Here is a 117,782-nt window from a genome sequence, read left to right on the forward strand (position 1 = left end):
GACCTCTGAATATTCTCCTCACATCCACCTTGCCTCCTGGTCCTCCCAGCCAGCGTTTGGGGACTGAGATTCAAATGCTGCTTCCCGCCTTAGGGCTTTTGGCGGGGGCAGGGCTGCTATTCAGTGTGAGAATTAAGTTCAGATGGTCAGGTCGGGGCAGGGCCGCCTCTCAGGCACAGTTCCCTCAGGGGGTTTATGCACAGACCTTCCACAATGGATCCAGGCTCCTGCCCGCTTGGGGAGCCCCTGTCTGCAGCTGCCTCTCAGCTTCTATCTCCCGGGGGGGCCCGAGCCATGGGGGCACCCCACTCCCCTCTCGACCCGCCAAAGAGACTCTCTCACCGACCCTCGTCACCTGTGGGTGGGGAGGCTTGTGCCGCTGCTGGAGGTCCCTTCCCTGAAGCCTGCTCGGATCTGTACCTGTTGGAGCCGCGGCAGCAGCAGGTCTGGGCTGGGCTCCGCATCTGCAGCGCAACGGACCTTTTGCGAGAGGTTTGCAGGTCTCTCCGGAACAGAAATCTCCCTTGCTCCAATATTCCATGGCCTCTGGGTGCAGAATTCACAGTGAGCTGGTCCCCTCTAGCCGTTCTGTGGGTTGTGGGTTCGGAGCTATATGTATGTGCGTCTTTCTACTCCGCCATCTTGGCTCCGCCCCTCCAAATAGTTTTCTGAAATCCATGTTCCTCAGGCTGATATTCCATGATCAGATCCCACCTTCTAGCCTATGTTAATTTCTACTACTTTCCATTATGAAGCTAACACTCCGGCAAGATTAAAGTGTTCCCTCTCCTCTGAATATCCCACACTTATTTTTCTTTCCTGCCTTTACTTAAGTAATTCCCCCTCCTGGGGTGCCCTCTTTCCTCCTTTCACTCATCCAATTACTCATCCTTTAACTAGGTCAAGGCCCATCTATTCTATGATACCATCCCCAACAACTTTAACCCACATTGGTCTCGTTTTTCTTTGAATTTCTGTTGAATCTATTGTGTGTGCACTAATTTTGGTTTTTAGTTTCTTACCATCTGGTACTGTTAGTTAATTGTCACATTACACACTCTTAGAAAATTGTCACAGTCTAAGCCATTTCTCTTAGACTGGCTTAGAAACTTCAAGTAGAGAGACCAATTTTTATACTTTCCTTTTATCTATTGAAGAGTACCACACAGGGTTAGGCACACAACAGTAACTCAAGCACTTGTTAAATGTAACAGAACTAACCTGAATTTAATTGAATTGGAAAAACCTAAAATGCATGCAGATAAAGCAGCTTTGTAATAGATGCAAAAGTGTGACAATAATCTCAAACTACAGGTAAAATCCATTCTAATCCTTGGCTGTAATGCTCTAATTTTATACACAGTGCACCTCCATCCAGATTGAAAAAGTGATGAATGATGTAAAGCATGAATGTGTTCCTGTCTTGTTCTCTCTATGAATTAGTTTAGTGTGGGAGGATGACAGTTATTCTCTTTACCTCTTAAACACTTGGATGGATCACTGCTCTCATGGGAGCAGATCACACTTCCTCTAACATTGTGCATCCCAAGGGAGGCCACACAGCAGACCACAATCCCTCCATGGGTTCCAGTTCCAGTTCCAGTTCCAAATCACAGAGTATGCACTAGGGTAAACCACAATCCTTTCACTGGTGAAGTTCACAACCCTCTATACTTTCTAATCTTATACAGTTCTTCTCCAGACACTGTAGAATTTCTTTTGATTATTAAAATTCTATTTATACCTATCATGCCCTTTGAATCATCTGCAGTTTTTATTCTTCTGAAATCATGATGTTCCTTGATACATAGCCATTTATTATCATTAGAGTAATATGTGAAGAATCTATTAATTCTTCAACATGGGGAAGTCCATGGATGGGAACTCCTTTCACCAATACAGATCAACCATTCATCATCAATCACAGGAGAACATTAGTATTAAAAATAACTAGTTTTGTGTCTCTAAGGATCATTGAAAGTACATATTTAATTTCCCCAAAATGAGCTCATCTAATCTGCTCTTACTCAATTCTAGACTTAGTTCTTTGCCATTTGTAGAGCCGGAACTGAATATGGATGTATATACTAATGGCATGACTATCTAACTTTACACGCACACATATTCATACACACGTGTGAGTATATATATATATATATATATATGTGTGTGTGTGTGTGTGTGTGTGCATATATAAACATATAAGCCTGTTGTGTATTTACACACACATATAAGTACTCTCTCAGTGTTTTTACTTCCCTCAGTTTATCAGCTACAAAGCCAGAAGTAACTACTTCAGGCAGAGACATAAATACATCATAACATGCATGTGTACATAATACATCAAAATCCATTTCTAGGTTACATATCTAAAGCTTCCTCAGATGGGCACTTTTTTGATTCCCCGTCCCTTGGAATGTGGTGTAATCAAAAAGCATACACAAAGTTCTGCAGGGGGGAAGTACTCAATTTGGAGTCATGGGGCCTACAGTCAAATACTGACTATATCACTTAATAATCTGTGTGAGTTTGTGCAATTCCTCTTGGAACCTTAGTTTACTGATTATTGTAATACGAAGAGATTGAACTAGATGACTTCTAAGATTTCCAACCAGGGATGTGCTGGTAAATACTTAATAACCAGCTCTCTGAAAAGGCATGACATACTTTGTGTGATCTGCATTATTAATATTTTCTTCTTCATTTTATTAAATCTAGACAATCAAGGAAACAATAACTCAAACTCTGATTTATAGCATTCATTAATTTCTGAGGTGTAAATGCTCATACTGAAAATTTAACATTCACCTCTTGGCAACCAGTATAGGCTGGCTCCAGCACAAATCTATAATTATATGTTTGACCTCTGACTTCTGTTGATGGCTTACATTCCATTTAATTTTTAATAGCCATTCCCTATACCTGAAATGAATTCCCTCCTGACTCTTGCCTCATGGAGTCCCTCTCTTTCTTTAAGACATAGTACGATCACCACTTTCTACAAGAAACCTTTCCTAATCTCCCAGCTGCTAATGTCCTCACTCCCTTACTACCTTACACTTATTCTCTTTACATATATAAATATGTATATGTAAATATGCATACATATTTATATATGTATATAATATAATATGTATATTATATACATATTTATATATGTATATAATATACATATAATATATACTGCATATACAATTTGTGTGTGTATATATGTGTGTATATATAAACATATACATGTATGTATTATGCGTGTGTGTATGTGCATACTTGTTGACTGCCCTTTTAGAATGTAAATGCCTTGGCTGCTTCATTTTTTTATTTGTATCTGCAGTGCCAAACAGCACTTCCTGGCATATAGTAATTACTTAATAAATGCTTATTGATTGATAGTAAAATTAACTCAATTCCATAATCATTTATTAATCGCCTCCTACATGTAAGGTCCTATATTCTTCACTGGATATACAAAGACAAAACTGAAATTGTTCTTACTTTCAAGAAGCTTAAACTGTACTGTGGGAATTCAACTTATACACAGATAAAGGAGGGAGAGAACGCTAACACTAGGGAGGATCAGAGAAGGCTATAATTATATTGACCTAAAGGAAGACTTGAGTTGAGTTGAGTTGGGAGTTGAGAAGGGAGCATATTACAGTTGGGGTGGTGTGTGCAAATGTATGGAGGTAGGAAATAGAATTTGGAAAATAGTAGTCCAATATGCCTAGACTATATTGTGACTATAATATGAAGAGAGAGTAGAAAGGTAGGTTAAGTGGTGTTCTGGTAAATGTTTAACAACCAGCTGGGGGGATATACACAGATACACTTTTAAGTTTAATCTGCATTATTAACATTTTCTCTACCACTTTCTTAAATCTAGACAATTAACAAAACAATAAATCAGGTCCTGATTTACAGCATTTGCCAATTTCTGTGGTATAAAATACTCACATTAGAAATTTAACAATCAGCTCACTAGTTGGTATAAACCAGCTCCAACACACACTGGGTAGGATGGATTTAGATTCATTAAAGATGAGTATTTTATAGTTAGCATTGTGGGATGGAGGAAAGAAGGGGGGGATTCAACTTGGGGAAAACATTATCAACCACCTTGTCTTCAAATATAATGACTATTATATATTAGTGAGGCAATAATTTTGTTCTCTGATTAAAACTTAGTAAAAAAAAAAAAAACAACTAAACCATAACCAGAAAAACACTCATATTTTTTGTTTAAAGAATGAACAGATAATTTTTCCACGATCATGAAAACAACTTAATCTTTCAATGTTGGAATAAAGCCTCCACTTACATGTCATAAACTGAATGCCACAGGACCTATCTACAAATTTAAAAATCAAATTAAGCAAATACTTATATAAAATTGTAATGTAAAAAAATTACAATGTAATTGTAAGTAAGCAAATACTTATGTAAAAAAATCATGATCAGGGATTACCTAATTTGTTGGACTGGAGCACCACCTATGGAGTTGGAGAGGAGCTGTATCTCCTTGCTGAGAGACATGCCACAAGCAACTTCTGATTGGTTACCTTCGTAACCTTTGCATTGGCTGTCCAATATACCTGTAATTTACCTCTTAGGATGCTTAATTTCCTTCAAGGATTGGCTCTCATTCTACCTCCTACATGAAACCTTTCCTGATGCCCAAGCTGCTAATACATTCCAACCCTCTACTGAATTACCTCATAAATATTTTGTATCTGCTTTGTGTAAACATATGTGTATGTATACACATATACCTATACCTATATATTTACATACTTAAACATATGTATAGTATACAAATATATAAAACCTTATGTGCACATAAATATATAAAACATATATAAACGTAGTATATATGTATACTATATGAACATACAAACTCAGAAGTCACACTCCTCAGCACTCTTCAACCATCTACCTACTGAGTCTATTTCCTGCTGGGTGCAATAACTCCTATTTGGCAAATAGTTGTAACGCAAGATACTTTGGCTAATGATGGCTGGTGGAAGTGGGGTGTGGGGAATGAGGAATTCCTGTCCTCAGAAATAAACACTCAAGCACTTGAGGAAGAAAGACAGCACCGTGGATAAAGTACTGGACCAACAGTCAGAAAAACCTGAATTAAAATTTTCTCTCAGAAAAAAAAAATTTGCTCTCAGACACTTCCTAGTTGTATGACCCTGGGCAAGTCACTTAACTTCTCTCACCCTCAGTTTCCTTATTTATAAAATGAGGATAACAACAGCACCTACCTCCCAGGGTTTTGTTAGGATTGAGTGGGATAATATTTGTAAAATACTTTGCAAACCGTATAACACTATACCAGTACAAGCTATTATTTAAATGTCAGAACTAGAAGGAACTTTAGAAGTGATCTAATCCAGCACTTCTTAAACTGTGGGTCTTGACCCCATGTGGAGCAACAGTAAAAGGTTTCTAAATACACACAGACCAAAAATTAATGAAAAATCAAATGCATAATGAATCTGAGATGTTTCTGGCAGCACTTGCCCAAATTGTAACCAAACCTCACTGCAGCCTTGGTTCTGAACAGAAAACATGCACACTTTGCATTGCACATGCCCTCAGGCCTTGACAACTTTGTCAAAATGTGAGAAGGGGTCTCCAGTAGAAGAAGTTTAAGAAGTCCTGATTCTAATTCAATCCTCTCATTTTAACAAATGAGGAAATTGATGCCCAAAGACATGAAATGATTGCCTTACCCACAGAACAAACTACTAGGAGAAAGGGAGAACCAGCAATAATACTAACCCTTTTGAGTGACCCTAAATATTTGATTAAGCTTTGGAATAGGATTGATTGGCCCAGAAATGGCATGTGTACCTACAAGTTGTCCACTTGTGGGTGGAGAGATAAATACCATTTTTACTAAAAAAAGAAAAAAGAAAAAAAGCCTTTTATTCACTGGGAATCAACTTCTGACTGATATACAAGTTGTCTTGGTATCCTACATGAGATAATTGTTTTCTAATTTTTTTTGTTACAAACTTAAACATAGACAAACACAAACATTTCAACAAACAGAGAGTAGAAAAGAGGATTGTATATTAAACTTTGAACCTGCTACATAGCTTAAGTGTGCATTAAATTTAACGCAGTAGTAACAAAGCTACCCTAATTGTGCGCCCTTTTGAACTGCCTTTCACTCTTTCTTCTATGTATTTTTAATGTCTCATGGATGCCTTATTCTTTCTTTTAGGTGAGGAACATAATTAACAGCTACCCATTAAATTCTCCCTGCCACCAGATGAGTCCCTCCCTTTTAACAAATTAGTATAGTCAAGCCAAAAAATAGACAAATTGACCGTGTTTGAAAATGTATGTATGTCTCATTCTACGCCTCTAGTCTATCACTTCTTTGCCAAGACATGGGAAATATGCTTTATCCTTAGTTTTCTGAACTATGATTTTTGTAGCATCGATAAGTGTTCTATCCTGCCATAGTCCCTCTAACAATTGCCATTTTCCTGTTTTTGTCATCTTTGACAATCCTGAGCCCAAAGTCACCTCCCTACCAAAGGGAGTCATTTTGACAGGATAAGAGGAGACTAGCCAGATGTAACAGATATAAAAAACAAACAATAGAAAACAACAACAAAGATTGCAAGTAAAAATTGCCTGAGAAGTTTGTAAACTCTACTAGTAGAGGGAGTCTTGCATCAGTGAGATCATGGAATCCAGAAGAATATCATCCACAGTGTGACTGCAGGGGTTCTAAATTGTTCTGACCTTCTCCTAGACTCTCTTACTAATTCTTCATCATCATTATCATCTTAAGAAAACATTTATAAGACATTCAATTATACATTGATACTGTGCTGGAGAGACACATTGTTTGTATTGAATGGATACATTGTCTGTCTTACTATAGATAAAGGTTGGCAACTCTTGCTTTCCTGCCAACTGGCATGAAGGCAGACGTATTTTGGCAAGTGAACTAGATACTATTGCTAGGGCCCATTGCATAGATCCCTCTGCCAGTCTGAGCTATTATCTAACAGGAGAGTTAGGGTTAGTGACCTGACATTGGATTTAATTGATGCATGGAGCTCCCAGATAAGGAAACTGCCTTTATGAGTACAAGTTGGTATCTCCTCTGCAAACTGTAGAATTGTCTAAAGGACTAAGAAGTTAGGGGACATGCCCAGAGTCATACAACCAGTGTACATCAGAGGCACGGAACCCAGGTCTTTCTGGCTCTGAGGCTACTATTCAGTATGCTATGCTGTCTATTACCATATGAGTTAGCAGTTTAACACTCCCCTCTCCACTTATAAGCCAGCAATTCAATAAATCCTGTGGAGTTCAACCTCTTTGACCTCAAAAGTCTGTGATTTAAAATTGATATCCTCTGCCCAGGAAAGAACTCAGCATTTTGACTTATCCCTTTCCAAAAGGTTGTTAAGTGAATATATAAGAAGAATAATAAATTAATCATACCTTTCAACACGGCAATTCCATTGCTAGGATTTTATCCCACCAAATCATAAAATGCTAAAAATGTAGAAACCACCAATACTTATAGCAATTGGAAAATGCTGAATGAATTCGAGTCCTTTTTTTGGCTCTTGCATTTAATGTAAATCTAATACATTAAAAATCATAAATATGAACCATGCAAATGTCACCCCTGTTTCAAATATATCTTCTACAGAGCGCTATTTATACTTAAACTAGCAAATATGGAAAGACCTAGAAGAAGTGATAAAATTTACAGAACCAAAAATGTTTTAACTGTAACTAGAGGAGAGGATCATGACTTTGACTCAAGGTGGCAAAATTTTGAGGGTTTGCCTAGTTTACAAGAATAACTAGTTTGAAGGGGAAGTAACTAGATGGTCCATATCCTCTCCCTGGCAGTGTAATGTTCCCCTTTGGAAGTTCCCTTCCCTCTCCCTGTCATAATACCACCACCCCACCTCCAGCAATGGCCCAAGTTCTCTGTTATCACCACCCACAAGTAAATTGTTTCATGCTGCTTTTCTCAAGGACAGAAATGGCTAGTTTACCTCTGATATAAGGAAGGAAGGAAGGAAGGAAGGAAGGAAGGAAGGAAGGAAGGAAGGAAGGAAGGAAGGAAGGAAGGAAGGAAGGAAGGAAGGAAGGAAGGAAAACAAGTAGAGAAGGAAGACCAAAGGTTAATTTGGTTCTACCTTGTCAAATTTTAGAAATTTCATGCAAGAATTTACTTGTTTTGAATGTTTGTTGGTTATTATTAAGTGTATAAGAGAAAGCATTTTTTAAGGTTTGTAACAGAGGATTGCTTCTCTAGAAGCTTACTCCCCCTTTGGGGGAGTCACACTTCTGTTGTAAAATGCATAAATGGGATTTAAATGGATCTTTCTTCATTCTTTTTCCTTTTCATCTATTTTCTTTTGAGTGCCTCTGAATTTATATCTATTGACTTTGGATACATATAGCTCTATATATTTGTTGAAAATATGAAAGTGGTAATCCACCTTCTTCTCTATTTGTATTATACTGCAATCAACTTGTTACAGTTAGGGCCAATTATGTTTTCTCTTACCATCTGCACACTGAGCCATAACATTGCACATTTTCTTAGCAAGAACTCTATTACCAAAAATGAACCAAACACTAAGGCCCATCTCCTTGTCTGTTCTTCACAGTGTGTAACACATTATTGCTGCTCAACAAATGTTAAGTGGTAATGATAGCAAGGGCATAGACTAAGAGGGATTTCCTTTTCATATCTTTCCGACTGCAAATGTATTGCAGTGCATCACAAAATAATAATGTGAAAATCATACCTTGTACTTGTAATGTTCCTTTTCTTTGACAAATGCAAAGAAACTCTTGCCTTATGGGAGACTAGACCAAGTTATATTTTTTTTATCTTACCAGATAGGCCTAGAAAAGTTAAATGAATTAAATGCTCAGCAAGACAGGGAGATAGCTTGGAAAAAATCGGTGTTTTATTTCGTAAGACCCCTCCACGCCCTTTCAAACCCTCCTAGACTCACCTAATTCAAAGATACTGCTCAATGGAAGATCATGGCAAGATACTGCCTTGGAAAGAGGTATATGACCTTGCCTGCTTAGTAATACAAACTCTCACCAGGCTCTATAAGTTGACTTTTTTTTATAAGAAGGCCATTTCAGAAACTATATAAGGATCTTTCTGGGAGTCTACTTAATTTCCACTTCATTATAAATGAGAGAAAGATAAAGTTAATCCTACTTGTGCTGTTTGCCCTTTAATACATAAATTGCCTAGCAGTAGGGTGGCTTCTAGGAAAAGGACAAAAAGAACACTCCTGGGAAATCCAAGGGTGACTTGCCTATTGTTCCAACCCACATATTTATCGACCCATGCATTCTTCTTAACACTACAACAACTAAGCCTTTTCATGTTACTGAAGTGAAGAATAACTAATGGAAAATTATGTTCTATCCATGGTTATATTAAGTGGCCATTTCCATCACTTAAATGTAGCTTTTTGAGAAAGCTAACAATATAAAAACTGAGTAGGAAGGCTTTTGTAAGGATAAGATCAATTCTCCCCGAATTAGCATATTTTACATCGAGGTATTTGGGGAAAGATTGTGAGACTTAAAATTGACTTAATTAAAATAGTTAAATATTTTGACCCTGATGTTTATTTTGTATGTATCACTGATAATGACTTGGCAGGAAGCCTTTACAGTCACAGTTCAGTTAGCACCTATGGATCTTTGGATTCAGTGAACCACCCATATTTTGTATGCTCTGGCACTGTTCCTCTCACCCCTGTTAAACTTGCTTGGTTACTTGAACTAAATAGTTCACCAGGCTGAAAGAATTGTTGAAGGTCTATGTTGTTGTAGGAACAAGATTTCTCCCTAGTCTACTGATTAATGAAGATAAAGTATCTGGAAAGGGGAAAGGTGGCATGATACTACTGCTTTGTATGAAGCTCCTAAAACATCAATAGTTTAGAATCAAAGGATTAATTGAATAGGTATATAACAATCAGGAGTTTGAAGAGAAATGCTATGAGGTGCTATTCTTCATTCCTGACTAAATCAGAACAGTAACATTTATACCATAACTGTAGCTATTATCCCAAGCTGAATTTATAGCTGTAGCATAATAGGAACTAGAGCCACAACTAGGGTGGAGAAACTAGGGCTGTGACCCAGGATGCTGAATTTAGAGGGTACCAATAGCACTTGCCATCCTGTAATCCATGATGAAACAGCACAAGGGGGACAAAAGAGCTCAGTGCCTAGTTAGCAAAAATTAATTAGTTGAAATAAGAAGCTACTATTTGGCAGGCTGAATCGGGCTGCTCTGCTGCATCTTGTTCCCCAGTACCTGAGAGCTACCTCCCCTGCATCAGTCTTGAGATATTTTGTTCCACTGGTTCTAGGTATGGTTTGTGATGTTTGACATAAGCACAAAAATTACTAATTATAGTTCTGATAGGAACTATAAATCATCCTTACCACAGATCATCTGTAGGGGATGATTTGAGGGAAGCTACTGGACGTGATTCATGCCTCCAAATCTCCTTTCCACTGAGTTGCCAATGTATCTGAAATTCACTGATTTAGAGATTTATTGCATGAAAAGTACTGGTAATCAGAACTTTTTTTAAAATACAAGAAAAGTAATATGAATCCTCTAGAAATAGTTACAGAGCACATAAAAATAAGGCAAGGCAGAAGAAAGAAATAGACTTCCAGCCTGGGACCTGGCCAAACTCAAATTGGGTGTCCAAAAAGCATAATGTTTATATATGCTTGTCATGAGACTGAGAAAAAAAGTGTGTGTGTGTGGGAGGGGACAAAGATACTATCCTTTTATAGAAGATGGTGTATCTGAGTAACTAAGGAAATAAAATTGTATCCTTGACATATTACATTTAATGTACTTTTGCTTCATTCCTTTCCTGTCCCATATACACACTGACCCATCCTATCCCACTCTGGTTTTCTTCCCTCCTGAATCATCTTGTGTCTGGTTACCTGCCTCTTATTCTCTCCCTGAGCATAATGCTTTGATATTGATTATTTCATGAAGGAATATTTTCGAACTTGGATATCTGCCTCTTTCTTTTACCCATAAAACAAATGAACTCTGATTAGTGAGATCCTCTCTGTTTTGAACTCTGGGAACATGCTTCTCTCTGTTGATTCTTTTGTTAAGGTCTTCAGTTGCTGATTATCTTCATGTAACCTTTGTTTTATCCATGGAATCTATTGTGGTAGTGGTCCAGCTGAACCTCCTCTGTCGTCTTTACCCTCATTCTCATCACACCCCAGCTATCCAGGCCACAACAAGGAAGGAATTTGTACTTAGTCCCAAATGTTCAGGACATTAGGTACAAATACCAATGGGATATTGCAAATACCTATGTGAAGGTAAAAATAGTAGTCATTATAAGCTATTACCATCATAATTAGGATTAATCTGATTAATGTGCATGTTGCAAAGCACTCAAAGAATAAGACTGGGGAAGTTTTAATTGGGAAAACTGGAAAGACCAGAAGCTGGGCTATTGCAAAGAGAAACCTTAGGCATCTAAAGAGGACTGGATTTGGAGTAAAAAAAACCTAAACTTTCCTAGGGCAGTTGATTACCAACTATGTGATTTTGAAAAAGTCACTCCACATTTCTAGGCTTCAGTTTTGCTAAATGAGAATTTTGGATAGATGGTTCTGTCTATCCAACCAGAGGTTCCCAAACTTATTTGGTCCACCACCCTCTTTTAAAAAAAAATTACTCAGCATTTCCTGAAAATCTACTTTCCTTAACCCTTTAATGATTTTTTTTCTAAATTTGCATTTCAAAAATATGTAAAATATTTTACATGATGTATCATATTTAATAATTTATTGTAAATTTGTAAATTTTTTCTGCATTGAAATTTTGATGATACAATATTGCACAATGTAACTCTGTAGTATCATATTATAAACAAGTCATTACATGCACATGTTCCTGCCGATGCATGCTGGACTTCTTCCTGACAACAAACAACATGCTCCCCTGCCTACACTTGCTTCTTAAGACCTGTGGGCAGACTTGACTACTGATCAGTTATAACTTGCATTTTGTTTGTTTATTTGGAAAATAATGTTATCACTACAATTTTAACTCTGTTACACAACAGATGAAATATGTATGGTTTTTCAAAATTCTCTTCTTTCCCTATGCTTCTACTGCTCCCTTATTTTTATTCAATGCCCCTCAGTTGCACCCAAGACTACTACCACCCCCCTGGATCATTCTATTGGTATCGCCTACTTTGGAAACCTGTGTTAGACTGTGATACTCCTGTTTAACAGCTAGGTGGCACAGTGGATTGACTTCTGGGCCATCAGAAAGATTCATCTTCCTGAGTTCAAATCTGGCCTAGACGCTTCCTAGCTGCATGACCCTGGGCAAGTCACTTAACCCTGTTTGTTTCAGTTTCCTTATCTGCAAGAAATGAGCTGGAGAAGAAATTGACAAGTCATCCCAGTATCTTGCCAAGAAAACACCAAATGGAGTCACAAAGAATCAGACACCACTGAACAGACATAGTAATATTCAAATGGTCTGCAATCTCAAGAGTTCCCTCCAGTTATGCAGATTGTAGTCTAGCCTTGCTTGCCTGTTTGACCCTGGTCTATGTTCTCCCAAAAGTTTACCATAGGTAGTCTACCTAATATCCATACATGGAACCATCAGTTACAACAAATGAAGAAGTCTTAAATGATGTGGATAAGTTCACTTACCTTAGTAGTGTACTTTGCAGGGATATACACATTGACAATGAGGTTGATGCATGCATTGCCAGAGCTAGCTCAGTGTTTGGGAGGCTCTGAAGAAAAGTTTGGGAGAGAAGAGGTATTAAACTGACTACCAGACTGAAGGTCTACAGAACCATTGTGTTGACCTCATTGTTGTATGCCTATGAAACATGGACAATCTACCAGCGCCATGCCAGGAAACTGAATTGCTTCCCTTTGAACTGTCTTAGGAAGATTCTGAATATCACCTGGCAGGATAAGGTACCAGACATTGAGGTTCTTGCTCAAACTGAACTGCCAAGCAGTCAAACTATGCTTCAAAGAGTACAACTCTGATGGGCTGACCATGTTGTTCCAATGCAAAATGTACACTTGTCAAAAAGACTATTTTATGGAGAACTCACATGAGGCAGGCAATCACATGGTCATTAGAAGAAGTGATACATGGACACTCAAGATTTCGCTCAAGAACTTTGGATTTTATTGTGTGATATGGGAGACACTGGCACAGGACCACTCAGCATGGTGTGCCCACATCAGAAAAGGTGCTGTACTCTATGAGCAAAGCAGAATTGAAACAGCACAAAGGAAACAAGGATGTGCAAGTTTGGAGTAACCACCCAAAATGTTCACACGGACTATCTGTGCCCAACCTGCGGTAGAGCATTCTGAGCTCATGTTGTTCTGATCAGCCACAGTCGTACACACTGAAACTTCACTTTATCATGGTGATGTCATTTTTGTCCTCTTCAAGAATGAAGGACAACTACCATGTATTGCCTTTAACATTAATTTTTCCCCCTGAATCTTGCCAATCATGTTCCTCCCCTCACTTTTTTCCTTTGCCTTCTTTCTCCTCATTTCCCGTTTTTTTTTTTAATCTTATTCACGCACTAAAACTTTGTTATAATACCTTTAATATAAAGCATGATTTATTGTGAGGTAGATCCATCTTGGAATACATTTAAGGTTTAGTCATGGAAATACTGAATACTGAAAGGACCTTTGTTATAGGGAGAACCCAGGATATGGACCTCAGCATACATAGTGAAACTGCATCATGTGCTTTCCTCATCATTTCTTTTTGTAGTTCTCTCTCTCATTCTTCTTTCTATTACTCTTTTTTGCTCTTCTGACCACTTACTTTCCGTTTTTACTTACCCACTTTTTGCTTTTTATTGTTCTTTCCACACCAGTCCCATCTTACATGTGTGTTATCTGTATAACTCTGTGCATGTAAGATGGCAAAGAACATAAGATCATAGATTTAGAAACAGAAGAACTTTAAAAACCATTTATTTCAGTCTCCTCATTTTGTAGATGAGGAAACTGAGGTCCAGAGAAATTAAGTAACTTGTCAGGTAGGAAGTGATAAAGTAAAGGTTTGAATTCAGGTCCTCTGACTGAATATTGCACACTTTTAATAGCATCCAGGTAAGATGGGTTTAGCTCAGCTCTTTGGAATATGTTATGGGGTCTTCTTATCATTTCCTCTCATGATCAAAGTTCTTTATGAAAAGAGGGAAGATATTTAAAGCTTAGTTGCAGATTACACACTACAGTCTGCTTGTGCCTTTCTAGTTCTCTTAAGTATTGTAAACTAAGAGAAAATACCTGAAGTCAGAGTGAAAGAAAAAGAAAAGAAAATCTTGATGAAATTTTCTGCTAGGATGGAGAAGGAATTGTTTCTGTCTTTTGAGACAAGGATCCCTTGGATTTGGCACTTGTTACCAGGTATTTAGGAGGTTGTATGACAAAGTTCTTCGGAGTTTTCACAAAGAGTTTCTGCATATGAAGAGCAAAGAACAAGGACAGGAACATCAGAGAACACTGCACTTTGCAGTTTATTCAACTGCTTCATTGATTTCAGAGTCAAAGAAATGTTTGCTCAGTGATTTTTAACTGGCCAACATGAATCCTCTGAGCCATAGGTGGAACTAGAGAAATGTAGTATGGATAGTGGTCATGCTAATGAGAATAGTCACTCATCTCTAAGTAGGTACTATCCTTTCTTAATTACCTCCCTCTTTTACAGGCATCTATCTTTCTAAACAAAAAAATAATAATAGGATCCCTTGTTGTCTTTTTTTTGGAAAAGACAACTCTAAAGTAATGAAATTTTTAAAATTTGATTCTTCCTTTTTATAAAACTCTGCTACAGATCATGAGTAAAAATACACTTCATTTATTGAAGACCATAAAAACAATTATTCAGCAGCAGCAATGATTTTTTAAAAATCAGACAATAAAAAATTAATTGCCTTCTCCCTGGGAAAGCAGAAAAGACTATTTTTAAAAGTTCAGTCTTGCACTTAGTCTTTATGAATCTATTATCATTATCTTGCTTTTTGGAGTTATTTCTACTTTGGAGCACAAAATCCTAGAATTCATAATAATAGCTAGCATTTATATAGTGCTTAAAAGTTTGCAAAGTATTTTACAAATATTACTACATTTTCTATTTTCATAACAGCCATGGGAGGTAGGTACTATGATTACCCCCATGTTTACAGGTCAGGAAACTAGGTGGACATCTGTTAAGTGACTTGCCCATGATCACATGGCTGGTAAGGATCTGAGATAGGATTTGAGTTCAAGTGTTCCTCACTACAGCTCCTGTGTTCTATTCACTGTGCCACCAAACTGTTTCGAAATTATGTACCTTAAATCTCTTCCTTTTTATTTTTTAGCAAAGAAACTTACTTATCCAAGTCTATAGTAAAACAGGAATTAGAGAAAGTGGACATAGTAGAATATATACTAGAGTAAAGGAGTTTTCCCATTGGGAATGAGATAACTCAGTTCAATCAAGAGACAGAGTTCTAAATCTCACCTGGGGGAAGTTTCTAAAGTCTCTAGTATGGCAAGTTAGTTTTCTTATGTTGGCTTCTTCCCAGAATATTTTTTCCTTCAGAAAACTGAAGTGGCATTGGCATCTTCTATCTTCTCTCTCAAAGCTGGAAGGCAGAAATACCCAAAGTGACTACAGAACCTAAAGAGATTCAAAGAGACTTGAAAAGATTCCAAGATGGTCTGAAGAGAGCAGAGCAGAGCTCTTCTCTCTCACTCCACCTGTCACTCCCTCTCAGATAAATCAGCTACAGCAAGTCCAAACTATTACACTGTATAAACTTAAGCATCAGCAGTTCAAAATAACAGGGGTGGTTTTCCTAGCATCCTAGATAACCAATCTTCAGTACCACTGAAACTAAAATAAAACTATGCCCATTAACAGCACATGCAATAGACATAGCACTATACTAAGTACCACCTGGAAGGATACTACAGAGGAAATATGGCTAACTACACAGAGGACATTTCACAAGTATGTGCATATCCATAGCATGAAACAAACAATCAATCAAGAGCCATAAACATGGCTAACAAAGCAAAGTTATTGAACTACAATAACAATTCTATCAATAGACTTACATTAAAAGTACAACTTATTCATTGACATTAGCATAATGCAAAACAATTAACAGATAGACATTCCTGTAGGATGAATATAACACAAAACATAGTCAAATTAACATAACAACAAAATAATACTCAAAGATGCAGTAATTCATATGTACCACAGTAAACACATGCAAGGCACTTTTCACGTTGGCAATCTCAAGCATCATTGTCTAGATAAATGTGTATCTATACCTTCATGTTTTCCTGGAACATCCTACCTTAACCAGTTATCTTCAATCTCTTCAAGATAATGGATCAATTAACAAGCATTTATTATATACTTTGTCTACTATTCTATGCTAGCTACTGAGACAGAAAACAAAGCAGTCCCTGCCCTCAAGAACTTTACTTTCTATGGGAGAAATGAGTACAAGTATAAGTACAAAATTTATACACACTAAATACAAGGTCATTTTGGTGTGTGGGCTAGGCACTTATATCTAGGGCAGGGGAGGATGGTCAGGAAGTCCTGACTTCAATTCTGGCCCCAAATGATTATTTAGCTATGTGACCCTGGACAAGTCACTTAACCTCTGTTTGCCTTGGTTTCTTTAACTGTAAAATGAGGGATAATTAGCTCTTACTTCTCAGGATTTTTATGAAGATCAAATAAGATAATATTTGTAAAAGTTCTTAGCCCAGTGCCTGCCATATAGGTGCCATATAAACATTTATTCCCTTCTCTGAAAGGAAAGACAAGATTAAGTCATATTAAACAGCAATTTATAATACTCTACAACAGATAAATTGTGTCATGTAGAGAATAAATGCTGTGGATTTTACAAAAGTCTAGACTAGGCCAGAAAGTCTTCCTAGATATGAATACTGAGCTGGACCTTGAAGGAGTAATAGAATGTGGATAGGCAGAGAAGAAAGGGTTCTGGAAAGGAAGGGGCCAAGAGCAGCAGCGATAATTTTTTTTCTATGCTTATTGACATTTCTTCTTCCTCTGGAATGCACTTCCTTCTCTGATAAAGGCAAGGCTAAGGGTTATGGTATCAAGAGCAAAAGGTACTTCCCTCTAGAAGTTTAAACCAGAGCAAACAATATTTTTCATCCCAACAAGATTTAACTTGTCCTTTGCCTTTTTTAGATTTAAAGGTCAAGATAAGCAAATGCTGATGTCAAGGAAAGCATTGCCTTACTTCTGACTACTTAACAAATAAAATTCCAGTTACTTTATTCAATAATTTGATGTAGCCTAAGACTGCCACATTGATAAGAAGAAAGGTAATAAAGCACTCAGAAACAAAAGATGTACACAAATAATAACAACAGTTTGCATTGGAGGGCTTATAAAGTTCTTTCCTCACGGTTCCCCTATGAGGATGACACCACATTAGTTTTTCCATTTGACATAAGAAAACAAGCTCAGAGAGGTTAAGGAACTTGTCCAAGGTCACACAGACTTTTGATTTTGCAAGTGATATTCCTTCCATTATACTAAATATGATATAAAAGGTACATCTAATTCAATCTAGGAAGTAGACACAGTTCCTATTATGTAATTTTATAATTAAAAATAAGTCAAAACACATAAAGACTGTATTTTTAAAAGTGTATTACTATATATAAGCTACAGTGTCATATGGTATTTCACACATTTCATCTACTCAGTACTACATAACTAAAAGAGATCTTATCTTTAGCAAGTAAAACAGTGTACTACACTGCCATAGTAAGACTTTGCAAATTAAAGGGGTGTTCCTCTGTCTAAATTCACTGAGAGGGTACTTTTAATGGGGTGTTAATTACCAAATGATAATACAGGGTGCAAATAATGAAAGGGTATATATGCAAACTCACTGGTAAAAAGGACAGGCTATTTTCCAGTAATAAAGAGGAACTCTTTTTCTTTGCTTAATAGGGATTGTTAAAGATCTAGTTCCCTGTTTATACTGGGGAAGACAGTGGAGACTAAGAAAGCAGAAAAAGTTCTAGATTGGGAAACAAGAGTGTCTGACTTCAAGCCGAGCTTCTGAGTCACCTTTATCTGATGAGTAATCTTGAGCATGTGACCTTACTTTGCCGCTCTGAGCTGGTCTCTATCTCCATAAGAGGAGTTGAATTAATTGGACTTTGAGTTCTTTTCCCATCCAAACTTGTGGTGCTATTATCTATATAACCCTCTATTCATCTCTTTCTAGTCTGGTATTAACCAGGGCCACAGGGCAGCTAGGTGGTGCAGTGGATAGAACACCAGACCTAGAGTCAGGAAGACTCATCTTCATGAGTTTGAATCTGCCTTCAGACACTTCCTAGCTGTATAACCCTGGGCAAGTCACTTTAACCCTGTTTGCTTCAGTTTTCTCATCTGTTAAAAAATCAGCTAGAGAAGAAAATGGCAAACCACTCCAGTATCTTTGACAAGAAAACCCCAAATGGGGTCATGCAATGTTGGACATGACTGAATGCCTCAGCAACATGAGCTACCTGTATCACTCATGCATCATCATTTAAGCCATTTCCTTTTACGCTCAGAGAGGCCACCAATTTCTATAAAAATAATCCTTGTAAATTATCATTGTCATCCTTTCACCATCTCTTTTTCAGGTCTGAACAACAACTACAACACCAAAGTAACATTAGAAGGGATTATCCAGTTCCTCCTAAATCATCCTGAATATATTCATGTCTATACTGGGTCGGGAATTGTGGCAGTTAAATCAATCAGTCAACAATTATTTTCTGACCATTTAAAGAAGGAATGAAACCTGTACTAACTGATTTACAAATACCTCATTTTGATCTTCATAACAAGCCTAGAAGATGGTATCACCCCCATTTTACAGATGATGATACTGAGGTAGATGGAAGTTTTGGGTTTGAACTCAGGTCTTCCTGACTTCCTGACTGTAGGCCCAGTGTGCTCTCTAGGTGACATAGACCTGGAGTTAGGAATACCTGACCTGAGTTCAAATCTGCCCTCAGATACTTATTAGCTACATGACCTAGGGCAAGTCACTTAATTTTTGTTTGTTTCAGTTCCCTCATTCTTGAAATGGGAATAGTAATAGAACCTACCTCCTGGGGTTGTTGTGAAGATCAAATGAGATAAGAATTGTAAAGAACTCAGCACAGTACCTGGCACGCACTAAGCCCTATGTAAATGTTAGCTATTATTATCCACTATACCTCCTACCTGTCCCTTTAATATCATAGGATCTCTGATTTAGGGCTTAAAAGGAAACTTGAACCTCACTTCATCTGGGTCTAAGGAGAGAATAATACACACACACACACACACACACACACACACACACACACACACACACAGTTGGGAACAGGAAAATATTTCACTGAACAGGAAAACTGGAGAAAAAAGGGGGAAAGGAGAGAAAGGAATAACAGGGAGTGTAGATTAATAGAGGGATTTGTTGTAAGCAAAACAAACTAAGGATATACAAAAAAATATTTATAGCAGCTCTTTTGTAATGTCAAAGAATTGGAAACTGAGGAATTATCTAACCTTCAAATGTGAACTCGCTGAGCAAGTTACAATATATAAATGTGAATCTTATTGTGCTGTAAGATATTATCAATTTAGGGAATGGCTTTAGAGAAACTTGCAAAGACTTGTATGAACTGATGAAGATTTCATTTTTTTACCTAAATCTGGATTAGCAGGAATTAGAGGAATGCATGCTTTGGCTAGAGTGATAGATTCTAATTTATCAAGGAGAAATTATTGTGACATTCCAAAATTTAGGTGAAGAACCCATACAGTTTTGTAAAAATGATAGAGTAGTTCAAGTAATTATTGTTCCTTGTGAAACAAAACCCCTTATTGAAACTGACCTTCCTTCCAAAATAACTAGTGAGGAACTGAAGGATTGGGTTCTATTGATAAAATAAAATTGGGAGCTAAAGTATGAGTAAAATGGAAGTCAGATGATATTCCAAAGGCTGTGGAAATTATAGCACATGGGAAAGATAATATTGTAACTTTTGTTTATTCAGTAGAAGATGACTACCAAATTGTACCCTTAACTCATATACTCTACTGTGAATGAGGCTATGATAATGGGTTCATTGTCTCCAGAAGCATGGCTTGACACTATATCTACTTGTGGTTATTGTCTCCTTGTTTCTTTTTGACATTTTGTCTGTTAAACTTGTTTGCCAGGTTTGTTTTTTGCAACTTTAGTACCCTCTACCTGCATATGATTGATTGCTTAAGCCAGATGTCACCCTTGTCCATGACTGTGATGTGTCACCCCTGGACCTGGCATCAACCAAACTCCTAATGCCAGCTAAAGAATTGACCTCTTAAATGGGACCTCTTGTGGCAGGGCCAGTTCTACATCCAATCTCAGCAGGAAGTAGCTATGAAAGAAGAGATCTTCACCCCTCACCCCAAGATTTTGGGTCCCATTCATTTGAGGGGGGAATAATGGGGTGCTTGTGCTCAAGACCCACCCTAAAACGTTGTTTTATGAGCTTAATTTGTGTAATCCCTGTCATATTGTTGTAAAGTACTGTTGAAACCATTTGCCTAAGATATTATTTTATATGCTTATTTTCTGTTATCCCTGTTAAAGTTCTGTTCATACCAGTTGCCCCACTAACCTATGTAATGAATACAAGTTGGGATCGAATGTAATGGTAATTTAAATGGAAAAATCTTTCCCATTCATTAATAGGTCCATGTGACCTGCTTAAATCACATGGAAGCCTAAATCACATGTGATGGGAGGAGCTTGCTGAACAGGTAAAACAGTAAGGATGGAATAGATCTAGGAGGAAGTTGGTCAGGCTAGTCAGAGCTGGGAAGGACACAGGCAGGCAGGCACAGCTAGGTTCCTGAGTGTTTGTTTGTTTGTGGGAAGGCCCCAGTGGGGGCTGGGAGAGACGGCTTGGAAATGCCTTTGTCCCTGTAGTGCTAATGTGCATTGAATACTTGGTTACTATGACTGATTTGGCTTTCTGGTGTCTAAATAAATGTTTTTCTTCTGTCTTCTATATGGAGAGTCTGTTATACTTTGCAATTGAGAACTATGCCAGCATATTCATAGTCACCACTAGTGTTGTGAATATTGCCTTGGCGATATACAGCCCAGCCTGAAAAGGCTTCAGGTGCTAGATTACATATGTATAGTCTTAAGATTAGCCTAGATAAGTGTGGAGAAATTCATCACCAAAAGATTGGACAGGAGATGATTTTTTTCAGCTACAGTAAATCATGATTCACTTCTAAAGCATGGAGTGAGTGGACTTTATCAATGAAATTACCTATTCTTGAAATAATAAAGAAAAATTACAAAAAAACCCAATCAGTTCTATATGTTAGCATATATTAATCCCTACCACAAAACTCATGTGAAAATACTTAATGTATTTGACCTTTTTTCTAAAGAAATCTACTGTTTTCTCATAAAGCAAGGAATTTTGAAGCTAGAAGGAACTTTAGAAATCATCTAGTCTAAACTTTTTGTTGGAGAAAAAAATAAAGCTCAAAGGTTAATTAACTTTCATCACACAATCTATAGTGATATAGCTAGCACTAAAAATTTATTGCTTTTTCCCCAGCTCTACTTTCCTATAGGATGAAGTTTTACATTCCAAAGTGAGGTGAACTCAGAAGTGGAAAATTCAAATATGAAAATCTAGTAGCAACTCAGAAAAGCTTAATTTAGACACATTCAAACCCAAATGATGCTCTGCACTGACTTTTAAGCTCTACAGATGGGTCATAGAAATCTAAAGCTGGGGGTGGAGGGGTAAGAAGCTAATGACCACTCCTACTAGAAATTAGGATGTGTACATAAAACTTACTGAGGCAAACCCTGGGCCAATAAAATGCCTTCAAGTCATCCTTTTCCTTTCTAATTAACCTTTTGATTCAATTCTACTAACATTTATTACATACTTACTACATAGTGGACACTACATTAGGAAAAAGACCTTACCTCGGGCCTTTTACTGTCTTTTAAACATAGTGTTCACTATATTTCATGGGGTGTGGAGGAAAAGAGGCTGATTATGCCACCTGTTAGAAGCAATAGACATTTGAAGTTACTGATTTTTGCAATTAACAGAGAGGAAGATGAAGCATCAATGACTAGATCTCAGGACACTAAAAATTAACTCATATTACCATATTTGGCACTCTTGTCATAGGTTACAGACACCTGTCCTAGCCACAATTTGAAGAAATGGTAGAGTGACAAAAATACATAGGATGATTGAACAGCAAAAATGAAGACAATGAACTTGTCACAATTAAGTTGAGAAGCAACAGAAAATACATTCCACAGGCTGCTTTTACCTTTAGAAGATGCTAAAAAAATTCCAGTTTTATCATATATTAGATTATCTCTAAGAAGAAATTGATGAGATCCTAAACTTAATCTTGAAGTAAAGACTGAATTAAAATTTCTGACATAAAGGATTCATTAATGAATGGGTCTCTTAAGCCAAGTGAATATTATGTCTATGATTAGAATTTGGCACACAAGTTAATGACATCTACCTGAAACGTACATTAAATAAAATTTATAAACTATAGACAAATTGAAATACTGGGAGTATAAAAATATAGTCTGATCATTTCATCTATCAAAACCAAACTATTTGTATTCTCTAGGGGAGTAAATAGCATTACATTAAAATTGTAAGAAAAATATGAATAACTTTCTTTTGAAATCAGGAATATTAAAACTGGAATTGGTAACATCAGAAAACAATCTGTAAGTACTGAGGTCCCACAAACTTTTCTGAGGATTTCATTGAGGCTTTTTTTTTTTTACACTAAACAGGAAATAGTAAAGAAAATTAACAAACAATAATTAAAGAGTTATGTTTTAAAAATGAATTTGACATTCTATTGAAATAACAAGTGTGCATTCCTACCACAGTAGGTTTCTGGCTTCTAGACATATACTCCCAGTTCTGAAATAAATGATGTTTCAAGATGTATTGTAGCTGTCTGTTTTATTGAAAAATAAAATAAAAACCCTTCTTTCCAAGATGCATGCAAGTAAAAAAAAATTGTAACTCAAGCTGATATGCCATATTTTTTTCCTATTCACATGATGAATTTGTGGTTTCTTAGCTGTTACACATATAAAAGGCATTTGACCAAAAATGAGTCAATTTGTTAAACAGCTTATAAACTTGTTTTAAAAAAAGTAATTCTATTTTCTGAAATTTGGAAGATATGATGGGACTCTGGTAACTCTGGCAATTCAGCAGCACATAATTGTTCAGTGATTGATGACTTTCACATGATAATCACAAGATTAGGATATTGAGGGGAGGTGTTAGCCCCCAAATGCCACTTTACTACATTTCAAGTTTCAGTGGTATATGAGTTAAACAGCAAAATCTTTCTCATGAACTTTATTCCGGATTCCATGCTATTTCCACAATAAACACTTCAAGAAAATCTGGGTTTTAAATGTTTCAAGATTTTCTGCTTATAAGTACTCCAAAACTAAAAAAAGGAAACACTGTAAACAAAATACTGCATAAAATTTATGCATATAATGTTGATAATATTATTATACCTTCTCTTATTCCATCTATTTCTACTACTATATTAGGGTCCGTTAAGAGAGAAAAGACAATGTAGGGAAAGATTAATACCATAAATGAGAATGTCCTCCAACTTTCTTTTGAGTATACTCATCACAACTAGAATAAAAAAGGAAGCCCACATCATATAGTGAATTTTTTAGAAGGTGGGTTTTATACGCTGTGCCAAATGATTGTTACTTTCATAAGATATCCTCAGAAAATTGTCCTAAGAAAATATTTTCAGATTTGGACCTAGGGATGCAATTACAAGAGTTGTACCAGAGAAATGTTTTCAAACTTAACTATTTCCACTGGGGAACTGTATTTATATATAACACTAAGAAATATCATTCACAACTGAATAGACTTTTTCATATCCTTGTGATTTACTGCGAATTATTTTCAAGGATACTTAATTCAGAGCTTTCCTTTCATGGTGTCACCACTTTCCCTTTTGGATATGAGTTATATTAGACCGACCTCTATTATTTCTGGATTACATGTCAGCAAAGGAAAATAAATTGAGTGCTTTGAGGAGAAAAAAATCATTACTGGAATGATGAATGGACCAATTGTACTGGGGTTACTAGAAGTAGGGGCCCTAGAAAGATCCATTGGTTCAATTTTCCAGGAAGCATGTCTTCTTGGATACCCTTCAGAGTTGTGATGAATTCTTCTGCAGCAGGTGGGAGGTATGCAGATTGATACAACATTCTCGAAGGGCACTGTGCTTCTTAGGCTGATAAAATCCATGTTTGGCTTCAAAGAAAGGCTTCCTTTGTTATAGAGTGCCTGGATATAAATACTACATTAGACAGAATTCTCAAGTTCTAGACATTTTGAAAAGTGGCAAAAGTCAGTTCAAATTGTATGTTGACAATTTCTACCATTTAGGATGTTGAAAGGATCTGAATTTTCATTAATTTTTTCATTTATTTAAAGGTCCACACTCAACAGTCTCAGTATTCCCTCTCCCTCCCCTTATGTACCCTCCTGCTATCTGGTACCAGTTTTTCTCTGTAACCATTTTCAAAGGTTTGACCTTTCAAATAAATAATAAAGATATCCATGAAAGAGAAACGACTATGGGAACCCTCTCTGCTCCCTCTCTCAAATTTTGTAATCGTGGTTCCACAATTTTTCCATCAAACTTTCTTCTCTCTCTCTCTCTCTCTCTCTCTCTCTCTCTCTCTCTCTCTCTCTCTCTCTTCCCCCCTCCCCCCATCTCTCTTCCTTAATTTTCGTATGCTCCCCCAGACATATTGATTATAGAGCACTAATATATAACTAAGACTTTTTTTTCCCCTGTGGGTAGCTATATGACATAGTGGATAGAGTGCTGGGCCTAGAGTCTAGAAAACTCATCTATGTGTATTCAAATGTAGTCTCAGACACAGGGTTATGTGACCCTGGGCAAGCCACTTAACCTTGTTTACCTTGGTTTCCTCTTCTGTAAAATGAGCTTAAGAAGGAAATGGAAAACCATTTCAGTATCTTTGCCAAAAACAAACAAAAAACCAAAATGGTGTCATGAAGAGCTAGACATGACTAAAAAAATGAGTGAAATTAATATTTTTCTAGGCATTTAGTTTTATCTTGTTTATAATGAAATGAGTGCAACATGTTCTGGATTCACTATAACCAGGGCTGAATTTATGCATAGGTGGTATTATGATTTGAAAGTCATCCTATGAGGGAACTGAAATCTCCACATGAATTACTCCTTTGATTTAAGACAATAAAAGTATCAAGGAAGAGTTAGGCCTAGAAATGAGATGAAGGGGTAATAGACCTGTTCAATATCTTTCACTCAGCTCAGTCTTTGTAATTTGCGTAGAATTATGATAGGAAGTTATGAGCAATCCTCCTACAACTGCTTCACATAACTGTTTTGCAGTTTATGGAGTCCTGAGAAATAATTCGCCTTGACCAAGTGCATGATAAGAATTAAAAGAAACTTGCTCATCATTAACACAGATAGGATTAAACTGCTGAAGTGGGAGGAGGGAGCTGTGGAGAAAGTCCTTAAAAAAAAAAGATAGATTTGAGATACCTAAGGGCTTTCTCTAGCTAACTGGCTGGGTGTGGCTGGCTGGAATCTGAATAAGTAAAATATAGTCATAGAGTTTTCAGAGTTAAGACCCTAAGAACTGTAGTTGAGTCAAGATGTGTCTTAGCAAACACTAGCAGATGGTAGTGGTGTAGTAATCAGTCGGGGAGGATATCCTTAGGTATATGAGAATAACCCTTTTTTTGTTATTTATCTTGCTGTGATATTTAATTACATATATTTTGATTTAAACTAATATGTCTTCTGGTGAGCTGGTAGAGAAAACACAGAGGTAGAGACTAATGAACTTTTGTGTTTTGATATGACTTAACCAAGAAAACACAGAAAGGAATACACATTTAACTTGAATGGAATGTGTGGGGATTGTTTAATATGCTAAGTAAGGGTAAGTGATATTTTCACAGAACCCTAATATCTTTAAAGATAATAGAGAAAGGTAAATATGAAAGAAGGTCTGTGGGTAATTTTGTTTTTCTTGGGTGACAATAAAAAGAAAAGGAGGGACAGATAACTATATTAAGGAAGAAAGAAGGAGGAAGAGGACAAAAATTACCATATGCTAATAGAGATGCATAATATTTAAAGCATTTAATCATGAAAGAAGGGATAGAGGAATGGCATCTCAGGTACCTCACTTTCATCTGAAACAGATAAAGGGAAAATGAACACAAGTACACACAGCCACATACAAATATAAGACCTCTCTATGGAATTACATTAAACCCAAAAAGTAAATAGGAAGGGACAGTGACAAGGGAAGGTGAGAGAAGGTTTGAGAGGTATGGCAGGAGAGATAAGAGAATACTCATAAGCAATATAAACTTAAGTATCAGAATGAGGAATATAAAGGTGGGAGCAAAAGAAAAGGAAAAGAGAGTAAAAACCTGGAATCAGATGTGGGACAAGGGAAAGAGAAGACCTACAGCAAAGGGGAAATAGTTTATTTATAGAACGCAAGTATCAGGAAAACTCCCTCTTTTTATTACCTTCTTATCTGCAAAGAAGGAGTGAAAGCAAAAAGAGGAATAAGTAAAAGAGACAGAATAGAGGAAAACACACAATTAACAGCCATAATTGTAAATATGAATGGGAAGAATTCACTCATAAAACAGAAGATATAGAAAATTAGAAGATTGGATTAGAAAACAGAATATGACATTTAAAGAAAAGACACGAAGGACAGAAACTCACATAGAGTTAAAATGAGGGACTAGAGAAAAATCTATTATGCTGCAACACGACTGAAAAAGAAAAACTAGGGGAGGCAAGCATAATTTCAGATAAGGATACAATAAAAATCACTATCATAAAAAGGGATGAGGAAGGAAATTTCGTAATAAAAGTGTGTGTATATATATATATACATATATACACATACATGTATACATATGTGTATGCATATATGTTTGTATGAACAAATATGTGCACAAATGTATATACATTATATATAACTATTTAATGTATATCTGCTCAACAGCCTAGTACATAAATACTTAAAGGAAAGCTTAATAAATTAGAAGGAGAAGGAAATAGTTGACTATAATAGTGGGAAACTTCATTGCATTCTTTAAGACCTGGATAAATCTAACTAAAACATAAACAAGAAAGAAGGTAAATTTTTGAATGGAATTTTAGAAAAGTTATAGATTATATATCTCAGGTGATTACTGAATGGGAATAGAAAGAAATTTATATACTACTGAGATGTACAAAACACTTTTGCAAAAATTGTCCACATATTGAGATATAAAGGCCTCTTTAAAAAATATAGAAAAGTGGAAATACTAACCATATCATTTTCTGATCGTGATACAATAAAAACTATGTTCAGTAAGGGACCCTATAAGAAAGAATTGAAAGATAATTGACAACTAAATAATAAAAATCTGACATCCATTTTGATGTTAAAAACATAGGGGGAAAATGGCCATTTCTGTAATATAGTGTATATATAGAGAGAGTATGGAGTTGGAGTCAGGAAGACCTGAGTTCAAATACGATCTCAGATATTTACTATGTAATCCTGGGCAAGATATTTAATTTCTGTTTGTCTAGTTTCTATCTGTAAAATGAGAATAATAATAGTATCTACCTCCCGGGTTATTGTGAAGATCAAATGAGATAAAAATTTAAGGTCCTTAGCACTGTGCCCAGTACATCATAAGTGCTATGTAAATGTTAGCTATCATCCTCATCATCATTCATAAGACAAGAAAGAGAAATTGAAGGAATGAGCATAAGCAAAGAAAAAACAAAATTATCACTTTTGATAGATATAATGGTAAGTTCAAAAAACCCGAGCAAGTCAACCAAAGAATTAGTTGAAGCAATCAATAATTTCATCAAAGTTGCAAGATATAAAATAAATTCACACAAATAGTATTTCTTTGTGTTATCAACAAAACTGAACAGGAAAAGCTAAAAAGAGATATTCCATTCCAAATAACTATAGAAGTGACAGAATATTTGGGATTGTACCTACCAATACACATAGAGAAAATATATGAATCCAACAACAAAATAGACTTTATGAAAATAAAAATGCATACATGATTAGAGGAATATTAATTGCTCTTGGGTAGGTCAAATGGATATAATAAAAAGGCAATAACTTCCCAAATTAGCTTGCTATTCAGTTCTGTACCAACTAACTATCAAACCATTGTTTTTCAGAGATAGGAAAAATAACAGAATTCATATGGAGGAATAAAAGGTGAAGAATCTCAAGGGTGATAATGGGGAAAAAAAATATGGGAAGGAGGGAATCTGACAGTACCAGATCTCAAATCATACTACAAAGCAGTAATTATCAAAAAATGATTTGGTGCTAGCTAAAGAATACATTAAGTATGCAACATAGAAAAACAAAGACATAGCTATCTAGTGTTTGATAAATCCAAAGCTTTTGGGATAAGGATTCAATATTTGACAAAAACTGCTGGGAAAAGTGGAAAGCAGTTTGTCAGAAATTTGATGTATACCATCTTCTCACATCAAATACCAAGGTCTACTCCAAATGTAAACATGACTTAGGCATAAAGGGTGACATAATAAGCAAATTAGAAGAGCAAGAAAGTAATTACCTTTCATATTTATGGATAGAAGGGAAAGTTCATGACCAACCAAGTGATAGAGAAGATAACAGAAAATAAACTGGACTGTTTTGATTATATAAAATTAAGTCTTTGCACAAACAAATCTAAGGCAGTTGAAGTTAGAAGGTAAATCAGTAACTAGGAAAAAAAAGTCTTTGCATCGTTTCTCTGATAAAGATCTCATATCCAAGTTATAGAAGGAATTGATTCAAATCAAGACTAAGATACATGTAAATTCTATATCTGATTACTTCCCATCTCAGAGAGGGGTGAGGGGAGGTAGGGAGTGATAGAATTTGGAACTCAAAACTTTAAATAAAAAAAATTTTTTAAAAAGACCAAGTATCATTTCTTAATGAAGAAATGATATGAACAGGTAATTTGAAAGGAAGAAATTTATACTATGAATAACAATATGAAAAAATTCTCTAAGCCATTAATAATTACAGAAATGTTTATAACAACTGAGGTTCCACTTCATACATGTCTAATTGGCAAAGATAATAAAAGAGGAAAATGACAAATTTTGGAGGAGTGATGGGAAAAAGAGATACAGTAATACACTCCTGGTACAGGTATGGATTGGTTCAGTCATTTTAGAGAGCAATTTGGAACTATGCCAAAAAAGTTATTAAACTATACATATCCTTTGCCATACTTATACAACTACCAGGCCAATAACCCCTCCCCCCAAAAAAAAATTAAAGAAAGAAGAAAAGGATATATATGCATAAAAATATTTATGGCAAATCAATTCATAGCAGCCCCAAACTTGAAACTAAGGGGTGTCCTACCAGGGGGAATGACTAAACAAATTGTGTTATATTAATGCAATGGCACATTATTATGCCATAAGAAATGACAAAGTGGACAGTTTCAGAGGAAACTGGTAAAATGTCTATGATGTAATACAAACCGAAGTGACCAAAACTCAAAAATAGTTTACAATAACACTATACAGAAAAAAAACTTTAAAAAGACTTTAAAACTCTAATTAATGCAATTATAAACCAAAAGTTTAGAGTACTGAAAATTAATCATATCATCTACCTCCTACCAGAGATATAAACATATTGTGTGAATGTATATGTCTGTATGATTATGATTACCAATATCTAAGTATATGTAAGTATAAGTAAGGGTATGTATGTACAGGTATGTGTTTATGTGTATATCAGTGTGTATATGTCTCTCTATATACATATGTATATATGTGCACGTATATCTATGTACCATGTATACACACACATGTGTGTATCTGCATTAATTGTAGCCTTCTTGGATGGGGGAGAACAAAGTAAAAAGTGCACAGTGGAGAACAAAAGAAAACTTACAAGGAAGCAAAGAAAAGATGGACAGTTCTCAACACAATGTGTAGTATGTGTTACGTAGGCTTTCCTGAAAAAGAAACTTACTGCTGTGTATTCTGAATCCTCTCTCACGTCGTGCTGTGTGCATGGCAATGCTTTTTTTCTCTTCTTTTGTATTGTTTTAGTTATAGCATTTAAGTTTGTTTCTTCTTTCTTTTCTTATTTTGTATTTAAGTTTAAAAATTTTTTTAAATTATTTTTTAATGTTTAACAATCACTGCCATACAATTGAGATTTTATCCCCCCCACTACTCCCCTCCCTCCCCACGACTGCATACAGTTCTGTATAGGTTCTACATATACTTTCCTATTGAGTACATTTTCACTATAGTCATGCTATGTAGTCGGAATAAAATAAATGGAAGAAATCATATAACAAATCAAAACATGATACACAAAAACATACATATACACAAACATGATCTGCTACATTCTGCGAATGACTTCCATATTTCTTTCTCTGAGTGTGGAAGACATTTTGCCTTAGAGAACCACCATTGGGATTTTATTTTTTTTTTTAAGAAGTTCTTGCGTTATTACAAAATTCCAAGTCTACCAGAAAAAACTCTCACACACTGTGGTCGTTGCTGTGCATAAAGTTCTCCTGGTTCTGCTCCGTTCACTCAGCATCAGGTCATATAAGTCCTTCCAGGCCTCTCTGAAGTCTTCTTGTTCATCATTTCTTATGGCACAATAGTACTCCATTACATTCATATACCATAATTTATTCAGCCATTCCCCAATTGATGGACATCCCCTTGACTTCCAGTTTTTGGCAACTACAAAGAGTGCTGCTATAAATATTTTTGTACATGTGGGACCCTTTCCCATTTTTATGATCTCTTGGGGATACAGTCCTAGTAGCGATATTGCTGGGTCAAAGGGTATGCACATTTTTGTAGCCCTTTGGGCATAGTTCCAAATTGCTCTCCAGAATGGATGGATGCGTTCGCAGCTCCACCAACAATGAATTAGTGTTCCAACTCTCCCACATCCTCTCCAGCATTTATCATTTTCTTGTTCTGTCATGTTTGCCTAAGTTTAAAATTTTTTAAAAATTAAAAAATAAAAAGGAAAGGAAGACACAAAATACCCACAGAAACAAACAGAAAAAAAAACAAAACGATTCAAATTAAATGTCATATGGATGGAGGCACATTGGCTGCTACGTAAGAGAGTTCCAAAATTTCAAATGTTAAAAGTAACCAACCAATCTCCTGCACCAATTCTGGAAAGAATCAAAGTCTCCCTTGGAGAAGGGTAGACAGAGGAGACTGAAGATATCCAGTTATTCACACCTTCTTTTGAGTGACATCTACACAGATCCATGTGGATACACATAACCTATGGGATAGCACACACACACACACACACACACATCCCTATATTTGTAAAACTGTGTTAAAGGGTAATATTGTCCACATAATCCCTGATAAATGGACCCACCTCCCTCTTCTTGAAGGCTTCTTGTGACTTGGAACCTCCTGAGCCAGCCTATTTCACTTTTGTAGAGTTCTAATCCTTTTAAGAGTACTGTTGGGAGTGCTGACATTCAAAATGTCAGGAGGCAGTCACTGAATGCAAAAGACAAGAAAAAAGACTTCTTTAGGTACATTGGAGGAGAAGGGGTGATCAAAGAAACAAGGGTAATGAGGGTACTCAAAACCACACCACATGAGTCTAATTTGGAGGATTTGGAAATGTTTCCTGTAGTGAAGGGAAGATGAGAAGTTGGGGCAGAAGGAGGGATGGCAGGACAGTTTTCTCAAAGATTTGAAGAACAGTTATGCACAAGAGTGCTTGGCCTCTGCTTGGCCCAAGAAGCTAAAAACATGAAAACTGCAAAGAAAATTATTTAGGTTTTACAGAAGAAAGAACTTTCTAACAATTAGAGCTTTCCAAAAATAGGACAGACTATCTCAGGATATAGTGGTTTACCTTTCATTGCAGGTCTTTAGGAAAATGTTGAAGCATTACTTGTCAGGGCTAATGAAAGGAGATGCTTGCTTTGAGGTGTGATGAACTAGCTCAGGGGTGGATAACCTGCAGCCTTGAGGCCATATGTGTCTTCTTGGTCCTCAGGTACAGTCCAAGTTTTACAGAACAAATCCTTTATTAAGGGGATTTGTTCTGTGAAGTATTAACTCAGTCAAAGGGCTGCGCTTGAGGACCTAGAGGGCAATGTGACCTCGAGATTGCAGGTCACCCTCCCCTGAACTAGATGAACTGGGAGGTATCTTCCAACTCTGAGATTCAGTGTAATTGTTAGTGTTTTCCTTACCTGGAGCAGAAATGTTCCTCTCTCCAACTTCTATCTAATGCTCCTAACTTTTGAAGAGAAGAGTGGAAGAGGAGAGTGGTAAATATATCTAATCTAATTCCTCTTCCCCTTTTCCACATATCAGCCCATTACATACTTGAAGATACCTATCCTATCTCCTCCTCAGACTTCTCCCAGATAAAATCTCCATTTTCTTCCATCAATCAGAATGTTACAGTCCTCTTAACTATTTGTTATCAAGGCAGGGTAGGCAGCAACATAGATGAATCATACTGCTACCAAGCAACCGGCAAAATTAGCAAGGTTCAAAGAATGTAGGAGGCATGTGCAAATATAAAGCTGCCTAGTCCACAGCTGCCAGAAGTCAGTTAACCACACTTTTCTAATCCAAAACAATTAATGATGATATAAAAACCAAGCAAAGATTTTAGATTGTTGGTAATCTGTAGATTTTCCTGTGTAAGCTTCTTGGTTGTGATAGACATTTTAATTTTTCCAATGTGAGGGTGCATGAATTCTCCCTGACTTAGAACTGTCTCAGATCCCCATTCTGCTTTTTCCTTCTGTGTATGCCCCTGCACTCCCAGGGTACATTTTATTAATGTCCATGTGCAAGATAGGCAAACTGAGTCTAGTTGTACACATCCATGTAGTGTCAGGCATTCTATGGAAGACTATTTGTGTTCTTATTTGAAGAAATAGGAGGAAGTTAGTTTTGCTCAGGATGCAGTGGGAGAAACTGTGATAAGGACTGGTCATGCGAAGCAAAATACGCTTGATCTTGTTGTTCTGAGACTCCCCCTAGTGAATTTGTGGAGAATACAATCTGGAGCTGTAAAGAACCCCAGTTCAGTAATTCTTCTAGTCCTAGAGTCAGAAAATAGAATCATAGAATTTTAAAAGTTGGAAGGGACTTTAGAGGTCACTGGTCTAAGTTACTAAGCTCATAGACTTAGAGTTAGAAGGGACCTCAGAGTCATTTAGCCCAACAGTGTCAAATTCAAATACAAATTGGGACCACTAAACCGTACATAAGGATCTCTGCGGGCTGCACTGGTTTTAAAATGCAATATTTTATTATATATTTATTACAATATGTTTACTGTATTTTCATTTATTTTGCTAAATATTCCTTAACTACATTTAAATTAGAATACACTTGGGGGTTTTGTGGGTCCCCTGTTGGTAGGAGTTACATGTATGATACCTCAGATTTAGCCCAACTCCCTTATTTTATAGAGGTGGAAACTGAGAATCGTAGAAATGTGACTTCTCTGAGGTCACATAACTAGTGTGATTAGTAGAGTGGCACAATAAGTGTCAGAGGCAGTATTAGAACGTAGGTCTTTCTGATTCTAAGTCTAGCACTCTATCCACTATGGGACAGAGAGAATAGTGTTCTGTGCCATGAGACAGAAGGGGAGAATGTGATACAGAACAGAAAGGGAAGTACCACTGAACACTTCCAGCTAGATACACTAGAGATTGTACCATATGAGAAGAGAGGTGGACCCTGTGAGGAGGAAATGTGGAGATTCTCCAAGGAATGATAACATTGATTAGCAGGTATTGCTAGGCATACCTGAAGTAAAGGCACATGAAATAAAGATGAAAGGGGTAAAAAAAAGAGAGGAATAGTGGTGGATAGTGTCTCATGAGGGTACTGAGACATCTGTTTGTCAACCTACTAACACTAATAAAGAGTTCTGTTCTCCTCCTGGCCCATGTATCTAGGACATGACAGAGAACCTTCCAAGATTTGTCATACTATATCATTGATAGATACTTATGATGTTTCATATATGCACAACAAATCTAGAAAGCACTGCTAAAGATTAGTCTTGAGCAAAAAGCTGAAGACAATAGGAACACAGTGATACTCATGTCACATGCTGGCAATCAAGACAAGGGTTTTGGAGGAGAAAATAGTTTTGTGAAGTTACCAATTGTTATCTAAGAAGATTTGGACTACTGGAATATGTCTTAAAATAAAGGAATTATGGACTTTTGAGTAGACATGTTTATAGCTGACTCTGAAGCTATTATCCCAAATCCCCATTTGCCCTGGAAAGCTGAGTATCCGGAGGGCAACTTGCTACTTCTTGCCTCAGAGTTCTAGGGGTAACTCTGAGGAGTTGGGATGACTTTTTTTAATTAATTTTTTTTCAACTAACAAAACTTTATATTTAATATTATAATATATAATATAATATAAATTATATTATATATTATAATATTGAATATTATATTCAAACAATCAAGAAAAACCAACTTTGTAGCCAATATGTATATTCGAGGAAAAATTTGCCACACCCAGACTGTGTCCTTCTGTACTCTGACTCTGTCAGCTCTCTGTCAGATGGTTAGGCAGCATGCTTCATCATAAACCTTCTCGAATCATGGTTAATCATTACAAGCTTATCCCATAGTTTATTCAGTCACTCTTCACTTGATGAACACTGGGGGTAACTTTTTAAAAATAAATTTTATTGATAACTTGTTTTTACATTACCAATTTTTTTCCTGCTACCCTTCCTTCTCTCCTCTCCCAGAGAGCCATCCCAAACAATTTTTTTTTGAGAAAAAGAGAGAAAGAAATGAGTAAAACCATCAACAAATTTTGAAAACATGCAATGTTTTATACTCAGGGTGAATTTCTATACTATTGTTCATAACCCCCAGTGATGTTCTCCTCCAGTGACTATCAGTAGACATTCATTAGAAAGTCAGAATTAATTAGCTTTTATTTAGAGGTATTTGCTGGTCAGCTAGGTGTCAAAGTGGATAGAACGTCAGGCCTGGAGTCACGAAGACATCTTCCTGAGTTAAAATCTCTCCTCAGACACTTACAAGTTGTGTGAACCTGCACAAGTCATTTAACCCTCAGTTTCCTCATCTATGAAATGAACTGGAGAAGAAAATGGCAAACAACTCCAGTATCTCTGCAAAAAAACCCCAAATGGGGTCACAAAGAGTCAGAATGACTGAAAAATGACTGAAGGAGCATTTTCTAAAGCATTCTTGTAAAGAAGAATTGATCCAAAACATTGTCCCCAGAAATCTGGATTATTCTCTTACACAATTACTTCATGAAGCTGTGACTGATTCCCACCTCCTTCCACCAGCCAGAAATGACCTCTCCCTCCTTTTTACTTCTATCACACTGTATTTGTTGTGTGACAGCCTGCAGAAAATCAGATTATGAGTACCTGAACAGAACTAGGACATTAAAGAACTCATTGGTGCCAGAAGAGGGCAGTAGAAACTTGGCTCCAAGCAAGACAACTGAGCCTAGAATAGAGCCTGTGCTCAGAAGGGGAAGAAAGAGAACATGTAAGTATAAGGAAATAAAGACAGTGTGAAAGAAGCTGGAGATCCACCAAAGACAGTGGGAGAACCAAAAAGAGGAGTCTGGCACAAACCAGGTAAACCTGAAATTAAAGCACACAGATGGAGTATCAGTTCAATGTTGTTCATGTTTGTTCTCTGTTTTCAGAGGACCAATGACATCACAGGATAACGTCATGACTCGGTGGTGAATTGTATTTAAGTGACACAGAGTTGTTCAAAGTCCCCAGCTTCACTCTCTCTTACAGAATCACTGAAAGGGGCAGTTAGGAGGCACGTAGATAGAGCACCAGCCCTGGACTTAAGGAGAACCTGAGTTGAAATCCAGCCTTAGAAACTTACTAGCTATCTCACCCTGGGCAAGTAAGTCACTTAACCCTGATTGCCTCCAGAAAAAAAAAAAACCAATCAGAAGAAAAGAAAAGCCAAGCAAACAAAAACAGAGTCATTGAAATCTAATGGCAAAACAAAAGTTAAGATGATTGCCAATAATCTGGGATGCAGTGAATGACCTTGATGCCTGACCAAACTCTAAGTGCTCAACAGTACCTGCTTCGGTCAATTGGTGGTCATTGGAACAAATTGTTCTCATCTGCCCATTCCACTGGAGGAAGTTTTCACATGCTTGGGGTAAGCATCCTACTAAGTTGTCATCAGGTTTAAGACCTGTCTGTCAGTAATCCTCAACCTAGTTTAGCCCATCTACTGAGATAGTTTTACTGGGGTGTGGCCTCTGCACACACTACCAGTTCTTGGAGCCACAGGGAAGAGTTGAATGAAAGGTGCATGAGTAATCCTGATTTGGCAAGCCCTCATACCAGAGGTATGATCACCCCAAACACCCCATAAAGACTGAAGGAAGTAGGCAGAACAGGATTAAGGGGCAGGCCAATGGCAGAAGTGAAGGAAGAGCAGAGAGCAGGTAGCTGTGTGGCCTTGGGCAAGTCATTGGACCTACCTGGACCTCAGTTTTCTGATTTACAAAATGAGGAAGTTGGACTAGATGTCCTTTGAAGTGTCTTCTAGCTCTAAGTCTATACTCTTACAATCCCTCAAAGTACCTTGAAAAAAATAGGTTTTAAACAAATACTTGCTGAATGAATAAATGACACAAGAAAGGTAACATTTTAAACCATTAACACCTTACCTTGGAGTAGCCTATTAGATAAATTTTGCTGTTCAGTCATATCTGAATCCTCATGACATCATTTGGGGTTTTCTTGGCAAAGTTACTGGAGTGGTTTGCCTTTCCTTCTCCAGATCATTTTATAGTTGAGGAAACTGAGACAAACAAGGTTAAGTGACTTCCCCAGGGTCACACAGATAGTGTCTGAGGCCAGATTTGAACTCGGGTGTTCCTGACTCCAGCACTGTGCTACCTACCCGCCCTATTAGACAAACTAGTCATTCACAGATCATAGATTTAGACCTTGGAGGGACCTTAGAGCTCATCTATTTCAACCCCTTTATTTTACAGATAGCCATCTCATTTTAAAGACAAGGAAACTTAGACCCAGTGATTTGCCAAAAGTTGCACTGCTATCATGAAGTAGATCTGGTATTTGAACCTAGGACTTGTGACTCCAAGTCCAGAGTTCTTTCTATTGAACCACAATGCCTTCTGCAGAAATAGTTTATATGTCCTACCACCATAGTCAGTCATTCATGCCTGCGACTCGTTGCCAGGCAAAAGAATTCCCTTCATCCTCTTGCTCATTTCCCATGAAATACCTTTGGTAGAGGCACTTCTTTTTCTCTTTATGTTTATTTTCAGACACAGATTTCCAACTGTAACAAGAGACTGGTCAATAAGGGTTCAGCCTGGGAACATACACATGTGGTTAGCCTGCTTCTGGAATTTGGTGATGATGTAGAATGAAGGGAGAAGGAAGGGCTGGCTTTCTATTTTGGAGCATGCATAGCCATTCTCTATGTCCTCTGTGCTTACTGTATAGTAAAACAGGAAAAAAGTGTTTTGGTTGATTACTGAGCTGGAATTGAAAGTGCATTCAAAAACCCCCAATGTAGAAATGTGCTCTCTTTCTTGGTAGTGATGGAGGCTATAACTGCTGTAAGTGTCTCAGTGAGGAGAGCATCACCAATCTACTCTCCACCCCAAGGGCAGCCAGGAAAACATAAATCCACGGCATAGTTATTTTTCTGGCTTTGTTTTGTTTCATTCCTTCCTGTTCTTAGGTAAATGAGTGTTGGTGATGGGACAAAATAAGCTATCACCTTGTGAGCTTTGAAAAGTCAAAGAGTACCAGGTGTCCAGTGTTGGTAATCTATACCAGAGTTCCTCAGCAGCCAAACCTAATAAAGAGTACAGCCCCAAGGAGTGATCTGTGACTAGTCAAACAGTGGATATGAGATCTGTCCTACTAACAAGGGAACTATTCTGTTCATCTGGGTTGCCACATTGAGAAGCATCCTTGGTGAAAGGAAAGCTTTGTAACAACCACTTTAAGTCTGAGTTCACTGTCCTCAAAGACTGAGGGTTATAGGGGAAAGTATGCCCCAAGGTATTAGGGGAAATGCTTTGTAACTTCTGTTCTTGCTATATCTTCTCAGGAAATATCCCTTGGCAAACAGTAATTGATGTTAATTGGTTAAATGATAATGAGACACTAATCACTAGATTAGTCAATCAATGACACTTGAAGAAAAAACTAGCCATCGATATTGAGATGAATGTATCAGAATGGAGACTTGAACCAAGAACATTTGAAGGCACCCCGCAATGCTTGTGGGGTGCCACTATACAATCCAGAAATATAACTAGCCATACTCTGGGGATCCCAATTACCAGTGCAAGTGAGAATTAGGACAAGGACCCTCCCCCAGCAAAGTCTATATGTGGACTACGCAGCTATAAGAAAATGTTAAGTGTGCAGTGAGGGGGTGGGGCAGGCAAGAGTTATTGGTGCATGCATTGATTATACTGCTTCTCCTACCATATAAATCTTAAAAGAACTCTATTTTTAATGGAAATTATGTATGGAAAAAGTGCTTTGGAATATATAACTATAGAAACACAATGGATTACTACAAGGAGTTAGAGAAGTTCTGTGGTACAGTCACAAGAGAGCATAAGATCTGGGGTGCAGGAAACAAATTCAAGTCTAGTCTCAGATACTAACAATTATTTAACTTTGGACAAGTCAATGAACCTTTGTATGTCTCAGTTTCCTCGTCTGTAAAACGGGGATAATTATAGCCCCTTCCTCCCAGAATTGTCGTGAGGATCGAGTGACATAACATTTGTAAAGTGCTTTGCAAACCTTAAAGTATTAAACAATGCTACTTGTTATTAATGAGATGGAGGAAAAAATGAACATTTTCTATGAAACTTTAGGGCTTATAACCCACACTACATACTGTACAAGGTAACAAATGGATATGTGTTGTCTGCAGCTGTTTTTGCACAGTTAGATAAAACCTGGGGATATCATTATGAATTTGATATCCCAAATGATATAATTAACAGCATCCCAACTCTGACAAACCATTGGTTGCAGCTGGGTGAGAAATTATAATGCCACAACTTCAAGAAACAACTCAAAACACATCCCACACAGATGGTGAGCCAGTCAAGTCATCCTCATGGGTAAAGTGTAGCATAGAATTGATTGAAAAATATGAATGCTTGTTAAAATTAATAGGCCCTGTTGATTGACTGATCTTTGGGTCTGAGGTAACAGGTTCCCAATAATAAACTTATACTAGCTGATACAGAGAGAGAGAGAGAGAGAGAGAGAGAGAGAGAGAGAGAGAGAGAGAGAGAGAGAGAGAGAGAGAGAAACAGCCCTCTTTTTAATACTGACTGCCTCATCATTTGGTATTTTCACTCCTATATCCAAAGCAATACCCTTTCTAATTAACAGTCCATTGGCATGAATATTGCAATGTTGCCCAGTAATATCTCTGACTTGAAACTAATAAAGACAATTTTTATTTTAAAAAAATAAGTTACGAGAGGAACACAAAATGCAGACAAACCAAGTCATAAAAGTTATGGCAGAAAATAAACATTCACATGACTTCTTTACTTGACTTTCCCTACAAATGAAATGACAGCCAGCCACAGATTATGAGCAGGAAATAAATATTAAAGAGCAATAGGAAAAGCAGCTCCATAAAGTCCTCGGTCTAGGGGAAAGCACATTAAGAGAAGAGCATGCACGCCTCTGTCATCTCTAATGATACTTTTCCAAGCAAAGTGCAGCTCCTAAAGTTTTTTATGGGCTCTTCCTCTATAAAGCTTTAATGAGCCTGAGTATCCCTTGCTTTTGGAGTGGGCAGAGAGAAAGGAAGGATATCATAAAAGATACACAATGACACCAGAAAAGATACTCTCAGCCAATATATGTCACAAATGCAGAGACAGTGCCAACGCAGAGTCTCTTTGTCTTGTATGTAAGGTTGTCTCCATAGGATATGAGGGGGTTGAAGTAACTATTTCTTGATTTTAAATATCTGCCCCACAATCTTTCATGGTCTCTGGAATTCCTGCTGTTAAAATATTCTTTGGTAGTATGACCTTGGGCAATTCACTTAATCTGTCCTCATTTGCATTATCTATAAAATGGAGGTGATTATAGCCCCATCTTCCCATTGTGAGGGTACAATGAAATAATATTTTAAAGCATTTTGTAAGCCTTAAAATGTGATATATGATATAAATTCTAATTATTGAGAATTTGTCATCATCATCATAGATCCCAGGTACTTTAGTATCTAACACCTAGCACAGTGCCTAACCCACTATGTTTGTTGATTGATTGGTTGTATACTTCAAGAATATGAGATTTCATTGGTGTGATTACTTCCTCTACCTATGCAGATCCATAACCCTCTACCATATAGTAAAAAGTCTTTATAATGTCCTATAATCAAAAATTCACCACTCTATGGCAAATCTGGTAGTGGAAAACTCTCAGAACTTGACTAGGCTAGTCATCAGAGGCCAAGTATGCATTCTGAACTCTAAGCCTGTCCAAATATTAGTTAAGATCCCTGGTAAAATGGAAAAATTTTCTATGGTGGAACATGTATGTAATCCCTGCTAGGGTGAGGCCTGCATTGATGGATTGCTTGAGCTTGGGAGTTCTGAGCTACAAAAGGTTAAAGTCAATCAGGTATCTGCACTGTCCAGCACTGATATGGTTCTCAGGAGCATGGAGCCACTAGGGTGCTTAAGGAATGAAAAGGCTCAGGTTGGAAAATGGAGCTGGTTAAGACTTCCATGTCAATCAATGGTGGGATCAGGCCTGCAAGTGGCCACTGCACATCTACCCTACACAAAATAGGGATATCCAGGCTCAAAAATGAAAAATTATATGGGAAGAAGAACCTTGTATTTAGAGGTCTGGGCTGGTAATCTTGGGGATAGAAAGGATGGAATATAAAGTGCTGTCTCCACCCAAAGATACCTCTGGGAAGTATCAGAATACAGCTTTTATATAGCTCACATCTAGGTCTCCCCAGGTGTGGTTTTAAAAGGTCCCTAGCTCTTGAGCAAGTACTCAAGGTAGCAGAGCACATCACATGTAGTTTAGCCTTTATTTCACCTCTTTGAAAAGGCAGAAAGCTCTTAAAAGATGCATGGAAGCTCACAACTTTTCTCCCTCTCCAATGGGATCAACATTTCCTCTCAGGCTACTGCATTATTCTTCAGGTTCATAGCACCACTCTATGGTTTGGAATCCCTTTAGGATGGAAACTCTTTAGGTTTGCTGTAGAGACAAAAATTTGTCATATGGAGAATTCCTTTCTTTGCCCCAGGAAACCACAAAGACCTCTAAGACTTTAAGCTGATACCCTGAATTTGGACCCTCCTATGGACACAGAAGAAAAATGAACTTGGCTGTAATCCATATAAACTCAGGATCCTTATCTCAATTCCCACCTTGTACTAGCAAGTTGGATCCCCAGAAGGAGGCCACATCTCCCCTTTCAGAGTTCTAGGGGTTCCTCTGAAGTGTTGGGCTATCTTTCTAATGCTACAGGATTAAGCCCCCATGTTGGTATGTTCTCCCAGTATCAATACTCCACTATCAATGCCTCATTATCAATATAGCCAGGTAATATCAATTAACTTTTACAAAGGGTTATTTACTGAGAACATATAGAAAAGAGAAAACTCCAAAGACACCCCTATGAACTGGGGGCACCCTTTCTTATCTGCCACCTTGGGCCCTGGGGAAAGTGGGCTCAAACTTAGAAGTTTCCACACAATTTTAGCACTACTAAGTTGACTTCTAAACATGATATCACTGATGGATGAAGTCATTCTCTCACTTGTAGTACATAGCCTCTAAGCTGCTCCGTTGATTCAGTGTTAGGATGGATCCCACAGTTGCACATTAGAGTTTCACTGGTACTTATGGCTCAGGTGCAGTTCCTAATTCTACCTTGGTCTCCAGTCACTGGGCATCTTGTGGTCCCTCCTACCATCTCTAATACCCCTTCACCTAAGAGAAGAAAAGAATAGCTACAACAGGGACAGAGGTAACAGCTGACCCATACATTCTTGGGCCGCATGGAGCTTGTATGAGATCTCTTCTCCTGCTGTAAGAAGTTTACAATGTATCTTTCCTTGATTACAGTCAGGAAAGATAGAGCTCAATTTGGCCACATAGTCAAGAAGCATACTCTTTGTCAGGCACTGTGCTAAGCTTTAGGGATACAAAGAAAGGAGAAAAAGCCAACAAAAAACCAAGTCATCATTCTCAAGGAGCTCACATTCTAATGAGAGAGACAACATGTAAGCAACATATGCAAACAAGATACAAACAGAATGAACTGAAGTTAATCTCAGAGGGAAGGTTCTAAGGTAAAGGAGGACTGAAAAAGGCTTCTTGCAGAAGCTGAGACTTTAGCTGGAACTTAAGGGAAGCCAGGAGTCTCAGATAGGAGGAAGACAATTCCTCGCATGAAGTACAGCCAGTGAAAATGCCTGGAATGGGGAGATGGAGTATGTTTTTTTGAGGAATAGTAAAGAGACCAGTGTCCCTTAATCACATGGCATGTGGAAATGAGTAAGGTATGAAAAGAATGGAAAGGTAGAAGGGGTCAGGTTCTGAAGGAAGGACTTTAAAAGCCATACGGGTGTTTTACATTTGACACTTGGGCTGAAAGGGAACCACCATAGTTTATTGAATACTGGGGATGACATGATCAGACCTATGCTTGAAGAAGATCAATGACAGTTGAACAGAGGATGGGAATTGTAGTGGGAAGAGACTTGAAGCAGGGAAACCAAACAGAAGGGTATTGCAATAGTTCAGGCACAAAGTGAGAAAGGCCCGTAGCAAGGCGGTGGCGGTGTCAGAGGAGAGAATCAAGGGAAATATATACTAGAGATGTTTGGAATGTAGAATCAACAGGACTTGGCCACTGAATGGATATGGGGAAAGATGAGAAAGCGTGAAGAGTTTAGGATGATACTTGGTTTTTGAGCCAGAGTGATTGGGAGGGTGGTGGTACCCTCAACAGTAATTGTTAAGCTAAAGAAGGGAAAGGTTTGGGGGGAAAACTTTAATAAAGAATTCAGTTTTGAACCTATTGAGGTTAAGATGTTTATGGGATATTCAGTCTGAGATGTCCAGTAGGAGGTGAATGCTTTTTGGTACACATTCAGTTCAGATGTAACAGTTGATCCAAAAGCTTTTCCTCATTGTGTTCTAAGCCAACAAGAAACAGTCACAGAATCCTTGTGCATGTTCTGAAGAAACAGGTCAGGGTCCTCTGTTGTGATTTTCCAGTGTCTGGCTCCTCAAGCAATCTTATAGGTTGTCATTAGGCAGAGCAAATTGAGCCCCCTCTGAAGAGAGAGAATGGTCCCTTTCCCCCAATTCCATATCACCATACTCTTCCAGAAGCAGGTCACCAAACATCCCCAGGAGGTTCCAATGCTTGCTTCTAGGCTAAAACTGGGTGCTCTTTGACCTGTTTCCTCTCACATGGGCTCAATATAGAAGCAATACCTTCAAAAATGAACTACTGAAGCAATTCATAGCAATAGTCCAAGTGTTTGCTTTTCCGTGTTACTGCTTTTTCCTTTGATGTTCTAAAATACTTCATCTCCCACCTCCAGGCATTTCCTCTGGCTGTCTCCCATGCCTGAAATTCTCTCCCTCCTCATCTCCACCTCCTGGATTTCCTGGCTTCCTTGAAGTCCCAGCTAAAATTCTTCCTCCTACAGGAAGCCTTTCCTGATCCCTTTTAATCTGTGGCCTTCCTTCTGTTGATTATTTCTAATTTATTTGGCATGTAGCTTGCTTGTTCACAATTACTAACACGTTGTCTTCTCCATTAGATTGTGAGCTCCTCAAGAGCAGGAACTGTCTTTTACCTTGTTTTTAATCCCTAGCACGTAGCACAGTGACTGGTATACAGCAGATGCTTAATAAAAGTTTACTGTCTGATTGCGTTTCCATCTCTGCAGGTCATACATGTAATTGTCTTTTCCCCAAGAGGTTGGCATTGCTCAAGAATTCCTTTCATTTTCTAGAAGACTAGACCTCCCCCCTCAAAGTTGTGAACTTGGGTTTGCAAATCATCTCATTTTTATAGGCCAGCAGAAAAGCATGGTTCTGAATTATAACAGCCCAAGTCAATCAGTTCATCATCAATCGATGAATGGAAAGTACCAAACAAAGTCTCACTATCATACTCAAATTGATTCGGGAATTACCCTAATCAACCTTCTCTATAATAAATAATACTTAACACTTATATTATGCCTACTATAGGCCAGGCAATGTGCTTAGCTTTACAAATATCTCATTTAATCCTCACAACAACCCTGGGAAATAGGTGCTATTATTATTCCCATTTTACAGTTAAAGAAACTGCAGATAGATGTTAAGTGACTTGCCCAGGGTCCCACAGCTAGGAAGCATCTGAGGCTGGATATTAACTCAAGTCTTCCTGACTCTAAACCCAGTGCCCTATTGACTGTGCCTCTAGCTGTCTTTTATATATGAAGATGATATATCTATCCCATGCTTGGGAACTTGTAGGATTTTTTCCCATTAAGAAGGGAGGATGATTTTGAACTGAACCACCCATCCTCTTGCTTCTGAATGACTGGATTTGCTTAGATGGTAAACCGAAGCTAGAGCTTAATTCTGGGGACATATAATAAGGCAAAATTAACCAGTCCAAATACATTAATGCCAGAAGGGAAAAATGACAAGAGAAAGGGCCACAAATCTTATTGGCAACATGGTAAAATGGAAAGAATAGTCGCAGAGAAGTCATAGATCATGGTTCAAAACCTCCAATGCCTATGTGACCTTGGGTTTAACCTTCCTCAGTTTCCTCAACTGAAAAATAAAGAAATTCAACTAGTATTCTGAGATCCCTTCCATCTCTAGAGCAATGTTCCTATGGTTTTCTCCCTATCAAACCATCCTTCAATTAAGTCTAATTAATAAATAAATTTCCTTAGATTATCCTGAGTCAGGGAATCAAAGTTAGATTTAAAGAGAAGAAAAGAATGATTAGGTTAGGAATGAAGAAACAAAGCCAAGTGGGATAATGAAGGAAATTTATGCCTTTAAGTCATCTCCTGCAGGGCTTTGATCCATGAAGGATTTTCAGCTGAGGCCTCACTTTTAGCTATCAGTCAGTTAATCAACCAGCATTTATTTAGTACCAGCTATATGCTAACCCAGGCAGCTGGTAGCAAAGTAGATAGAGTGCCAGGCCTGAAGACAGGAAGACCTGAGTTCAAATTCAGCCTCAGACTCTAGCCGTGGGACCTTGGACAAGTCACTTAACTTCATTTGCCTTCTTCATCTATAAAAGGAAAGACATGACAAACCACTCCAGTCTCTTTGTTAAGAAAACCCCAAATAGGGTGACAAACGATCAATCAACACTGAAGCTACTGAACAACAAATATGCTGTACATAAAGGCTCTAGGCATTTCTTCCCAGGATCAACCACCCTCATACTTCCCTCTGGTCTAATTAAAAAAACACTTGATTTTTCACCTTCTAGGTGAGAAAGACAAAGAAAATTAAATCATAGAATCACAGATTTACAGCTGGAAAGGACCTCAGAGACTATGTAATCCAACCCTTTGATCCTTCAAAGGAGGATACTGAGGCCCAGAGAAGTGACTTGCCCAAGATCATGCAAGAATTGGCGGTCAGGATTGGAACCCAGGTCCTCTGATGCTAAATCCAACACTCTTCCAACGGCAGCATACTGCTGGGCTGTGTGCACCCAAGTCTAAGGGTTTCACAGGGGGATAAAACAACAATAAAACTGCCTTATAATAGCAGACACATACAAATAGCAAGCCAGCCAGCCTAAATGACACATATATTAAGCATCTCCCATGTCAGATATCATCACAAGAATGTTGTTATGACACAATGGAATCGAGAAAGTCCATGATTATTCTCACTAGCTTGTCTGGCTAGTTTCTCCTCTCTGTGTAGCAGAGGGTAGACAGTTGTTGAAACCTTAAGCTGCTAAGAGGTGAGGTCCTTATGCCAAATCCCAGGGGAAGTTGCCTTCCTTGACTTGGCAGTTGTCCCAGAAGTTACTCATTCTATGCTTTTTTATGCCACCTTCAGCACACCACATTAGCAATTCACTTTGGGTGTGTCATCACTCTATTAGCTCTCCAATGCCTGCATTACTCAAGGAAGTGGGTGAATACACACAGAGCCATTCCATTCCTTTAGAGATAGATCTGGAATTCTCGCCCAACTGCGCCCTTCAGAAAACTAGGGAGGGTTAGAGCAGGTATTAGAAAAAAAATGGAAGCATTATCTGCCCAATCTACAGCCCACAAATCCAATGCCAATCTTCAAGCCATGATCAGCTGGAGTCAGTGTTTACACATATGGGAGTAAAGTGCCCCTGCTTAAGTTGGATGTACTTCAAAAGGGTTCAATCCTACTAGTTACTGCAACCTGTACTTTTCCATCTCTCTCTCTCTCTCTCTCTCTCTCTCTCTCTCTCTCTCTGTCTGTCTCTGTCTCTGTCTCTGTCTCTGTCTCTCTCTCTCTCTCTCTATCTCTCTCTCTCTCTCTCTCTCTATATATATATATACACACACATATATATGTATATATATGTATGAGTATATATACACACATACATAATACACAAATCCAAATATGAAAAAGCACAAATGTATAATGTATGATACAATACAAAAATATTGTATAGTTATATTACATTTATTGTGATAACATTTAATATCAGTTTTGGACTTTTAATAAGGGTCAAAGCCTGAATTAATCAACCAGACTGTTTTGTTCTGCTCTAAAAATGACCTTTTCTGTGTCAGCAGTTTCAAAGCTCTATTTATGACCAAAATGGTGGGATTCTTCTTTATCTTGTTTCACCGAGACATATGCTATATAGAGGAAACTCAGATATCCTGGGATAGTAAATTCCAACTGACACTACTTTGTTAATTGTCTCGTCATATTGAATTTACAACTTATACAACTAAGAAAATTTCTTTCTCATGGTAAAGTGTATTTAAGCCTGGTCATTCTTGTATCAGGCAGTCAGAAGTTTCCTTCTGGCTCCATGATCATGTAGCTGCTAGCTTTAAGGGAATAAACCATATGAATTTAGCCTGTTTGCCTCTTTTAACCAAACTTTCAGGTCAACAGTTGTATTATATTTATAATATATTTTTATATTTATTTATGTTATACATTTTACATTTTATGTATTTATTTTTATATGTCATTGATGCCTTTTGTGATTTTTTCATTTTATTTAGATTTATCATTTTTAAAAATTTGATTTTTTTTGTGACTGAAATGTTTTAAAGTATTGAGTCCTTTTATCATCAAGGAAATGACAAGAGAAAACTGGTTAGGTGAATATTATTTCTTGTCAACTAGAAGAAAAATGAATGTCCATTTATTGGAGAATGAATGCATAGGTTTTAGTACATAAATGTAATAGAATATTATTTTGCCATGAGAGGTGACAAATATGAAAAAAATCAGAGAAATTGTGGACAAACTTTTATGAACTTATGAGAAGCAAATAGAATAAGAATGATTTACATGATGACCATGATATAAAGGAAATCAGCACTAAAAAGCTTCAGAACTCTGTTCAATGTATTGACCAATAACACCAGAGGGCTGATGATGGTGAAGCATGTTTCCAGACTTTGGGGAAAGACATGATGAAAAATGACCAATTTCAGACATGACCAAAATGTTGATTTGTTTTTCTTAACTGCACTTATGTGTTAAAAGGGAAGGTTGGAGTGGGTGGTGAATATTCATTAGAAAGGGACAATAATGAAAAAAAGCGTTAATAAAATATTTCAAAAGAAATAAAACACTTTCCATTTCTAACCAGAACAAACTACTACCAATAAAGAGCTGACAAAGAACATATTAATGAGACATAAAACATGTCATTTTATTGGGGAAAAAAAGGCTATTTCAATATCATATAGCTTGCCTTCTCAGTGTGTGGGGGAGGGGCAGGAGGAAGGGAGAGAATTTGGAGCTCAAAATTTTAAAAACTAAATATTCTTTAAAAGAATGATTTATATAGAAAAAACTCATCAACTTGGAAATAATTTAAGTGAACTTTTAGATTTGACAGCATATAGCACAACCACAAACCCCCTCCCCTCCTATGCCTCTGAAAACTATGGATATGTGCTTTCAAAAAAAAGCCTTGCTACAACCTCCTTGGGCCTTAGTTATCTCATCTCTAAAATTAAGTGGTCAAACTAGATGGCCTCTGAGGTCCTTTCCAGCTCTTGATCTATGATTGTGTAGGATTCTATGATTTCGTTATCCTTGATGATGTTCTCAATCTGCCTCCAGCATAAATTGAGCCTCTATACTATCACATGAGTTCCTTTACATCCTGACTGTGGCACCATAGAATAATGTACAAGATCAAATGAATGGGAGATCAAGTAGAAACAGCAATAAAATTGTCTGAGTAATCATCTAGCTAATGAAGATGAGAATATTCTTAGGGTCTGGAAGCATTCCCTTTGCAATTTCATATATCCTAAAGTAGACAGGCCTGTGGATGATAATGTTCTGCATGGATATATTTATAAGGCTTGGCACATTCAGTTTGGAAATCTAGTCCAGACGGTCATAGATCAGTGAATTTTCCTTCAGCTCCTACTTTACCCACATCAGCTGTTTAATGGTTTACAAAGCCAAGGAGATTACCAAAAAAAGACTTTGGGGAAAGACATGCTATTTGTGTTACCAGTTGAACTGTCTAATAACCAGATTCCCAGCAAAGCAGCACCAGAATTGGGTTCTCTTGTCCTTACCATCTTTTTTTTTTTTAAGGTGTTCACACAATGCTTTAAAATTTGCAAAGCACTTTTACAAATATTATCTTATTCTAGACTAAAACAACATAGGGAAGAAAGTGCTATTATTATCCCCATTTTATGTATGGGGAAACTTAGGTAAACAGGTTAAGCACTTGCCCAGAGTCATACAGCTAGTAGGTGTCCGAGAAAGGATTTGAACTCAGGTCTTCCTGACTATAGGTCTAATGTTCTATCTACTTTTCCACCTATCTACTCAAGACGATCCCTAACTGTTGTTTGTTTAGTTGGTTATTGTCCTTCATTCTTGAAGAGGGCCAAAATGACCTCACTATACTAGAATCAAGTTATGGTGCATCCAACTGTGGCTGATCAGACCAATACGAACTCAGAATGCCCTACCACATGTTAGGCACAAATGGTCTGTATGATAGTCTAAATTTGTGTATCCTGTGTTTCCTTTGAGCTGTTTCAATTCTTCTTTGCTCATAGACCATAGCATCTTCTCTGACGTGGGCACTCCATATCGAGCAGTCCTGTGCTGGTGTCTCCCATGTCACACAATCATTTCCAAAGTTCTTATGAAAGACCTTGAGAGTGTCCTTGTATCACTTCTTCTGACCACCATGTAAATGTTTGCCCTCCATAAAACAGTCTTTTTGGTAAGTGTATGTTTTGTACTTGAACAACATGGCCAGTCCATTGGAACTGTGTTTTCTGAAGTAGAGTTTGAATGCTTGGTGGTTTAGTTTGAGAAAGGACCTCAGGGTCTTGTACCTTATCCTGCCAGGTGATCTTCAGAATCTTCCTAAGGCAATTCAAATAGAAGTGATTCAGTTTCCTGGCATGACACTGGTATCCTGTCCAGGTTTCACAGGTATACAATGAAGTCAGCACAACAGCTCTGGAGACCTTCAGTTTGGTAGTCAGTCTAATACCTCATCTCTCCCAAACTTTTCTAACTGTATTTGTCTTTGAAGACAAAGTTAAGGACCTGGGTATGGAAATATATCATGATATTAGTCAAGTTTACCAGGCAAAAGGAAAACACTCCTTTTCCCTTGGGAATATACAAGACTCTGTCCATTATACTCTCCTCCTCTAGATCTATGGTGATATGCTCACTGACATCTTGTATTGGAAGCAGTAGTTTACCCATTTAGTGGGATTATAGCTTTTGGAGATGCTTCCTTATAGGCCAATTGGATTCTTCAAAGACTAGATGAGTAAACTTCTAGGAAATGTATTTCAGATAATGTTGTTTCTTCTTATCTTGGAAGGAATAAAATTATCAAGAGCCATGAGTTGGGAGTGGACTTGTGGCAGCATGATCAGAGTTCAGACTAGTGACTTTGGCTTCAGAAACAGAGACAGTGGTTAAGTGGATGATTTGAAGGCGGTTCAACAAGAAAAAGAACAGAAAGGTAACACAAGGTTTTGTGGGACTAGAGACTGGGTGGTGAGTAAGCTGAGCCCTTCAGGTGCTACCTCCTCCTGACAGCTCCAGATAATAGGCATGGTAAGAATGGATTAGGGAGTGACTGAACTATTTCTCTCCAGCAGTCTGAGAAACATGGCAATGTTAAATGCTCTCCTTTCTTCCTCTGCCTGGGACAGCAAAGTTTTACTCAAAAGCTTCCTTGTTCCTTATCTTTATCCTTAACTTTATAAAGTTATTTTTATAATTACTATTTAAGTAGTTTGAATTTTGCCAGCTAGAAAACTCCAATTAGTTCTAACTATTCTTGGTTGTATAATTCACTACTTATAAATGGGAATCAGTTAATAAATTGTGGTATACAGACTTTTTTAAGGTCAGAGGATTTAACAATGTTCCAAAGTTCTAGGTTTTTTTCCTTGATTTGGGGCTTGGGCCAAATAAGAGAAAAGTTTTGATTTATTAACATTGGATCAACTTCCCTGGGCAGAACTTGGTTTTTATCTGCCCTCCGGTTAATATAAGTGGTTTACCATGGCTGGTTAACAGGCTGGGCAGGTCATGTTCTTCCTCTTTGTTCCCCACACACCTACACACGTGTGCAAAGAAAGCAGGAAAGGAGTCAAGGATGGTGACCAGAGAGAGTAAGAAATTCCCAGTGGGAGGAGAAAAGTCGTAGCCCCTTCTAGTAACGTCCACATTCCTAGCTAGAGCAGGGCCAAAGGAGAGAGTACATCTTTTTGTTTCTGTCTTCCCCCTTCAAAACTCAGCTAAATGATTTCAGAATGTTCCTGATCTATTATGAATGGTGACTTTTCCCTCCAACCAAACCATGGCCCCGCCCCTCCACACACCCAGACAAATGCCAACCAAAGTCATTCTTAGCAAAGGAGAAGTGTTTCTTATAGTGAAAGTGAGAAGTGAGATGAGGAGGCATGAGCAGGAATAGAAAGTAGCAAGTGCCCAGCAAACTGACTCTGCCAAGGTTTTTCTTTGCTTTTGTTTTTTATCTCCCTGTTCCAACAATATTAATCCTCTCTTGTAATAAAGAAAAACTGTTAAACAAAGGCTATCAACAAACAAATCATCGGTATCTGATAGAGTATACAGTGTACTACACCTGTAGTCCTACATCTCTCGGCCAAGAAAAAGAAAGTGTGTTTCATCCCTGGTTGTCTGGAACCCAGATTGGTCCTTGTAAATTTGGCTGCCATTAAGTTTGGCTGTGTAGTTTAATACTGCTTAAGAAGAAAAAAAATTATATATAAATTTAATAAAACATACCAAGATACTCTAACCTGGGGAGGGAGGGGAGGATTTGGGAACATGCTGTTATAACCAATTATAAACCAAATATAACCAATTATAAAATTTTCTTTTATATCACTTTTCATAATTCTTTTGAAGTAGAGATTTTTCTGTTTGCAAATTCACCCAGAACAAATGCCCTTGCCATCTGCTGATTCTTATCTTATTAATGTTTTGTGCCCTTTTATTATTTCCACATTGATTGCAGCTTGTGCAGTAATACACTATTACTGCATTGTGGAATCAACAAATATTCAGAGAATTCAGAGAAACCTGAAATTACTTACGTGAACGGATGCATGAATGAAGTGTGCAGAACCAGGAAAATATACAACGACTACAGCAATGTAAATGGAAAGAGCAATGAAACAGATCTGAAGACTAAGTTATCATAACAACCAAGTTTGGCATCTGAGAGGAGATGAAAAAATAGTTTCCACCTTTTTGTTGAATACAAGGGGAACAATAGTTGTCAAATGTTACATATACAGATATGGTAGGAATGTTTGGTTTTGCTTACTACTTTTATTTTCATGATCTCTGTAACAGGGAAAGAGTTTATATGGAAATGAAAGAAATATATACCAAATAATATGATATGATATATGATATATATGATATACCAAGAGATATGAGCAGAGACTTTTACAAGTCACCTGATCTAATCCTCTTATTTTATTGATTAGGAACTAGGGTTAAATGACTTCTCCAGTCACATAATTAATAAGTGATGGAGGCAGAATTCAAACTCCCATCATATGACTCTATATCTAGTGTTCTTTTGTGCAATTGTTGCCAGTGATAGGAACTTATAAAACCTATGTTAGTTTCAGTGAAATAATTAAAAGTGATTAACTTGACAAAATTTGTAGTCACATTTGTTTCCACTTAAGAGCTTCCTGAAGAATGGAAGTTGTAAATCTGAATCTCATGTAAAATTTACTGCCTCTGCATATCTGAGTACAAGATTATGCATGACTACACTCCCTCCCATAAGTTTGCACAGGCCTTGGGATTTTTCTATTATAACTTATTCAATCTGCATTTTAGCTAGCATATAAATATGTGTGGAAAGAATACTCCAAGCATATTAATCTTGATTTATGATCAGTTTGGCCCTTGTATTGTGTTGCTAAACAAGTCTGCTCTTTTTGTATTTTAAGGTGAGCATTGTTTTCAACCCATTATAAATTTCAGATCCATTATAAATCATTCGTTCATGACTTTTAAAGGTGTCATTGAAAATTATAGGTTGGATTCATTTACAAAGTCATTAACTAACTTGAGAGAGTCAAAAATAGATCAAGTCCAACCAGCTTCTAAGCATTGGGTGACAATGTGGTACAGCAGAACTAGGCTAACTTGACAATCAGAGGACCTGGGTTCAAATCCCAGCTCTACTACTCATTAGCTATTGGGTGATTAGCTTTGAGTAAGCATATGGTAGAATAAGAACAACCCCTGGCCCTAGAATCTCTATATATCTATACATATAGATATACAGGTGTGTGTGTGTGTGTGTGTGTGTGTGTGTGTATATGAATATATATATGAATATATATAAATATATATATGAATATATATATGTATGTATATATCAGAATACAGTAACATTCTGGATTCAAATGCTCTGCTTCTTACTATTTCTGTGATCTTGGCCAAATCATTTTGGGTAGCTAGATAGTATAGTGGAAAGATCAAGAGTACCAAAGTTCAAATTCTGCCTTACTAGATACTACCAGTTTTGTGATCCTGGGCAAGTCATTTAACCTCTCTTGGCCTCAGTTTCTTCATCTTTAAAATTTTCATTTTCCAGGATGAGAAGGCTCCTGGGACATGATGGCAAAGACATCTTCCAGGGTGAGAAAGCTGTAAGAAAATGATGGAGAAAAAAGTCCAGACAGTCAGGAGTAGAGCCCAGAGAGGTGTGAAGGAATGTTAGCACAGCTGGCTTGGACTCTTTCCTAAAATAAAGGATTCAGGAGGAACTGACCAATCAGGGAAGGGACCATAGGAGTGGAGGCTCCTTATAAGATCAGAAGGCTACTGTGTCCTCTTCCTCTGATCAGTCAGTTCTTCCCAGAACCTCCACTTTAAGGGACAATCCAGTTCAGACATGTTCACTCCTTCATTCCTCTTCAGGATACATATTTGATGCTCCAGACTTTTTTCTTAACCATGCTCCTGCATAGGTATCATCTTCCCTGTCACTCCAGTTTCAGTTTCCTTTTTTTGTGTTGTCTTCTCCCATTAGAATGTAAGCATTTTGAGTCAGAAACTGTCTTTTTTTCTTGTATTCCTAGTACTTAACACAAAGCCTAACACCTGGTAAACACTATGATCATTTCAAGTACCATAACATTTTACTTTATTGCAAAGAGAGGTAGAATGATATAATAGAAAGAGTGAAAATTTCAAGCCAGGGACCCAGGATCAAATTCTTTCTCTGTTATTTATTACCTGCTTGACCTGAGTAAAACACTTAACCTTTTTGGGCCCCACCTTCATCATTTGTAAAATCAAAGTGTTAGACTACATGACCTCTTGGGGTCCCTTCCAGCTCTAAGTCAACAATCCAATCTAATAGAAATCTAGAGTTCTAATTAGTAATTTGAATAAAAAGCATATAATAAAGTATATATTCTACAAAAGAGCTCATATATACTGACAACAATATTGGTTGAAGAATATAAATAACCAAGTTATTCTGAGTATTAAAAATACTCAAAGCAACTACAAAGGGCCTATGATGGAAGATGTTATAGAGAAAGAACTGATAAATCCAAGTATCCAAAGTATGGTTTTACAAATATTCATAAATCTGTGTCAAATTCTGGCCTTCTCCAATGCAAGGTGGGGAGGGAGGGTGAGAGATGGTTCAGAACTTAAAAAATAACAAAAAATGGATTAAATTACATTTTAAAAAATGAAACAAAAAAAGAGCTCATAAAAATCTGTGTAAGTCAAAAAGAGAAACAAAAAACTGAGTTTCCTATAATTTCTTGCTGTATTAACCACAACCCAAAATGTACCCTTCATTCAAGTTGATCAGGTCTCCTCAATGTGCCACAAATATGTCCTGTTCATTCCCATTGTCCCTTGCATTGCCTGTAATTTTGCTTTTTGATGGTTAGGATGTTCCAGAATTTTCAGTTTTCTGTCATCACCAGGAGAATATTAGTGTTTAAAGTTGAGCTTTTCAGGTAGCATCTAAGGATAGTTGTAAAAGCCATTCAATTTCCCAAAGTCAATTAAGCCCACTCTTCTTCCTTTCCATTTCTGGGCCTTACTCATTGTCCACCATCAGCACTGGATGAAAACATGCTCAATGATGCCCTAATTCAAAAAATTAATTTACATGTCATGATCTGAACAGCAGGCATTTTTCATCAGTTTACTTTTTCCAACATAGATTGTCCTCTATCCCTTTTGAGTGACCAAACATCTCTTTAAGGAGACCTTAAAGTATTTTTGAATTTGATGCAAAAATAGTATACCAGAATCCACAAACATGACCACCCGACAGGCCTGATTATTTATAGGAAATCTCTTTTTCCATTTGGAATTTTCCTAGGATAGTGTATTCTGTGACAGTAACAAAAATCTTTGGCAAACACATCTTCCTGATTCATACCTTAGTTAAGATTTATAATCAGTGAGTGATTGAATAAGTTTGTTTTATTACTGCAACTATCAAAGAATCCTTTATGACCTTAATATATGCATGAGACATCTTGATGGAAAAGAGCCTTAAAGTAGAGGGGGAACTAGCATAGGCTACCAGGATTTTACCCTAGGTACCAATATCCAACACTTTCCCCACTTTGTCCTTGATGAGCTTTGGCCTTAAAATTCATTCTATCCTGGTCTCAGTTTTGGTCTATGTAGAACCTCTCTCCTGAGCTATCCTGGTATCTTAAAAGTTCTTTCTAATTACCAATATACAATAACCTATGTGTGGTACAATGGAAAGGGCTTGAGATTTGAAATGAGAAGACCAGGGTTTGAAACTTGGCCCTACCATTACTGGTGTGAATTTGAGCAAATCACTTTACTTCTCTGGGACTTTGTTACCTTATCAATAAATTGAGAAGGTCAGACTAGGTGAAATCTGAGCTCTATTCCAGCTGTGATTCATATATGATATGGCTTGAAATTCATATCACTCTTGGTCAAATAGAATTTTTGACTACTTACATCACCCTTCCCTCAACATGCTGAGAATAGTGAAACTTTTTAGTTCAGACTTGTAATCAGCGTGCAGGATTCCCAGTGTGGAATTTCCCTACATTGATGCAAATGTATATTATGGTATTAGAGTTTCCTGGGGACAATGCTAGGTCAAATGATTTACCCAGAGCTATTAAGCTATCAAGATTCAAAGATCAGCCCTCTATGCACAACAAAAGACTACATCTCAAAATAACAAAAAACAAAACAAAACACTTCGCTACATTTCATTTAATCAGTGACAACACTACCAACTTAGACTACTCTAAGTAGCTGGTTTCAGATATCTATTTGTTTTTAGATCAAATACTTTATATTTAAAATAGTGGAATAGTTCTATAAAAAATAGTCTTAGGGTGAGGAAAACCACAATGACATCAATATTATGTGAGGATGTGAAGACAAAAGAACAAAGAGTTTGGGTTTTTTGTTTTGATTTTAGCTATATTGGTGGCAGAATATAGAACAAAGAAGGAGCTACTGCTTGGAGCAGACAAGACAATGACAAATAATAATAGAAAAGATAGAATTATTTAACTCATATGGCTTCCATTTTCCTACCAAGCAAAATGACCTTTGGATCAAGAAGGATAAAACAAAAATGATTAACAGGGAATTGATACCCAAGATAAGTTGTGCATCCTCTGTTCTTCAAGAGGACCAATGACATCATGAAGGTAATGCCTTGATTTGGGCATGGATTGCACAATTTGGGCAGAGCTGCACAAAGTCATCAGACTCACTCTGTCCTCCACAGTCATCTCAGTCCAGTGACAAGACATAAGTCAAGACAGCTGGCAATGGCCCAGGATGCAGTGGGTGAACTTGATCTTTCTAAATTAAGGTTTCCCTCCTCTCAGTTGTCTGAGGCAACGCCCATTTAATGACTGAGGGCTAGACAAAAGATGAGTTAATTTAAACCCAAAGAGATAGTAAGAATACACTCTAACTGCCTTTCAGTGAAGTCAAAGGCAGCATAATAAAATGCGAAGAATGCTGTATTTGGAGTCCAAAAAACTGGGTTCAAACCCTAATTCTGCTGGCTTTATCACCCTTGTGACCTTTGGTAAGTCACTTAAGTTCTCTGGACATCAATTTTCTGATACGTATAATGAGGAAAAATTTACTAGATGATCACTAAATTCCCATCCCGAACTGATCTTAAGATCCTTAAGACCCTAAATGAATCACATCTTAGGATGCTGGCAGAAGTTGATAGGAGTGTCACCATTAGAGATCTTTGAAAAGTTGTAGACAATGGAATAGTTAGCATGGAACACTAGGCAGGAAAACATTGTCCTGATATTCAAAAAAGGGGGTAGAAAGTGACTATTTCAAAATAGCTTGACTGGAAAAAATTGCTACAATGGATTATTAATTGGATCCTTTTTTAATACCTACCTAGGTAAAAGGTAATTGTTATGTCACCATGAATTCATTAAAAACAAATTGTAACAAACTAAACTCCATTTCTTTTCTGAAAGAGTTACTAAGGGCAGCTAGGTGGTGCAGTCAATAGAATACTGGCCCTGGAGTCAGGAGAATCTGAGTTCAAATCCAGCCTAGACACTTGACACTAGCTGTGTGACCTTGGGCAAGTTGTTTAACCCCAATCGCCTTGCCTACCCCTCCAAAAAAGAAAAAAAAGTTACTCAACTAAGGAATCAAAGGGTACCCAGACAATAGCATATCTAGACCACATCCCAAGTGTATATAGTGGAAATCTTTGCTTGACACTTTCTTTGCTATGCTGTTTGTTTAAATGTCTTTTGAGTTGAACAAAGGTGTCTGTCCTTTGACTGACTTGTGAAAGTAAATATATTGAGGAAGTAGACTGAGGAGGGCTAGTTAATGAGTTATGGCTCTGAATGAGTGCTTACCCACTTAGTGCCTTGAATCTAAGATAGTTCAACAGTACATTTTTGGAACTAGATAATAGTAGAGTTAGAGAAGTTAGCAACATATTAATCTAAAGAATCCAAGAGAGTATGAAATTAATGAACTGCTATTCATTATCAGTCCAAAAGTGGAGTGGACTATGAAAGCGGAGCTGGTGGGTTCCTCTTCCTCAGAGGTTTTCCAGGGTATTATTGAATAGTAACTGTTACCTTTTCCTTGGTCAAGGGAATAGTGGGGTTCTGTACTTACAGCAACATAGTACAACCTCCTATACAGATTGATGATGGACCCCAAAGTGGAGAGTCTTTGATTGTCTAGGCCCTAAGTCAGTCAGGCAGACTCGTGGTTTCCATTCTAGAATTAGCAAAGATACTATCAGTCCCATCTCTCAAGGCTTTCTTCTCACATGCCAGTCATGTAGCTCACCAATGGGAGGATTTGCTACATGGAAGTAGTAGGCATGTCATAGAGCACTGAAGAATGGCCAGAGGTATGAGAGAGCTCTCCACTATAAAGTCCATCTGAGAACTGCAACCATTTGAAAAGAGTGGAGAAAGGGGAGCTTTCTAGGGGCTTCAGTCAAAGGAGTCTTTATATGTGAACTAAGAATTTACATAGATTTTTGGCACCATTGATTATCTATTCAAAGCTTACTTTTTTTTTCACTTCCTCCTTTCAATAAAACTTTTTTTTCCTGTAATATTATGACTTGTTTGCTAGTGTTATATTGGGTAATAGGCAGAGCTATTACAACAGCAGGGCTACTGGGTCTTTTGTCAGGCACTACCATAGTAGAAGGGGAAGATGGCCCTGGGAAAGGGCAAGGGCCCTTTCGCTAGCTGGCATAGGAAACTAACCTGCCGGTTAATGTCCCTATCACAAGTGTCTCCCCACTCAATCCATTCTCTACTCAACTGTCAAACTGATCTTCCAGAATTTCAGATCTATTTAGTAACACTCCAATGATTCCCTTTCATCTTCATGCTCAAATATAAACTCCTCTGTGTGGCTTTTTAAAAATTTTATAACTGAGCTTCTTCATACCTCTCCAATCTTCTTATACTTTGCTCACCTCCAATACTCTGTTATCCAGTGACATCCTCCTCCTCGCTGTTCCTAGAGAAAAACATTCTTTCTTCCCACTCTGGGAAATTTTCTTGGCTATCCCCATGCCTGGAACTTTCTCTCTCCTTGTCTCAACCTCTTGGCTTCCCTAGCTTCCTTCAAGCCTGAGCTAAAATTTCACCTGTAAGAAGCCTTTCCCAGTCCTCCTTAATCTTAGTGTCCTCCCTCTGAGACGATCCCAAATTCATCTTGTCTGCATCTTGCATGTGTTTGCATGTTGTCTTCCTTTTTTTGCCTTTGCATCCCTAGCACACAGCATAGTGCCTAGCACATAGTAGGCAATTCATAAATGCTAATTGACTAACACTCTAATTTGTTTCAGACTGCTTTCCAATTCTCCTAGCAGAATTTTTGATTAGTGGGGAGTCCTTACTGTAGTAGTCAGGATCTTGGGATTTATTGAACACTATACAACTATGTTCCTTTCTGTATGTTGGGTTCTGTAATGCCAATGAGATACCCACAGCAGCTGCTATGGACATGCAGATGCATTTCCAGGGTAAATTTGCAAAATATAAATTATCTTCCTCAATGACAAAACCAAAATATTTATTCAGATACCAGAAAGCCAATTCTACCATGAGAACAAAGAAGTTCATACACATTACCAATAAAGGGAGCACAGCCATCCCCAAGCCTTTCCTCCTAGGCCTCCCCACAAACAAGCTCCCTTAGACAAAAGCACTCCCCCTCTCACTCACATTAGATGCTCTGCTGTGCCTCAGCTCTGCCTCCTTTCTCTCTCTCAACTCTACCTCCATCTTTCTCCCTGCTCTACCCTTTCTGTTTCACCCATTTAGGAAGCTCCTCCCACCATGGGCTTCATGTGACTCAAGCTTGGGCTGGGCCAAAGCTCAAAGCAGGTCACAAGGGTCTATCAAGGGGCAGAGAAAATCTTCACAAAGCCCCTTAACATTACAGGTTCCTAATCTGCTCCACTGATCAATTTTTCTATTTTTTAACCAGTACCAAATAGTTTTGATGGTTATTGCTCTGTAGGAACATTTGAGATCTAGTACTGCTAGACCTTTTTGTTTCCCACTTTTTCCCATTATTTCTCTTCTCCACTTTTTGTTCAAGAAACTTATAACCTTTTGGGGAGATAATATGCACATATATAAGTATATACAAAACGATTAAAAGTTAGCTTGAAGAGAAGCAGCACTAGAAACTTGTAGGTATCAAGAAAGGCTTCATGTAGAAGGTGGCACCTCATCTGTGTTTTCAAGGAAACCAGGTCTTCCAACAGGCAGAGGTGAGAAGGCAGTGCACTCTAAAGATGGGGAACAGCCAATGCAAAGCCATGGAGATGAAATATGGAATATTGTACATGAAGAAAAGCAAATAGGCCAACATGGCTGGATCACAGAGTATGAAAAGGGCAATAATGTAAAAGAACAATGAAAAGTAGAAAGGGGCCAGGTTATGAACACCTCTAAATGTCAAACAGAGGAGTTTATGATTGATCTGAGAGGTAACAAGAAGTCACTAGAATTGACTGAATAGAAAGATGAGATGATCCAAACTGCTCTTTAAGAAAATGACTGACAGCTGTGTGATGGATGAATGATAGTGGGAAGAGACTTGAAGGAAAGAGACCAAATGGGAGGTTATTGTAATAGTCTAAAGGAGAGGTGATGAGGGTATGATGAGCAGCAGTTGCATCAGGTGAGAGAACAGAACATAGAAAAAAGATATATAACCAGGATTTCTTTCATACAAATGGTATCAATGAACTTCTGGGTTTCATTGTTAGTGACTTAGTCTCAATAGCTAATAGATGGCCCTTCTGGAAATGCTCAAGGAGCTAACTGATATTTAGAAGGTTCATCTTTACTACTATTTTAAAAGGTTATATCTTTCAGAAACTTCAGTGAAATCATCAAGTCTCTTTTTAAAAAGTTTTGTTGATGCCTTTTCTTTTAAAATTGCAATCATTTCCTGATATAATGGGTGGCACAGGGGATAGAGCACCAGGCCTGGAGTCAGGAAGACCTGAGTTCAAATCAAGCTTCTGACAATTACTACTTACTGTGTGAACCTGGACAAATCACTTAACCACTGTTTGTCTCAGTTTTCTCATCAGTAAAACAATAGTAGGAACTATCTCCCAGGGTTATTGTGAGGATCAAATGAGATAATGATAAAGTGATTAGTTCAGTGCCTGGCACATAGTAAATACTATATAAATGTTAGCTGTTATTTTGGCATCATCATTATTATATATATTATATATTATATATATATATTCTTCCCTTCAAAATTAAGCAAAACCAAACAATGCATCAACCCTTCCTGACAGCCTGAGCAACATTCTGTGCTGAGTTCCCTACTTCTCTATTGAAAGGAGGAACAACTTTAGAACGTTAAAGTTGGAAAGTACCCTAAAGGTCATGTAGCCCAGCCTCATAAGATCATAAATCTAGAGCCAGAAGGAACCTCAGAGGCCACCTAGGCCAACTCCATCATTTTACAGATGAGGAAACAGATCCTTAAGGGGGCTGTGATTAGCTGAAGATCCCACAGGTAATAAATATCAGAGGGAGTTTTGAATTCAGGTCCTCTCCCTCATTCTTGGTTTGCTTATTTCCCTGCATCATATTGCTTCTCTACATTTTCACGCTGGGAACTTTTCTATGCTATCCCTATAGCAGGTAGTCATCCAGCCTGTGACTGAGTTCTTCTGGTGAATAGAAACTCATGGTCAGGTCATGGCAAAGCCAGAGTGGAAGACTTATGTGGGAACACATGAAACCTAGGAGATCACAAGACACAGGCTGAAGCTCCCAGGAACAGCAGACTCCTCAGATCTAATTGCTTTGACATGGAGGATTTAGTCTTTTCCTTTGCCCCCTCCCCAAAGAACCCACTCTTCAACAGTGGTATAATGGGCCAGCCTCTAATAAACACTAGCCCAGAAGTTCTAACCTTTCCTGTTTTCATCTAATGACTGCAGGCAGCTTCAGAGTAGGAAAGAGGCTACTGACAGCAAATGGGATTTTTCATAGAATTGAGAACTAAGAGGGAACTATCTCACAGGCCATCCAGTGCGGTTCCCTCACTTCACAAATGAGTAATATGGGGCTGAGAGGCTAAAGGACTTGTCCAAGGTCTAGCATAACCAGAATTTGAACTTCGATCTTCTGACTCCAAATTCAGTGCTCTTTCCACCCTCACAGTTCAACCATCCAGGGTTCTTTAATGTAGAAGACTTCTGAAAAAGATGGGAGTGCAGCAGGGAGAAGTGAGTTTCTGCAGAAGAAAGGAATCACTTTTGAAGAAAGTTTTGTTGGAGCAACAGAAGCAAAGGCACAGGCTGGGAAAATATTCAGAAAAGTTAATGGAAGGAAAGAAAAAACAAGACAGACAGACTCAATGCAGATGGAACCAGAATGGGAAAGGCAGGAGAATAACACTGAGCCTGAAATAAGGGGAAGAGGTAAAAATGAAGAGTCAAAGTGGGAAAAAAAGCTCTCATACAAACAAGGAGAAAGCAGAACTTAAAGATGTACAAATCCCCACAAATACAGGAAACTAGACTTGAAATTTGTATATTTTTGAGAGAAGGGAAACTAGATATATTTTAGTACAAAAGCGTAAGGTTAAATATAGAAAAGAAATTCATTGCAAGGAAGAGACTGGCTTTTGTGGTGTTTTACACTGACTAAAAAAAAAGTCGTGCAAGTACTAATGGGATTCCTGTACCTTCTCATGTACGAGCCTCTACCAAGCCACCTCCGGTTTGAGGTACACAAACCAATAGTTCATTACCCTCTACCGGATGTGTTTCTTTTGCTAGACCAAACAGAGAACACAGTAGTTCAAAGTTAAACTGGATTCTCAGATCACTCCACTTTGCATCTACTATCTTGCCTGGTTTCAACTCCACGGAACAAAATGTCCCTTGGTCTGTCATTCACATCTCCCTCATCCCTGCTACCCCTCCCTTCCTACCTCTTTTTGTGTGTTTTGATTGTAAACTCATTCAGACCAAGGTCTATCTTTTTTAAAAATTATTAATAATTGTATCCCCAGCACATAGCACAGGGCCTAGCACAAAGTAAGCACTTAGTAAATATTTATTGGACTGAATTGGCAAAGAAATTTTAATCCAACCCAATAGGAAATAAATGACAAGAATCGTACAGCGGTGTTTCATAGGGGTACACTCTGCCATAGTTCATCAAGCCACTTTTGGGGGTGGGGGGGACTCATGGTGAAGATGTGAGATTAGAGAATATATATGGAAAGGGATATGTGTAGATATGATGTGGGGCAAGGGAATATGTGAGAAGAGACACATGCATGTGGGCTAGGGTCCACATATTAAAGAGCAGCTTTGTAGAGAGTAGGGGACATGAGTAGCCAGGGCAACTCATGGTGCAGAATTATCAATCCATTGGTGATGTTATAAGCTCCTAATACATCATGCATTATAAATGTCACTTGCAGCCCAAGGCCTCCCAAGATTTGAGCCGGGACCTTAACTCCAAACGGGTCATTTTCTTTCTCTGGCTCGTGACTCCACCCTCAATTTATCCAGGAATAATTTTTAAAATAATGCTTAACTGTATACCGTGTCTATCTCTTCCTACAACTGGATAATAGAATCCCCAAAGCTTGTGATGGCACTCAATGTACAATGTAGGTATTATGTATGGGACAACCTTTATTTCCCCTACCAAAGAAACAAATAAAGTGTAAAGGACCCATTGGAGCCCATGAATGACTGCAGAAACTGAAAGATTCAAATATCCCTTCAGACTTCTTGGATTCCCTCCATATCCCATGAAGGTAAGAGACTTTGGACTGCTAACCAAGTATTCCATATCCAGCAGGGGTGACTGACCCCTTGCCTATTTGTCAAACCTTCATTAGCCAGACCTATAGGCAACAAGATCAATGTGACTTTTTATAGTGCTTGGATGAACTGAGTCATCAGCTACAAACCTTCTGGTGAAATGGAGAACCACTAGGCTTCACTACCTCCCATTATATCCTTCAGAACCCTAAGGGTGTGTTAAAATTATTACTTGTTCTGATCCTTCTCCCTTCCCCTTCCCCCTGTCTAGTAAGTCTAGTAAATAAGCACCTAGTATGAAGTAGTAATAAACTGAAAGTAAGATCCAAACTGTCCCAAAGATAAAAGGAGCATAATTTACAAACTGTATCATATGTTAACCAAAAATTACACCCTGATAATATGTATTGAATCAGGGGAAGCCATTTAGGTTTAGCTGTCAGAAACTTATGGTCCTATGATATGTGAATCTCAGATAAGTTCTAAATATTCTCAACTGAGACCAGAACATCAAATGTTACTGATAACTTTGCGTTGATGAGGACATTAACTGTAAAGTTTTACTGACAACTTTGAGATGATCTGTATATGTAGGCTAGATGTGAACCTAGATTCTCCGACCCTAGAGATAGTGTTCTTTGCACTATACCTTTTTGCTTCCCTGGCATTAGTTACTTTCTTTGTGCTAGGGGAGGAGGAGGAAGAAATCTCATCTGCTCTCTACCCTTTGCTGCTCTCTGCTACCATCAGCTGGGCTTCAGTTACTGCCGTCCCCTGCTGCTCTGTAACCTCTACATGACAATTCTTAGACACACCTGTTGTAGACACGCTTAACTAGGAAATAAGCAAAAACAAGCAGACAGCTTCAATCACAGATTGTCTTCTGAACTCTTTTTCTCCTGTTGTCACTCAGCATCCCCCACTTTCAACTTTTATGTAAGTTATGGTTTGAAATTCCTTTTATTTCTCTCCCTAAGGCTCTGGGAACAGTAATTAAATCAACATTAGCATTGCTTCTGGAAAAGCAGTATTAATCATTGATCTATGGCTCCACTCGCTATCCCAGTGACTTCTGTGTCTCTCCTTTGTATTTGTATCCCTAGTTCTTTAGTATAATGCCTGGTTCACAGGAAGCATTTAATAAATGTTTTTTTCATTTATTCATTGCCTTCTCTCAAGGCAGAGCCTAGGTCTCCTTGTAATCATCCTGGAACATTCACTTAGGAAAACCAGAAAGGAACTGGATGGAGGACATTCTTTCCAATATCCTCCTCTCCCTGTAATAATTCAACTGGCTGTCATGTAAATCATCTCAAGATTGAGACTGAAAATGGCCAAGAAAAGTTGGTTGAGTTAGCAAAGATTTAGAATTGAAAAGGACCTTATATCCCACTTAGAGCAACTCACCCATTTTACATAAAGTAGTGTTATTCTCCTAAACTACATGCAATAAAAACTTGACTGTTTCTAACAAAAAACAAGTGGCTTGAGTGTGGCATAGATAGATAACTATCCTGTCCAGGATCTAGAAAATCCTATCTTTTTTGAAAGTAGGAGGACGGGCTTGGTTGAATCCTAAGAGCTTATTGGGGGTAGGGGAGAAGAGGGATAAGCAGGTCTACCTCATTCACTCTCATCTCCAAAATGAGAGATGAATTCTAGCCCAATAGAATTATATCAATCTACAACACCTCAAATACTGGTTTTCTATGAGTATGATGGAGGCAGCTAGGAAGTTCAGTGGATAGGGCACTGGATCTGAAGTCAGGAAGACCAGAGTTCAAATTTGATCTCTGACTAGTTATATGACCCTGAGCAAGTAGCTTAACCTTTGTTTGCATTAATCCACTGAAGAAGGAAATGCCAGACTACTCCAGTATTTTTGCCAAGAAAACCCCATGAAGATTTAAAAATTACTGAATGATTCACCAATGAGGATGATACTCTCTTTCAGGGGTTCAGAGTAAAAGCCACTTTCCATGATTGCTTTTAAGAAAATGGCAATGTTTAGCTTACTCTCACAAATTTAGTACCCTCCCACCCAATACTGGCTACATACAAGACAATCACAAATACCTAGTAGCATAGTAAGCGGTAAATAGAAATAGAAGTTACTCACTTAGAGAAAATGAAGGAAAATTCAAGACAAAATAATTTCTTTAACTGTAAATGAGAATAATTTTACCAAGGATAGGAAGAAAATTAAAGGAAAGGAGATTTTATAGTACCTACTATGTGCCAGGCACTGTATTAAACACTTTTTACAAATATTATCTCATTTAGGTAAGAAAGTCCCTGTTTAACAGTCTTTAGGAAGGAGGAATTAGGAATCAAGGGACATGTTGGAGGTCTTCCTGTGTGTCTTTAGCTGCAGGGAAATCTCTCATACACCATTTGAAAGTTTATCTTCCTTCTGCCATCCTACCTCCCTGTTCCTCCCTACCCACATCATCAACACCCTCTCTAATTCTCCTTAGAGAATTCTTATTAGAATTAGAATTCTTCTAATTTCTTAGAATCTAAAAGTATTTTTTGTGTTTATGCAGGTACACAGCTCAGAGGTCTCTCAGTCAGTCAGGAGTCATGGTGCAGGGACATAGGGCTATCCCTTAGGAAACTGTCTGATGCATAGAAAGAGATTGGGGTTACATACAAATGAGGAAACCTCTCAGAGAAGTTAAATAATTAGCTTGAAGGTCAACAAGTAATAGAACTGGGATTTGAACTCAGGTCCTCTGGCTACAAATTCAGTATTCCTTCCACTATCTTCTTTGCCCAACTTCGCACTAATAAACAAGAATTACCATACATTATTAGACATAATCATAATGTTAATTAAATATTAATATTCAAAAGATGCATATTGGCCCTGAATCAATATATGTGTGTATATAGATAAACCATGCATATCAGGTGGGAAAGGAAAAAGATTAAATAAGTATATTTATGTATCTTTTACTGTAGACACATTAAAAAAAAATTAAGGGTATGATAGCTTTCCTAGATAAATAAGGAAAATACTAAGAGTACATTTCAGAAAAAGGATACGGGGGCCAGAAAATAATAAAATTTAACTATGAAGTCAAAAATTTGAATTACTCTGTAGACATCCAGGACTAATGGGCGCTTATTTAGTTATACAAGCTGACAGTGTGGAGAAGAAAGAGAAAAAAGATAAAGGCGAATAAAAAAGAATCATGCATGAAATTTGCTTTGAAAATTTGACAGAAGCATTTTCTAGAAAGATTTTCCTAACTGGTATTCAAGGCCCTCCATTTTCTGGCACTGGCATACCCTGCAAACACCTTTCACCATTTCCCTCCATATAGTTTATATTTTTAAATGAAAGGACTACTCTAGATTTCAGTCTGATGTAGTCCTTTCCATTCAAGACACAAGTGAAATGCCACTTTTTCCAAGACATCTTCTCAAATCTCCTTTTATCTACCACTCCAGGATCTCTTCTGCCTCAGACTTCCCCTAGTACTTTGTAACCTCTCTTAAGCATATAAGAAATGATTTTTATATTAAGTAGTAAAAGGAGAGGGTTGAAGATAAAAATAACCAAATATTAAGGTGGAAATAGATGTTATTTCTGACCTGATCAATGCAATGTGTCAAGCAAAGTCTCTTTCCAGAGAATGACTATAAACCCCAAGAATCTCCTCTATATCTCATTTAGTTAGCTTTTTAGAAACATAATTTATGCTTCCATCACAGTTTTCACATGGAGATTTTACTCCTGATCACTTTCATCTCATGTATTTTTATGGAATTTTGCCTACTATACCTTTGCTAATCTTAAGTACTGGTCTCTGATCCCCTATAAGCCTTCTACAATTGAACTAGATTTCTAAATCACCAGTTCTACTCAATGTTGGAAATGAAAGGTTAAAATTCTGGGTCAGTTCCCTTTGGGATAGCTTCACTCCTGTGGCTTGAGACATAACTGACATTGCTCTCTTGAAGGGTGACAGTGATTTCTTTATAGCTAAGCATAATGGACTTTCTTAAGTCCTCATCCTTCTTGACCTTTTTACAACATTGTACCCTACTGACCATGCCTTCTGAATTTTCTCTCCTACCTCAGTTTTCATGACATTGGTCTACGGTGTTTTACTTTCTGCTTGACTAACTAATTCTTTTTTGGTCCCTTTGCAGGTTTATCTTTCATAGCCAACCCCTTATGCTTGGATGTACATGTTTTCTATTCATTCCCTCTTGACAAGTGTGTGTGTGTGTGTGTGTGTGTGTGTGTGTGTGTGTGTGTGTGTGTTTACCCTTCATAACCTAGCATCACTTTATCTTTCCAGGCTGTTTACATACTACTTTCCCTCATACACTCTATATTCCAGCCATCCTGGCCCTGAAAATCCAATTCCTAAATCCCTTCTTTTACACAGACTGTCCTTTCAAACTTAGAAAGATCTCTCTCCTCACCAACTCCTTTTGGAAATACTTAATTTCCACAAATACCACCTCTTCCAAGAGGCCATTTTTGATTCTGTCTAATAGGAAACCATGTATCTCATGATAAGCCCTCACTGAGCTCCTGGGAAGATTTTTTTTTCAGGATTTCTGGTAGGTCTTAAGTAACCCTTGAAGAGAAGTTTTTAACCACCAAATTCAGACTTCGATAAGGGGAAGGGAAGAAAACTGAATTTACCAGTTCCTCCAGGGTCCACAATTTTAATTGGTAAGAGGACTAGCCAATACTGTCCCAGATGAATTAGCCCATATAAAAATTGTCAACATCCTTCTAGCGTACTTAGGTTGAACATTGGCTCAATACTTGGCTGAGTGTGTTCCAGGCCTAGTAGTCATTCCATGGCCTCGTCTGTGATTAAAATTCAGATTCAGAATTCTCTTCTTCCTCATTCCCATACTCAACTACCATCACAAGATTTTTAGGCATGTCTTCAAAGCAACAGAGAAAGATGTACCATCACTTTGTTAAGTATATATTCAATGCCACAGTTCAAATCTATTCCCAGATAGAAATGGAAATTAAGGCCTCCCATGAGCTCTTGAAAATAGAACAATGCAAAACGTTCACAAAGCTATTGACTCCCTATTCCTTGGAGCCCTCTCTTTATATACATGAAGAGTGGGAACTTAAGTCTTTCTTACAACTGTCATTCTCTGAATGTTATTATCATATGCTGCTATTAATGCCTAATAGTAATATTTGAACTTCTGCACAAATCAGCCAAAGATGTCATATATCAAGCTGGATCATTCACAGGTGACCTGCAGTCTGGATTGGATTCTGGAGGTGGATGAGTAGAATACAGTCCTCTCAACTCAGTTTGGCCAATGTAGCATACCATCCAGCCAGTCAGATTGAATATCCTCCTAAAAATGTGACAAGTTACAAAATTTATTTTTCAAAATCAGTTGATCCATAAAGTGGTCATTTACTTTGATAACATTTTCACTGTCTCTAAAGATTCCATTCAACATGTCCAAATTGTTCACATGGTCCTCAAGTACTCTCATATCAGCATGAGTCAAATACCAAAATTGAAAGATGTTAATTTCAAAAAGCAAAAATTGACCATCTTGAAATATCTTATAGATTGGTAGAGGATAAAAATGCATCTGTCAAAGGTAGATTCTCTTTTATATAATTGGGTTCAAGTGTGGTAATAAAATATCTGTAGCATAATCTCTGTATCTACAGTCTAGATTTTGTAGGATATCATTGTTGATTCATTCAACATGACAATGTCTTTGGGGTACCTACCAAAATATCCCAAGATATTTCGCTGGACACAAGATACAATGATGCCTTCCAGCTATACTTTCCCAGACTCTAATAGACCCTTTGTCATGGAGATGGATATTTCCAATATCATGAGCTAGGCTATCTTTTCTCAAATTCTCATTCAACCTGCCAGAGCCCTGTGCCTACATCTTACAAAAGTTAGCCTCAGAAAAACAAAATTATAGCCCTTGGACAAGAGAACTCAGTTCAGGTAATTTACATGGCCTAGATGCCCCATTTTGACAAGGCCTAAAAATCCCAGTAGTATGCAAATAATAGACCACAAACACTTTAAACACCTAAAAAACCCCTGTAAAGGCAACCAGGCAAAGAAGCAGGACTTACTTTTGAGTCATTTTTGTTTCATCTTTTCTTACATCCCACATAAGCTGACGTTTTGTCCTGAAAGCTGGAATATGACTTTTGTTCTGGTCAGGTATCACCACAATCACTCCTATCCCTTAGGAGGTTGGCTAGCCAACCACCTAGACTTCTACATCTGATCTGACAATTGCCAGGCTAACACCTATAGCCAGTTAGCTGGCTGCCCTTCACACTATCACAATCTTCACCCCAGAGGGGGATCAGTTTACAGTAAGTTCCTGTAAAATTTATTCCTACCTCTTTATGCCTGGGAAAAAAGCTGATTGGGTTATGTTGTGACAGATTGGCTATGAATCACAAGTTGTGGTCTTCAGTTCTAAACACAATTACTAGGACTTCTGACAGCCATGGGTCAGGAATGACCCAATATCAATTTGCTGTATAAGATTCTTAAAGTAGGCTTCTGTGCCTAGGAAGTGGTATGAAAACCAGCAGGGTTATCATAGCCCCTCCCATGATCTTCAAGTTGTTGGTGAAATTGACCTCAGACCTGTGTTCAGTGTTCAGTTCATTTCCAAATGAGTCTCTGTATTCCTCCACTAAGGTAAAATTTTCTAAGTTTATTTCAGGCCTGGGGAGTTCAGGGGCATCAGCAGCTCTCAGCCTTCTCCTCCATCTCACTGTTCTCATAGTGGTCTTTGTAGAAGTCTGAGCCTTCATTTGATGTAGGGACTTTGGTCTTGACCCAGTACTCAGTCAATGTTGTGGGAATCATTACCCCATCCCATTCTGCATCTACCTTGGTCCTCAGGACCTGCTTCTGGATGATGTCTGTAGATTCCATGTCCTTTCCTTTGCTATCTTTCTACTTCCTGTATATCATGGAGCATCCACATAGGCTGGTGAAAAGATATTAAATTCACTGAGGAGGGAGATCACACCCAGGCAGATAGTCCTGACATTCTGAGTATGGTTTTGTCATTCAGAGGGAAGTTCTCCATTCTGGGGATCATCTACTGGAAGGTGAAAGATTGAAATGCAAACATCCTCAGGTTCATAAATGTTTGGGTGCCACATTTTTTGTGAAAAACCAAAAAGCTGGAGGGAAGTAGGAAAAATCAATAGGAAACTTGAGACAGACCTGGAAGTAGCTGAGCTCATAGTAGGTGTTGGGGTGGGAGGGGCCCAAAGATGACCACCTCCCAGTTGTATAGGTCACCCACATCCACCAGGGTTACCTGGAAGACTTTGACCAGATCCTCCTGCAGCCCCTGTATATATATATGTACAAGATATACGCAATGTAAATTTAATGTAATCTCAGATGGAAGGCACTGGAGGGTTGCAGAATACTAGGAAAGACCTTTTTTCCATTTAATAGTATTTTATTTTTTCCAATTACTTGTAAAGACAATTTTCAACATTCATTTTTTGAAAGATTTTGAGTTACAAATTTTTCTTCCTTCCTTCCTCCCTCCCCCATCCCCAAGACAGCAAGCAATCTGATGTAGGTTATACATGTGCCATTGTGTAAACCATATTTCCTCATTAGTCATGTTGTGAAAGAAGAAATAGAATAGGAGAAAACTATGAAGAAAAAACGAAAACAGATTTGCATTCAGACTCCATAAATTCTTTCTCTAGATGTAGATAACATTTTCCATCATAAGTTTTTTGGAATTGTCTTAGATCATGGTATTGCTGAGAAGAGCTAAGTCAATCATAGCTGATCATCATACAGTGTTGCTGTTACTGTGTACAGTGTTCTCCTAGTTCTGCTCATTTCACTTAGCATCAGTTTATGTAAGTCTTCCCGGGTTTTTCTGAAATTATCTTGCTCAATATTTCTTATAGCACATAGAATTCTGTTATAATCATATGCCACAATTTACTCAGTCATTCCCCAAATGATGGGTACCCCTTCAGTTTCCAATTCTTTGCCACCACAAAAAAAGCTGCTATAAATATTTTTATACACCAGGTCCTTTTCCCTTTTTTATGATCTCTTTAGGATATAGACCTATAAGTGATATTACAGATCCAAGAATATGCACAGTTTGATTGTCCTTTAGGTATAGTTCCAAATTGCTCTTCAAAATGGTTGAATCAGTTCACAACTCCACCAACAATGCAGTAGTACTCCAATTTTCTGGGAACGATTTCTTAAAAGTTTTGAAAGTATTCTTTGATTTGCATTCAGATTACATTAGTTCTTTCTCTGGAGGTAGATGGCGTTTTTCAATATGAGTCCTTTGGAACTGTCTTGGATCATTGCATTATTGAGAATACTAGCTACAGTTTTTTTAAATTTTTATTTATTTTATTTTTAATTTATATAATAAAACAAGCATTTCCATAACAAAATAGAATAAAAAGATAATTACACATGAAACTGTAAATATATTAGGTATAAACATTTAAAAGTATATAATAGTTATCTTAAACTATAATATAAATATATCTCAAATATATTATAAACATATTGATAAAATATATTAATATATATTAAAAATATAATAAAGTTATCACGTAAATTTCTATTTTTTCTTCCCCCACTCCCAGCCCTAGAGACAGCTATACAATTCTAGTAGTCATTGACACCCTGACAAAAGTATCCCACTTCATTCCTTGCAGCAGTCCCATTATTGGTTGCTAAGGCCACTCCAACAGTTCCTCTGAGAAATTCTTTGTTCTTTCTACACAGACTCCTCAATCACCTTACCTTTATGGGAATCCCCAAATAGCTTCACATTGTTCTGCTCTGTTGTTCAGTAGTTTCCAATTTTTTATGACTCCATTTGGAGTGTTCTTGGCATGTGATACTGGAGTCATTTCCTTCTTAAGATCATTTTACAGATGAGGAACTGAGGCAAAAGGGATTAAGTGACTTGCCCAGGGTCACACAGCTAATAAGTGTTTGAGGTCAGATTTGAACTCAGGAAGATGAGTATTCCTAACTTCAGGCCAGATACTCTGTCCATCTAGCTGTTCCTCTTCTGTACTATTAATACTTTTCCATACAAAGGCTTACCTCTTCATTGCATATTAATTCTCAATATTTTGAAAAATATTCCCTCAAGTACCACTTAACATGTTACATAACCCATCTCAGGACAACTGATTGGATTTATTAGACATGGCTGAATTTTGCCATGCAAAGTCACTCTACATTGCTACGTCTACAATTCCCCATTTCACACAAATCCTTGTTTCTTCCCTAACCCCACTCCCAACATTACAGTTTCAGTGACAAACAGTTATTCTTTTTCCTTCCCAACACTAGTTCATTTTTTTAAGCTTCAATTTAGTATTTTATTTTTTCCCCAGTTACATATAAAAACAATTTTAACATTCCTTTTTAAAACTTTGAATTCCAAATTCTCTCCCTTTCTCTCCCTTCCTCTCCACCTCCACCTTGAGAAAGTAAGCTATTCGATATAGGTCATACATGTGTAGTCATGCAAAACATATCCATAATAGTTGTATTGTGAAAGAAAACAGACAAAAAAAACTCAAGAAAAATAAAGTTAAAAAAGTATGTTTCAATTGTTTTTTAGGCACAATATCAGTTCTTTCTCTGGGGATGGGTAGCATTTTCATCATAATTCCTTCAGAGTTGTCTTGGATCATTGTATTGCTGAGAAGAGCTAAGTCATTCATAGCTGATCATCTTACAACATCGCTGTTACTTTGTACATAGTACATTTCACTTTGTCAGCTCATGCAAATCTTTCCAGGTTTATCTGGGAGTACCCTGCTCATCATTTCTTATAGTACAATATTATTCCATTATAATCACACACTACAACTTGTTCAGCCACTCCTCAACTGATGGGCTTCTCCTCAATTTCTAATTCTTTACCTCCAGAAAAGAACTGCTACAAATATTTTTGCACATATAGATCCTTTTCCTTTTTGTTTTTTATCTCTTTTAGGATACAGACCTACTAGTAGTATTGCTAGGTGAAAGAGTATGCATAGTTTTGGGGCATAGCTCCAAATTGCTCTACAGAATGACTGAATCAGTTCACAACTCCACCAACAATACATTAAAGTCTCATTTTTTTCCCACATCCCCTCCAACATTTGTCATAATAAACAGTTATTAGCTGGAAGAATTGGACGCCACCCAATGTATCTTACAAACAAATTTCCAGAGAGCAAAGGTTACATGAGAGTAAGTGGTTTGTCAATACCTGTCATTTTAGTAGGTAGACTAGAAAACTGTGAAGCCCAGAGGTGGAGAGGATAAAAGTGGTGCCTGGCATACACATAGCAAGTACGAGGTTTAGCTCAGTATCCCATATCACCAGGACTACCAGAAGCAGCTGAATAGAATGAAAGCTGATGGTATCTCTACTAGAATATTTAAGGAGACTGATAATGAGAAGGGGTAGAATATCTTGGATCAGACCAGCTTGCAAGCAGTGATGAACAGAGTGTCTGGAGACACTAAGTAGAGTGAATAGAGGAGGAAAGACTTATTGAAATGATGGTTTAGCTGTTATGTCAGTGGTTTTTGGTACTACATCTCCCTCCTTTATTATCATCACTGTTGTGAATGTTGTGTCCTTGTTGGTCCAGAGCAATGGTTCTCAAAGTCTGGGCTAGGGACCCCCCTGAGTCTGAATCCCCATTTAGGGGATTTTGTAGTCAAAACTATTTTCATAATAATATTAAGATGTTTTAATTTTGAATATGGTAAATATCAGTAAATATTACTGATCTAGATGAAAACCCTTTGGGGACGTCTCAATAATTTTTATGATCCTAAAAGAGTTGTAATACCAAGAAGTTTGAGAATCCAGCTCCAGAGTGTGGGCATGCATGGACTACCAGCCAAAGTCAAGGCTAATACTTTTCTTTTTTTTTTTTAATTAATTTATTTAAGTTTTCAACATTCATTTCCACAAAATTTTGAGTTCCAAATTTTCTCCCCATTTCTCCCCTCCCCTCACCCCAAAATACCAAGCATTCTAATTACCCCTATCACCAATCTGCTCTCCCTTCTATTATTCCTCACTTCCCTTATCCCCATCTTCTCTTTTGTCCTGTAGGGCAAGATAAATTTCTATACCCCATTATCTGTATTTCTTATTTCCTAGTTGTATGCAAGAACAATACTCAACAGTTGTTCCTAAAACTTTGAGTTCCAACTTCTCTTCCTCCCTCCCCACCCATCCCCAATGGGAAGTCAAGCAATTCAATGTAGGTCATATCTGTGTAGTTTTGGAAATGACTTCCAGAATAGTCATGTTATATAAGACTAATTATATTTCCCTCCATCCTACCCGGCCCCCCATTTCTTCTATTCTTTCTTTTGACCTTGTCCCTCCCCAAGAGTGTTGGCTTCTAATTGCTCCCTCCTCCCATTGCCCTCTCTTCCATCATCCCTGCCCTGCTTATCCCCTTTTCCCCCACTTTCCTGTATTGTAAGATAAGTTTTCATACCAAAATGAGCGTGCATTTTATTCCTTCCTTTAGTTAAATGTGATGAGAGTAAGCTTCACATTTTCTCTCACCTCCCCCCTTTTTTCCTCCACTGAAAAGGCTTTTACTTGCCTCTTTTATGAGAGATAATTTGCCTCATTCCATTTCTCTCTTTCTACTCCCAACATATTCCTCTCTCACCCTTAATTTTATTTTTTTAAGGTATGATCCCATCCTATTCAACTCACCCTGTGCTCTGTGTGTGTGTGTGTGTGTGTGTGTGTAATCCCACCAACTACCCAGATACTGAAAAAGGTTGCAAGAGTTACAAATATTGTCTTTCCATGTAGGAATGTAAACAGTTCAACTTTAGTAAGTCCCATATGATTTCTCTTTGCATTTACCTTTTCATATTTCTCTTGATTCTTGTGTTTAAAAGTCAAATTTTCTTTTCAGTTCTGGTCTTTTCATGAAGAATGCTTGAAAGTCCTCTATTTCATTGAAAAACCATTTTTTTCCTCTGAAGTATTATACTCAGTTTTGCTGGGTAAGTGATTCTTGGTTTTAGTCCTAGTTTCTTTGACTTCTGGAATATCATATTCCACGCCCTTCAATCCCTTAATGTAGAAGCTGCTAGATCTTGTGTTATCCTGATTGTATTTCCACAATACTTAAATTGTTTCTTTCTAGCTGCTTGCAATATTTTCTCCTTGACCAGGGAACTCTGGAATTTGGCCACAATGTTCCTAGGAGTTTCTCTTTTTGGATCTCTTTCAGGCGGTGTTCTGTGGATTCCTTAAATACTTATTTTGCCCCCTGGTTCTAGAATATCAGGACAGTTTTCCTTGATAATTTCATGAAAGATGATATCTAGGATCTTTTTTTGGCCATGGATTTCAGGTAGTCCCATAATTTTTAAATTGTCTTTCTTGGATGTATTTTCCAGGTCAGTTGTTTTTCCAATGAGATATTTCACATTATCTTCCATTTTTTCATTCTTTTGGTTTTGTTTTGTGATTTCTTGGTTTCTCATAAAGTCATTAGCCTCTATCTGTTCCATTCTAATTTTTAAAGGACTATTTTCTTCAGTGAGCTTTTGAACCTTGTTCTCCATTTGGCTAATTCTTCTTTTTAAGGCATTCTTCTCCACATTGGCTTTTTTAAACCTCTTTTGCCAATTGAGTTAGCCTATTTTTAAAGTTGTTATTTTCTTCAGCATTTTTTTGGGTCTCTTCGCTTTTCATGCTTTTCTTGCATCTCTCTCATTTCACTTTCCAATTTTTCTTCCACCTCTCTTACTTGATTTTCAAAATCCTTTTTGAGCTCTTCCATGACCTGAGACCATTGAATATTTTGTTTTGGATGTTTGGGATTCAGAAGCCTTGACTTCTATGTCTTTCCCTGATGGTAAGCACTGTTCTTCCTCATCCGAAAGGATGAGAGGAGATATCTGTTCACCAAGAAAGTAACCTTCTATAGTGTTATTTTTTCCCCCTTTTTTGGGCATTTTCCCAAAGTTACTTGACTTTTGGGTCCTCTGTCAAGAGTAGGATATACTCTGGGGGTCTGTAAGATCTCAGTTCCTCCAAGATGGTACAATCAAGTGCGTACACTGGTCTGGGAGCAAGCAGAAATTTTTGTGCCCAGAACCTCTAATTCTGCCAAGCCAGCACTGGGAGTTGAGATTCAAATAAGCTGCAGGGGCAGGGCTACCATTGAGTGTGAGATAAAGATCAGCTGCTCAAATCTCTCAGGAGTATTAGGTTGGGGCAGGGCTTCTACACAAGGCTAAGGTAGGAATCAGCAACTCAGTGCCTCCAGGGGTTTTACGATCCAACAATGGATTCGAGCTGCTGTAGGGACTGCTGTGGAAGCTGTTGCCATCCACCCAGTGCAGCCTCTGAGGCCACTCCCTGAGGCCAGAGCTAAGGGAAGGCCCTTCTCCTTTCTTGGCCAGCTGAAAAAGCCCTGTCACTGACCTTTGGTGCCTGTGGGTTGAGGGATCTGCCAATTGCTGCTACTGTGACTGGGGATTCTGCCCCAGAGGCCTGCTCTTGTCCTCCTCCCAGAGCCATGCCATGCAGCCAAGGCTGGGCTAGGCTCCACTCTGCGTCCAGTGTGACAGACGTTTCCCGTTGACCTTTCAGGTCACCCTGGGCTGGAAGTCTCCTCCATTCTGTTGTTCTGTGGCTTCTGCTACTCTAGAACCCATTGAAAGTCTTTCTTTACAGGTATTTTATGTGCTGTGGGAGAAAAGCTAGTGTATGTGCATCTTTCAACTCCACCATCTTAGCTCCACCCCTAAGGCTTATATTTTTCAACAGCCCATTTGACATTTACATCAATCAGGAAAGTAAGCAGTGATGAAATCCATTGTTCAATCATATTTAACACTATTTCTTTGAATAGTACTCATGAGTTTATTCCCTAGAGAAGAGGTACTCAGCAGTAGGCAAATGGGTATGAGACTATACAACTTGTCCAGTGAGAGATTGTAAATTGATAGTTATCAACCAGTAGTCTTCAGTTAGATTTGTTCTACTTTTCATAGTTTCCAAACACTAACCAACATTCCTGGAAATCAGTCTACATTTGTCATGTCCAAGGCTTTTCCTGGAAAGCAGCAAATTTGGGTACCCAGAGGCCCAGGAACTGGGAGAGCTATGGACAAAGAAAATAGCGTAGGAGGCTTCAGACAAGCTTTGAAGGTTATGAAATAAAGTTTACCCCACCAAACTGAAACCTGTAAGCTTGGAGGTTTCTAATAGTAAGCTTCTATAAAATAAACATTTATTTAGCATCCATTATGTGCCAGGCACTCTGCTAAACCTGGGGATATAAAAATAGACACAAGACAGCTCCTGTCTTCGAGGAGGAGAGGTTGTATCAGAGCTGGTTATAGCACAGCAAGGGTGAACAAGAACAAACAAGAGGGTCTAGAAATTTTGACTGCAGTGGAAAGTGTGCTAAATTTGAAGTCAGAGGACTTAGGTCAAATCCTGTTGTAGGCCTCCCTCTCTTAATTTGTAAAACGAAGGAGTTGGCCCTCAATTATCATTGTTATTTTTTTCAGTCGTGTTTGATGCTTCATGGCCTTATTTGGGATTTTCTGGGGAAAGATACTGGAGTGGTTTGCCATTTTCTTCTCCAGTTCATTTTACAGATAAGGCAAACAGGGTTAAGTGACTTGCCCAAGGTCATACAGCTAGGAAGTGTCTGAGGTCAGATTGAACTCAGGAATATGAGTCTTCCTGACTTCAGGCCTGGCATTGTATATACTATGCCTCCTAGCTGGACTAGATAACCTCCAATATTTCTCCCACTTCTGAAACTATGATTCTAGGAGAGGGAGGTGGGCACACATTCCTCATATAAATAGATGCTTGTAGCAGCTGACTGTGACTCAGGAATTTCTTGTTGCTGTGACACCATGGATTGTGTCTAACCCACTGAGCTTCCTAGAAATCCCTTTTCTCTTGATATCTTGGTCTTTCCTGGTGGATTTACCTCTAAATATTCTTTGCCTTATTTCAGTTTATTTCTTCTAGGGTGGACTCCCGCAAGCTGCGCTCAGGGCTTATCTTGCTAAACTCTGATCTCTTTATCATCAGACTAGGAAATTGTGAAATTGTGTCATCTGTTCCTCTCAACTGGTTCTTGAATTCTAGAGGAGATACTATTTAGACCTAGTTTTGGAAGGTAGTATTCCCCACCCTCAAGACACAGAGTAGGGCCAGTCATACATCACATTCTATTTTCCTTCTTATTACTGGTGCTTTTATTGGATTTGGAGATCTGAGCTCTATTTCCATGTAACCAACTATCTATAACCTTGGGCAATCAAGTCACTTTAACCTTGCTGGGTCTCTTTTCTCATCTGTTAAAGGAAGGAAGGAATTTAACAGTCTAATTTAGGTCTTCCTGACTCCAAGTCCAGTGGCCTATGTACTGTACCATCTAGCTGTGTACTATAAATTCTATGAGGGCAGAAATCCTATTTTATTTATTTTGTATTTTCCCTTAGTACCTAAGAGGGGATTCTGCACTCAGGAGGAAATTAATAAATATTGCTGAATGAAATTTACTCTTTCAGGACTGGAAATTCTGTCTTAGGTAATTAATGCTGATTGAGTGGACATATATGTTACAGGCTATTGTTTGCTTTTGACTGTGTGAGCATTAATTTTATATGGTTCCTTTAACCTAATAATTTTCCATTACTAATTGAACAACTGATTCACATTTGTTTTGTAAAATCTGAATTTTAAAAGATTTATTTTTGTTATTAAAAGCTATTTTTATAATTTTTCAAATATGTAAATGTATCTAACATAATTATAATTATATTAGATACATTATAATTATAATTAAATATATTTAAATATAGCATTGTTTTAAATTGCTCTTTTCAAAACTGTACACCCATTTTCAAATGAAACATTGCTTGAATGTTTTTGTTTAATTGGTGTCTTAATTATTATGAAGTGTTACATTTTTTTGCCTACAAAATGTATACTTTGTATTTTATTTTATACACTTTATTAAATATAATTTGTCATTCATTTAAAATAAGTTTTTATTGATGTCCTCTGTTTCTTACACCACCGTATTTACCCAAGTATCTCTCCTTCTCACAGAGAGTTATCCCATAAAACAAATCATATTCTTTGAAGGGAAAAAATAAGAATTGATAGACAGACTTCACCTCTCCTTCCCCCTACTGCACTCTGAAGCTCAGACACTATGGGGCCCCTGCCCCCTACCTAAAGGCTCTCTTCTGAACCCTCCTGGCTTCAGAGTGATTATCAATAGTCACTGTTGCTGTTTCCTTCGCAGCCTGATGTCTTTCTTTTCTTTGCCTCATTAAAGGGGCCATACCCTGACTACTTCTTTAAACAGGCCTATTCAATGAATGGGTGTTACCTCACCCTGAGTGAGTACCTGCATAGACCTTGGCCCAAAGGGCCAAGGTCTCCCAGTATATCCTGGGTCATCTCCAGTCATCCTGAGGAATATCAGGTCACTGGATTCAGATGGCTCTGGAGGAGAAGTGAGGCTGGTGACCTGCACAGCCCTCCCTCACTCAAAACAAAGTCAAGTGCAAGTCATGTCATCATTTCTGTGATGGCATGGCCTTCTTCAGCAACAAAGGACAAACACAAAAGGAAGGAATTAGACTAGATAACCTTGAAAACTCCTTCAAGCTGTTACATTCTCCAACTCTGAGCAAAGGGAAATTATCAAGGTGGGGGAAACCTGTTTGGTCTTTCAAGATGTCAGAGAGTGGTGGGATATATCAAAAGATGATATACAAGATCTTAAGGAAAAACAAATTTAAAAGACTTTAAAAACAAAGTTAATAATCTTAAATATAGGAATGTTTAATTTTGTTGTGTTAACTTTAATTTAATAGGCTACATAGATTAAATGAGAGTAAAGATAAAGGAGCAAAAATAGTGAAAATAAAAAAGCAAGTTTGAATAAATAGATTTAAGGTAATGAGAGACTAACAAATTGGAAGTTTAGCAAATCAAAATGGACAAATTGAGATGATAGATAGCAGAGGAAAAAATTGTGCCAGTTTACAAGATGAAGGAACATATTACTTAATAACAGAAATGAAGCTGAGAAGTGAGCTGTTGTTGAAGAGAAAGATTTCTTGGCTTTGGACTTACTGCCAAATGCCATGAGACTTCTAAAGTGGCCAGAATAAATATCTGGTTACTGTTGTCCTTTTTTCTTTAATTCTGTTTCTATTAACAAAATTCCATTTTTTTCTTTCTCCTATCTTGACAGAGCCTAAGTAAGGTGATACCACTGTTCTTATTGATGAAAAGAGTTTGCTATTAAAAATATACATATATATATTTGCCAATCTTGTTAATCTTCTGTTTTTTGTCCTCCTACTTCCAACACCCTCAGGATTGTTCAGCTTAGCTGAATCACTCATGAAACTTTCTTTAAACTGGTTTTACCCTATATTCCTTCTTTCTTTTATGAATAATAACAATATCTAACATTTATATAGAGTCAACTATTTGCTAGGCACATTACAAATATCATTTCATTTGATTTTTATAACAACCCTGGAGCTAGGTGCTATTATTATCTCTATTTTACAATTTAGGAAACTGAGACTAACATAAGTTAATCATTCTCCCAAGATGACACAGCAATTAGGTGTCTGAGGCAGCATTTGAACTCAGGTCTTTCTGACCCCAGGTTCAGGCTCTATTCATTGTTCTACCTAGTTACTTCTATGAGGTAATTTTACTTAAAATCTTCCATCATCTTTCTCCTTAATATTTTTAAAAATAAATTTTTGTTGGCATCTTTTGTTTTTATGTCACCTAGATATTCTCCTAAATTCCTATCCTTTCCAGAGAACTATACCTTATGACAACAAATTTTTTTATGAGGGAGAAAAGAAAAAAAAATTCAACAAAAAAGATAAATATCTATAAGATATTTTTTGGTCTTTTAAAATTTAATCTTTTTCGTTTAACAAAAATATATTTTCTATCCTCCCTACTTCCTCTCCCCTCATTGAAAAATATATTTCTTATAACAAATAAGCATACCACATTGGCAATATAAAAATAAATGTATATTCATGAGTCCATCACCTCTCTGCCAGGATGTGGGTAGCAGACTCAATCATTTGTCCTCTGGAATCAAGACTGGTCATTGATCCAAGTTCTTAGATCTCTCAAAGTTCTTCATTTTTATAATGCTGTTGTAATTGTGGAAATGGTATTTCTAATTCCACTCACTTCACACTGGTTAAGTTCTTAAAGTCTCCCACATTTTTCTGAAACCATCCCTTTTGTCATTTCTTATAGGATTACACTATATTCATATATCAAAGTTTGATCTGATTAATCACTTTAATTTCTAATCTTTTACCACTAAAAACACTAAATACTAAATTTTTTACCACTAAAAACAAAAATAAATGGCCTATAAATATTTTTGTACATTTGGATCCTTTTCCTCTTTCTTCGATCTCTTTAGAGTATAGGCCTAAGTAGTGGTAATACTGGGTCAAAGAGTATACAACTTTGAGGAGCCAGAATGGCTGAAATAATTCATATCTCAATGAAATAGCTAATTAATGTGCTTATTTTCCTGCACTGCAGGCTGTTTCCATTGATATAAAAGAGGAAGGTGAAGTGATCAAGACTGAAACAAGAAGCATTAGATGCAATAGATTAAAAAAGAAAGAAGGAGGATATGAGAAACTAACCCTGTTAAATATCTATTAGAAGATTTTTGCTGTTAACTTACTTTAAATGTTAGTAGAAAAGAATAGCAGAGCTTACTAGAGGAGGCCAGAAGGACCTCATATAAGAAAAGATGATCAAACTTAAGAGAAATCTCAGAGTATATCAATGGATAAAGAGATAAGAGATATGTCATATTTTCAAGTTTCAGTACACATTTCATTGCCTCAGGTCAAAGGATTTCTTCTATTCTTTCTGTCCTAAAGTCCAAAATCTCTTCCAAGAAGTTTTCCTTTTCTTTCTTTTCCTCCCACATTAGGACTACAAGCTTTCTCTTTAAATGTTCAGCATACAATCCTTTACAGTTCCTCACTCCCAAAACCCCCAAATGCTTATAATTACACTGCATATTCCATTCTCTCCTTTGGAATTTAGATCTGGCTCAGACGTGTATAAAATACTTTTGATAGAAGACACTGATTTGTTTTTTAAGGTCATGCAAAGCTAACTATGTATCAAAAAGTTGCTGAAATATGTTCAACCTTGCATCAGAGGCTCCCAACGATGTCCCAGCTGTACTTGAGATATCTTCAGACTTCTTTGGCTTATTTATTCTTGCACCAAAACTGAACCTGTGGGTCCCAGTGTATGGCATTACTTCCAAAAGGGGCCATAGACTCTTACATGTACTCGGACTTACAAGATGCAAGGTGTTATTCACTTAGTACAAAACACTATTTACTAAGTATAGAACCTTACCTGAACCCCAAAATAGCCAGGATAGTCTCTTCCTCCCCTTTCAATGGGTCTTTTCTCCTCTTATTCTCAGAGAACTGTATTGTATCTATGATACAGTATTACCCAGGGTGAGGCTCAAGCAAGGGAGAAAATCAGTTTCTCCTCCCATCACAAGATGTAGTAGTTCTATTCCTAGACAGCATCTCTGATCCATTCTGATTCCTTTCTATTTTTCTATTGACTTCTCTGCAACTTTTGACAGTGCTGATCACTGTCTTCCTATTTTCTCTAGCTATTTGGGACACCATTCACTCCAGATTCTCCTCCTACCTTTCTGTCTCTTGCTGATTCTTTTTTCTAAATCTCAAATCCCTAACTATAGGTCTCCCTAAGGGTTCTGTCTTAGGTCCTCTGCTCTTCTCCCTCTATAATACTTCACTTGGTGATCTTATCAGTTACTATAGGTTTAATTACTATCTCTATGCTAATAATTCCCTTCCTGGATCACTGCCTTGTCATGGCAGAGGGGCTTGCCTGACTCAATGAAACTATGAGCTAAGCCATACAGAATTACCCAAAATAGACAGGTCATAGTGGAAAATTCTGACAAAAGGTGATCCACTGGAGAAGAAAATGGCAAACCACTCCAAGGAAACCATTACTCAAAACAAAAACAAAAACAAAAACCAACCCTTCAAGAAAACCCCATGGACAGTATTAAAATAATAAAATATATGACACCAGAAGATGAGTCTCCCAGGTTGGAAACATTCCTGAAGAAGAGTAGAGTATAACTAGAAGCAGCTCCACAAAAAATGAAGCAGCTGTGCCAAAGCTGAAAAGAAGTTTATCTGTGGATGTGTCTGGGGATGAAAGGAAAGTCCAATGCTATAAAGATCAATATTGCATAGCAACTTGGAATGTAAGATCTACAAACCAATGTCAACTTGATGTGATCAAATAGGAGATAGAAAGATTAAGCATTAATATCTTGGATGCTAAAGAGCTTAAATGGATGAGAATGGGTGAATGTAATTCAGGTGATCATTATATACACTACTATGGACAAGAATCTCTTAGAAGAAATAGAATAGCTCTCATAGTCAACAAAAGAGTGAGAAAAGCAATGCTGGGGTATAATATCAAAAATGATAGAATGACATGTGTTTGAATCTAAGGTAAAACATTCAATATTGCACTAATACTAATACAAGCCCATGCTCTAACAGTTGATGCTGAAGCGGCCAAAGCTACTCAGTTCCATGAAGACCAACAATATCTTTTGGAAATAACATTAAAAAAAGATGTCACATTCATCATAGGGGATGGGAATGCTAAAGTGGGAGGTCAAAAGATAAAGATCAGGCAAGTTTGGCCTTGGAGTACAAAATGAAGCAAGGCAAATCATCAGACCATATAAGTATGACCTTAATAACATCACTTATCAATATGAAGTGGAGATGATGAATAGATTCAAAGAATTAGACCCAGTAGATAGAGTGCCTGAAGAACTATGCATAGAGATTAAAAATAGTACAAGAGGCAGCAACAAAAAAACATCCCAAAGGAAAAGAAAAGCAAGAAAGCAAAATGACTGTATGATGAGGTTCTGCAAATAGCTGAGCACAAAGGGAAAGCAAAAGGGAAAGAAGGGGAAAGATATGCCCAATTTAATGCAGAATTCCAGAGACTAGCAAGGAGAGATAAGGCTTTATTGAATGAGTAATGCAAAGAAATAGAAGAAAACAATAGAGTGGGAAAGACAAGAATTTTCTTCAAGAAAAATCAGATATCTTCAAGGAATGTTTCATGTAATAATGGTCATGATATAAGATAAAAATGGTAGGGAGCTAACAGAAGCAGAAGTGACTAAGAAGAGGTGGTAAGAACATACAAAAGTACCTTACAAGGAAAATCTTAACAATATTGATGACCACCATGTTGGAGTTATTGATCTAAAGTCAGACATCCTGGAGGATGAGTTCAAACGGACCTTAGGAAGCATTGCTAATAATAAAGCTAGTGGAGGTGATGGAATTCTAGCTGAGCAATTTAAAATCCTAAAAGATGACACTGTTAAAATGTGGTACTCACTATGCCAGCAAATTTGAAAGACTCAGTGGTGGTCACTGGACTGGAAAAGATCAGTTTATGTCCCAATCCTAAAGAAGGACAAGGCCAAAGAATGTTCAGATTACTGAACAATTACACTTTTCACACACCAAGGTTATGCCTAAAATTCTGGGAGCTGGGCTTCAGTAATATGTGAACTGAAAAGTACCAGAAAAGCAGACTTGTTTTTGAAGAGGCAGAAGAACTAGAGACCAAATTGCTAACATTCTCTGGATTATGGGTTATTATTATTAAGTAAGGGAGTTCCAGAAAAACAACTACTTTTGCTTTATGGACTACACTAAAGTCTTTGACTGTGTGGATCACAACAAACTGTGTCAAGTCCTTAAAGAAATGGTAGAAACAAATCATCTTACCTGTCTCCTGAGGAATCTGTATGCAGGTCAAGAAGCAACGAAAGAATCAAACATGGAACAAATGATTAGTTTAAGATTAAATAAGGAGTATAGGAAAGCTGCATATTAATATCTCGCTTATTTAACTTATATGCAGACTACAACATGTGAAATGTCAGATTGTATGAATCAAAAGCTGGAATTAAGGTTGCCAAGAGAAAATCAACAATCTCAAATATGAAGACGTACCACTCTGATACCAGAAAGTGAAGTGGAATTAAGGAGCCTTTCAATGAGGGTGAAAGAGGACACTGTAAAATCTCTCTTGAAGCTTAATATAAAAAAAATAAAATCATGACAACTGGTTCCATCACTTCCTGGCAAGTAGAGGGAGAAAAAAAATGGAAGCAGTGTCAGATTTTATATTTTTGGGCTCAAAGATCACGGCAGGTAGCACCTGAAGCAACAAAATTAAAAGATGCCTGTTTCTTGGAAGGAAATCTATGGTAAATCTGTACAACATACTAAAAAGCAGACACATCACCTTGTTGACAAAGATCCATACAGTCAAATCTAGTAGCAATGTATGGGCTATCAGGAAAGCTGAGCATTACATAATTGATGCTTTTGAATTGTTGTGCTGGAGAAGACTTTTAGAGTCCCTTGGACATCAAGGAGATCAAATCAGTCAATACTTAAAGAAATTAATTCAGACTACTCACTGGAAGGACAAACACTGAAGCTGAAGCTTAAATATTTTGGCCACATAATGAGAAGACAGGGCTCATTGGAAAAGACCCTGATGTTGGGAAGGATTGAAGGTAAAAAGGGAATAAGAGAATAAGATGGATACACAGTATCATAGAAGCAATGAACATAAACTTGGACAGACTTTGGGAGGTAGTGGAAAACAGAAAGCCTGATGTGCTATGGTCCATGGGGTCACAGAGTCAGACATGACTGAACAAATAAATGACAACAAAATGCACTGATTCTCAAAACTGTATCTATTCTGCCCCCACTTCTCTGCTAACCTCAAATCTCACTTGTCAGGACCCACATGCCAAGACCACCCCTCTCTTTTTACTGTTAGGAAACATCCAGTTTTCTAGAGCTAAGGCCCAGCAAGCAAACTGTGCCATGAACACAGCATAACTATAATCCTTTGCACTCAGCCTCTGGATGATCTCAGCTACAGCAAAATCCCAGAATTGTTTCACACCAGCCCCAGGTGGTCTCTGAACTTGGACAAACACCTGCAGGAACCATGTTCCAGTCATGTTCCAGTCATGAAGTCCTGCTATAAAATAAAATTGTCTCATTTTTGCTGTTACCTTTCACCGTCATGGCTACAGTTCATTGCCTAGCCACTGCTACATGTATCAAGGTTTGGCCTCACTAAAGCTGGTTTCCTCCTAATGGAGGCCCTGGAACATGTATCTAGTTTCCCTCCTCCAATGGAACAAAAAAAATTGTTTGTTTATAACCACTGTTAGCTCTTTCGTTTTATTTTGTTTTTATTTTATTTTTAACATTAGCTGTGGTTGTGATAGCCTGTGTGAGCTTTTTAGTATTTTCAGAATTAACAGCAGTTACATAGCTTCTGTGACTCTTTGATCACTTGTTTTCACAGTTGACACATACATCTCAAACTGCATGACCAGTAGACATCTTCAACTCAATATGTTCAAAATGAACTCATTATTTTTCTCCCAAACCCTCAATCCCTCTGTTGTTCACAAGAACAAACCCCAAAATCGGAAATAATTTGGAAAGAAATTTATTAGGCAGAGGAGAGCAAGATAGAAATGGAATGGTTCTGTCTCCCCAGATTCCAGAAGATTTATATTATATAGGATTTTGATAAGGTTTTCCACACAGGAATCTTACATGTATACAGTTAAGCAATTTTGCCAACAGTACAGCCAGAAAGCAAGGTAGACTGAGATAGATGTGAGTAACATAACCCAAAGCAGAAGCTTCAGTTGGACCCCTCAGGATTTCCTAGGTGTGGTAGCCCAAAACAAGAATGTTTTGGGGGAATCCAGGGCCTGGGGGAATCAGAAATACCTTGTAGCCATTTCTGGAATTCCTAGAGAGTTACTGGGGTCAAGCAACAGTTCTGTTCAGTCACATAAGGTTGCATTTAAACAGTACGATAATTCCTCTCCCCTCAACAATACCTTTCCTACTGTACAGGGTAATACCATCCTCCTAATTTTTCAGGTTTATGACCTAGAGATTGTCCCGGACATCTCGCTGTCTCTAACCTCCTCATATTCAACCTGTTATCAAAGCCTGCTGATTTCACTTTTGCAACATCTCTCTCATAAGTCTCCTTCTCTCCTCTGACACTGCTACCATTTTAGTGCAGGCCCTCATCACCTCATGGCTAGATTATCGTAATAGCCCGCTAGTGGGTTGGCTTGCCTCAAGTCTCTCTCCCCATTCCAGTTCATTCTCTCTTCAGTTACTAATGGGATTTTCCTAAAGCATAGGTCCAATCATGGCACACATACCCACCAGTCCCCTTCTCACACTCCAGTGTCTTCCTGTGGCCTCCAGGATCAAACACAAAATGCTCTGTTTGGCATGCAAAGCCCCTCCAGCCTTTCCAGTCTTCCTATGTCTTCCCTTCAATATGGGCTGTTCCACCATCAAGACATTCTATCTCTTGACTCCAGGCATCTTATCTGATTATCCTCTGGGTCCTCTGCTCTGCCTCCTAACCTCCCTAGTTTCCTGTCTTTTACTGGAAGCTTTCCCTCACGCCTCTTAATTCTGGTGCCTTCCCTCTGTTTATGATTTCCTAAGTATCCCGCATATAGCTTGCTTTGTATATATTCGTTTGCATGTTTTCTCTCCCAGGAGATCGCAAATTCCTGGAGCTCAGGGATTATCTTTTGCCTCTTTTTGTATCCCCTGAGCTGAGAATGGTGCCTGCACATGGCAGGTGCTTGACAAATATTGATTGATTTATTAACTGATTATTCCCAGCGTCACGGTCCTTCTCGCTGCTTCTTGTTATTTGACTCTCCACTTGAAGACATTTTACTGTTTCATTGTCATTGTTCTTTTCAGCCATCACTGTGTTGCAGTTTGGGGTGCTAGGAACCCTGAATTACAAGGGTACAGAGGGTCCGCTTGAAAGAATGCAACCACTCAAGCCTTCTTTCAGTCAAAGTAGCAAGGTTGATTGGGGATGTGGGATATATACGTGTATGTATGTATAATAGAAGTGGGCTGGATTCTCAATGAGTCTGTGCAAGATTGGTACCTATATGTAAGAAAAGACAGGGAGAAGATCTGGATGGGATTAAAGACTGGTAAATAGCCTGGGGTGACCCAGGGGTGCTAGAGGGAGGGTCCAGATGGGAATAAGGAGTGGTAAATAGCCTGGGGTGCTTCAGGTTCAGACAATGAAAAGAGTTGAGTGGCTGGAGAGCCACAGTGAAAGGGCAGTTTAAAAGATTATTGAGTATCTAGATGGACTGGGCTAGATATGTCAAGCAAAATGCCAGGGACTGGGTTGTGTGGTAAAGTTCAGGGACGGAGCTTCGTTCAAAGACGTGATCTTTTCGTTTTAGGGGTCCAGGTCACATCACTTCATCAACTGTGGGTCTTTCTACTCACTGTTGAGTTCTATAGTCATGAATGCTGTCAGCAAATTCTTTCCTCTCTTTAGAAGACAGTGCCAGTTTTTAGGTATTAGTACTTTGGAGGGACTCGCCTAGGGCAGGGGTGGGAAACCCGGGGCCTTGAGGCCTCAGGTGCAGTCCTTTGATTTAAAGGCCTCAGTTATTTACTCTTTTCCAATCTTTCATGCCAGAATCCATGACCCTAAAAACATGACCTAAAAACAAAGTAACTCTCCAAATGCTGGAGCAAACACTTTCTCTTTACCTTGCCTGAAATTTCCCAAGGTCACATTAATTAAACATTCCGCTCTGGCTTGGGCCCAACCTTTAGGAGTCCTTATGACAAACATGCTCTAGAATAACTAAGGCTACTACTATTTTACTAATTCAATTTAGGTGGATACAGGGTAGAGAAGGAAAAACTCCTACAGAGACAAATCATATAGGTTCCATGCAACAATTCCGAAAGGTTAAGAGTAAAAAGTCTAACTCTTCTCATTTTAATAGGTAAGGTCAGAGAGCTTATATATAGTTAGTATAGTATAGTATGTAGAGGCTACATGGTTAGTAAAGCAGAGATTCAAACTCAGGTATCCTGAGTGCAAATCCACTGCCCCTTCTATTCCTACTCATGGCTTCCTCCCCATGAAAAATGGCTCTCTGAGGAAAGAAATTAAAATGTTGAGGGGATCAATGAGGCAAAGTCAACCCTTACCATGTGCTCCTTTCCTTTCTGTCTTGTCTGTAATGGTCAGATTTAAACACACATGGCCAAATTTGAGAGAATGGAAGTCTAAATATGAAACAGGATAATGATACTCATGATAGGTTCAAAGTATCGCTTATGCAGATGGCCCTACCGTAACAGATATTATTCAGAAGAGGAATGAGTATTTACAATGTAGAAAGATCAGGAAAGAAAAGCTAGATAGAGTTAGAGGGGGAAAAAAAGTGAACCATAAAAAAAAAAAAAAAAAGAAATGTAAATAGAATGAAGAGTAAAAGTGGGTAATAGGCCAGAGATCTTTCTTGGCATATGCTTGGAGAAGGAGGTTCAAAAGATGCTAGGAAGTGAAAATAAAGGAAGCAAAACAAGTTTGGAAGAAATTGCTTTAAAAATAGTTTCTGGTGACAACTTTCTAGCATATCAGTTACAGATAGCTCCCCCAAACAAGTCTTATAACCCTTGTGCTTAGAGACCTTTTTTTTAACAATCTTATGAAATAACAGGATGGTCAGAAGGCAGCTCAAGTGTTCTCCATGTAGGAATGAGGGCTATGCAAAATCCATGGAGAACTGTTTGAGTTTTAGTGATTTTGAGTTTCAACTTTAAGACAAGCAGATGGCAACAGGTAGAGAGTGATTTTCCTTTAACTTTCAATTCCACCTGCTCTTACCCATGCTGAAAGACTAGAGGAAACGGAGTGTTCCACTGAATGGAGAAGATGTTTTTTTGATAGAAAAGGCAGTATACAAAAAGAACATAGTGAAGAAGTTAGAGTAAAGGATAAAGACCTTTGGAAATGGAAAAATAGACAAGTATTATAAAAGAAAATCTCAGAGAAGATCTATACCTAAGAAATATAAATTAATGGACTTTAAAATGAGAATATCATAAAACAAATATTTAATATATTATAGGAAAAAGAACTAAAACAAAGATGAGAGTTCATATGTAATTGCTTACATAATTGCTAGTAGAGCTATAATCCATAATATAATCATATATAATATACTATAATCACTAATCCATAATGGAGATAATAAAACACTGGCCTTGGAGAAAAAAAGACCTGGGTTCCAATCGATAAACAGTCAAAGTATATGAACAGGCCATTTTCAGATAAAGAAATTAAAACTATCTGTAGTATATGAAAAAATGCTCTAAATCACTATTGATTAGAGAAATTCAAATTAAAACAACTCTGAGGCACCACATCACACCTATCAGATTGGCTAATGTAACAGAAAGGAAAAATGATAAATGTTGGAGAAGATGTGGAAGAGTTGGAGCGCTAATTCATTGTTGATGAAGCTGTGAGCTGGTCCAATCATGCTGGAGAGCAATTTGGAACTATATTCAAAAAGCTATAAAACTGTGTATACCCTTTGATCCAGTAATACCACTACTAGGTCTGTACCCCAAAGAGATCTTAAAAAGGATAAAGGACTCACATGTACAAAAATATTTATAGCATCTCTTTTTGTGGTGGCGAAGAGTTGGACATTGAGGGGATGCCCATCAACTGGGAAGTGGCTAAACAAGTTATGGTATATGAATGTAATAGAATACTATTGTGCTATAAGAAATGATGAGCAAGATAATTTCAGAAAAATGTGGAAAGGCTTACATACAAAGTAAAATGAGAAGAACCAGAAGACTGTACGCTGTAACAGTAACATTGTGCAATGAACAACCATGACAGACTTAGCTCTTCTCAGTAATACAATGATCCAAGACAATTCCAAATGACTCATGATGGAAAATGCTATCCACATCCAGAGAAAGAATCGATGAAGTCTAAATGCAGATCAAAGCACACTGTTTTCACTTTTTCCCCTTCTATTCTATTTCTTCTTTTACAACATGTAGAAGTATGATTAACGTGATTGTGCATGTGTAACCTATATTATATTTCTTGCTGTCTTGGGGAGGGAGAAAAATTTAGAACTTAAAGTCTTTTAAAAGTGAATGTTGAAAACTATCTTTACATGTAATTGGTAAAAAAAAATAAAATAAAATATTATTGTTGAAGAGAGAGATGGGAGAGTTTAGATTTGAAAGAATTCACTTAGACCTTATCTTTAGCCAAATGGAGCTTTATTGACACAAAAAGCAGGGGTCCTGAGATGTAGCAAGGAGCTAAATAAAGGCAGTGATATAGGAAAATGACTAGACATATACACAGCCTGTAGGATGATGGTGTAATTTTTACGGTTTTTAATGGGGGTTGGTGATTTAGGGACAGGATGAGGAAGATGGATGACACAAGATAAGGGAGAGAGGGGAAGCTTCATGACCCAGAATGAGGGGAGACAAGAAATTTTATGGCCCAGGATAAGGGGGAAGTTTTACAGTGTTTCAAGGTAAGGGGGATAGACTTTAGGGAGCCTTCAGGTTAGAAAATAATCCAGGGGCTTCACAAAGTCAATCTTTAATTATTTTTAACTCTTAGGACACTGTTTGAATCCATGTCACTATTAAGTGAGGGGAAAAAAAGAAGACCTAGGTTCAAATCCTGCTTCATATCCTACTAGTTGTGTGACCCCAGGCAAGTCATTTAACCTTTGTTTGCCTCAGTTTCATCATCTATAAAATTAGTGAGGTGGACTCAGTGAGCTCCTAAGTCTCTTCTAGCTCTAAATTCATGATTATATGATCCTCTGAATATGTGAGAAAACACAGACAAGCAAAGCCTCTAAATGATTCATAACAAAAGACTTGGAACCATGCAAAATTTTGGAGGGAGGAAAATAGCAGGAATAAGAGTGATGGAGCAGCAATTCTTTCCTTCCTTCCTTCTCTCCTTCCTTTTTTCCTCCCTCTGACCAAAAATCGTCAGTGGCTCTCTACTGATTCAAATATATATATATATATGTAGAGAGAGAGAGAGAGAGAGAGAGAGAGAGAGAGAGACAGACAGACAGACAGACAGAGACAGAGACAGAGACAGAGATAAGAGAGAGATTCTACAGCTTGGTATTTAAAGCCCTGCAAAAATATAACTCCAACCTGGTTTTCAGACTTATTTCATACTCCTCAGCCTTCACAATTCAGTTTTCTTGATTAAGTGGACTATTAGCTGTTCTCCAGGTTCAGTATTCCATAGCCCACCTCTTTATGTTGCCCATATGTGCAATGCACTCTTTCCTAATCTATACTTCTCTAAATCCTTATCTTCATTCAAGGGTGAATCTCCTGCCCCTTCCTCTCTCCTTCTCTCCCTTCCGCTCCCTTCTCCTCCCCTCCCCGCCTCCTCAGAGAAGCCCAGGAAGGTTTCTATGAAGTGATGCAGAACGAAATAAGCAGAACTATAAAGACAATACATACGACGACTGCAAGAAGTAAATAGAATGAATATCAATCAAAAATCCTGAATGCTATATGTTTACAGCTTACATGTGGACTTGTTGCATATTTTTTCACTTGTCAGACAGATATGGTTGATAGGTTGGTTTTGTTGACTGGGTTTTTTAATTTTTTATTCTTTTTCTATTCTTAATTTTAAAAAGTGAGAAGGGAAGGAGAGGCAAAACGAATACGTTCAGAAATAAATGTAAAAAAATAAAATAACTTTAAAATAAAATGTTGATTTTTTTTTCAATTATATGTTACCTTAGAAGATTAGAGGAAAAGAGAAAAGATAAAGAATCACAATCTTGGGAATAAAGGTACTCTGTAGTAACAGAAATATACTTGCTACTTTAATTGATCTGTATTCTTATTGATATATGCACCCTCCAACTGGTGTGAATGAAAACCTACCCACGCTTTCCTATCCAGTGTGATTTATATCTATATTCACATGCAGAGGCTCCCCAAAGGAGCTACCAAGAACACTAGAGACTTTAATTGTGTCAAGCGTAAAAATATGTCAGTAAGGAGAACAGAAAAACAAAGTAGAATGTTGAATAGAGGAAGGAGAAACAAGTGAAGAGGGAAATGAAAATGGGAAAGCATCAAATTTACAAGAAATGTATATGCAATTTTCTTTTGACTTTGGAGGTGGGAGATGAATTGCACACATGCACAATTTGTAGAAACCTTTTATGATATAAAAATTATAATAAATTGAGGTAATGTATATGAAACTACTTTTAAAAGTATAAAATTTCAAATGGGAGAGGTTATGATTTTCTGGGAAAGAGGCTTTTCTCCTGAAACATAACTTTCATTGGAATTAGTGCTATTGTGTGTGTGTGTGTGTGTGTGTGTGTGTGTGTGTGTGTGTGTGTGTGTGAACTGAGGAAATTCTGAGAGGTTGCTTCTCAGCAACTAAATTGAATTCAAGAAACAAATTGCATTTATTTTCTTAATTCGGCAGGGCTGGGTACATAACAAAACTAACATAAGGAGTGGAAATTTTCTAAGTACATATGCCAAGAAAAATTTGCAAGATTTTGAAAAAGTATTTTGGGAAACAGTCATAGTGAGCATGAATAGGATAAGTAATATTAATTAAATATTTATAATATGTCTGCAGACATTATGTTGGCAATTTTTTTAGCTTACAAAAATCAATGTTCTTTTTTTCCCCTCCTAGTAAATATTCAAACTGCTTTCATTTCACTCTTTCATGCCCTTTTTAGTCCTCTTACCTCTTATTCTCAAATTTCCTCCAACTTGGTATCTTTCATTGTTCTTAAAATAGCTTTTCCCCCTATACAATCTTTACTTTTGCTTGTTTTTAAGCTAATTCAATATATATTGAGTGCCCACTATGGGCAAAGACCACTGCTATGTGCTGAGGATTCAGAGATAAAAACAAATTCATGCCCTCAAGGAACTTACAATCTAATGGAAGGAAGGAAGGAAGGAAGGAAGGAAGGAAGGAAGGAAGGAAGGAAGGAAGGAAGGAGGGAGAGAATGAGAAAGGTAGAGAACAAAGGAAGGAGGAAGAGAGGGAGGAAAATGGATAAGCTAAATGTTTTACAAATATTATCTCCTTTGAGATAAAGGTTAGAGGTAGGACTAAGAGTATACAGAGGAAACGTCTAGGAATACAAGATAGGATATGATTGGGGCACATGATGAATTGCTATAAGAAATTTGAGGAGGGAGATAACACTTTCAGTTGAGAGGACTGTGAAAAGCTTCATGGAGGAGGTTGTACCTGAGCTGGGTTTTGAAGGAAAATAGAGCAGAGATAAGTAGGGAATTTATTTCAAGCATGAGTGATGGCCTAAGCAAATGTATGGAGGTGGGAGAAAGCCAGTTTGGTTGGACTTTAGAATGAAAGAACTATAAAATTAAATTACTGAGCCAGACTCAGTGTCTGGCACATAGAAAGAGGTTACAAAATGCTTATTGAAGGATGGAATTTATGTCTTATCCCATAGGCCACTGGAAAGTCACTGGAGTTTTTGAGCTGGGGCATGATATAGTAGGGCTTAAGCATGAGAAAGATTTTTTGGACAGTTGAATGAAGAATGGATTGGAGATTGGGAGATATGTTGGGAGATTCTTGTCATTGTTTTTTAGGAGATTTTTTTAACAGTTCAAATAAGAAGGGGTAAATGACCTGAACTAGAGTGTTGCTGTGGTGGTTGCAAAGGAAGAAGTGATTCAGTGATGTGGTGAAAATAGAATTTAATCACCTACTTTATCTAAGCCCTGGGTATACACAGATAAAAACAAAATAGTCTCTGCTCTCAAGTAGCTTACAGTCTCAGGGATGGATTGGGAGGAGAGAAAAGGAAGGATTATAGGATGTAAAAACAGATAAATATCAAGGTAGACACAAGATTTCACAGAGGAAGAAGCAATGAATGAAGCTGAATTTTAAAGGAAAATAAGTATTCTAAAAGAAAGAGATGAGAGAGGAGGGAAAGGACAGACTATTCAAATATATAAACTGGGAGATGGCATATAAACTTCAGGGAATAGAAAGTAGTCCTTTCTGAGTGAAGCATTGGATATCTGAAAGGGAATAATGTAAAATAATTCTGGAAATATAAGATGGAAGCAAATTATGCAGGGATATAAATTCTATGTGTTTTCCTCAAGCCATTGAAGACTGACAACTAACTGGCTTTTGGAGATGACACAGATCCAAAGATAGCTTCAAGGTTTTCAGGTCAGATAACTAAAATAATGGTGGCACTATCAACAGAAACAGCAGTTGGAAAAAGGATCAGATTTGGGAAAGTTAATAATTCAGTTTTGAATGCATTGCCTTTGAGACACCAGTGGAGCTATCTAAGAAGCAATTGAATAGGTTGAACTGGAAGCCAGTTCACTCCAAAACTGTGTAGAAGATGCACCAACTCTTCCCTGTATCCCAATAACAAATCTGTAGCCCTTCTGATCCAATGAGTTTCCACGACCTGTATTTGGGAACCTAAACCTTCTACCACAAATGTAGGATTATATGATAATACTACCAACAAATTATGGAAAAAGCAATGAAAGCTTTTGGATTTCCCATCATCTAGTCAATTTCCACTTTGCCACAGGAGTTGAATGGGGTGAAAAGTTAAAGCACTAAATTAGAAAAATGAAGCCCAGGTCCAAATAGTCTGACAGTGCTGAATACAGAGATCATAGGAACAGATACTGGGAATACAAGATTCCTGGTCACAGCTGAAACTTTCAAAGATGTTACACAACTAGGACTATACCAGCTCTTCTATTAAATCTAGAATTCTTATCTCTACCATTTTATTATAGAACTTCCACCATTTGAATACTCCCTCCCTTGGTACCTTCCATCTTTTAATACAAGGCCTACCTTCCAGAAATCAAATCCCTTAGCAATGTTCCATAGATCTTTTGACAGTTTGGACTGTTTGTTTTCTTATGGAATAAAGATTGCACTTTTACAATAAACCACCTCTCTCTCTTTTTTTTTTTTTCTTACTGAAAATAAAAAGAAAAGCAACAATGTCAAACCATCAAGCACCCAGATACTGAGCTTCTTATTTCTATGCTCCCACTCAGAAGTAGAGCCTCAGACACTAGGTCTCTTACTGCCAGGATTCTGCCTAGGAATAAAGCCCCAGAAACCAGGTCCAACAAGGAGCCAAACATAGCATCTGACTGTTCATCATCCTCCACTATTTTGGAATGAGGCACAGGAACTGATGCTGAATTTGAGTTCCATCAGGATCCTAGGGACCTAATTATCATATATTTACTGACTCAACTGCCCATCCTTCCTTGTTATCTTCGTGTATTAAAGAGGGGGAAAAACTGATACCATTGCCATCCTCCATCATCACAAGAGGAAGGGACTAATCCAGTCCAATAGTACTTCCCCTCCCTTTGGCTAGCAAACTCCTACTTCTCCTAATTGCTATGATTCAGAATCACTGGTTACCTAGGCAAAAAATCCCTTCCTCTATTATCCATGTTAGCTCTACTCCTCCCCAGTTCATTTCCTGTTCTGTCTTCCCTTTCCACTTTATTCTCAGGAACAATTCATTCTGTCATTAATATTATATTCCTCTTCCTCTGACTTTTTTTCCCTCTTCTTGTACTTATTGAAACTTGGCTTCTCTCAGAAGACAATGCAACCCTAGCTGCCATCGTCAGTACTGCTTGCATCTGCTTTCTCTCTCCCTGACACAGTGGAGCAGGAAGAACAAATATTCTTCTTGTATCTCATGCCCTTTTCCAGGCAACCTTTCATCTACTTAGCAATTTCTTCTCCTTTAAGTTTATTCCATTCATTTATATCACCCCCATTCAGATCTTTATTGTAATCCCTTATCTATATTCTAAGTCATTCAAGGAGTTCACAACCTATCTCTCCTCCCCAACTCCTGCCTCATATTTGGGAATTTCAATGTACATGATAACAACCCCTCAAACATCTGCATCCCAGTTCATCAGCCTCCTCACCATCCATTATTTGTAACTTCACATCACTTCAGTCAGGGATGGCCATATCGTTGATCTCACCACTATTGCTCATTACTCTTGACCTCTGTTACCCAGAACTGGTATTTTTCTATCAGATTAAAATCTCTATCTTCCTCCTAACTAACCTGTTTTTTTTTTTTTAATCAAGGGCATCATTATCTTTTCAGTCATCTATTTTTCCAACCTTAGAATCATCCTTAACTTTTCTTTTTCCCTTTGCTCCCAATTAGTTACTAGGTCTTGTCAAACTGCTTCCATAACATAAATCACACCCCCTTTCTCTCCAACTCACACAGGCACTACCCTAACTCAGATCATAACCAGCTCTCTTCTAGGCCATTGCAATAGCCTTATAATTGGTCTTCCTATTTCTAGTCTCATTCCTTCTCTAGTATATCATACTCACAGCTGCCAAATTACAGAATGACAGACTTTTGGAGCTGGAAGGTGCCTCAGTGGCCACCTAATCCAAAGTATATCCAAACAGCAAAAGAGTATAACACAACCAATAAGTGGCCATTCAGCCTCCACTTAAATAACTACAACAAGAAGGAATGTATAACCTCTTCCACTCTTAGATCACTCTAATTGGAAAGAAGCTTGTCTTTACATTAAATTCAAGTGTACTTCTTTACAGCTCTGTGGATTGCTCTTCATTCAGCCCCTTGGATTGAAATAGAACAAATCCAGTCCCTAACTGATGTTTCTGAAACTCATAGAGCTTCAGCATCTACCTCTTTCCTCTAGAAATACACTCTTCTCATATGTGAAGTCTTTTACTTTTCTACATATTTCACACCAACTCTCCTTTCTTCTGTGTTTCAATCAAACTAACCTGACTGCCAGTCCCTTCTCCTCTTTCTGTGACTTTGCACTGGTTTTATCTCATGTCTGGAAGGCATTCCCTCTGCAGCTTCGCCCTTTGAAATTCCAAGGCTTAAATTGGGAATTATGCTTCCAAAATAACTAAACGGTGCATACCCTTTGATCCAGACCTAAACCCTGAAGACATCAAAGAAAGAAAAGGACCCATATATACAAAAATAATTTAGTAGCTCTTTTTATAATAGCAAAGTACTGTCAACCAAGAGGATGCCCAGCAATTGGAGAAGGGCTGAACAAACTAATGGATATGAATATAATGGAATAGTATTATGTCCTAAAAAATAATGAAGAGGACATTTTCAGAGTAACCTGAGAAGAGTTATGTGAAGTGTTACATAGTGAAATGAGCAAAACCAGGAAAATAATTCATATAACAAAACTACCAAAACTTCAAGAACTCTGATCAATATAATGAACAACCATAATTCCAAAGGGCTAAAGAAGAAACATGTCACCTAACAGAGAGGTGATGGATGAACTCATTTTGACTAAATTAGACATAAACACTTTTTGTACATAGCCAATAAAAGAATTTGTTTTGCTTAACAGTTCATATTTGCTTGAAAGTTAATGTTTTTCTTTCTCTTTTTAAATAGTGGGTGAGGAGGTAAAAATAGATTTTTGTTTATTGAAAAAAATAAAATAGAATTCTAAAAAAGACATCCAAAGCTTAGTTCAAATGCTAGCTCATATATGAAGCCACTTCTGACTCCTATTATTCATGCATCCCCCCACATTTCTCTGAGTTTATTTGACATGTTTTATATCTACCTGTATGTTGTACTCTCTACCTCTATCTCTCTTCCTCTCTACAGTTTGTAGACTATAAACACATTATACTTCCTCTCTCTTAACCAAGAACACACAAACAGCGTCTACAGCTTGATCTCAGAGTTTCTTTGCAGACCAAATTATGTCAACAAAAGGAAAAGCAGAGGCAAAACAAAGTTTATTCAAACTAGCTTTTTCCTACTGCCAATTTCTTTTGCATTCCACCTTAGTTCTTATAAGAAGGGTTATCTTCAGGGCAAAATTATAAAGTGATCAAGGTTTATTTTTTTAATTTGTTTTTTCTTCCTCCCTCTTCCTTTCTCTATTCAGTGCTAGATGTGCAAGACTATTTCTAGTTTTGTCATTGTATCCTTAGTGTCTAAGTGAGAAGCAGCATGTAGTAGTACAGAAAATTAGCCTTGGAACCTGAAAGACCTGAGTTCAGATGCTGACTCTGATACATACTGGCTGTATGTATGACCTTTGACAAGCCATAGTCTCTTAGTGCTCTAGGCAATCCTCTAAGATTATAGATTGCAGAGAGATGAAGTACAGTATGAAGACCAAGGGGAAATTCTAATAATCATAGGAGCATCAGAAAGGGAGCTTCCCACAATAGTGAATTCATATCCCTATATAAATAGATACAGTACATATATACATATATATGTATGTATATATGTGTATGTATGCATGCACTCAAGCTGGGAAACTAAGAGTCTAACCTTTCTAGGTCTTCATCTTCCTTATCTGTAAGGTGAAGGAGGTTAAACTCAATGATTTCTTATTTCTCTTCTCGTTCTATTACTTTGTGGCTCTAGTCTTCCTCAGGTAAAGGTATGCCCCTGTTAATACATTACTGCACCATTGAACAGAGTCAGTTTTAGGTGAGGTAATGGACCTTGTTGGTATTGACCTTGTGTTATTACAGTCAATGTTTAGTCAAAAAATATCTGCTCTGATAGAACAGTTGATGATCAGTACTTAGGTTCAAATTACAAGGGGCTGGAAATGACCCCAGAGAGATTTTAAAAGATAGAGTTGTTTACTTCAGGATACACAGAATCAAGTGGAAACCAGTGGTTCATTCTTTCTAGCCCTGACATGGCAGCACAGATGCCGATCACCTTAGCTCCCTCTACTCTGCAGGGTGCTTTCAGCTTCACCAGACAAGGGTGTGTGACAATAAGCAGGAAATTGTCCCAATGTTAAGCAGTCATTCTGGGAGCAACTTCAGTTTGGGAAGAGGTATTTGTACCCCAAAGAAGAGGTTGAGAAAAATGAATTGCTAGTGCCTTTATGATTTATCTCCAGGCAACTCTTATACAAGGTATGGTGGGTGCGGGGAAGGGGAAAGTAGAGACCAGAAGAAACGGAGACCAATCTTCTCATGTCCCCCTCACCTCTATTTTGTAGAAGTTCCTAGAGGGCTGGACCAATCTCATTACTGTTTTTGTAACTGGGCACTTAACAATTAGACTGTTAAGTGGTAAACTTAAAATGCTTGCTGTTTGATTAGGCTGCAGGACCTCAAAGAAAGAAATTCTTAGGAAATAGAAGGTTAGGGCAAGATCACAACTTAAGATGTAAATGGCATGCATAGTATAATGGATAAATGTTAAAACCTATCATACTGGTATTTATGGAGATACTACTATGCCTACATAGTATAGTGGTACTCCATACTCCATATTCCCATATGGTTCATCTTTTTCCTAATTCACACTTTATTGATAAGCCTCTGGCTTCTTGAGCTTTCTGCTGAAATTTCCAAATCTCTGGACAATAATTTTCACCTAACTCACTGTCCACTAATAGAGTCCTTCTCAGTCCTAAAACTAATCTAATGAACCAATCTGAGATAAAATATTAAGGATTTGATGCCCATATTTATACTAGAGGAGCAGCCCTCAGAGTTATAAACCAAAAAAATAAGTAATTGAGGCATTTCTTTAAAATTAGTGGGGATAGTCTTACAAACAGGGGGAGTAGGTTCCTATGGCTTGCTTTCATGAACACCTAAGAAAAGTTTGCTTTCCCAAAATATTCCCTACCTTTCAAACTTCATTCATGGTTGGAGTTCCATGAACAGAAAGTCAGTCCCTTGTCCTCTATTGAAATGTAAACATTGCTGGGCCAAAGAACGTAGTAAGCCATAGCAGTTATTTACTGGATAAATTGTAATAGAAGAAAGAGTAAAGAGAACATGGGTACATTGGGCAGCGGAGTAAGAGGACAAACAAAGAAAGAGGATGTTTGAGACATAAAATAATTGACATAGTCAATAATATTTAAAGATTATAATACATATACTTTGCCTATGTCATTATTTTGTCTATGGTGGCCCTTAGTAGGGACCTATTTTCACATGTAGGGACTTTCTATGCACCTCTCAATTCACACTATATATGTGAATGGCAGATGATTATTCTACTTAAGGTCAAGGTTGACTTTGCCTCTTACTTCTAACTGAGATTTGCTCCAGTTAAGCAAAGATGGTTTTTGCATCAAAATTGTATATAGAATACCATGTCCTAACCATGTATATTTATATGGAGTACTATGTCTTGATACTCATCATAAAACTTTAGCCATTACATAAAGCAGACTATTTTTTGACATCTCTCTCAAATGGTGCAAGTTCTGCCTAGTCAATTTAGGTACTTTACAACTCCTCTGGATCTCACCATAAAATAAGCCATGACGGTTTTTATTTGGTGAGAAAGGCCAAAACTGTCTGGCAAGTTATTGGGTCCCTCATAGAATGCTGGGGATAAGCAGGCAAAAGTTGTCTGAAATGCATTAACTTCCATTTGAGACTTACTCTGAACAAATGATTAGATCTTGAATGTTCACTGGTAAATCTACCCAGAACTATTTTGGGCACACTGAGCGTGGGCATAATTTTGTATTCCCTCTGTTCTATTCCCCGTGGCTCTTCTATCAATGTGGGAGGTACAGAGAATGTCCACAAAGCCCTAAATGAATTGTTAAATAAGGCCCACTGTTTTTAAAAATTTAAATGGTTATAAGTGCCTCTAATTGTACTTTGAAAAAACGCATAGATGAGGCAATTTTACATCCCCCTAGGCCATCAGTGGGCCCATGCCACACAGTATCTCCACAGCTTCCTTTGTAGTTGCAACACTGAGCTTTTTTTCTCTTTGGCTGATAATTTTCGTGGGGGGTTGTCCATAGCTCTGGCTTTGCCTTGGGTGACAGTGGAACTAGGTAGACAATAAAAAAGTCAACACTTGGAATCTGGTTAAACAAAGAAGTCTGATGGATATTTCTGGTCTGTGCAGTAAGGGGACCAATCAGAAGGTTAGATAAGATATTGAGTGGTCATTCCAGATCTAAATTTAGTACCCGTTAAGGTCACATAGGGCTGTAAAGGTCCTAGATGTTGAATTTGGAGCTGAAAGAGACCTTAAAAAATCATTTGGTCTAAGTTTCTGATAACGGTGAGAAAACTGAGGCCTCAAGTGGTTACATGACTTTCCCAAGGACACAGGTAAAAACAGTGCTGGGATTCAAATTGGAATCTTTTGATTCCAAAAGCAGGGAGTATTCTTACCCCTAGGTCAGCTAAGTGGTGCAATGGATAAAGTACTGGACTGGAGTCAGGAAGACCTGAGTTCAAATCCAGCCTCAGACACTTACTAGTTGTGTGAACTTGAGCAAGTCACTTAACTATGTTTGTCTCAGTTTCCTCATCTGTAAACTGAGCTGAAGAAGGAATGGCAAACCACTCCAGTACCTTTGCTAAGAAAACCCCAAGGGTGGTCACAGAGAGTCACACATGATTGAATACCACCAGCACCAAAAATTCTTACCACTACCATTCAATGCTTCTACAACATAAACATTTTTAGCTACAGGTCTATATGCTCTCTTTCTAGTTTATGTGCATTTAGTGTGCATAGATAATGTCCTAATAGGTCTATATTGAGAGAAAGAAAGGCAGAACTCTGCATTTCAATATAAAATTTAGAGTTTAGGATTTGGAATCAGGAAAACTGAATTCAAAGTCTGTCTCTGATGCTTATCTATGTGATCCTGGCCAAGACATTTAACCCAAATCCATGGGACAAAACCTTAAGTAACCCTGTAAAATCTCATTTGATGCTCCAAACAATTCTGTGAGGTAGTTACATTATTATCCCTAATTTATGAAAATTATTATCCTCCTATATGAAAAAGATTTTGCAAAGCACCACATATTTATCATCATCATCATTAGTGTAGTTGTAGTTATTAGGAAGCAAAGATCTGAGCCTTCCTGGGAGTGTCCCATTATTATAACATATTAGGTATGTTCATAATGTCCCAAAAAGAATTGGTTAAGCCTTTCGTGCATTTTATTATCTCTTGAACAGGTGTGTGTCCATCCTTCATTGCCAAAGAAGACCATGCCATCGGAGAAATGATGACATGACTTGCACTTGACTTTGTTTTGAGTGAGGGAGGGCTGTGCAGGTCACCAGCCTCACTCCTCCTTCACAGTCATCTGAATCCAATGACCAGATATTCATCAGGATGACTGGAGATGACCCAGGATGAGGCAATTGGGGTTAAGTGACTTGCCCAACATCACATAGCTAGTGAGTGTCAAGCGTCTGAGGTGAGATTTGAACTCAGGTCCTCCTGACTCCTGCACTGGTGCTCTATCCACTGCACCACCTAGTTACCCCTCTTGAACAGGTAAGGAATTCCTGGACAAGCTGAAATCTTGAAAAGTTGTATTCTGCAATGTGTATTATGTATTTGTTGGCCTCTTGACAACGTATTGATAATGAAGTTCACAGCTAGTTACAACTGAGTAACACTCTCAAACTGGTTTTAAAAGGGGACCACATATGTATGACAGAGGCTGAAGAGGTCAGATAGACAGGAGAGAGAGTCTGGCTTGTTTCTCTGGAAAGATAACTAAGCAGTGAAAGGAGGCAGTGGCAATGTGGTGAGGAGTTTCTAAGGGAATCCAGGGAGAGAGTTTAGGAATTTGTGCTGATAGCAAAAGAGCAGCAGTGGTAGAACAAGTTGGACCTACCAGACCAACTGTAGAGTTCCTCCTCAACCAAGGAGAGGTGTTTCTAGACCTTTGATTCTCAAATTTTTTGGTCCCAGAACCTCTTTACACATTTAAACATTATTAAGGACCTCTTTACACTGTTAACAATTATTGAGGACCACAACTATATTTTGCAAAGCAAACCAAAAAATATTTAGGAAGAACAGTAGCATTTTTTACATATTTTTGCGAGTCTCTTTAATTAATGGCTTAATGGAAGACAGCTGGATTCTCTATCCTCCGCTGTATTCTGTTGTGCTATGTTGTTTTGGTTGAAGTATATGAAAAAATCTGGACTTATACAGATATTCAGTTGGAAAAGTGAGGAGTATCTTAATAGGCAAAGTAATATCCTAGTTACTTGCCACTGTGGATCTCCTAAAAGGTTTTCAGGGACACCCAGAGGTCTATGGACCCACACTTTGAGACCCATTGCTCTAGATCAGAGATGTCAAACATATAGCCAGTAACATTCTGAACTGCTGCCTGAACAGATTAAAATGTTATTAGGAAATATTTAGCAACATAAATAAAAATATAATAAAAGAGACAATATTACATTTTAAAAATAAGTCAATATGTGATCCATTGGGACCCTTGTGTACAGTTTGGTGGTCTCATTTTCTATTTGAGTTTGTCACCCACTGGTGTATAAACTAGACTAAACCAGAGTCTTTGTTCAAGCTGGAACTTTAGAACAATCAGACACTTTGAGCAACAACTGGATCTTGCCTGTCCCTGATCACATAGATTTTAAAGATCTGAGAGAGAAGGTCAATTTTTTTTAGTGACCCCAAGTTCTTCTCTCATTTGAGGGGTACTTAACCCCAAGGCAGAATTATAAGTCTGAAGAATTGCATAAAAGACCCCTGAGGAAGGTGGGGTTTGCCCTAAGGAAGTATTGCTTAGCAGCATTGAGTTCTTTCCTTTTGTGGCCATTGGATGGGGGCAGGGTTGGAGTGAATGGGAAGCAGGGCAGTACAGTTATCCCATCCATATTGAGGGGGTTAGGGGCATGGTGTCCCCCAAATCTGGAAAATTCACATAAAATTTTTTGACCCTCCCTTCATAGCATAGAAGAAGTCTGATTTTTTTTCTTTTATGGGGGTGTTTATAATACTTTATTGAAAAATTTGGGTTAATATTATATGATACTATACATATATTTTATGCATTTCTGAGTTTCTAAACTTTTTCTGTATTATTTGCTGACCTTCACATGTCATCTGTAGCTTCTACAAAACTCCCCCAAAATTCTCACTTAATTTCTTGTGCTGACCCTCAATGTACCAAAACCTCAGTGGGGAAAGTTGTGATGTGGAAGGAATAACTGTATTGTTGAGTATGGGATACTGTCGAAGTCTGTGGTAGGCAGAGACTCAATAGAGAGGAAATAGAAGTAACTTGATTCATTGTGAGGCTTAGTGCAAGTCCTTTACTTTCTCTGTCAGGTTCAGTGTTTTATTAACTTGAGAACTTCCAAGGGAGCTGAAGGTCCCTTTCCCTTTCTGTGCAGAAATTTGATGTTTCTGGATAGGACCTTGGCAGGAGGCATGAGAAACAAGAAGGATTTTGGAGAACTCCCCCCAAAATTTCCCTTAGTTCTTGTGAGTTCAGATTTTTTTGTAATGGACTGATCACTGTTCAGAGTAGTTGTAAGCCTTGTAAATTCCTTGAGAGCAAGACTTATGTTACATTTTAATTTGTGTAATCCTTGGCTCAAAAAGTCATTTGAATGACTCTTCTTATTGGTGGAGATTGTTATTCAAGCAATCCCAATACTGACTACATAATAATTTTCTTTAAATGAACTATTTGAAGTATTACTAACATTTAAGTAGTCTCTTTTAACTAGTTAATAAACTGCTTTCAACATTCTTTGACTAATTATATGGACAACTTATGTGCATTTTTAATCTGATACTAGGAATCTGATACTAGTGGAAGTATATGGAATGAGATAAGCATGAATAAATTTTTAGTTATATACAAGATTTTACCAAAATACAGGTGATATACAAGATTGTTACCAAGCACAGTATTACTCTCAAACATTGCTATCAGAAAGATAAACTATGTAATTTCTCAAACATGAGTCTTTTATAGGTACTAAATTAAATTCAACCAAAAATTCCTAAACATAAAAAAAACCACTGTGACTATCAGAAATTATTAAAAAATATAAAGTGAATGTTTCCAGAAAAGGAGGAAGATGAGAATAGCAATACTGAAGTTGGTTATGAAACTTGGACATATTAGGAAGAGCACAAAGACATTTAAGTTGTTTTCTTTTCTCCCCATCCACCGCTCACCTTGCCCATTTTTGTAGCCCCTGATGAAAAGGCCAAGGTCTCCCATAGCATCCTGGGCCATCTCCAGTCATCCTGATGAATATCTGGTCTCTGGACCCAGATGGCTCAGGAGAAGAAAGTGAGGTTAGTGACCTTGCACAGACCTCCCTCACCAAAACAAAGTCAAGTGCAAGTCATGTCATCATTTCTCTGATGTCACGGTCTTCTTCAAAAATGAGGGACCAACACAAATGCTACCCTGCTTGTTCCTTTTGTACCAGTATCCTGAGCATGAGACTTCCAAAACTGATGTCCTTGGTTCCTAGAAAAATTAATCTATCAAGCTTTGAACTCCCCTTCTAGGGCTGAACCATCTCAATTAGTGACTGAGAAAGTGCCGATTTACTTATCCTTTACATCCTGTTTTATCTAGCCATCCTCCCAGATTTCCTCTCCTTTGCCACCCCAATCCCCACAATCTCCATAGTAATCAAATAAAAATTACCATTCCTTTGGGAAAGGTGTATAAATTGTATACTATAACTAGTATAAACTAAGCTATGGATCCGTTTAGCATCCTTGTGGCTTTCCAGACCAAAGTTTCTATCCCTGGATGCCACTCCCCTATCTGTGTTATTTCCTTCATTATAATGTAAGTTTTGTTAAGGCAAACAGTCTCACTTTTTAAATTTGTATCATCAGTGCTTAGCAGAGTACCTGGCACATGTATTCACTTAACTGCTTTGTCACTGATTCATTGGTAATCATTTATTGATTCATTGGTAATGATAATCATCATTTAAAACAATACAAATAGGAAGTAAAGTTGAGAGGTTATCTCATTAGAAGTCTCACCTTTTGCTTAAATATTGATAGGAAATAGCAAGTTTTCCCCATAATTGCAATTATCAATGGTTTACCTGCAACTCTGAAAAGGAGTAAAGAATTTCTAAATGAGAATAATGTGATAAATGTACTAAGCACATAGAAAAAGGTTTAGAATATCAAGAATGCACAAATTTATTTTTAAAATATCCATTGAAAACAAATATCTCAGCCAAAAAAGAAAAACTCCGCAATCTCTGATCCTTGGGGGTATCAACTGCTTTGGTCTTTGGTCTTTGCTCTGGTCTCAATGTCTAGCATGTATGAGGTATTTGTATGTTTGTTGTATGTTGAACGAATGAGTGAATTTCAGTATTTTGAAACACTGGCTGTGTAATGAAGAGTATAAAGTAGAAAGTGGACTTGGCAATAATCTAGTTCATTTAACTCGTCTAGACAACCAAGTTATTCCTTTTGCCTGAAATTTTATTTTATTTTCTGTCTCCACAAAGGATATTGATTATTCAATTACTAAATTACCACTTGGAACAAAATAGATACCTTCCTAATAACAAGAAGTATTTTGATGTTTTCTGTTTATTTCCACTTGTATCTTTATAATTTTTCTTTAAATTAGTTTATTTAATATACTTCTCAAGATTCACTTCCATAAGCTTTTGAGTTTTAAATTTTCTCCACCTCCCCCCTCTTCCCCATCCTCAAGACAAGGTGCAATCTGATAAAGGCTCTACACATACATTTTCACATTAGTCATGTTGTAAAGATGAATTAGAATGAATGGGAGAAACCACGAGAAAGAAAAACCAAAACAACAAAAAAGAGAGTAAATAGCATGCTCTATCTGTGTTCAGACTCTATAATTCTTTCCCTGGATGAGGATAGCATTTTCCATCTTGAGTCTTTTGGAGTTACATTGCTGAGAAAAGCTAAGTCTATCAAAATCAGTCATCGCACACTGTGGCTATTTCTGTGAACAATGTTCTCCTGGTTTTGCTCACTTCACTCAGCATCAGTTCATGTAAGTCTTTCTAAGATTTTCTGAAGTCTGTTTGTAGTATTTCATTACATTCATATACCACAACTTGTTCAGCCATTTCCCAGTTGATGGACATCCCCTTAATTTCCAGTTCTTGACCACCATAAAAGAGCTGCTATCAATATTTTTGTACATGTGGATCCTTTTCCCATTTTTATGATCTCTTTGGAGCACAGTCCTAGAAGTGGTATTGCTGGGTCAAAGGGTATGCAGATTTTTATAGCCCTTTGGGTGCCAGAATGGTTGGATCAGTTCACAACTCCACCAACAATGCACTAGTGTTCCAATTTTCCCACATCTTCTCCAACATTTATCATTTTCCTGTTTTATCATGTTAGCCAATCTGATAGGTATGATGCGGTACCTCAGGGTTATTTTGATTTGACTTTCTCTAATCAATAGGGATTTAGATCATTTTTTCATAAGATTATATATAGCTTTAATTTCTTCCTCTGAAAACTGCCTGTTCATATCCTTTGATCATTTATCATTTGGGAAATGACTTGTATTCTTATAAATTTGACTCAGTTCATTCTACTTTTAGAAATGAGGCCTTTATCAGAGACACTGGTTGTAAAAGTTCCCAATTTTCTGCTTCCCTCCTAATCTTGGTTGTATTGGCTTGTTTGTGCAAAATCTTTTCAATTTAATGTAATTAAAATTATCCATTTTGCATTTTGTAATGTTCTCTATTTCTTGTTTGGTCATAAATTCTTCCATTATAATTTTTTAAAATCAACAAGTTGTCAGTGTATTTCATTCTTGATCCTTTATATTGTGGAGACAGTTCAAATATAAAATGGTGGCAATAAAAACACTTACCTCCTAGAGTCATTGTGAAGATTAAATGAGATAATTGTAAAGTGCTTGCTTAGTACAGTGCCTGGCATGTCATAGGTGCTAGATAAATGCCTATTGCCTTCCTTTGCCCCTTTTTCCCTTAGATGATACTGAGGGGAAACAAGGTGAACATAGATAATTTGGAGTAGGGAAGTTTTAAGGAGCAGGTTTAGGGGGGAAGATGGGCTCTATTTTGCATTCATTTGAGGTGTCAATAGAACATCTAGTTGGAGGTGTCCCCCACGCTTATCCTTTACATTCACATTGTAGCAAGTACTTTCTGAGATACTCTCTCAGAGCAAGGCTGGCTATATCTACCCCCTGAGAGTTCTAGGGTTACCTCAGAAAAGTTGGCATTTTTTTCTTCTCTAATTCTATCATCTTTTGCCCCCATTCTGGGTTTGTGTCCCCATCCCACCATTCTACCCAGTTAGGTGCCAGTGATTACCACTCCAGTTCCATTTAGCCAATTAACATCAATTAACTTTTACAAAAGGATCATCAACTTCAAAGATACAGCAAGAGCAGAAGTACAAAATTTTCCATCACACACACAAAGGCACATACACATTTGGGGATCCCAATTCTCATTTTCTATATTCAGACTTAATTTAGTTTCTACATTGATTCTACATGGATCCCACCAACTTCACATCCAAATTCAACACTGTTTCTAGATAAGTCTTTGTCTCAATTACTGGTGGGCTGGGTCCAGAAGATTGCTCCTTATTCTTTGGGGCACAGAAGCCAGACAGACTGCAAATTCCTGGCACAGATTCCACCCCTGGATCTGTTCATGGCTTCCCTTAAGATCTTCCAAAGCTCATAAAGTCATGGTCATCTCTTCCTTCTTTTCTTAGAACAAAAGAAAACAGGTCAAGACAAACAAAAGTAAAACCCCTCGAAAACCAAAAGAATTCAAAACCTGTGTTCATCGGCCCCACGTTGGCCTCAGATGCGTGGGGGTGTCAAAGGCTTCTCCTCTCACAGTATTATCTCTCTTCTCTCCCCAGATCCTGTCAGCCAGGAAGAAGTAACACAAAGAGAAGTTGCTGAGGCTTTGGTGCATTTTAAATGTAACCTCAGTTCTGACTACACAAGTACAGTCAAAGAAGTTCTTATTTACCAAAGGTCAGGAGACCAGCATTAGTTACAGAACACCTGAGGATGCCCCAAATCTTTCTATTACAATCATCATGACTCTCCCTGAAGCAGGCCCCCCAGCAGCACTTGCTCATGCTCATAGGGACTGGGCTTCATGGTCAATCTTCTGATACACACAAGTTAAAGGCTCCTTAACTTCTCTTCATAGATCCTATTTTCTTTTTTTTTTAAGGTAAAAATTTTCATATTTTACTTTTTTCCAATTACATGTTAAAACTATCTTGAACATTTTTTTTTAGTTTTTGAGTTCTAAATTCTTTCCTTCCTATCCTCTCCTCCCTCCTCCTTGAGAAAGCAAGCAATTTGATATACATTATATATGTGCAGTTATGCAAAACATATTTACATTAACCATGTTGGGAAAGAAAATGCAGACCAAAAACAACAAGAAAAATAAAGTTTTAAAAAGTATGCTTCAATCTGTATTCAGACTCCATCAATTCTTTCTCTGAAGGTAGAAAGCTTTTTTCTTCCTAAATCCTTCAGAATTTCTTAGATCACCATATTGCTGAGGATAGCTAAGTCACTGTCAGTTGATCATGGTGCAATATTACTTACTGTTACTATATACAGTGTTCTCCTGGTTCTGCTCACTTCACTTTGCATCAGTTCATGAAAGTCTTTTCAAGTTTTTCTGAAAGAATCCAGATCATATAAACACTATTTTCAGGTTGTTTAATCATTCTAATGTCTTACTCTCTTCCCATTCTTCACAAAATGTGCACAGAATTTAAAAAAAGGACTTAAGAAAATGTATTTGGAAAATTATTAAACTGATAAGAGAAATACAGATTAGAATGAGGACCTTAGAGTAGATGACCTTACAGTTCCCTCTAGTTCTATCATTCCATAATACTCAGAATGTATTGAAAAAGCTGGCTATTTAAATACAGAAAACAATGACAGAGATTTAGAGTTCTGTGTGAGGATGACTTGCTTTGTAAAAAAAAAAAAATCAACATGTGGAAATCTAAAATTAAAAATATATACTTATCAAAGGGGTGTTTTAAATTTTAAAAAGTTACTCAACTTAAAAAACTATTCATTAGGTAATCTTCCTAAATTGCACATGCTCTCAGTGAATTAAAAGTGTATTTTGATTTATATGAATTCTACACAAATCACTCACAGTTTCTCTATAACCATATCCATTGTATCAAGCAAGAGATACCTATGCTTGACCAAAGATAAGTATGCTTTCCGTATGCTATGGTGAGGATTAGGCTTTGTAATGAGGCTATTAAAATTAATGGATTGAATACTTGTTAGCTTTTAATATAATTTCTTTGATAGGAGTAGGTCAAGCTCATAAGCATGTGGATGGAATGGATACAAAAATAATCAAAAAGCTACTGTAATTATATACTGACTGCTTCTTGTCAGGAGAAGTGCCTTTTCCAGTTCAGGGTAGATTGAATCATTAAGTACTTACTTTAATGCATTATGTGGAAAAGGTCCAAAGGCTTAGTTTGTCTTTGTGCTAGTATGAGTCTATGCACTGGTGATATGGAACAACTAAGGAGAAAAAAAAAAAGATAGTTCATCAATCATTTGTTGTAAATCCAGCAAAATTTTCCAATGCATGTCTTTGTTATCTGAACATATTGTCTTCTACTGGTAATACCTGTTTCATATGAAAATTCTTCTGTGCACGGAAATTACACTTTTAATTTTATTAGTTTACAAGCTGATATAAATGCAAATAGCCTGGGCCATGATGTTATCAGTGTGGCAGGGTTCACTTTTCTTCACAAGTATTGTGTGTCTACTGAATGAGATTTCACCTTTTGTGATATAAACTAAATGGCACAAATTTAATTTTAAAATTCTTTTAATAAAAAGCATTGATAAGGTATTAGATTTGGATGCCATATGAGGACTAAACTCCCCTAACTAGAAGCTTCATTTTTTTAGGGAAGGAATAAAATCATTTCCTTTAAGCTTAAAAAAGAAAACCAGTATTTATTATATCAGCATCATTAGCTACCCCCATGATTTGGCAACTTGTTCTAGAAATGGAAGAACAACTGTCGCAGGCTGTCAGTTTGCAAGAGGATGAAAATAGAAGATGTGTCAGAAAAACTGCAACCACAATCCACAAAGGCAGTTTCCCCTTCCCCCCACTCTGCTAAACTAGAACTGACTTCAAGTTTTTGGATTGATACAAATGACTTTCACATTTTTCAGACGTGCACTAAGTTGGGTAGTGAGATCCAGGAAGGAAATAGACAAGGTGCAAAACATGGGATTTGTCCTTAATGAAACTCACAGAACATTAAAGTTAAAATAACTCTCTGAGATAATTTATTCTAATTTCCTTTTTCATAGATAAGGAATCTGAGCCTCAGAGAAGAAAAGGGGTTGACCCAAGGTCACCTAGACAATGAATTGTCAGAGCTAGGACCTAAACTCAGGTCTTCTGAATCTTTTGATTCAAGTTTAATATGTTTTCCATGAACTGAAACTTTTCCATTTCTCAAACTGGTGAACAGTTTTTAAAAACTAGAGCCTTAGAAAAAACACGGGTATAAGAAATAGAGAAATTTGGTTCCTGGTTGGAAAGAGGGTAAAGGTCACCAGCTCTACCAGTTCCACCCTGTCTTTTTTCACCTTGCTCTGAAGCTGCTTTGCATAGAAACTAGTATCTTTGCCAGGGCTGGGAAAGAACCTCCTCATTCTGGCCCCACCCAGCTCCCTTTTTGCTAAGTGGCATCTCTGGCATGATTTGAAAGGGACATCAAGTCCTGACGCAGAGACTCCATAGTTAAAAGGAATTTCGGACCATGACCTAGAAAAGGATTTAGAATGAGAGACTTTTCTTTACTGTAGCTGGAGAAAGGGAATTAAAAGAATGAACTTAAAATACCTGAAAGTTTCTCTACCCCAGGGTTTTTTAAACTTTTCCCACTCCAGATCCCTTCCTCATTTCTTAAATTGTGGGTTTTTAATGGTAGCTTGTTGGCCACTTGAGAGTAAGTGCAGTCTACTTTCAACTGACTAAGAAGAGAGCCCTAGGACTAAAGAGCTAACAGATCATGTGCCCATCCTCCATGAAGAAGGTCATAACAGCTTCACTGGAACAAAGAGAATAGAGAAGCCAAGGACTGCCATTTTGTGGAGAAAGCAGTTGGTCTGATATCACCAAAAGACAGAAGGATGTCTGCTTCACTGGAGTCCTGCTGGGGAGGAACAGGTTGCCCACGCATGCCCCCTTTATGAATGTTCTCTGGCCATATGTGTTCCCTTGTTTCTTCTCCCCCACTCCTGGTATGACAACTTGTTGGAGGGTGTACTGTACCCACTGTCTATGAGGAAAAAAAAACTTCCTTAATACTTATTTTGTTGTGCTGTGTAATTAAATTCTTTTGAACTGATGTGTTCTCTGGTTGGTTTAGTAAAAATAAACATCTGTGGGGAAATTTTTCAGTTTTGATTTTCAGAGGACATTGTCCCACAAAGTACCTCAAATTGGAATAACTTTTTGGGAATCTATGTGTGAGGGGTTTGCTAGAGACTACACTTAATTATTTTTAAAGAAAGAAAAGAACTTGTTCCCACAAAAAAACCAAATTTGTAGACTTCTTCGAATTGTACTAGGTAAATGATGATGATGATGATAATGATGAAGAAGAAGAAGAAGAAAGTTTATCGATTGAGAATAGGTTGTAAATTTAAAAATTGTTCATGTTTTTAACAACCCCCAAATTTTCCCTGAGACAAAGTGGATCATTTTAATACATAGTGGCAGGTAGGTGGAATAGTGGAAAGAACACTGGGCTTAATTACCCTGGGAAAGTCACTTACTTATATCTGTCTGTCTCAGTTTCTTCAACTGGAGATGGCAACAGAATCTATTTCACAGGGTTTCTGTGAGAATCAGGGGAGATAATTTGTGTAAAGTTCTTAGCACAATGCCTAGAACCTAGTAGATACTTAATAAAAGCATGTTTTTTACCCTTCTGATGATACTACATATCTTTGAATCATGGAATGGAGAATTCAAATTACAGGTCACCAAAATGCAGGGAAAAGACACATAATTGGTGTGAATAATCTGCAGTAGTGTACTAAAGCCAAGTCAGAGACAAAAAAGTTTAGGACCAGAAGAGAAGATAGGCTGGTCATGTAGAAAGAATGAGGGCTAGACTGTTTACATGTTCCACTGATACTTAAGTAATGTCCAGTTAGGGATCAAAAATTTGATACCTAGGTAATAAGAAAATATCAGTGGGTTGTGATCAACTTCCCCAGAGTAGCATATACATCTACTAATAAGTTATATCAAATTGGAATGTGAAAAATCAAAAATGCTCCTTATTCTTTCTTTTTTACAAAAAAGAAAAAAAAGAAAACCAGCAAACAGGGCTTAGAACATTTTTTTTTAACCTTAAATAGTTTTATTAGATTGGTAAGTGTATAGTGATTGAAGAAACATCAAGTGCATATAGCATAGACTAAACCTTTCATTCTGTGCCTGGATGTAGCTCCTCCCAAGACAGAAATACATTTTAGACTGGAGTCCATTTCTCAGCTACAACATGGTATTATAAGAGAAAAAGAACCCAGACCTCAGTATCCTATGATAGTCTTCCTATCTCCCGGTGAAACTGGAGCTACATAGTTAACTCACAATCAGTTGTCTACACCAAATTTTCAAAGGACTGTGGAACCTTCTGGTGATTCTCATAGTGACCTCTACATGAGTAATGCCAACTTTAGGGTCTCAGGAACTCCTCTGCTAGATTCAGAGCTCTGTTCTATAGTCTACTCCAGAATCTCCAGCACTCAAGTGGGAGGCAAGGAGAGAGGGAAACAAACATTATTCAGTGTCTAGGTGCAAAGCACAGTTAGTTGTTACAAATATCATTTCATTTGGTCATTACAACAACCGTGGGAGGTAGTTACTATTATTACCCTTATTTTACTGTTGAGGAAACTGAGGTAAACAGAGGTTAAGCAACTTGACATGGGGCTGCATTTGACTCAGATCTTCCTGACTTCCTCTGATTCAGCACTCTATCCACTGCACAACCTGGGCATAGTACCAAAAGTGTGCTGGAGCCAAATCTAACAGGCTTATTTGCACAAATTTTCTTTCTATTCCTTCTTTCTCCCTCCTCTCCTCCCCCCACCCTTCCAGCTGAATTGGTTGTTAAACATTTGCTAGCTTACCTCTGTATTGTTCTAATAGTCTATAAACATTGCTTGTGCTGAGCAGGAGTGCAGTAGAAGGTTCAGGGAATGAAAGAATCACTGTACTGGAGACCTGATGACCTTCAAGCTAACAACCACAACTACTGGCATTTCTATAGTGTTTTAAGGTTTGCAAAGTGCTTCACATCCATTATCTCATCTGAGCCTCACAAAACCTCTGGCTACCACCCAAAGGGTACCTCCTGACTGTAACAAACTGAATTCTGACAGCGATAGGGTCATAGATGCTGCCTAGGCACCACTGTGTCTACTTTTTGTTTGTTGCCTTGTTGGGCCTCTGGCCAGTTAATTTTACAGTTAATTCACAATCTGAATTTAAACACCAAAAAAATTTGATATACATAGCAGAACAAACACAAAAAAGGATTTTATATGAAACCACTAATCTCAATTTCATGTTTTTAAATGCATAAATCCCACATATTACTTTCAAAACTGCCCCACTTGACTCCACTTCTTTCTGAACTTCTTTCTGTTCTCTTCCTTCCCTACCCCATTAAAATAAGTGAGAAAAGAAATCCATTGTAATAATAATTTTTTAAAAAACACAGTCAAAAACAATTAATCCACTCAACAGTCAGGTTTAAAAATGTGTGCCTTTTTCTGCAGCTTTAGTTCATCATCTCTCTGTCAGGAGATAGATTATGTTTCATCACAGGTCCTCTAGAGTGGTGGTTGGTTATTGCATTGATTAGATTTCTTACGTCTTAAAGTTTTTTATTTTTCAATCATATATTTTTCTCTCCTTCCCACACTATCTTTACCCACTGAGAAGGCAAGCAATATGATAGCAATTATACATGAGAATTCATGCAAAGCATATTTCCATATTAGCCATATTGTTAAAAAAAAAAAGAAAGAAAAATAAGATGAGAAAATTATACTTCAACTTGCACTCAGAGTTCATATTTCTCTATGTGGAGGTAGATGGCATTTTTTTCATTATGAGTCCTCTGAAACTGTCTTGGATTGTTGAATTGATCATAGTAGGCAAGTCTTTTTCTTCTAAATAATTATTTTATTTGTTTTCAGCATTCTATAATCACTTTCATGTATCTTAGATTTTTTTTCCTCCCTCCGCCTCCTTCCTCCCTTCCTCCCTACTCCCTTCCCCAGACAGCTTGCAATCTTGTATAGGTTCTACACATACATTCCTATCAAATACAATTTCACCATAGTCATGCTGAATAGGAGAAATTAAAATGAATGGGAGAAACCATAAAACAAAACAAAACAAAACATAATACAAAAGAAAATGGTCTGTTTCTATCTGCAATTCAATGCCACAGGTCTTTCTCTGGATGTGGAAGGCATTTTGCCTCAAGAGTCTATTGGAAATTTTTTAAGTCCTTGCATTGCAATGAAGTACGAAGTCTACCTGAAAAACTTCTCACACGCTGTGGTTGTTGCTGTGTGCAAAGTTCTCCTGGTTCTGCTCCTTTCACTTAGCATCAGTTCAT

At 37.5% G+C, this 117,782-nt stretch overlaps 1 long non-coding RNA gene and 1 pseudogene across 1 annotated transcript; both read right to left on the reverse strand.

Annotated features, from left to right (window-relative positions):
- Nucleotides 1–53,611: 53,611 nt before the first annotated feature.
- Nucleotides 53,612–87,262, reverse strand: LOC140507889 (ubiquitin-conjugating enzyme E2 R1 pseudogene; annotated as a pseudogene).
- Nucleotides 87,263–112,540: 25,278 nt separating this feature from the next.
- Nucleotides 112,541–114,978, reverse strand: LOC140506279 (uncharacterized). Its single transcript, XR_011967846.1, has 2 exons — nt 114,913–114,978; nt 112,541–112,623 (listed from the first exon to the last, which is right to left on the reverse strand). It is a non-coding gene; the product is annotated as an uncharacterized lncRNA (long non-coding RNA).
- Nucleotides 114,979–117,782: the final 2,804 nt, after the last annotated feature.

Source organism: Notamacropus eugenii, chromosome 5 (genome assembly GCF_028372415.1).
Source record: "Notamacropus eugenii isolate mMacEug1 chromosome 5, mMacEug1.pri_v2, whole genome shotgun sequence".
In the NCBI taxonomy this organism is placed as follows: Eukaryota; Metazoa; Chordata; class Mammalia; order Diprotodontia; family Macropodidae; genus Notamacropus; species Notamacropus eugenii.